A 144,179-nucleotide genomic window follows, 5' to 3' on the forward strand; every position below is an offset into this window, starting at 1 on the left:
AATTTCTATCACTTGCTATTAGTGCTGACAGATTCTGTCTATGGTAAGTATCAGATGAGATCAGCATCTAACTTCTCTGAATTTCTTGTCCTTGTTAATTGCACTTGCAGTTACAGGTGGAGAAGAGATCACACATACCCAAAGGAAATGTCAATCCACATGTTCAAAGAGCAAATAAACTACATGGGCTAGTTTTCTTTTTTGCAACCTGGCAGCCAGGAGATCCTGAAGATCTAACTGAGGTCCCAATCTCAGTTCTACAACTATCTACCTGGGCCACCAGAGAACATGACTTGATGTAATGTCTTCAGATGAGGGTGTTTGATTATTGGATTTTAAATTTCTAAAATGTAGCATTTTATGATTAATCATTTTCATCTATGTGATGTCTAGCTTTGCCATGGTTTCAGATAATTTCTAAAAAAATTTTTAAAGCTAGAACCATTTGCAGGAAGAGATGATAACCAACATGGTAGAGTAGAAAATTCTGATGAATACTGAATCATCAGTCTTTCACAATATTTGAAATTTCAGCCTTACATTTTAAATTTCTGCTGTTTTAAGGACATTGAATTTTGTAGATTTGTTCTTAGACTCTGTAGTTGGGATATGGATTTTGCTATTACCTTATTCTATATTTTCATTAATTAAAAATCAAGACCTTGAGGGAATCAGGAAATTGCTAAGAACATATAAAACCCCACCATAAATAGACTTCCAGTGACCTTAAACCCAAAGCAACCTGGTATGAAGTATGGATATAAAAATAAGTATTAAACATAAGCCAGAACCTGCATTTCATATTGGATACTTTTCATTGGTTTCTAAGTTAACTTCATATTGGGACTTAGAATTTCTGATTTTAGGCAGATATGACTTAACCCTAAGACTAAAATAAGACAACTGATTACTGAAAAAACTAAAGAATCTGTTGCAAGATGTCTAGGACTCCTAAGGGAGAAGACAAACCCAGAAAGTAAAGTCATCCTAAGTTCAGCACTTGGGATAGAAGAAGACATATTGAAACATGTTTGAAGGAATCCTACGAGTCATAGTCTACCAGAGGCTGCCCATACTACACAAGTATGTGCTATCTTGTTAATGGATTACTTTAGAGATGCAGAAGAGTTACATGTAAAATAATGCACACTAAGCAAGATATCATTCAGATTAAAAAATATAAGCTATTTTTTCATAGTCATTTCAGGTATTTTTAAAGAAATAAACATTACAAATAGACATGCTTCTCTGGATTCTTTCTGAATATCCTTTATGTCCAGTGAAGTCATTGCTACCCTAATGATTCAATTTATTTATGATCCCTATACCATCCATAATATCTCTACACTTTAGCAAACATAAGCTAAGATACAAATTAATACTGCTTTATGTGTTATTAAAATTTACATTAAAGACAGCACTTTGTAATTTCTTGCAATCATTTAACATCAAATTTTTGAAAATAATCCGGTTTATACAAATAGATTTAATTCAGTAACTGCATTTCTTTAGAGCATTTCATTGTATAAATATGCTATAATTTATGCATTTAAATATTCATAGGTACTGAGATTATTTCTAATTTATTGGTTTAGCAGAGATTGCCACAACGAGCTTCTTTGTACTTAGCTTTTTATTCAAATGTATAAAGGATTCATATAAGGAACAAATATCAAAGAGCAATAGAGGTTTATAGATCAGCTTTCCAAAGTGATTGCAGTAGTTTGAACTTTCCACAGTAGAGTATTAAAGTTCTCCCTCTGTCTCTCATCCTTGTCAATAATTGAGACTATCAGGGGAAAAAAAAGTAATTTGTGTGATCAGACTTCCAATTTCTCTGAATATGACAGCAGTAAGATCTAATCCTGATATCAATATCTCACTTTGATATTCCACATATTTTGATATTTTACATTCTTATAAAATTTAAATTCTAAATAATCAGTTGTTATAATATTTATTTCTACATTTAGCTAAGAGCTATTTGGGAAACTAAAAAATCAATCTTTTTTGGACTTCTTGCATGAAGTGGGAGGGAAGCAGATTAAAGCCCTCATTCATGGGAACCTCATGGCAAGGGCTGGCTACTGACTCTGGGCTTGCCCAGACCCACCATGCCCCTTCCTGGAGGTGTAGGGGTTTGCAGACTCTGAGGCTATTTTTTCCTCTGTGTGACCGAGAGCAGCAGCCCTGGAGCCTATTCCACTGGACCTTGACTTTGGAATAGAAAATGACCCACCACCTTTGAGAAGATTTACTGGTTATTTACAGAAAATTTCATATATAATACAAAAAAAAAAGAGAATTTTCTCAACTTTCCTCCCAACATCTTAAAAGAAAACTTACTTTGTCACATCTAGACATTCTGTATGTAAAATGATTAGGGACATATAATAAGTAGAATTAGAAAATCACATGTCATCGATACTCTACATAGATAAGCCCCAAATCACTAGAACTGATACAGGAATTCAGCAAAGTTGTAGTATACAAAATCAATGCACAGAAGTCTGTTGAATCTCTATGCACTAACAATGAAACAGGAGAAAGAGAACTCAAGGAATTGATCCCATTTACAATTGTAGCAAAACCCATAAGATACCTAGGAATAAACCTAATCTAATAGGTAAAATATCTGCACTCTGAAAACTATAGAACACTTATGAAAGAAATTGAGGAAGACACAAAGAAATGGAAAAACATTTCATGTTCATGCATTGGAAGAACAAATATTGTTAAAATGTGCATGCTACCTAGAGAAATCTATACCTTCAATGCAATCCTTATCAGAATATCATCAGCATTTTTCATAGAGCTGGAACAAACAATCCTAAAATTTATATGCAATCACAAAAGACCCTGAATAGCCAAACTAATGTTGGAAAAAAAGAACAAAAACAATGGTGGAGGCATTATAATTCCAGACTTCAAGTTGTATTACAAAGCTATAATCATCAAGACAGTATGATACTGGCACAGAAATGGATACATAGGTCAATGGAACAGAATAGAGAACCTAGAAATGGACTCTTAACTCTATGGTCAACTAATCTTTGACAAAGCAGGAAAGAATATCCAATGGAGTAAAGACAGTCTCTTCAGCAAATGGTGTTGGGAAAACAGGAGAGCCACATGCAGAAGAATATAAAGAATGTGAAGAAACTGAACCACTTTCTTACATCACACACAAAAATAAACTCAAAATAGATGAAAGACCTAAATGTGAGAGAGGAATCCATCAAAACCCTGGAGGAGAACACAGGCAGCAACCTCTTCGACCGTGGCTGCAGCAATTTCTTACCTGACATGTCTCCAAAAGCAAGGGAAACAAAAACAAAAATGAACTATTAGGACTTCGTGAGGATAAAAAGCTTTTACACAGCGAAGGAAACAATCAACAAAACTAAAAGGCAACCTATGGAATGGGAGAAGATATTCCCAAAAGACATATTGGATCAAGGGCTAGTATCCTAAATCTATAAAGAATTTATCAAACTCAACACCCAAAAGCCAAAAAATCCAGTCAAGAAATGGGTCAAAGATATGAACAGATATTTTTTCAAAGAGACATACAAATGGCTAACAGACACTAAAAAAATGCTCAACATCACTTGTCATCAGTGAAATACAAATCAAAACCACAATGATATACCACTTCACACCAGAATGGCTACTAACAAGACAGGAAACAACACCTGTTGGCAAGGATGTAGAGAAAGGGGAATGCTCTTCCACTGTTGGTAGGAATGCAAACTGGTGTAGCCAGTCTGGAATGCAGTATGGTGGTTCTTCAAAAAGTTAAAAATAGAGCTACCCTACGACCCAGCAACTGAACTACTAGGTAATTATCCAAAGGATACAAACATAATGATTCAAAGGGACTCATGCACTCCAATATTTATAGCAGCAAGACCACAATAGCCAAAACATAGAAAGAGCTCAGATGTCCATCAAAAGATGAATGGATAAAGAAGACTGTGGTATACAATAGAATATTATTCATCCATCAAAAAGAATGAAATCTTGTCATTTGCAACAACATGTATGGAACTAGAAGGTATTTGCTAAGTTGAATAATCAGTCAGAGAAAGACAAATACCATATGATTTCACTCATATGTAGAATTTATTTTTTTAAGGATTTTATTTATTTGACAGAGATCACAAGCAGGCAGAGAAACAGACAGAGAGAATGGAGGGGAAGCAGGCTCCCTGCTGAGCAGAGAGCCTGATGTGAGGCTTGATCCCAGGACCCTGAGACCATGACCTGGGCCAAAGGCAGAGGCTTTAACCACTGAGCAATCCAGGCACCCCTCATATGTGGAATTTAATAAACAAAACAGATTAACATAGGAGAAGGGAAGGAAAAATAAAATAAGATACAGACAGAGAGGGAGGCAAACCATAAGAGACTAAATATAGGAAACAAACTGAGGTTGCTGGAAGGGAGGTGGGTGGGGGTTGGAGTAACTGGGTGATGAGAATTAAAGAGGACACTTGATATGATGAGCACTTGGTGTTATATGCAACTGTTGAATCACTAAATTCTACCCCTGAAACTAATAAACTAATAATATACTATATGTTGACTAAATTAAATTTAAAGAAAAAAGTAAAAAAAAAAAAAAAGAAAGAAAATCACGTCTTGTAAGTGCCCTTTGTTTAAAAAAAAAAAAAAAAGAAAAGAAAAGCCTCTGGAGAATACTGTTGGAAACAGAATTGTTAGACCACATCTAGAAACAATGATAGGAGATGAAGCAGGAGGTGGTAAAGTGGAAGAGAAAAAAGATTCAATGCTAGACTGCTCATATTTAGAAGAAATTTTCATATTTGTAATTATTGTTTTGTGTGTACGTTTTGTTCCTCACAACTGAATATATAGTTGACAATTTTAAGTATTTAAAAATGTATATTTAGTGGCAGAGGAGTAGCAGACTGAGATGACATCAGGTCGCAGGAGTTCATTTAGATAGTTATCAAACCATTTCGAACACCTACACCCAATAGGAGATCAAAGAGAAGAAGAGCAGCAATTCTAGAAACAGAAAATTGACCACTTTCTGGAAGGTAGGACATACGGAGAAGTGAATCTGAAGTGATGGAAAGACATACCGCAGGGGGAGGGGCCGGCTCCCAGCAAGCAGTGGAGCAATGGAGCACAAAATTCGAACTTTTGGAAGTCTGCTCCACTGAGGGACATCACTCCAGAAGCTAAGCGGGGGTGCAGCCCTCGTGGGGACAGTATGGTCTCAGGTCCTGCTGGGTCACAGAAGGATCAGGGATGTCTGAGTGTCACAGCCCTTTCTGAAGAAATAAAAGAACTAAAATCTAACCAAACTGAAAAAAAAAAAGCTATTAATGAGGTGCAATAAAAATTGGAGGAACTTACTGCTAGGATAAATGAGGCAGAAGAGAGGGACGCCTGGGTGGCTCAGTTGGTTAAGCAGCTGCCTTCGGCTCAGGTCATGATCCCGGCATCCTGGGATCGAGTCCCACATCGGGCTCCTTGCTTGGCAGCGAGCCTGCTTCTCCCTCTGCCTCTGCCTGCCACTCTGTCTGCCTGTGCTCACTCTCGCTTCTCTCTCTATGACAAATAAATAAATAAAATCTTAAAAAAAAAAATGAGGCAGAAGAGAGAATTAGTGATATAGAAGACCAAATGATAGGGAATAAAGAAACTGAGCAAAAGAGAGACAAACAACTACTGAACTATGAGGGGAGAATTCGAGAGATAAGTGATACCATAAGATGAAACAACATTAGAATAACTGGGGTTCCAGAAAAAGAAGAAAGAGAGAGGGGAGCAGAAGGTATATTGGAGCAAAATATTGTAGAGAATTTCCCTAATATGGCAAAGAGAATAAGCATCAAAATCCAGGAGGCACAGAGAACTCCCCCTTAAAATCAATAAAAATAGGTCCACACCCCATCATCTAATAGTATAACTTACAAGTCTTAGTGACAAAGAGAAAATCCTGAAAGCAGCCCAGGACAAGACATTCTGTAACATACAATGGTAAAAATATTAGATTGGCAGCAGACTTATCCACAGAGACCTGGCAGGCCAGAAAGAACTGGCATGATATATTCTGAACACTAAACGAGAAAAACACACAGCTAAGAATACTATATCTAGCTAGGCTATCATTGAAGATAGAAGGAGAGATAAAAAACTTCCAGGACAAACAAAACCTAAAGGAATTTGTAAACACCAAACCAGCCCTTCAGGAATATTAAAAGGGGTCCTCTAAGCAAAGAGAGAACCTAAAAGAAGTAGACCAGAAAGGAACAGAGACAATATACAGTAACAGTCACCTTATCGTCACTACAATGGCACCAAATTCCTATCTCTCAATAGTTACCCTGAATGTAAATGAGCTAAATGCCCCAATCAAAAGACACACAGTATCAGAATGGATTAAAAAAAACAAACCCCATCAATATGCTGTCTACAAGAAACTCATTTTAGATCCAAAGACACCTCCAGATTTAAAGTGAGGGGGTAGAAAACAAATTACCATGCTAATGGACATCAAAAGAAAGCTGGGGTGGCAATCCATATATCAGGTCAATTAGATTTTAAGCCAAAGACTATAATAAGAGATAAGGGAGGACACTATATCATACTCAAAGGGTCTGTCCAACAAGAAGATCTAACAATTTTAAATATCTATGTCCCTAACATGGGAGCAGCCAACTATATAAACTAATTAATAACAAAATCAAAGAAACACATTAATAATAATACAATAATAGTATGGGACTTTAACACCTCCCTCACTGAAATGGACAGATCATCCAAGCAAAATATCAACAAGGAAATAAAAGCCTTAAATGACACACTGGACCAGGTGGACAACACAAATATATCCAGAACATTCCATCCCAAAGCAACAGAATACACATTGTTCTTAGTGAACATGGAACATTCTCCAGAATAGATCACATCCTGGGTCACAAATCAGGTCTCACAGGTATCAAAAGATTGGGATCATTCCCTGCATATTTTCAGACCACAATGCTCTGAAGCTAGAACTCAATCACAAGAGGAAATTTCGAAAGAACCCGAATACATGGAGGCTAAAAAGCATCCTACTAAAGAATGAATAGGTCAACCAGGAAATTAAAGAAGAATTTGAAAAAATCATGAAAACAAATAATAATGAAAACACAACTGTTCAAAATCTGTGGGACACAGCAAAGGCAGTCCTGAGAGGAAAATATATAGTGATACAAGCCTTTCTCAAGAAACAGGAAAGGTCTCAAATACACAACCTAACCCTACACCTAAAGGGGATGGAGAAAGAACATCAAAGAAAGCCTAAACCCAGCAGAAGAAGAGAAATCATAAAGATCAGAGCAGAAATCAATGAAATAGAAACCAAAATAACAGTTGAACAAATCAATGAAACTAGGAGCTGGTTCTTTGAAAGAATTGATAAGATTGATAAAGCCCTGGCCAGACTTATCAAAAGAAAAGAGAAAGGACCCAAATAAATAAAATCATGAATGAAAGAGAAGAGATCACAACCAACACCAAAGAAATACAAATAATTATAAGAACATATTATGAGCAACTATACTCCAGCAAATTCAACAACCTGGGAAGAAATGGATGCATTCCTAGAGACATATAAACTACCAAAACTGAACCAGGAAGAAATGAAAACCTGAACAGACTCATAACCAGTACGGAGATTGAACCAGTCATCAAAAAATTCCCAACAGGGCGCCTGGGTGGCTCAGTGGGTTAAGCCTCTGCCTTCAGCTCAGGTCATGATCTCAGGGTTCTGGGATCGAGTCCCGCATGGGGCTCTCTGCTCAGCAGGGAGCCTGCTTCCCTCTCTCTCTCTCTGCCTGCCTCTCTGCCTACTTGTGATCTCTCTCTGTCAAATAAACAAATAAAATCTTAAAAAAAAAAAAAAAAAAAAAAAAAAAAACTCCCAACAAATATGAGCCCAGGGCCAGACGGCTTCCCAGGGGAATTCTACCAAGCATTAAAAGAAGAATTAATTCCTATTCTCCAGAAACTGTTAAAAAAAAAAAAAAAAAAAAGAAAGAAAGAAAGAAAGAAAGAAAGAAAGAAAGAAAGAAATGGAAGGAAAACTTCCAAACTCATTTTATGAAGCCAGCATTACCTGGACCCAAAACCAGAAAAGACCCCATCGAAAAAGAGAATTACAGAGCAATATCCTTGATAAACACAGAGCGAAAATTCTCACGAAAATACTAGCCAATAGGATCCAACAGTACATTAAAAGGATTATTCACTGAGCAAATTGGATTTATTCCAGGGCTGCAAGGTTGGTTTAACATCCGCAAATCAATCAATGTGTTACAATACATTAATAAAAGAAAGAACAAGAACCATATGATACTCTTAATAGAGGCTGAAAAAGCATTTGACAAAGTACAGTATCCTTTCTAAATCAGAACTCTGCAAAGTGTAGGGATAGAGGGTACATACCTCAATATCATCAAAGCCATCTATGAAATACCTCCTGCAAATATCATTCTCAATGGGGAAAAACTGAGAGCTTTTCCTCTAAGGTCAGGAACACAGCAGGGATGTCCATTATCACCACTGCTATTCAACATAGTGCTAGAAGTCCTAGCCTCAGAAATCAGACAACAAAAAGAAATTAAAGGCATTCAAATTGGCAAAGAAGAAGTCAAACTCTCACTCTTTGCCGATGATTTATGTGGAAAACCCAGAAGACTCCATTCCAAAACTGCTAGAACTTGTACAGGAATTCAGTAAAGTGTCAGGATATAAAATCAATGCACAGAAATCAGTTGCATTTTTCTACACCAACAGCAAGACAGAAGAAAGAGAAATTAAGGAGTCAATCCCATTTACAATTGCACCCAAAACCATAAGATACCTAGGAATAAACCTAACCAAAGAGGTAAAGAATCTGTACTCTGAAAACTATAAAGTACTCATGAAAGAAATTGAGGAAGTCACAAAGAAATGGAAAAACGTCCCATGCTCATGCACTGGAAGGAAAAAATACTTTGAAAATGTCTCTGCAACCTAAAGCAATCCACACATTTAATGCAATCCCTATCAAAATACCATCCATTTTTTTCAAAGAAATGGAGCAAATAATCCTAAAATTTATATGGAACCAGAAAAGGCCCTGAATAGCCAGAGGATTGTTGAAAAAGAAAGCCAAAGTTGGTGGTATCAAAATTCCAGACTTCAAGCTCTATTACAAAGCTGTCATTGTTAAGACAGTATGGTACTGGCACAAAAACAGACAGATAGATTGATGGAACAGAATAGAGAGCCTAGAAATAGACCCTCAACTCTGTGGTCAACTAATCTTTGACAAAGTAGGAAAGAATGTCCGGTGGAAAAAAGACAGTCTGTTCAACAAATGGTGTTGGGAAAACTGGACAGCCACATGCAGAAAAATGAAACTGGACCATTTCCTTAGGCCACGCACAAAAATAGACTCAAAATGGATGAAAGACCTCAATGGGAGACAGGAATCCATCAAAATCCTTGAGGAGAACACAGGCAGTAACCTCTTTGACCGTGGCTGCAGCAACTTCTTCCTAGAAACATCTCCAAAGGCAAGGGAAGCAAGGGCAAATGAACTATTGGGACTTCTCAAGATCAAAAGCTTTTGCACAGCAAGGGAAACAGTCAATAAAACCAAAAGACTACTGACAGAATGGGAGAAGATATATGCAAATGACATATCAGATAAAGGGCTAGTATCCAAAATCTATAAAGAACTTACCAAACTCAACACCCAAAGAACAAATAATCCAATCAAGAAATGGGCAGAGGACATGAACATACATTTCTGCAAAGAAGACATCCAGATGGCCAACAGACACACAAAAAAATGCTCCACATGACTCGCCATCAGGGAAATACAAATCAAAACCACAATAAGATACCACTTCACACCAGTCAGAATGGCTAAAATTAACAACGCAGGAAACGAGGGATGTTGGCGAGGATGCGGAAAAAGGGGAACCCTCCTACACTGTTGGTGGGAATGTAAGCTGGTGCAGCCACTCTGGAAAACAGCATGGAGGTTCCTCAAAACTTTGAAAATAGAGGTACCCTGTGACCCAGCGATCACACTACTGGGTATTTACCCTAAAGATACAAATGTAGTGATCCGAAGGCGCACGTGCACCCGAATGTTTATAGGAGCAATGTCCACAATAGCCAAACTATGGAAAGAACCTAGATGTGTATCAACAGATGAATGGATAAAGAAGAAATGGTGTGTATACACACACACACACACACACACACACACACACACACACACACACTGGAATACTATGCAGCCATCCAAAAGCCTGAAATCTTGCCTAATTGCAATGACGTGGATGAAACTAGAGGGTATTATGCTGAGTGAGATAAGTCAATCAGAGAAAGACAATTATATTATCTTCCTGATGTGAGGAAATTGAGAGGCAGTGTGGGGGGTTTGGGTGGGTAGGGAAGGAAAAAAATGATACAAGATGGGATCGGGATGGGGACAAACCATAAGAGACTCTTAATCTCACGGAACAAACTGAGGGTTGCCGGGGGGAGGGGGTAGGGAGAAGGTGGTTGGATTATGGACATTGGGGAGGGTATGTGACACGGTGAGTGCTGTGAAATCTGTAAGCCTGACAATTCACAGACCTGTACCCCTGGGGCTAATAATACATTATATGTTTAAAAAAAAAAAAGAAAGAAAGAAAGAAAAGAAAGAAAGAAACATAAGGGTGGCCGGTTCTTCCCGAACTACTCAGAAAGCAGATCTAGTTTACAGAGCTTCTGGACTGAGCAAGGAAGAATGCATACTGCTATTTCGTGTTTCATAAAAATTGAAGACAGGAATTCTACTACAACGAGCATATCCGCTAATGTATCAGTAACCTACAGTTCTCATGAGTCACCCTTCTGTTTCCATGTGTATGTCTGACAGAACAGACTTATGAATAAAAAGTGAAGTCCTAATAAAATGTATATTTAATGTTTCTAGATGCTTGAAGTATCTGATGGATGTTAAAAGATGTAGCAAAATACACATTTTGTAAATATCCTTTTTAAAAAATTCAAATGAAATACAATTAACCCATGGGATGCCTGTGTGGCTCAGTCAGTTAAGTGTCTGACTTCAGCTCAGGTCATGATCTCACAATCCTGAGATCAAGCCCTGTGTGGGATTCCAGGTCAGAGGAGAGTCTGCTTGTCCTTTTCCCTCTTCCTTTGCCCCTCCCCCTGCGTGTGCTCTCTCTGTCTGTCTCTCTCTAAAAAAAAAAACAAAAACAAAAACTTAAAAAAAAAGAAATACAGTTTACCTTTGAACAATACCAGTGTTGGGGCACCAACCTCTCGTTCAGTCAGAAATCCACATATAACTTTTGACCCTCCCAAAAAATTAATTATTAATAGCCCATTGTTGATAAGAAGTTTAATGATTAACAGTTAACACATATTTTGTCTTATATGTATTATATACTGTATCCCAATAATAATGTAAGCTTTAAAAGAAATGTTATTACGCAAATCATAAGGAAGAGGAAAAAAATGTACAGTACTGTACTATATTTATTTAAAAAATTGCATGTAAGCAGACCTGTGCAGTGCAAAACCATGTTGTTCAAGGGCCAACTGTATTATCTTTTGGATATGGGTTTACTCCATACAGACATAATGTGATAGATTATTAACCTCAGCTCCTGCATTCTATTGGGCTGGCCAAGCCTCTTGGAATGTTCTCTTTCCAGCTACTCCTGTAGCAGTCAACCTCTGAAGCCTTGCCAGGGGAGGGGAGAGAAGCTGGCATTAACCCGCAAGCTGGTGGCTTATGAATCTTTGCCCTGGCCCTAGTGAGTCCAGGGGTTTAATTTTATTCCTCACTTTTCCTTTTTGTAGAAATTAGTTCCCCCCCTCCATTTGCTGTGTGAATGCTATCGTCATTTCTCCAATTGTCAGAAACAAAATAGAGCCCTGGCTCTCATTAGCCATCCTGGGAAATATAGAATATGTTACCCTTTCAACAGCAGCAACTCTAAAATGTTTAAATAGTAAAGGCTGAGGAACACCAACGAGAATTGATATTGGTGGATAGATAGATAATCTCCTTTGCAGCTGCAATTCTATAGTTAGACAAAACAAAACAAAGAAAAATTTTACATTTTTTTGTGATAGGTTTGGTAGGGTTGAGAAAGTTTAAAGAGGCAAAAGCCATGCCTCAACATTGTAGAGCTTCCCAGACAGCCTTCAAGAAGACCTAGAAAGTAGGAAATTTACATGTATCATCCAAAGAAGAACTTTTCCAGAAATATATTATCTAATAATTTCTAGAATTAGGGAGAGGGCATTTCCTCAGGTTACAGTTCAACTTATTAGGGCAGCACAGGGTAGAGTTGTTATAATGGATACTTCACGGAGAATTTTTATGAGGGTCAGGGATAATGGAGGGAGGGATTCCCACTAGAAACAAAGCTCTTAGATCTCATCAACCAGTTACAGAGTAGAGGTCTGAGAAGTAAGCCTTGAAAAATATCTCTTGAAAATTTGGAGGGGAGGATATAAAAGTAATGTGCTATTTCCTTGTATTCCTTGTACATGTGAATAATAATAACATGGTTGGATGGAGTCTTTTAGTTCACAGTCTTTTTTTCCCCCTCTCTTGGAATCTCAGAGCTGTGCCCCATACTGATGTTTTTGCCTTGCTTTTGCCACTAACCATTTTGCTCAGTTGTTCCATTGTTTTCCTTTTTAAATTTATTCTTGGCGCTTGCATGATTTATTTCCTTAATCTTGAAATTAAAATAATTCAGTAAGAAATGTTTCATAGGAACATCTATTACTAAGTTTGGCTTGTAAAAATGACCTATTTTCTTTAGATAAGGAACTAGTTCCCCAATTATTGCTTTAAATATGATGTCTCCTTATCTGTTTCTGTCTTTGAAATTTGTAATATTCATATATTGAATTTCTTGGCTCTTTCTCTTTCATACTTCAGATTCAACTCTTTACCCCCCGAGTTTAATTTTGTTTTCTGTAGTAAACTATATATCATTCATTATCTCAATTTTATTTTTGAATGTTGTGTTTATGTTTTCACATCAGAGAAACCTCCCTGATTTCTGAGTCATCACACTTCATTGCTATAATGACCTTCAGACCTTGTTGAAAAACATCCTTTAAAATAAACAGATGGTTTCAATGTTCTTGTTCCTTTTTTTAAAGTTTCTTTCATAGCTCTGGTACCTTTTAACCCACTGAGCCACCCAGACGCCCCAACTCTGGTACCTTTTGGAATAAATTTGCTTGTAGACCTAAAAGGACACGGGAGTTCACTGCCTTTTTTTTTTTTTTCCCCATTTTCCTATTTGTTTTAAATTAAGTGCTCATTTTATTGTTTTAATATATACAAGCGGAAATTTGAGACAAGGAGGAATTTGCTGTATATTATTTTACCTACAAGATAGAAGACTCTAAAACAATTAGAATTTAATTTAAAGAAAGTATTCTGGTATTTTATACGTGGTTTTGATAGTTCTTTAGAGAGTATGGTTTATTATGTTTTAAAAAGGGTATGAATTGAGGAGGCTTTAGAATTATGTCCCTATTTTAAGAAGGATATCGGAGGTCCCTATTGACTGGAAGGGAGGGAGCAGCAAAAATGATAAAAGTATACTGAATTATATCTAGGTACCCTACAGAAAGTAAGGCAGGGGAATAATAGAGAAGTTGTCACCAACTATTTGAAAGGGATAATATATTTATTCTACTGTGCTATGAATGGCAGAAAGTACAGTGAGAATATCTTACTTAATAAAAGGAAGACATTTACAATACTTAGAACCCTTTGTTACTGGAGTTGTTAAAGCAAGGGTTGTTTTGAATATGGGAGAGGTTGTTTGGTGCTGAGTGGGAGATTTTTTTTGCAAGATCTCATAACAGTCCCTTTCCTTCCAAGCTCCTGTGGTGATTCCACTAAATATCATGTTTAATTCCACCAGACTTTTAAGGTTAGAGAGCATTTGTTCTATTCCATTCAAGTAAACCTTTATAATTAAAGGAGTGTTTGAATTGTGAAATCTGCAAAGTTAAATTTCATTGCATTTAATTTAATAAAATTAAAATGCCTGGTGACATCCTGGTTAGAACATTAGCCATATTTAGACTGGTAATTAATGTCTAATTGGACACTAGTACTCAATTTAGTAGTAATGAAATAATGGCTAAAAATACCAACTGGTATTTAAAAAGATATGTGATATATATCCTGAAGCAATTTTCTTAAATGCCAATTATAATTTGACATTTAGAGACTGAGCAATGTGATTGCTGATGAAAGTTGTACTGTGATCCTATGGCATATGGCTATGCATTCTTATTTGAGGGATATAAAAATATTTTGCATAATATATAGGTATTCAAAAAACAAATATTTTACTACTGGGTAGAAGGAATTTTTAAACCAAATAAACTGTATAACATAGAGAAATAAATGACTTTTTAAAAATATTGAGGGGCGCCTGGGTGGCTCAGTGGTTAAAGCCTTTGCCTTCGGCTCAGGTCATGGTCCCGGGGTCCTGGGATCAAGCCTCACGTCGGGCTCTCTGCTCAGCAAGGAGCCTGCCTCCTCCTCTCTCTCTCTCTGCCTGCCTCTCTGCCTGCTTGTGATCTGTCTGTCAAATAAATAAAAATCTTTAAAATAAAAATAAAAATATTGATATCATATGAAGAACTTTAAGATAAATTTACCTTTTCTTGAGGTTGAGCATGTTTAGAAGGCTTTTGTCATACAATGAAAGCAACACATCTGTATAATTTTCTATCTTATTTAAACAAAGAATTTGAGTTGTAATTTGATTTCTGGTACTGATTATGAAATAATTATATAATGTCAGTTAAACATACACATATACTTCAATTGACAATTGAGAAAAAAATATTTTTGCATAATATTTGATGAATCTAGTCAGAATGTGTTTTAGAAAGATACTTACCATAATATTTCTCAATGTTGAGCGAAGTCATAATTTATTCATTAGAATTTTCCTGAAAAACAGAACCATTAAAGCATATATATTGTTCAAAAGAAAACCACAGGCCCAAAGGGCATCACTTGGACCAGACCAAGTCATCAAAACTGGATTTAATACCTTAACCTAACACAGTTTCAACATCCCCCAGAAATGTAAATCTTAACCAGTCAGTCAGGAATTTTCCCATCAGGACCAATGAGGTAATATGTGGCACAGGCCTTGTCCATACCTCAAAGGAAGATGAGGTAATTTGCATAATAAGGTCCCCTCTCCTTTCCCCTAAGGAAAGGTGTTCTTGCTTGGAAAAATGCTTTCTTTTCTTTTTCAAAAAAACCTTTTTTTGCCACACCTTCCTTTCTATAAAAACCTTACATTTTGAATAACACCTCAGAATGCCCCTCCATCTGTAAGACGGGAATGCTGCCTGATTCATGAATTGTTTCATAGAGCCATTTAGGTCTTCAAATTCACTTGGTTGAGTTTTGCTTCTTAACTACATATATGTACACATGAACATATACATATATGCAGAGAGAAAGAGATCAATTTGTTTTGAAGAATTGCCTCATATAATTGTGGATGTTGACAAGTCCTGAGATCTGTAGGTAAGTCAGCAAGCTGGCATCTCAGGAAAATGGTGGTATTATTTCAGTCTGAAGGCCATAGTTTCAAGGCCAAAGAAAAGCCAGTGTTTTAGTTTGAGTCAGAGACAGGAAAAACCCCATGTACCAGTTTAAAGGCAGTCTAAGTGGAATTCTTTCCTACCCAGAGGAGGGTCAGTCTTTTGCTCAATTCAAGCCTTCAAATGACTGAATGAGGAGCATATACTTTGGGGAAGGTATCTGTTTTATTCAGTCCACTGATTTAAATTCATCTAAATACACCCTCACAGAAACACCAAGACTAATGTTTGACAAAACATGGCCCAATCAAGTAAACACATGTAACACACTATAACAGGTAGTATTTTCAGTTAAGGCCAGACATATTCTTGGAAAATATTTGAAATAAATTCAATAGGATTCTTTATGTTATTGTTATAAGCACATTGGAAACTTTTGGTAAATTACTACTCTAAGCTATCACAGTCATTTAAAAATCAAAATGAATCAACTAACCAAACAAAAAAACTATAAAGTCCATGAAGGTGAGCTAACTTTAAATAATGCCCTAGGTAATTTTTTTTAAGTACAAAATAAATTTGTTAGCCCCCTGTCATCATCATCATCATTTTGAAACAGTTCATTGTATTTAGAAACAAAGTATGACATTGCTTCTGGGCTAAAAATCTATATTCATATTAAAGCACTTTGGGTCCAGAATATTTCCTGGATTTTAATTAGAATTATGTTATGTGACCTATCAAGAACTGGGGGCATAAGTTTCTAAAGAGTACGGCATTAGGCAAAGATTTTGTGTAACTAGTTCAATAATAATAAATGATTATTCAGCATATACTTTCAAAAATATTAATTTCAGAAGATGAAACCTTGTGTCTCAAAAGGTAAACACTGTGCTTCAAGGTTAACATGACTTTCCTGTTGAATTCATTTCCAGTGGGTGTATCAGGCAATTGCAGAGGGACATGACAGTTGGTATTCAATATAGAGGTAAAAAATAATGCTGTTACCACAACATATAGCGTTTAAACATATGCTATTTATGTTTGCTATTGTTTCACATGTATTATTTTGAAAATTCAGGCTCCAAAGTGTGGCTCATACCAAGTACTATGCTCAACATATAATAGGAAATCAATTAATATTGTCCACTTGATAAGGCTATGGACATGTATCTGTGACATTTCTGTATGCAAGTGAATTTTTTTTTAAAGATTTTATTTATTTATTTGACAGAGAGAGATCACAAGTAGACAGAGAGGCAGGCAGAGAGAGAGAGAGAGAAAGGGAAGCAGGCTCCCTGCTGAGCAGAGAGCCCGATGCGGGACTCGATCCCAGGACCCCGAGATCATGACCTGAGCCGAAGGCAGCGGCTTAACCCACTGAGCCACCCAGGCGCCCCGCAAGTGAATTTTTTTAATTCCAAAACAGTTATCACAGCAATAAATCACTAGACCAACAGATAGTAACATAAAGTGTTGTGATTTAACCCAAGAGGAAGTAAACTTTGAAGATATTTCTTGTTCCCTAAAGCTGGATCTATGTAAAATAAAATCATGGATTTTCTACCAGAGGAATACTCTTCAAACATTGGATGCTAGAACAGACAACACATTTGAATCAGAACTGAGCACAAGGAATATAAGCAGATGACATTCAACAATAAATATTAGAGTGGATTTAGAGTAATTATTAATCAGATTATTAGTGAAAATCAAAGTTAGGGCTAGAAAAATGTGAATTGGATTATAGGATGTTCTGTCCAGAAAAGTGTATTATCTAATTCAGTTAATTAATTCTGGAATCCTGGTGATATGAGACTCCTTTTAAAAGCTGCATTGCAGGGTGCATTTCTACCCATCCTGAGGAAGCTATCTGATCTTGTCAGAAATTATCATTGGGTGGGGTGTGGGAGAAGCAGGAGTCTTGCTTCTCTTCTGGAGTTACTGTCTCCCTCTGATTTCAATCTTCCTTTTCATTATGTCAGGAAAGAACACTGCATTACACCATCAAGAAGAGAGGAGGATGTGCATGGACATTTTATTCCCCTCTCAGCTGACAGAATGGGAAAAAGTGGTGCCTACATGCGAAGTAAAATGGAGTTTGGATAGCTCCAGTAAATTTGATTAAGGTTACATGATAAATTGGACTATTAAGGCTCACAAGTTGATTTGGGTTTTTGCTTAAAGTGTATTTTTCTCATTTATATTTAAAGGTTGTATAATGTAAAGGAAAGTGCCTCAAAGTAGAAATTCAGGGACTTAAGCTCTACAACTTGATCTTCTACTACTTGCAATTTAAACTCATTCTACATACAATTTCTGCCATAGACTGAATGTTTGAGTCCCCTTCTCTCCCCAAATTCATATGTTGAAATAATTATTCCCAATATTAGGGTATTAGGAGGTGGGGCATTTGAAAAATGATTAGGTCATAGGGAACCTTCATGAATGGGATTAGCAGGTTTTTTTAAACATATTTTTTTAAAGATTTTATTTATTTATTTGACAGAGATCGTAAGTAGGCAGAGAAGCAGGCTCCCTGCTGAGCAGAGAGCCCAATGCAGGGCTGAATCCCAGGACCCTGGGATCATGACCCGAGCCGAAGGCAGAGGCTTTAACCCACCGAGCCACCCTGGTGCCCCAGGGATTAGCAGTTTTATAAGAGACACCAGAAAGGTCCCTAACCTCTTGTACCACATAAAGATTCAGTAAGAAGATACTGCCATCTATGAACCAGGAAGTGGGGTATCATTAGCTACTGACTCTGCCAGTGTCTTGATCCTGGACTTCCCAGCCTCCATAACTGTGAGAAATGAATGTTTGCTATTTAAGCTACCTAGTCTATGGTATTTTTTATTACAGCAGTCTAAACAGATACTCAGTTTCCTTATTTATAAACTAAAGACAATAACATCTCTAGAAGCTATGTTCCAAAACTTAAACACGATAATAATTTCTTAGGAGTTACAATCCCAGGAGTAAAACCGATGGGGAAAGGGAAGTGAGGCAGGTTAGCAGGGAAAGTAAATGCGATGTGATGCAGTACTGAGCTAGCCACAACTTCATGAGAAGACATGGGCATTTGTGAGATCAAGTGGGTCATCTTCAAACATGTCTTGTATTACCTGGATCACTGTGGAGAAAGAAGGGAAATACATTTATCTGGTAGGCCTCCTTACGTCTTGTCTCTCGTTGGTCAAAATTTGCCTTAAAGCACATTGATTCCACTATGCACTCAAGTTGAGTTACTGACTTTCCTCATGTACCTGCTTGAGAAACTAGATCGTATGAGTCACAGTGCAATCTTTTTTTTTTTTTTAAAGATTTTATTTATTTATTTGACAGACACAGAGAGAGAGATCACAAGTAGGTAGAGAGGCAGGCAGAGAGAGGGGGAAGAAGGCTCACCGCTGAGCAGAGAGCCCGATGTCGGGCTCGATCCCAGGACCCTGAGATCATGACCTGAGCCGAAGGCAGAGGTTTAACCCACAGTGCAATCTTTTATATGAGACTTTCAGTGAAGGGAGAAGCTACATCCACCATTCCAGATGGCCAGCACCTGCATTCTTGTACAAATGTGTCTCTTGTAGCAGTGGGCACTATGAATACTGTCAGAGCCCAGCCCTCTGGTGAAGAAAGCTACAAGAGCAGGGGATATTAAGCAAAAGTGCTTGTCATAGTGGCAGCCAGCACTCTCTGTTGAGCAAGAGGCCAAGGTCCCAAGAGATAAGTTAAGTCCAAGTAAATTGGGCTTGTATCTAGAACTGTAACATATACTTTAAGAAAAAAATGGCCTAAACTCTCTAAAAATTGTCAATATTTATTCTTTTGAGCAATGTCTAGGAGATTACACTGTTTCTATGGTACCAGCTGGCATTATGAAATCTGCAGTTTTGGAGGAACAAAGTGTTCCTTACCTCTTTTATATTACTCTGGAAGTTTAAGAAGTCTACATGGTTCTGGTAGAACTTATACATTAGCAAATCTGTTAAAAATTGTCCTAATTTTGTCAGTCATGAAAAAGAAAGTAATGAGGATTCTGGCAGCATCATGTGACATCCATTGACAATGCCTCAAACCATTTAATTTGCCATTTGTGAACTGCACAGGATGCATTTGCTTCATTTATTAAAGATCAGGTCTTGTCCTGAATTGAAGTCCTTTAACATTTCCAAGATAGGCTGGAAAAAATTGTTCAGAATACATATAGGGCATTAAGTAGGATAGACTCTCATGATACATACTACCTTTTCATCTGGGTTAGATAATTGAATTTCCCAAAACTGACCTGAGACTTATCAATTATCTAAATGATTTACTCACCTGATAAAAATACACATATCTGCAACTTTTGGGGTAATAGAAAAAGTGGATTTTTCTTGAAATAATTTTTAACTGATAATAGGGATGCTACTGAGAAAATAGGACTAAGGAGGCATTCTCAGGGAAGAAGGGGTGGAGAAAAGAGTATCACACCCTGATCATATTTGTAAAGCTGGAATTCATATTTCCCTCCCTCTCTCCTTCCCCTTGCTTCCTTCTCTTTATCAACTATAGTTCATATCCTGTGAATGCAGAACATCTACATTGAAGGATAAGGGACTGTGGAAATCAGGGAGGCTAGAAAACTCAGCTTCAAATCAAAGATATCTCTGAGTGATGCCATCTAGTCAGAATGGAATGAGACTAATATATATTATGTTTCTGGGGGTAAAATGATAGAAAGTAAATTGTACATTTTTCTTTGAATAATTTTTCATTTCCTTTTTATTCCATTAGTTAAGAATGCTAGTTAAAAATCCTTTGAAAAGAGCATCTTCCCCAGGGTAAAAGTAACAAAAGGATGTTTGTAATATTATGAGCCTAGGAGCCTCCAAGAATAGGACTCAAAGCTGGAAATAAATTAGAGTGAACTCCTCAAAATTTTTCAACTGCAATCAAATGACTGAGACATTTTCCCTTTGTAAGTAGAGGTCAAAGCTTATCAGATAAAGAGTATACTTCCTGAGAACCAGGAATGCTGCTGTGCTTACCCTAATATTTGTGAATCAATACTTACACAGTTTATTTGTTTGAGAAACTAGTGTCTTTCTTTTATAAGTAAACTGTTTACTTGGGACAATACCTTAAATTTTTTTAAATAGTTATTTGTGAGTCAAATATGTTTGAATATATGTGTATTGTTAAAACTGATCTTACAGTAGGTAGTATAATGGAGACATTTAACATGCTAATGATAATTTTCCTTAGTATACTGTAATTATTTAAAGCTAATTTGAAATTGTTAAACAATTTGAGACATTTTTTGTTTGTTTTCTCTTGGTTTATTTATTTGTTTAAATAGTAGAGGATGATGATTTTGTACATTACAGCACCAAAGAAAAGAACTATGGGCATTATATTAACACCAGTTTTATAAATCGAGTTTTATGTTATAGTACCAGTTTTGCACTTTACGCATTTCCTCATTTTATTTCCTTTCATATAAGTAGGAAATTCTCTCACAATACCAGCAAGAGGTATGTTATGGACTTAGTGTGTCTCCTCAAAAGAGGTATGTTGGAATCTTAACTCCCCATATCTCAGTGTGACCTTACTTAAAGATAGACTCTGCACAGAATTAATTAAGTTAAAATGAGGCCATTAGACTGGGCCCTAATCCATTATGACTTGTTTCCTTATAAAAAGGGCAATTTTGGATACAGATGCACATAGAGGGAAAATGATGTCAGTACACAGGGAGGATACCATCTACAAGTCAGAAATTGCCTGAGGCTTCCAGAAAGTAAATGAGAGGCATGGAACAGTTTCACTCTCACAGTCCTCAGAAGGAACCAGCCCTGCTGACATTTTGATTCTGAACTCAGCCTTTAGAACTGTGTGGTAATAAATTTCTATTATTTAGGCCATCTAGTTTGTGGTGTTTCTAGTAGCTCCAGGAAACTAATACAAGATATTTGTCCAAAGTCATTCTCAAGATGATATATTCATGGTTCTGGGTACTTCATAGTTCATCCTGTGAAATATCCTACCCAATGTCATTGTTACTGAGCTTAGGGAAATATGATTACTTTGAGAGTTTATTATCACATATGAATGCTCTGCCTTGGGGTAAATATAAACAAAAATATTTACTAACTCTGTGTACAGTTTTCTCAGTTGAAAAAGAAGTGCAACATATAAGAAATTAGCAAAAGTGATGGGAAGAGAGAAAGGGGAGTACATAACTGTAAAATTTTCTACAGAAGAATTCTAAGATGACCCATGGTTTTCTGTTCCCTGGTGTACAAATCCTATGTAATCCTCACACCTTGAATATGAAGAAGATTTGTTAATAAAATGTAGTTTACTCCCATGATTACATTGTATTATATAGCAAAAGGAATTTTGCAAATATAATTGTTTCTTAATCATTTGAGTGAAAATGCTTAAGGCCAACACCACTTGTAGGTAAGTACCTTTGATCTGGAATTCATAGCAATACAAGCTCTTTCTTACACTCTCCTAAAAGTATGCTCTTTAATTTTATATATATATAATTATATATTTATATATATATGTATATATAAATTATATATTTATATTCAATGATGATGAGTGATACCTGAAACAGGTCTAGAAAATGATATGTTGTGAACAAGTAGATGCTGTATATGTGTATTGTTTTCAAATTTTACATACTTATTGGAGCTTGAGTCATTATTTTACATGCTCTTTTACTGCTGGCAGGCATCACAAGCTCAAGAAGGTTTCTAAGATTTTGTAAGCAAATTATTTTTCATCTTCCTTGGCCTAATCGAGCATTACTATGAAGACATGGCTAGTAAAGAGTCAGTGGTAGTGGTTACAGTCTGTATTAGATTTTCAGATAATCCTTGACTCTTCTGAATAATAACTGATGCCTGTCTAGTTTCCTAAAATTAGCTTCCACAGAAATGCCCTTCTTCCCATTTCTTATTCATAATGTCAGCTACTTTTATAACAGCTGCATTTGGAATATGTTCATCTTGTCATAAAAAGCAAATCTACCATCCATTGCTGAATGTAAGACAGCAAGGAGGTTTGATGGTATTCATAGACCATATCATGCTTCTTTTGAGATGTCTTTGCCATCAGAAAATAATGTGAATAGTTTGAAAAGGTTCACTGGCAAACCTCTAGCCTGTTACTGAAATGTAGTTTATCTCTGCATTCATACTGATTTTCATAAAGAGAGCTGAAGTTTGAAATTTACTTAATACTTAGATTTTGTACTTCCTTAAGAATTATAAATATGTTATTCTTAGAAACACTTCAAATATTAAATGACACATTTTGAAAATGTAAAACTATTATGAATTTCAAGTATGGTTTTGAAGATAATTCAGAAGAATTATATCTTAAATTTGATTTTTCAGTGTATTGCATTTTTACAGTGAGAAGAATGGCTACAAAATGATATGAAATAAAATTTCAGTCTTTAACTTACCTAAAAGGCAGTTTTCAGTCCATCAAAATAACAGATGGGGAAAAAAGATCTAGAGATGATGTTTTAAATGTACTTTCAGAAGTACTATAATTATATTAAATGTAATATTTTCTTTATCTTGCTTCTTTTATTTAGCAGATCAATGAATGAAAGAAGCTAATATATAAAGCTTTTAAGTGAAAATAAGATACTGGCCAACTATAGGGTATGAATATAAAACTTTTTCAGAAAAACATGTAGCTTTTGTGCCCAGTGGGTTATCTTTCCCCAATGAGCACTCTAAGGAATACAAAATTTGTATATTATAGAATTGTTTTTGCCCATGATACAGGACTGTGTTACAAAAAACTAAGGTTATTATAACAATTTGGTTTTATAATAAAGCTCTAACCTCTCCCATTCTGGGTTTTAATAGCCTACTTTGCAACAATGTGGATACTAGAGAGTACTGTGCTGAGGGAAATAAGTCAGTCAGAGAAAGACGAATACCATATGATTTCATTCATGTGTGGAATTTAGGAAAACACAGATGAACATAGGGAAAGAGAAGGAAAAAGAAAAGAAGATTAAAAAAAAGAAAGGGAGGCATATCATAAGAGACTCTTAACTCCAGTAAACAAACCGAGGGTTGCTGGAGGGGAAGTGGAGGTGGGGGGATGTGGTAATTGGGTGATGGGCATTAAGGAGTGCACTTGATGTATTGAGCACTGGGTGTTATATGCGACTGATGATTCACTAAATTATACCCCTGAAACTAATAATACACTATACGTTAATTAAATTAAAAAACACAATATGTCATAAATCAACATGATGTTTTAAAGGAGATTGGGAAGAATTAAAAATTCTTATTATAAATCAAAATAAATCTCTTTACCTTTTGGAATTTTTAGAAACGTAACTTTGTTATATCAAACGAAAGACAATTTTATAGGAATTCTGAAGAAAGGGGTAATATTATAAATATTTTGAAGTTCCTAAACAATTTGATGTATTAAAACATTGGTAAACGGCTGGTAGATGTTCATGGTCATCATCAAGAAAAACAAATTCGAAATTGGACTGTGGGGGGAATAAAGAAGGCTGTTTACTATGGGCAAACTCTAAATTATTATTTAGAGCTTAGCCAGACTGGCACTTTCTCATATTTGTTCTTTGTTGCCATGAGCTTCAGAAATCAGGTGACTTAACATATTTTTTTAAGAGGTTACTACTAACATTATAAGCTTTTCAGGTTTTAGTTTTTTTTCTTCTGTCTTTTCTGACTCCTAAAGCAAGTTAATAAGGATGATCTAAAATGAATGAAAACATTAAAGCTTAACCCTTCTAAACTTTGGTTGTCAAGGTGATGTTTATTATTACTAGAAAATGTTGTGGTGTTATTACAGTCCATTTTAATTTAGACCATAATTATAAAGGAGGGGACTTTTCTTTTAAATATCTCTTTCATTAATCCATTCGACTCTATCTTAGCCATTACCAATATAATATGAGATACTCTCCATTTATCTCATGAAATAGCTGCCTAAATGGTTTCCTTCCATCTATACAAATTATCTACACATTCTATGGACCATTAATCCTTACAGAAAATTATTTCTGAGCAGCGCCCCAATATATGCCTTTTGGTTATTTAAAAAGTACAAAAAACAGATATTTAAAAGAATGAGACTACCTAAATAGTAGCTCTATTTTCTTTTCTTTTTTTTTTTTCTTTCCTTCTAATATATCAGCTTGCATACCTTACTTGGTAGACCACTGCTACAGACTGGATTCTGCTGTTAGCACAGTACTTTATTTTAAAAGTAATCTTGCTGTTTTCTTCACTAAAATCTTTCTGTACAATCCTACTTCTCTTAGAATAAAAGGCTTATGTGCTTACTCTGGCTAAATAAGCCCTGAATTTTTTGATTGGGTTCAAACTCCTCAGCATTGTCTTCTATCACGCTACATCTCTCAGTGGATTCTACCAGGGGCTTCTGTCCATTTCTTGGCCTTTCATGTTCCCATCTACCACGAGGTCCTCATTCAGGCTGCACAGGGAATCACATCCATTTGCAGACTGAAGAACGGATTGAGAAGAGGCGTCAGCGAAGACCAGGAGACTATTTAGGGGATGTTATCATAACGCCAGAGAGAGATGGCATTGGTCTGACCTGCAGCAGTTGCGGGGAATAAAGAGAAGGTAAATTTGGGAAATATTTGTATCTGGAGGTGTCCGAATCTGGTAGTTGACTGAATATGGCTCATATAGCGAGTGCTGATTTAAAAGTGATTTCTAGTTCTAGGCTAGAAAATTGATAGAGGGAAGTTGGGAGGGAAAACAGATTGCAGAGGGAAGATCATAGTTAATTTTGGACATGCTGATTTTAAGATTTTTATGGCAACAATCAACTGTGTGTGAAATACAGAGGAGATGCTAGCTTAGATATTTGGAATTTTTAAATAATCAGCAAGTGAAAATTGGAACTATACAAACAGATGTGATCGTTTCATTTGAATATTTCAAATGGCAAAGGAAGAAAGGGACATCAACACTTGACAGATGAGAAAATGAAGAGCTCACAAATGAAGTTATGGGAAGGTCCAAGAGACGAGAAAAAAGAGGGAAAATCGTGAAAATCCTGAAAAGCACTGTGCATGAAAGCCAAAGGAAGTGCCTTTTATAAAAAAAGTCTGGGTGGTAAGGTGAGAACTAAATGTTACTATGAGGTCAGATGACTTTAAAATTGAGAACATATGTATTAGATAATCTAAAAGAACTTTGTTGTGACCAGGGCAAGAGCATGGGCAACAGAATTACAGCAAAGCCTCTTGTACCCTGGGTATGTGCTTATGTATGTATTTTGTATATGTAATTTTTATAAAAATATAATTAAATATATATATATATATAAAATTAGGTGAAAATTTATTTCTTTAAATCAATGAAAAATTAAGGAAAATAGTAATAGATGTAGAAAAATAAAATAAAAGTGGGGTAAACTTGTGAATAAAAATTTGCAAAATGTTTTTTTTTTTTAATGACATGGGCTAAAAATTTCGTTCTGAGCTCCCAGAAGACAAAAATAAACAGACAAAAGAATATATACATCATAAGGTATAAGATACAATGAATTCATTAGTTAAAAACATAAAAGTGGCTCAGAGGAAATATATATAAATAAACAGCATATACATAAACAATTAATATTTATTATTTTAAATATTGAAATACTTATACTTTACATATATATATAATATAATAAAACTGATTATTTATTTTAATTAACTTATTTATTTTTAGTCCAGAGACTTGTGTTATAGCATAATGAACCATGAAAAAAATGTCCCTTTTCCTAACAACGTCCCTCACTCTTAAACATAAGCTGAAAAAGCAATTTTATAACAACAGGTCAAATATTTCAGTACAGGTTTGCACCATTTTTACCCTGACTTTCCCTGAAGGTAAAATTTGAAATATATAGATAAATGAATGCACCTCCTACATTTGAAACAATTGTTCTTGACACTTTCTGTCTCTCCTGAGATTTTCACAAAAGGTGGGTAGCTGAGATTTCAGATTATGTGCTTTGGCAAGAATCTGGAGTACAAATTGCAAGTTTTCTGATTGGGAGTAGATTTATACAAATTATTGGCAAATAGAGAGGAGACGCCAGCATATTCCTATACAAATTCAGGAGCCTAATCAGTTGTAAATAACTGACTAGTCTGATTCATTATAGAATTGGATGCAAAGAACATCTGTAGACAAAGTAATCTTCAGAAATAATTATGGATCACTGACATCCCCAATGTCTACGTCATAGAATTCACCCATACTATTTACTATCTAGAATTTTTCATAGCAGATATTTTCTACTGCTTACCCAAGCATTCCCAAGTCATGCAATTTCCTGCTAAAGGTGAGCAGACAAACTTCCTAGAAAGTGTTCATCTAATTAAGTCTATGATTTGCACTGATTTACAGAATTGCAGTAACATATTTAAGTCTGTAACTTTTAAGGTAATGTTTGTCAAAAATGTTGATATTATTATTGAGGCACTACTTGGGAATCCTTGGTTAGACAATTGCCCAATTATGTCATTTTTCTATGTAACAAAATAAAATTATATTGTAAGTTTGGCGAAAATGTGTTTATTCATAGTGACAGGCTGGTATGCATCCAGTTTATCCAAAATAAATTTTGAGTAATTAAGGTAAAAATTAAACACAGGTGGGTTTCCAAAACACCTACCATTTCACACCACTTAACATTATTATTTAATTTGTCAGGACTATACCTGTAGACATTGACACTCAAGAGATGTTAAAGCACAGGTCTTATAAAAGCCCCATTAACCAGCATCGTAAAAATGGTTCATAGACTATAGACATAACCAGTTCTATTGCATGAAGTTGTAAAGAGTAAAATTCAATGAAATTTTCAAAATCTTATATTTTCCCTGACATATGTCTTTAACAGGTGAAAGAGAAAGTAACAGGGCTTAATAATGAAATACCCCTACTGAAAACCTGCTGGCTCTCCATGAAAAACATAGGCTTCAGCATTTTAACTTATATTTATTGAACATCCATATGTTTCAAGCATCTGGAACAGATTCATGACAATGAATCAATCAAAATTTCATATAATTTTATTACTATATTCAACAAGCAAGTCATTTGGACAAGACACTGCACTCATTGATTCATTGATTCATTAATTCATTAATTTATTTATTCCATAAGTAGCTGAGTTTCTTACTTTGTGCCAGTGACTGGGCTCAGTGAAGTTATAGTATATCTTTATGTACTTTTATAGTATATTCTATATACTTTTAACTGCTATATCTGCAGTTTAAAAAAAAAAACCCTTCTTTAGCTCTACTGGAGTTGACAGTCTAATAAATTATTTAACTCAAGGATTTTTAGGTAATTTTTTGGTTACAGGTATTGTGCTTAATGTTTTACATAAATTACTTTGTAATTCTCCTAGTAAGTTCTTGAATGGATTTTATTTTTTGTGCATATTTTCTTGTTCAACATATTGAGATGAAGAGAGTCTGAGTACAGTTCACCCAAATTCACATAGCAAATGTCAGCACTGGGGTTTAAACTCGAGTAGTAAGACTCTAGAGTGTTCATGTTTTGTCAATGCTGTGTACATGATTTGAGGGCAAACTAAATGGAGGCTGCAAACTCTGAAATATACTCCTGAGACATTTTTGAGGAAAAATGATGTAAAAATATATATCTAGAATTTGAGAGAGATAATTTAAGTTTGTACCTCAGGATCTGAGAATTTTTTGCACTGCAACTTTAAGGAAGTTGTTTAATCTTTTTGAGTTCTAACCCCATCTCCTATTAAAATTTGATAGTAAAATGTCCAAAGCTGAGCTTTTGTAGCTGTGCAGAGAAATAATATATGTGACACTGGGTTTCGAATAAATGCTAATTCAATTCTAATTCAATATCTTTAGATGAACTGGTTCTAATTATTTTAAATTATTTATTCTAATTCTAATTATTATTCTTATTATTTTCTCCTTGTGAAAAATCTATACTGGAATGGGGTCTGCAGAAGATTGGACATCTAAATTAAAGCAAACCAATGAAAAAACAAACAAAAACACTAAAGGAGGAAACTGAAAGCTATTTAAGACAAACTCCTAACTTCTTATTTTGCTTAAGGATGGACCTGTAAATGATGACTAAATAATCCAGGCTGTTCTCTTAACAGAGGTCTACAAAAATTTTAATTGAATTACTCTCCAGTCCAACTTGAAGTAATTTCAATACCTGGAGTTTTCTCCTGGGATATATTTCTATGCTTTTTTGATATTTGGAGTGGATTTCTCATTAGGATGATGTAATACCAGTCTTCTATGAAGTTCAGAGATCTGTAACATAGCTCAAAGCATTTTTCACCCTGCAGGACCAAATTAAAGATGAAAGGGGTTGAAGGGAGAAATGCTCATTGAAATATAAATATTTCATTTTTATTAATTCTTAAAGCAGGTAAGATGAATTTTAAAAAAGGTGAATTATATTATATAAATTCTTGGTATTTCCGCTGTGAATATTTTCCTACATCTGGTGATTTCTAATGTTAAGAAAAAAAAAAAAGACTATGCCAAAAAATGTGTTATTTATGTTCTGACTCCTAACTGAGATAAATCAGTTTGGCATATCTTTTCAATTAGTTTAATGCAGTTAGGATAATCTCAGATTGGAGTTTTTGTAAGGAAGTAGCTTTGAACAATTATATTTGCAGAAACATACTGAAAATGTTTACAGAAAACAATAAAACACCAATATACATTCCCAGTGTTATATTCCCTTATCTTCCTACAATTGCTCACTCTCTCATTTTATTATTAAAATTCTATCAAAGACATAAAAATAACCACAACAAAAATGCAAAAGCTCATAACACTAAGCTATAAAACTGATAATCAACATAATTTGAGAAGTTGGAATGATGCTCTAATGAACATACCTGGTTTAAAAAGAGAGGGAAAAAAAAACTAATTTATGTTTTCTATCAGAAGATGCCCAGAAATCTCCTGAAAACTCTCACCATCCTCAAATAATACCATAAATTCCATTTTTCATTTGCAGACTCAGAAACCTGTGTTCTACACCTCTAGAAAATGGACTAGCTATTCATTTATGAGTCAGGTGGAGGACTGGTACCCCTTCTTCCTCCTGCTGCCATCTGTTCATAGATACTCAATTCTCAGAAAACAAGTTGGCAGGGCACAGGGATCAAGTAAAGGCTGAATTTAAAGTTTTCCTTTTGGGTTGTGGCTTCTACAATAATAGCCTTTGTTACAAGATAGAGGAAAAGTCTATAACTTTTATGTGTAGAATTATAGCTTTCCAGGTAGTGTAAATAAGTTTGGAGCACTCTTCAAATTTTTGATGATTCCGTTATTAAAAAGTGACTACATTTTGACATATGCATATTTATTTATGAATTTTATAGGTATTATTTTATTGTAATATATTATTTACATTATGAAATGTGAAAACTGAGTTCAAGATATAAATAAAATTTTTAAAATCTGTTATATTTTCTAATGGTATATAACACGTCAATAATGTTAGTGAGAGAAATTTGATTAAATTTATTTTGAAATTTAAAAATACTGATTAGATGTTTTGTGATCCATTGGCCCCAATATCTGGTTCTGAGTTAAGTTAATTTCTCTATTTGGTTTACTATCTGTCAACTGAAAATGATTGTCCATAAAGGACATAGATCAAAATGAAAATAATATTTCAGCCATGCTACATGATAATCTAGGTTACTTATTTTTCTCTCTTTTTAACTATTGTGCAAAGCTTTATGTAAAAATCTGTTTGGAAAATTTCTGTTATAATGTCAAGAAATTTTTCTTACAAAGCAAATGAAACATATTGCATTCTAATTTTTTTAAGAGGCTTAAAAACCAGGGTAAAACTTCACTAGAAGGACCTTCACTGGATAACTGTGAATAGATGACAATCTTTTATTTCTTAAATGTCTCTACATAACTTTTTGTAGATGATACAGTTGCTTAGTTTTTGATAATGCAATCATTTAAAATGGAAAGATTGTCAAGCATTTGCAAACTCTGCATGGAATGGGTTTCCTTTTAAAAAGTGACTTTCTTATTTCTGATAAAAATGTCACTAAAAAGTAGATTAGGTGAGTGTTTTTATTTGCAAATATATCTTCTAGGAATTAAAGGAACATAGGAGGGAAAAAAAAATGAGAGCATGTCAAAAGGACACAGAAGCCAACCTGAAGGATGTGAACGAGCTGAATGGTTCAAAGCTGGAACAATTTGAGTGACAGAATAAATAATGATAGCATTGGGTTATAACTCACAGAATAAATAAATATCAATGAGTTCATATGGATATAAATATATAGTTGAAAAAAATAAATAAATGGGAGAGAAGAAACAGACGGCAGCTCCTCATCTTACATAAGAATTCCAAGTAATAATAAAAGAGGAATGTGTAAAATCCAAAATTATCATTATAGGTATGACAAAGTGATAATTGTTGCATGCAAGAAAGACCCACTGATGGATGCCAAAATCAGGAGGCTCAAATGGAAGGAGAAAAAGGATATCTGCAGTTTCAAGGTAAATAAATTAATATTTTCAAAGGGAATTAAAATTAATTCAAATTCAAAGTAATATTTTTCAAAGGGAAAATTGTTAACAATATAAGCAGAACAACTTGGTAGATACCACCTTAGCTAGTTGGTCAAAGTAAACAACACGGTAATAAGACACACTGACATTGTACCCCTGATATGCTATACTAAAAAAGACATAACATCACTTGTCTCATATTCTTGACAAAAGTTCATAATATCATTCCAATCACAAGGAAACATCAGGCTAATCCAAACTAATATTCATCAAAAGTGCCAAAGTCAAGAAAAGCAAGGAAAGACTGAAAAACTGTCACAAACTGGAGGAAACTAAAGAAACATGGAAATTAAATACAATATGAGATACTGGATTGGATGCTGGAACAGAAAAAGTATTTTAGGGGAAAAATGGTAAAATTCAAATACAGTTTGTAGTTTAGTTCAGACTATTGTTCTAACGTTTAATTCATTGTTTTGACCATTTTGCTATGGTTATATATCCTAAATGTATACACAAATATGGCTAAAAGGAATAAGAATATCAGGTAACTAGTAACTATATAAAGGTAACTAAATACAAACCATGTGTAGATGTCTATCAAAAGTGACCATGAGGGACGCCTGGGTGGCTCAGTGGGTTAAAGCCTCTGTCTTCAGTTCAGGTCATGATCCCAGGGTCCTGGGATCGAGTCCCGCATCAGGCTCTCTGCTCAGTGAGGAGCCTGCTTCCCTCTCTCTCTCTTTCTGCCTCTCTGCTTACTTGTGATCTCTGTCAAATAAATAAATAAAATCTTAAAAAAAAAAAGTGACCATGATCAAAGAGCCCTCAAATTATACCAAGGTTGATCCCAGTCTCCATTACCCTATTTTACTTGTCAGTGAATTCTCTGCCATGTGAACAACTTTTCTGGTTAAAAGGCTTAAAAACCACTCCTAGTTGTTAAAAGATTTAAATGCATCTATTCTGGGACCCAATAGCTAATCCCAAATTTCTTTATCCATCTTTTCTTATCTTAAAGAGTTCTGGTCCTCAAGGAGCAATAACCATCTTAGAGACCTCAGATAAGACCAATTACACTCCCAAACATTCTTATTCTTTTTTTTTCTTTTAAAGATTTTATTTATTTGTCAGAGAGAGAGAGAGAGAGCGAGCACAGGCAGACAGAGTGGCAGGCAGAGGCAGAGGGAGAAGCAGGCTCCCCACAGAACAAGGAGCCCGATGTGGGACTCGATCCCAGGACGCTGGGATCATGACCTGAGCCGAAGGCAGCTGCTTAACCAACTGAGCCACCCAGGCGTCCCCATTCTTATTCTTATATATATGCTTCGACTGCTATGCAAAACCTTTCAGTTAGCAGTGGGAAGAAGCCCCAAGAATATCTTGATTTTGCAAAATGATAGAATCTTCACATCACAGAAGCTTGAGACTCTAGTTTAAATCTCTTATTTGAAACTGCAAGTCCCTGGAATAGTTATGTGATGCACCTGAGACGATATAGGTGATCAACAGCAGATTTCCTCTAATGACTGAGTCACTGGATTTTCTTGGCACCACTAATACTTCAGCTCTAAACAGCAAATAAATTCCCCTTTGATTCCACTGTTATATTTACTATTCTCTTCCTTCTTTATTTCTCCTCAGTATCTCACATGGTTTTCCTCAGGACAGCAATTCTTACAGTGTGGTACTCACTTCAGGGGGCCTGCAAGGCCAAAACTACTTTCCTAATAGTACTAAGATGCCTTTTTCATTCATTCTTTTATGAGCATCCAGGGAGATATCCAGAGGTTGCACGGTGTAAGATACTGAAACACAGAGAATGCAGAAGCAGATATGAAAATTGAGAGAATCCAGAAACCTGACAATAAAGATTTCCAAAAAATGTAAAAAAAAAAAAAAAAAAAGTCACCATTTTCATGGTTATTGTTTATGTGCAGATATTTCCCACTAAAATAGTTTGGTTTTGTTAGAATATGATGATTTATAGTGCTATTTTAGAATTAATTTTTATGTAAATATTTTTAAAGTGCCTCAGTTTCAATTTCTACTGTGGTAAATATTGATACATATAACTGATATAAACAAAAGTTCCTTGGAGTCATCAATAAATTTAAGAGTAAGTGCCAGATAAAAAGCTTCAGAATCACTTCTCTTATGTAGTTATTTCCCATCACCCCAGAAAACAAAACAAAAAAAAACCCAAAAAACAAAAAAACAAAAACACATGGAAATATGTCCTAATATAGAAGAAACACAGCGACTAATTTAAAAGCATTTATTAATATGAATTTTAATATTGTCTTACCCACTACATTAAGGTGTGTGAATTTTGTATTATATCTTATACTCTATCCTTGGCAGTAGTCTCTATCTTGTTACTTTGGGCAAGTGGCTTAACATCTAGATCTTAAACATCCTATTCTGTAAACTAGGGAAAACCCTGTCAATTATAAAGAGTTTTAATAAATATTAAATACAATAATGAATGCAAAGTCTTATACATGCCTGAGATTTAATAAATGCTCAAACTGAAAATTTGGATGACTATGGTGGTCAGAGAAGATATGGTAGTAGTAGGGCTTTTAATGGAGATGTAGTAGTTGTAGTGCCAGTTCCTGTGTTGATGTAACATACATAAAGTGCAGAGATCTGAAATGTTCAGCTCAAAAACTTGTTACTATGTATTTAACCTCCTTATCATCACCCAGTTAAGGTACATTTTTGTTGGGGCACCTGGGTGGCTCAGTCGGTTGAACATTTTACTCTCCGTTTCCTCTCAGGTCATGATCTCATTCATGGGATTGAGCCCTGCTAGTGCTCTGTGCTCAGTGCTTGAAGACCCTCTCCCTCTGTCCCTCACCCCACATGCATGCTTTTTCTCTCTCTCTCAAATGGGTAAACAAATCTTTAAAAAAATCTTTAAAAAAATCTTTAAAGAATTCTTTTTTATATTGTTGTGTTGGCTTTGTATATGTTTTAAAAATTGCAACATTTTGCAATAGTATCAGAGTCCAGAAATATTGGTGTTGTAAAATGAATTATAGTGCTCAGTTTGGTAAATTAATGCAAACAAAATGATAAAAATACATAACGTGGCAATATTAAACAAGTACTTAATTAGTTATTATTTGTACAACTAAGCGCCCTTCAGCTCCATTGGATTTTGATTTAAAAATTAGCTTCATATTAAAAGTTAGCTTCTGATCAACCTTGGAAAAATTTTAATTCTTACTCTAATATTTTATATACCCTTCCCTTAATGTTTTTCTGTTCTGCACTTAAAACTAATCTAATGCGTTATGTAATTGGCTTATCTGTCTTGCTCATTGTATGTCTTCCCCACTAGTCCTAGCTGCAGCAATCAGACCAGAAAAAGATAAAAATGGCATCCAAGTTAGTAAGGAAGAAGTAAAACTGTCACTATTTGCAGACAATATGATTCTATATATAGAAAACCCTAAAGACTCTAGCAAAGATACTATTAGAACTAATAAATGAATTCAGTAAAGGGGCTCCTGGGTGGCTCAGTCAGTTGAGCATCTGCCTTCGGCTCAGGTCATGATCCCAGCATCCTGTAATCACCCCTTGCTCAGCAGGGAGTCTGTTTCTTCCTCTCCCTCTGCCCCTCCCCATCACTCCTGCTTGCTCTCTCTCTCTTAAATAAATAAAATATGTCAAAAATTAATGATGTATTGTATGGTGACTAACATAACGCAATAAAAAAGTGAATTCAGTAAATTTGTAGGATACAAAATTAGCATAGAGAACAAAATGCCTAGGAATAAATTTAACCAAGGAGATGAAAGACTTGTACTCTGAAAACTATGAGACCTGATGAAAGAAATTGAAGATGACACAAGCAAATGGAAAGATAAACCATGCTAATGGATTGCAGCAATTAATATTGTTAAAATGTCCATATTACCCAAAGCAATCTACAGATTCAATGCAATAACAATAGCATTTGTCACAGAAATAGAATAAATAATCCTAAAATTTTTATGGAACCACAAAAGGCCCCAATAGACAAAGCAATCTTGAGAAAGAAGAACAAAGCTGTAAGTATCACAATTCCAGATTTCAATATATACTACATACCTATAGTAATCAAAACAGTATGATACTGACACAAAAATATATACATAGGCTAATGGAGCAAAATGAGAACCTAGGAATAAACTCACAATTATAAGGTCAATTAATCTACAACAGAGAAGGCAAGAATATACAATAGGGAAAGACTATCTCTTCAACAAATAATGCTGGGAAAACTGGAAAGTTACATGCCAAAGAATGAAACTGGACCACTTCCTTACCCCATACACAGAAATAAACTCACAATGAATTAAGGACCTAAATATGAGACCTGAAGCTACAAAACTCCTAAAAGAAAACATAAGCAGTAGTCTCTAGGATACTGACCTTAGCAGTGTATTTATAGATATGTCTCTCCAGGCAGGAGAAACACAAGCAAAAAGAAACTATTGGGACTACACCAAAATAAAAAGCTTTTGCACGTGAAGGAAACCATCAACACAATGAAAAGGCAACCTACTGAATGAGAGAAGATAGTTGCAAATGATATATCCAATAAGGGGTTAATATCCAGAATATATAAGGATTTTATAAACTAAACACCAAAAACTCCCAAATAATCCAATTAAAAAATGAGCAGAGGACCTGAATAGAAATTTTTTAAGACATTTTTTTTAAAAAGAATACCTATGGATGGCCAACAGTGATTCTGAGGAGCATCACAAATTATCAAGGAAATACAAATCAAAACCACAATGAGATATCACCTCACACCAGGCAAATGGCTAGTATCAAAAAGATAAGAAATCACATGTTGGTGAGGATATGGAGAAAAGGGATCTTGTGCATTGGTGGTCATAATGTACATTGGTGCAATCACTGTGGAAACAGTTTGGAGGTTCCTTAAAAAAATTAAAATAGAAATACTATCTGATCAGTAATTCCTTTACTAGGTATTTACCCCCCAAATAGGAAAACACTAATTTGAAAAGTTATATGCACCTTAGCCTATGTTTATTGTAGCATTATTTATAATAGTCAAGACATGGAAGTAATCTAACCTTTCATCAATAGATTAATGGATACAGAAGATGTGATATATATATATATATATATATATATATATATATATATATATATATAATTCAACCATAACAAAGAATGAGAACTTGCCAATTACAACAACATGGATAGACCTAGAGAGTATTACACTAAGTGAAATAAGTCAGAGAAAGACAAATACCATATGATTTCACTCATATGTGGAATCTAACAAACAAAACAAATGAACAAATAGAACACTGGAAATGGATTCAAAATATAGAGAGCGAACTGGTGGTTGTTGAGTGGGGAAGGGCAGGAGGGATGGGCAAAATAGATGAAAGGGATTAGGAGGTACAAACTTCCAGTTATAAAGTAAATAAGTCATAGAGATGAAAAGTAAAATATAGGGAATATAGTCAACAACAATAAAAAAATAACGTATTATGTAATTGACTTATCTGTCTTGCTTATTGTGTATCTTCCCCATTAGAATGCCAGTTAAGTGAAGAGAGTGGTTTATTAATGCTTTTATGCTTAGTTCTTAGAAGATATTATGACATAGTAATTGCCTATTTGAAATTTGTTAATTAAGTGTTGAAAGCATGGTAGGTTTTAAAAATATGGATAATTTAAATGGAAAATTGTGACCACATTATAATTATCAGTATTAAAATATGAATGCTGATGAAAATAAAGGTAATAAAAGAAGAGTTGTTTGCCAGTTTTCTTTCTTGTTTTATTTTTGTTTGTTCTGGCTTTTCTAATGTTATTTATTCAGTAAATTAAAATCAGAGGAAAGCAGTAAAGAATATATGAGAGTGAAGGAACACAATATTATTTATCCTAGTTGCTGTATGACCTTAGAATGACCGGTGACAAAAAGCCAATTTGATAATAATCCATAATGATTTGTCAGAGTCCAACAATATGGTAATATCTTAATCTCTCCTTGCTTCAAATGTCAATATTTCACTGACCTTTAGGAAATATATATTTTTCATCTGTAAGTAAATACTAATAACAAGAACTTCTCAATTATGCCCAGTAAAATGGAATTGTTGAATTCTCTTATAGGCTATGTGAAAGCACAAAATGTGCTAAGTCAAGAATTTCCATAAATGAATACAGATGACAAATAAATTAGTAAAATAGAACTGCTCTAAGATGATGAGTGATGACTCAGATGAGGCTTTGATATACAACAGGAATCTATTCAACAGTAGGGAATAGAGAAAATCATGGTGAGCAAAAATGCATGAGATTTATCTCAAGGAATAGATCCTATTGTACAACTCTACCCACTCATTTTCAGGTAAGAATGCAGACCATAGTCATGTTATCCTACAGTCTCCTCCCCCACCCCCAGGAGCCAGAAACCTATATTTTAATGTAAAATCTTTTAAATTTCTAAATTTTAACCTTGAACATTTAATTCAAATGTAAAGTCATGTGCAGTTAACTGTTTGTGGAAGGCAGAAAACATCCTAAGGCTGAAATGTGGTCACAGCCACAAGTTTCAACTTCTGCTTCCATTCATCAGTCTTGACTCACAAACCCATGTATATACTAAATGTCCATTCTGGCGTCCTCAAAACACAGACCACACCATTCTCTACAGCTGTATTAAGTTACTGTATAATATATTCACAGACTTAAATTACTTCAAAAGAGATTTTTAATTTTTTGCTTTTAATTGTTCTTCATTTAGAAAGAGGTCCTAAAATGTTAATATTCACTGCCTCCATCGTCTCTGTCAAACAGTGAGTGATATATTTGCTTTTGAAAGAAATCCTTTTTTTTTAATAAAACTACTATCCTAATTTGTTTTTTCTGATGTCCAAGTTTTGTCACATCTTTAAAATCAGTGTACATTTAGAACTTTTTATCAATTTAATCAAATGTTCTTTGTGTCTGTATGGAGTATCAAGAAAAAATGAATTACAAATCTTATGCATACACTTAATTTTACTTGAAAACACCCATTGCCATCAGTCAGTCTATCTGATTCTTTCTCTTTTAATAACAGAGCCAATTTCCCAGCATCTTAATCATTTTCACTGCTTCTTCCTGGATAGTCTCCAAATTATCTGCATCCTTGAATTTGTAGAGCTTATGAAAAAGCATAATCTATAGAGATAATTAAGGCAGGAATTAAGTACGGCTAAATTCTCTTTTGACAGTGATTGTGAAAGTCTGTATTTCATAAAATTGATGTAAAATGCAGTAATTTTTCACTACCCCACAGTTGCCCTCTACCTTTAGAGTTACTATCTATCTAAAATAATTGGATAATTTAGAACAGCGGGAGGTCAGGATGCAGTAGTGTTCATGAGATGAACATAGGAAAGAATGGAGGTGTGAGTGGGGCAAACTCTATTTCTAGCAATAAGCGAACTTTCATGAGATAGAGGGAATCGACTCCAGTCACATGCTGATGCTTTTTATTCTCGCTTCAACATCTTTTAGGTGTGATTACTCAAACATTTATTAGGCACCCTCAATGATGAAAACTTTTTGCCTTTCAAAGAGCTCCACCTGGTTTTAGTTAATTGGAAGTATCAGAAAACTGTTCCTTAATTTGTGCTCTAATCTTTCTTCTTACCAGTAGCACCCTGTGAGCAAGGAGTCCAGGGCTTAACTCTAGCACCCAACGTTCTTTACCAACAAGTATGGTTCCACTGTATGAAAATACCACACTTTCTTAGACATCTTTCCTATCCCATGATAAACATGCCCAAAATTAAATAGTTCACATAATCTCAGGTAGACTTCTTACATGCTTTGAGTTCATGTAATTATTATGAAATCCCAGGATTTCTGGCTTAATCTCACAACAATGTAGTGTCAGCGTGCCCACAAGAAATCAGAAAACTTCTTGGGAAGTCACAGGATAGCATCTGAAGACAATTCACTGACATACTGAATGCATTTATTAAAAAGAGTATTTTTCACCTATCATCCTTATTATAATCAATTGGATGGTTAATGAAAACAAAATTAATAAAAATGGTGTTTATTTTTTAGGGTATGAATTGTTTATAATGTTGTGACTTCCTGTCAAAATCATTTGATAAATCAGGAGGAATTAAAAAAGCATATAGTTCAAAGCATGATATTTAATGCTTAAATTTGTTTCTACATTATATGCTATAGGAACAAAGGCATAGGAATCAAAGTGTTTTATTGTTGTAGATGTTTTTCAGACTACCAATGTTTTTCTTCACAAGTGAAAACACATCTTAAATATGTATAAATTGAAGTCTTCCTAATTTACAATATAATTGTTTTATTAAACTGCAGTTTAATATTGGCAATAATTAATAAAATGAGTTAATTACACTGTATATAACATTTTATATAAAACATGAAGTACATGATTTTATAAAATATGTTAACTTTTATATTTACATTATTGATTACAATTTTAATTTCAGATACTACTCAAATGAATGTGTTTGATTAGCTTTTCTTTTCAAGTTTTTATTTATTTATTTGACAGACAGAGATCACAAGTAGGTAGAGAGGCAGGCAGAGAGAGAGGGGGAAGCAGACTCCCTGCCGAGCAGAGAGCCCGACGTGGGACTCCATTCCAGGACCCTGAGATCATGACCTGAGCCGAAAGCAGAGGGTTAACCCACTGAGCCACCCAGGTGCCCCTGATTAGCTTTTCAAAAAATGTGTTTATCAATTAACTTATTTCTGAATGAATCAATAGAAATAATCCAGCCCAAATGTAACTCACTTTTCTACTTTATACATATTCGAACTGGGTTTGTGGTATGGAATTTCAGAAGAAGAGAAGGAAATTTCTATTATTTCTAGGATAGAGAAAAAATACATTAAAAAAAAAAAAAAAACAACTCAAGGGACGCCTGGGTGGCTCAGTGGGTTAAAGCCTCTGCCTTCAGCTCGGGTCATGATCCCAGGGTGCTGGGATAGAGCCCCACATTGTGCTCTCTGCTCAGCAGGGAGCCTGCTTCCTCCTCTCTCTCTCTCTCTCTGCCTGCCTCTCTGCTTGTGATCTCTATTTGTCAAATAAATAAATAAAATCTTAAAAAAAACACAAACAACTCAAATAGCATAAAAAGTGGTATTTGGTCTCTGGAGCTAATATTGTGTCGTGCTTGGGGACTAGGTTTCAGGGCATTGTAGAAATATGGTAGGGATATTTCCACTTTACCATATGTAACACTTTAGCTATCATGAAAATTATTTATTTATTTATCAAAAAAAATTGGACTACATTTCCCTGTGACTGTTGTAGAGCAGTATCTTTTCTTAGAGATATCTTTTTTGATGACTTTATCATTTTGTCAATATGTATTTTTCTATTTAAGTAAATGGACATTTTTCCTATGTTATTTGTATAATGAAAATCAAACAAAAACTTTAATTCAATCACTAAAATAACAAAATATGTTTTAACATATTTTAACATATAATAAGACATAATTTAACATATAATAAAATAACAAAATATGTCCCTAATATTGGGGGAAAAAAAGAAAAATGAACTTACTTAGAGTGTAGACTTGCCTCTCCTAGTTTATGTAGGACACAAAAGTTATCCCTGTATTGCTTCAACTTGATAGGTTTACAGTTACATGAAGAAACTACTGGGAAGTACCTGGAAGCCAGGGAACAAGTCTAGAAGCTAATCTGGTTGTTCCTTTCATAGCCCAGAGCTCTATGGCAGTCAGTGATACAATCACAGACATTAGACCAACAAGCAAGAAGGCAGAGAAAAATAAGGTGCCACAAATGCCTCACAACTTTATTATTGCAATTGATCACATTTATGAAGACCTTATAAAGTTTCAAACAGTTATAATACAAAAAAGCGGTTATAACAATGCAAAGTGGTCTATCATCACCTCTTGATGACAACTTTATTACTGCTGGGGACCAATACTATACAGGGGAATCTAGTAGCCATAAGTTATTTTGAAGTGAAGCAGCACAGCAGGCTAGAGTATTACTGTGTAAAATTTATTTTTTATGAGACACAATAATTATATCAAACAGTTACCAAACTGTCTGGGAACTACAGGATCTATTTAGATACCACAACAGAGACATCTCCTTTATGTTCATTGGGAATGGCAATAAGCATTACTACCTGGATAGAGGACAGGCTCTTGCAACTCATCCTTGGATTGCCTGTAAGTTATTGTCTCAGGGGACTGGCAAAGATGAAATTTAATAACACATTGTCTCATGGAGCTCAACAGAGCATGAAACTTAGGGCCCCTAGGCACGGAAGGGATTTGGGGGCATTCACTATTATCTAATGATGAGTCAGGAAGAAAAGAATTTACTATGACCTGTGGACTATTACCTCTTTATTCTTGATCACTTATAGTTTTTTTTTTATTAAAGAGGATAATAAGCAAAAGAAATAACAATGCAATTAATTTTCTGAGGAATTTTCTTACAAATAAATCTGATATATTAGTCTTCAGATTAATGGGATGACTGAAATGCCAAGTTGTGTTTCAAATATGTTATCTCCCCTTCAGATCTATTTCCAGGACACATTTTAGGAATTACTAAATTTCTGAAATTGTATTAAATTTAATTTGAATCATTTTAGTATTCTACAGTCTTCTCTTAACCTTGGAGCCATTTGTATTTCTTATTATTCATTCAAAAATATTTATTAAATGTTTACTATGTGTCAAACATTGCTCTGGACAAAATGAGAACCAAATTAGTATTCCAGGAAAATGTGGCCAGAGGTTGATTTCATTTATACATTTATAAAATATTTTGTTAGAATTACACACTTGAATCTTCTGAATAGAGATAGCCAAGACTTAAAGAAAGCAAGGTAGAGGACTATGCATATCTGTCATGGAAGCTGTTCATGTAACCCTGAGCATGTTAATAATAGAACTGCTTGCCAAAGGTAAATAGCCTACCATCAGTGGCCTCTGAGGCTATTTCTGAGGGACCTCTTTCCTCCATTTTATTGGGAATCTGTCTCATTCTTTATTGTTATCCCACAAACAACTTGCCATGTCTGTAACTTGACTGATAGCCCCACATATTCGGTTCCTACTACATTTGGTTCCTACCACGTTTTATTCCTACTACGTTTGGTAGTCTGTCGTTTTGATTCTTACTCTGGCTTGACTCTAGCTTTCTGCAGTGTATCTGGTATGATCATCTTGCTGCCTGGGGCTTTTATAGTGTTGTGAGTGAAGGCTCAGGTGTGAGGACCTGAAATCTCCCCTATAACTGAGGTAGTATCATGTATTAAAAAGTTAGTGGTTGTTAACTTCAGTTGTAAATTGAAAAGTAAAATATAAATATACTCTGAAGTTATGGTGTTCAAACAAAAGAGAAATGCATAGATTAATAAGTCAAAGTCCCTGTTCACACTGATTCAAAGTCCACATACTTTCCCATTGTTTTCTCATATAGTTTTTGTTCCTTATACTATAAGGGCATTTGCTCTTAATCTTTATTTTTATTTACTGAATCTTCTCATCTATCTGGAGATTTTTATTTGCTTGTAAGTTATACAAAACGTTGTGATGGATAGCTTCCATTTTTTTCTCCTTGTTCACTTTATAAACCCTTTCCACTCATTCTTATGCTTCAAGAAGTTGATCTTTATGGTCCAATCAAAATGTTCATTTACTCTCTGTTTTCTGTGTGAATTAGGACAAAGGAAGCCATTACCAAGGGTTCAGAGGTTGGGAGGAGAGGAAGGATGGAAGAGTTACTTCTTTGACTCCCTCCCTTCCAGGTGTCCAGGAGGTGACTGCGTACCTTACCAATGACCTCCACCCCTGTAGGGCACCCTCCCCTATGGCTACTTCCTCAAGAGTTCTGATAAAATGCTTCCTCCTCTTACCCTGTAAGGCCAATAATTAGTAAAGTTTTTAATGGTGCTAGCCTCCAAGGCACTTTATATCCTGGGTTGCTTGCCTTTTATCTGCTCACATTTTTGTAATTTTTTTTTTTTTTAACCAATCTGTCCTCCATTATCTCATAGCTGGAACCCTAACTGATGATTTGTTTATATTTTCTCTGTAGGACCTGATATTGATTGATTGGATCTTTGTTCACATATTTCTTATCCACAGATTCTTAACCTGTAAATCAAAGAAAATAAAAGTACTAAGCTGGGGTTCGAAGTTAAATGTAAAGTACTTATCATACTGCCTGGAGCATGGTAAAGTATCAATAATGTAACTATTTTTAGATGGCAGTTTCCTCTTGCTGCCTACTTCTTCTTCTTCTTTTAAGATTTCATTTACTTACTTGTCAGAGAGAGAACACAAGCAGGGGGAGCAGCAGGCAGAACAGTCAGAGGGAGAAGCAGGCACCCTACAGAGAAGGGAGCCTGATGTGGGACTTGATCCCAGGACTCTGGGATCATGACCTGAGCTGAAGGCAGATGCTTAATGGACTAAGGCGCCCAGGCATCCCATTGCTGTCTACTTCTTGACATGGTCCTCAACATCAGGAATTTTGTTGTTGTTTTGTTTTTATTAAGCCTTTGGTGATCTATTCCCCTTAAACTCTAAATGTAAAGCTAACCTGCCATTTCACAGTACGGTATCCATCTCTCAATATCTAATTAAAATTCTGAATGTTATTGGCATAAGAATTGCATCTTACCTGGAATTCTAGTGTTTGTGTGTGTATACACTCCATTATTTTAGGGTCTTTTATTATCAAAAATAAAAGGAGTGCATTGCAACATTAATTTTTACATTTTACGTTTTTTTAATACTGTAGCTAAGATACTTTTTTCCTTGCTTTTAAACATTTCTCATTAAGGAAGCTATTGAATTTGCATATATATTTTGCAATTTTCCACCTTATCACAATTATTTAACATTACATATAATTTTTAGTGACTCCCTTAGTGTTTCTGTTTCTCTTTCATAGAAACCAAATATTTTTTTTCATTCTTTATAGTACAACAGACTCTTTCCTAACATTTTCTTCTATATTCTGCAGTATATTGTTTTTGTGATAAATACACTAGGAACCCAAAATAATAAATTCAGTTTTTAGTATTTATTTTTCTGTAAGCATAACTCTAGCCATAAAGCAGAGATGGACAATTTCTATGGTCCAGTTTCTGATCAGATTAATGACTTGAGGTTAAAATGATGTGCTCTGTCTCTACATCTAGTCAAGTCCTGGTTGACCTTAGCAAACATTCATCTGGTACATCTTTGCTGAGTGCTATCTTGTTTGCCTTTCTCTACCTGACTTTCCTAGAGTCTAAACAAATAAGGCACATTGAGATAGATGTTTCTTAGGCTGTATTATGAACAAGGATATTTTCCTGCTTTTCCAATTCTATTTGTAAACCCAAATCATAAAGACATACAAATTTCTTTTCTCATGGAGTTTAACCACGAATCTTATGAATGGAGTCCCTCAGTTGCAGAGAATTTAAGCACTGTGTCCAAACTTACACATCTAGGTAGTGATAAAGCTGGGAATAAAATCCAGTATAATGCACAGGAAAAAATATTGGCTTTGGAAATATGAAACTTATGTTTACATTCTTGCTCTACCACTTTTTGATCCATAGCTCAAATGATCTAGTAGTCTTCTTTGTAGCTCAGCTTTTGGAATTGAAAATTTAAAAAAAAAAAACGCAAAATATGCTTACCATAAAAGATTTTGGTGTGAATCAACTGAAACAACATAAGCAGGCACCTGCAAAAATGTCAATCTACTGATCCCCAGAACATGCTTCTCTGCCTCTTCATACTGTTTTTTCCTTTTCTGTATATATAAACTTTAAGTACGACCAGTCATAAGAGAATAATAGCTTAATATTAATGCTAATTCAATCATTATTATTTGATATGTCACCTATTTTAATATCTATCTTACGGAGGAATCAATCAGACAAACTGATTGTTTGACACTTTTATACATTTTTATTTTGAAAAAAAGTTTTCAGTAAAACAATTCTCAGATTATTAGAAACATCTCACTTCCTTCACTTTCTCATTGAATAAAGCTTTTTATTACATTTTATTTGAATTACTTAATCTTATTGTAGTCTGAAATATATAATCTCAAAAACCATATCTGAAAGAATATACATATTCATTATTGATTTTACCAAACTAGAAGTGATTATTTATTAAAAGATATAAATGGCTTATAGTTGGAAAGAATATAGCATAGGTATATAAATTTTGTTCAACTTTCATTTGAATTTGACAATATAAAATTAAATGAGCATTTTCAACTGCACCTTTCTTTAAACTGCCTCAGGGAAATGTGTTGATAAATATTAATTAAAATGTAAGATAAAAGTTACTAGGCATAATTATATTCTTTAGAGTATCCCGAGTCTTATTATGGGCAAAAATTAGAAGGAAGTTTAACTTTGCAATGTTTTTTGAGGGACTGCCATTTTTAATCAATGTGACATATCTGGGAGTGACACCCTGGAGTGACACCCTGAAGCCTACAGTTCTTTATTTACATTTATTCACTCAATACACTGATTGCCTCAGAAAAACAGGCACACAAATGGGCTCTTCTTTTCATTCGTCATCTTTTTTATAGAGATGAAAGTGACAACTTATTAGGTAAAAATAAGGTCTGAATAATAAAGCAAATTTATAGCTCTATTCAAGGTGAGAAGCAGGAATATAAAGTGGGGTCTCTTGTTCAAATAATTCCCTTCTTTTGCCCACTTTTAGCACTGTGGGAGGACATTTTTATTTTATTTATTTAGTTTCTGAGGTCAGAAATCGTTCTCAGATTTTGAGTAAACAATATATTATTTAAATTTGCAAGCATTTTCCCTGACACAAAAGCCTGGGGTATGTACAGTCAGGATGTAAGATATTGGTTAATTCCATTATTTCAGAGTCCGTTCCACTGAATCTCTGGAAACCAGCCATCAGTTCAAGGCCTGCTTGTTCAAGATAGAGGAAAACATATGATCCCCAAATTTTCCAAAAACTTATATCACTCAGGCTTCTTGATACTTTAAAATAGAAGTGATTTACATGAAAATAAATATTTACAAAACCCTGCTCATGAGGATCTAGACTGGGGCAATTAACAAACAACTGGCTTATTAAAGGATCTACATCAGAGAAAGAGGGCTAAGAACTTTAGGAACACACTGTTACAGTCATTGATACTTTTCTCACCACCAAAGTGGCTAAAAATTGTTCTTCTACTCCCACAAAGTCGGTGACTGGAATGTGGCTGCAGAAACACCTAGTGCCTCTACAGCTTTGCTTTTCAACAATGGTAGCCAGAGCAACCACAAGATGGCCTCTCTTGCACTTCAGACTTCATGTGGAGTGCCTCTATTGTGTAGAAACAACCTCCCATTCAGGGCTGTAGCTCTGAGTCTGGGAAACATTTTGGCTTTTAAGACTCTGAAATACAGGGCAGTACTGTGAAAAGAGATAGTACTAATTCTTCTTATTCAGCATGTCTTTATGTTCAACATCATGTCTTAGTTTCAGAGGTTCCTCAAGAGCTTCAAAGTACACCAGTGAATTCAAGTACGACATCAACATCACTGCCCAAAAGTCAACATTATTTATAAATTGTCTATTCACAATTTTGTTGTGACTGCCACCTTATGGTTTCCTGTGGCAGAGCTTTCTGGTCTAGACACTGGATATTTATGGTTTTCCCATCCAGAGAAGTTAATCTTTGTATCACTTCCTTAAAATGATTCCCAATCATCTTCTGTTTCACAAATAGTCTTCTATTTTTCCAGGTAAACTTGCCCTCCTAGAGATCTTTTAATAGACCTAATTCAAGCTTTTATTTTATTTTCAAGTATCTATCGCATAAAGAATGCACAACTACCATGGAAGGTACAGCTACACCTTGTAAACTCATAGATTCTGGTCTTAAGAAAAATTAATGCAAATTTCATCTGTAGATTCTTTTATTTTTCCCCTTATTTTATAGGCTGTGATCAGATCTGTGGGTGTAGGATAATTCCAGAAACCACATATTTTTGAGGATTTAATTTTTTCTGAACAAAATGGGGGCAATTATGCTGAATTCCTCCAGGATATTGAGGTAAAAGGTTCCTCTGTTTAGTATTGATACTTGCAATAACAAGTGGTAAATCTACCACAACATGCCCTGGAAAATATAAGCTCTTCTCTGGGCTCCTTTTCACACAAGTCATGGACTTTCAGCTATTTCACAAAATTATCTGCTATTGTTTTGTTGATTGCGTTCCTCATCATTTTTCAGGATAGAGAACTACCAAGAAAAATTATCCAGCACAGAATAATTATAATTAAGAAAATGTGAAGAACACTCAGGAGTGTGGATTTTCCCAAGAACACTGACAAATGGAAGACAACAGCAAAAGCATTGATATTATAATATATATAAGTGATTAAATGCTATGATAATGAATATTGGCACATCTTCCCACTATTAGTTGTCCCCCCACATCCCCACTATTAGTTTTAAAGGCAAGGATATTATTTTGGGAGTCAGGAGAAACTGAGAAGTTGATTTCAGTCCTAGCCCTGTCACCACATCTCAATTCATGGCGCCTCCCTTTTTCCAGTCGTGCACACCAGAAAAAAGTTATTCTCAGGTTCTTTATTTCTTTACAACTCACACTGAATCCACTGAGAAACCCTTCCAACTGTACCTTCAAAACAGATCTAGAATTTGATCACTTTTGAACATTTTAATCATGGTCTGAGTCACTAAGATTTCTTGCTGGTAGTAATGCAAGAGCTTGCTAATTGGTCATCCAGCTTCCATCTTCCCCTTTCGCATCTAGAACAGCAGTCAGAGTGATCATTTTAAAACTTAAGTCAGGTAAATTTCACTCCTTTGTTCAATGTTTACTATATTAGTTTGCTGGGCTGCTGTAACAAAGTACCACAAACCAGGTAGCTTAAACAACATATATTATGTTCTCACAGTTCTGGCTGGAAGTCCAAAATTAAAGTGTTAGCAGGGTTGGTTACTTTTACAAGAGAAAAACAGTTCCATGCATCTCTCCTAGTTTCTGATAATTTGTTGGCAATACTTGACGTCGTTTGCTTGAGAAGCACCATCCCAATCTCTGCCTTCATCTTCACCTGGTGTTCTCCTTGTGTGTGTTTCTGGCTCCAAATGTAGCTTTTTATAAATAAGAACAGCAGACACATTGGATTAGTGCCCACCCTAATGATCTCATCTTCATCAATCACACTTGTAATGATCTTATTTCCAGATAAGGAGGTCACATTCTTCAGGTCTGGGGGTTAGGACTTCCAACAGATGACCTTTGAGGGGACACAATTCAAATCATAACACCTACCAACTCTTCTCACACAGTAAGAGCCTACAGGCTTACAGTGGCTTTAGTGTGATCTATTATGACTAGAATCCCCACTGTCCCTCTAAACTTACTTTCCAACTTCATCATTTTTCTCTAGCCACCATCTCGCCTAAGGATTGGCTATTACCTGTACTTTAGTTTTCACTCGGATGACATATGTTGAATGTCCTGGCTTCCTTTGTATTTTTGCTTAACTGTCACTCTGGCAATGAACCTACCCTGACCACCTAAACTAAAGATGAAACTTCCCCTCCCTTTCCATAATTTTCTAATACCTTTTACCCTATTTATCCAAGTATTACAAAATTTTAACTTACTCTATTTATTATAATTTACTTTTAAAAAGTTTATTGCTTTTCCTTCCCACAAAAATGTAAAATTTTTATCATTAATCCACTTTAAATATTGATTGTAATGCCTGGCATAAAAAATGGCTCCAAGGGGCACCTGGGTGGCTCAGTGGTTAAGCCTCTGCCTTCAGCTCAGGTCATGATCTCAGGGTCCTGGGATCGAGTCCCACATCGGGCTCTCTGCTCTGCAGGGAGCCTGCTTCCTCCTCTCTCTCTCTCTGCTTGCCTGTCTGCCCACTTGTGATCTCTCTCTGTCAGATAAATAAAATCTTTAAAAAAAATGGCTCCAAATAAATGAATTTAATGTTGTATCAATGGTCCTTTCTAAAGTTAACATTAAGTATCACATGAGAACCTGATATAGATTGACATACTATAGGACTACTCATTGTTTCAGAGACTGTATGTGGACAGAGAGGTCCCCTGGTATTAAATCTGGGTTTGGCATACAGATATCATTTGGGATTTTTTCCCATTTATATGGGTAGAAAGAATTTTAATAGCAGTATATGGGAATGCATCTTATTAACTGAGGGCATCTTTAAATGTAGAAAAAGAAATGTACATGTTAAGCAATAAAAGGTAGAATTTCATAGGAAATTCATACAAAGAAGATTGGATCACTCTTTTATGGAAATGGGACTCAATTCACATGAGCTCCCAATCATTAACAATTGATATGGAGTCACCTGATAAATCTGAACAGATGGAAAAAGTGAACAAGAATTGTGGAATGAGTAACATGGGTGGTAAAGTTATGCACAGAAAAATCATAACTCCTGTTGATGCAGTATCTGGAAAGGTCCTGTTTCTTTTCCTTCCCATGTTCTGTTTCACTGAACTGTTTCATGAGATATTCAAGTATTTTTAGTAAACTGGCCTCTCCTTTCTTTTTTTATTTAAGTTAATGAAAGGAATTTTAAGTTAAAATTTAATTTTATATTAAAGATTTCAAAGAAACAGAAAATAATATAACAAAAGCCCATGTTGCTCCTTACACTCCACTATTCCATCTTGGATTCCCCTTTATTCTTATAGGCATACATATGTATATATAAAATCTATAACTATAACTTACATATATAGTCTAGAATTTAAAGTTGATTATTTTTCCAAAGTATTTTCATGATTTGTTTTACTATATTCTGGTCTCTATTTTTTGGAAGTGTGTGATCAGTCTAATACTTGTTTTTAGATAAAATTTCTTAACTTTCTTATCATTGCTGAGATTTTTCAATCTCATTAGGATTCTAGATATTCATTATATAATATCTCAGAATAGATATTAGAATTTGAGAGTTTGTTTGTAATCAGTTCTACTGATAAGAACAGATACTACACTTGATCTTAGCCAAAAGGCCAAGAAGTCATTCTAGAAAATTCCCAGCAATTACATCTTTCATAAGTTTGCCTATGTCATTTTTTTCACATTTTCTCATTTTCTGTATTACCTTTCCACTTCTTTTTCTTTTTCGGTGCATACATTTTTGTTTTCCAAAAGCATTATCTGTTTATTTTTCAAAATTTCCCATTGTTTCTTCCTCAGCATATAGTTTTTTTTTTTTTTTCCAAAGGGTATCAGTTACCTTTGGAAGTTCTTTAATAGGTTTTCACATTTATATCTATGCTCTTTAAAATGACTGCTGCTTTATCATTTGAGGCTCTTAGAACTTTGATCCTGCAGTCTTTTGTGCATGACTCTTAATCATAGCAGATTATTTCCCTATATCTTTCATGATTTTGTGTTGTGAGCACATGTTTTGGGGGGTGGTTAGGAGACAAGCACCTGCTCAGAACTGAGTTCCTGAAATGGATCTCCTAAGGGATTAGTGGTTGCTTCCTAAAAAGCAGTCTGGTAATATTACCTACTTTTAACTAATCATTGTGTTAATTTACCATGTTTAGGATTCTAGATCTCCATGGGTATCATGAAATCATTCCTAAAACTGATGGTTGCACAAGCTGTGGGATTATATATTTTAGGAGAGATTTTATTTTCCAATGAGACCACACGAAGACAGACAAGCTTCTTTATCTTCACCCTGTGATGGAGGATGAATTTTTTTCTATTTCTCCATTTCTCTCTGGGAACAATCAACTTTGTTCAGGCATCATAATTCCTCATGCTTGTCTGCCTACCCCATACTTGTCACTGTCTACCCCTTCTTATCACTAAGACAAAGCCCTCAAGTTACTAAGACATATACTTCCCTTCACACCAATTTGCAAGGCAGCAACAGAATAAGTTTTTATACTTATACATGTGACGTTCAGTCATTTCTTTAAGTATTGTTACTATTTTTTTCATTTTCTTATTAACATATAATGTATTATTTGCCCCAGGGGTATAGGTCTGTGAATCATCAGGCTTACACAATTCACAGCACTCACCATAGCACATACCCTCCCCTCCATACATTATTTTCATTCTGCTTATATTTTCTCTTTCATTCTTAAGATCTTAGCTATGCTTTCAACATTTGTATTATGTATTTATCCAGCATTGTTTCATATGGCCTTCATTCCCCATCATGCTAGTTTTCATCTTGAGAGTATATAGGAAATAACATCAATGTCTGGATCTAGCATGGAGTATCTTTAAATTTGCCTCTTCAAATTTTACCTAAGTAAATATTTTAGAAAGATAAAACTGTGTAATGAGTGCACTATTCTTTCAATACAGGAAAATAAATTAATTGAATGCCTTTATTTATTTATTTATTCTCACAGACCTCAGTTCAGCGTTACCAACATCTGAAACTGCCTCTTCTCCTTTGGAAAGCTGAAACTACAAGCTGGAGTGGGCATAATTTATGGCAAAACCAACAAACATCCTTCTGTGCAGGTGAGACTCTAGTTACAGCTTGGCTAACAACAGATGGCATTATTTTAACACAGAGAAATGCTGAGTGAGACACTGATTCTCTCTCAAGAGTAGTGACAGCCTGAGATTCTTGGCTTAAATGAGACCCTGATGATTGGAATTCATAAACCTGGACAGGAGAGAGACTCATCTACTGCCAAGTGCATAAAACACCTTTAATTACAGTCACATTGCTAAAGGTTAAATAAGCCCCATGTAACTAAAAATAAAAAGAAAAATAAATATTTTATTTCTAAAAATCTATTTGATTTTCACCATCTTTTGTCTCAATAGTATGAAAATCCTGGGGTAAAAAAATACAGAAATGAATAATAAAGAACTCATTGAAGTTGGAAAAAAAATGAAAGCAGATTTTAAGCACATTTACTTCTTTCGGTCAGTGTTATTGGCTCTACCTCTAAAATGTGCCCCAAATCTGGCTCTGTCTTAATTCTCATTTCCTCTACTGATTTGATCCAAGACATGGCCATTTCTTACCAGTACCATTGCAATAACCTCCCACTGGTCTCCTGGCAAGCCCCATTATATTCTCAACATATAATCTTTTTTCATTTTAATTTTCAAACATACACAAAATAGAAGAATATTAAAAAATCACCATGTATCCATCACCAGCCCTCAACAATAATCAATGTTTTGACAATCTTTTTTCATCTACCCCATCTTTCCTTCCTCATTTCCCAGTCCTCCAGCAATTCTTTGAAACTTGAAGTCAGATCAAAGTACTTGTTTTCTAACAACTTTCCAAAGGCTTCCAAACTCAGAGAAAGGGGGAGAAGCCCTGGCCTTTTCAGCAGCTCACATTCCTTCCATAACCTTCTATTACCATCACCATTTCACAACTTTCTTCCTCCCTCAGCTCTGGCCAGGGTGCCCCCTTGCTGTGGCTGGAAAACTGCAGCCTGCTCACACCTTAGAGATCTGCATATGTTGTTCACTCTGCTTAAAACTCTTTCTCTTCTCCCACTTCCCTCCCCCTATACAAAGTTTTTGCAAAAGTGTAACTTTAGGTGAGAAATTTTCTACGCATTCCATTTAAAATTTTAATCTACCCTAAACCACCCACCAGCATACCTTATCATCTTATTCCCCTCCCCCCCGCCACTGTTGCCTGCTTTATTTTTCATCACATCACTATTTTGTTTACTAATGCAGCTTTTATGTAGATACATATCTAGCTTGGTATATAAGTGGAACTTCATATATATTTTCTGAATATTAACATTGACTATCTATTGCAAAGTCTTGAGTGAAGCTAAAATGCTAAGCATGTTTTAATCACTGGCATAACCTGCTATTTTTATATATTTTTAAAAACTGTTTAAACATGCAGCTGTGTTTTAGCCTAGGAGGTAAGTCAAGCCTTCCCTGTGCCTGTCAGCCATGCGATTGACAGCACTAGAAGCCTTGAGAGAAACCAACTTCTTGGGAGTATGGTATTTTGTTCCAATTAATATTGCCAAAATCTATGATGGGAGGAAAGTCTGATATAATGGTAAATATTTAAGAATTAGCTCTCTGAAGGAGAATAAAAGATAAGATCAAAACAAGTTAATTACATAATTTTTGTGTTTTGTTTTTAAAGATTATTTATTTATTTATTTATTTGAGAGAGAGGGAGAGAGAAAGAGAACACATAAGCAGGGGCAGGGGAAGAAAGAGAGGGAGAGAATCCTCAATCAATCTCAATTTTGAGAGAATCCTCGAAACTCCCTCTGAGCATGGAGCCTGACACTGGCTTGATCCCAGGACCTTGAGATTATGACCTGAGTCTAAATCAAGAATCAGATACTTAGCTAACTGAGCCATCCAGGTGCCTGAAAACAAGTTAATTTCAAAAGCATATATATATGCTACCACCATAGCCAGTTTAAGCCACCAATGTGAAGTCCCAGAATGTGGATTTGGGAAAAGATGTAGAGCAGTATACCATTTTTGAATGTTTCTATCTTAATGTATATGACAGATTCAAGAAACCTCAAAAATCTAGAAGAGGTATCAGTAAGACATGGGCTGTAGGCCAAATTTGGCTTGTCATTTATTTTTGTAAAGAAAGCTTTATTGGACACTGCCACATCCATTCAGTCATGTATTGCCTATGTGAAAACTTTCATGCTACAAAGATAGAATTGAACAGTTGTGATAGAGACTATATAACCCACAAAACCCAAAATATTTGCTATCTGGCCCTTTACTGAAAACATTTGCTCCCACTGGCCTAGACTAAATGTTAAATGTGTTCAAATGACAAAAAGAAAGCCATAATGACTCAAGAATGGTAGATGATAATTAGATGAGAAAAGAGATGAATTCTGAAGGGTAAATGGGAAGGGTAAATGGACACCTTGTAGACAATGAGTTTCAGTTTCTCTTAGTATAATCAACAGTAACTGAAAGGTTTTTAGCTTGACTATCACCTAATCTGATTTGCATTTTCCTGGCTGTATGGGAAGGGTACAGTGCAGGGCAAGAGTGACGTTAAGGAGACTCCTTAAGAAGGCTGTTGACCACAACAACAAGAGTGACTTGGAGTAAAGCTGTTTAAGTAGAATAGGCAAGAAATGATCAGATTCAAGATACATTTGTGTATATTACAAAAGTTAATTAAAAAGCTTTTTTTTTTTTTTTCAGCTTTTGCCCTATATTAACCTACATAGTTATCAGGTCTTGCCATTGTTTTCCATTCATATAACCCAAACCTCATCTGGCCCTGCTTAAGTACTTGGCAAATTCTTCCCCACAATACCCCTTCTCAGGCTTATTACTGGCAAAACCCAACAATATGAATTATTTCTGTGGAATACAAATGTGTAACTGAGGTTACATTTCAGAGGAAAATCCCCAGCTGGCCTTTTGGGCTACTGGATAACAGAGAAGAAAATGCTCTCTTTAGTTTTCATATTGCTGTAATTGTAATGCTAATTTTTTGCAGACAAATCTAATTCCTTGAAGGAAAAATCAGAGGGAGAATATATAACATACATATTTTTCTCTTTCCCCTATAAAGAGGTCAGCTTGTTATGATTCTGGTTTTGGGGCCCATTTCTTAACCCTAACTCCCACTGTTCAACCACAACAACCAAATTCCTTTATATGGACAGTGAACACTTTTTATTCAGAGAGTTACAAGTGGAGTGAATTTTAGTGGTCCAGGAGGCTCCAGGGCCTCCTCTCCTCTGTATCTTCTCTTGTGGGCTATTGCTGATCAATAATCTACACCATCCACTATGACACAGTATTGATCAAGATCCTAGGTAAGCATGGTTAATTAAGTTTTGGAGAGACCTAGGTTTGATTTCTAGATCTGGTGCTTTCTAGTTGCATAATCTTGTTGCATTGCCATTTCCTTACATCCCACTTCATGGGTTTGTCATATACATTAAATGAAATATATGTGTCATAGTACAAGATAAATAATAGATGTTTTCATATTTGTTTTTTAAGTAAAAGATATGGCAGAATCAGAGATTTCATAAATGCTATATAGAAAGTACAGTCAGGCTAACTATCTTCATAAAAATAAGGAATATAAATTATTTTGAGATAAAAGGGGAAAAGCTAAAATGATATATTTGGGGAGTGGGAAGAAGTTCAGTTTTCCCTTCAATAATGTCTCCTAGCTATCATTCTTATTGCAGCTCTACTCTACAATTTTCCATTCCATCTGTTTTCAACAAAATCCCACCAAGGGAAATTGCCCATAGCTTTACTCAGTAGTGAAGATTCTGGGTTCTTCTAGACCTGCCCGATCTAAGAAGATAACTACTAAGCCACATGTGGCAACTGAGCACTTGAAATATGGCTACAGCAACTGAAAGTCTTAATAATTTTTAAACAGTTTTATTCAAGTTTGATTGGTATACAAAGAATTACATAAACATATTTATTGTGTACAATAACTGATGAGTTTGGACATATGCGAGTGGAAAGTTTGTTTTAATTTTATTTAGTTTTAATTATTTTAAAAATAACTTTAAAAACTGATACTCAGTTCAGTAATTGGAAAACTTTAAGCAGAGAATGACTTGAGTATGTCAATCTACTCCAACAGTAAATTTACGAAATCTAAATGAAGGTCCTTTTTAGAAAGCAATCTTCACTCTTTTTAATTCTTTTTCTTTTTGCTCCACCAAGTAGATAATGTCAAATGATCTGTCTTCAAGGTCACTAATTTTTTCTTCTGATCTAAAATAGTCAAACTCATGGAAAAGGAGAGTGGAATGGTGATTACCAGGGGCTAGGAAGAAATGGGAAGTTGCTGTTCAATGGGTGGAAAGTTTCAGTTATGCCAGATGAACAAGTTCAGAGAACTATACAACATTGCATAAGTAACAACAACACTATTTTTAAAACTTTATAAAGATGGTAGATATTATGCTAAGTGCTCTTAATTAAAAAATGAAAAACTGGATATAGATCAAGTATTTCAGTAAAAATGTAGTGTTTAAATTGAGTAGTCTCTAAATGTAAAACACACACCAGATTTGGAAGACTCAGTACAACAATTAATGTAGCAGAGCTTGATGGTAGTTTTTTTTTTTTTTTTGAAGATTTTATTTATTTATTTGAGAGAGAATGAGTGAGAGAGAGCATGAGAGAGGAGAAGGTCAGAGGGAGAAGCAGACTCCCCAAGGAGCTGGGAGCCCGATGTGGGACTCGATCCTGGAAGTCCAGGATCATGACCTGAACCGAAGGCAGTCGCTCAACTAACTGAGCCACCCTGGTGCCCCTTGATGGTAGTTTTTATGTGTTGATTGTTTATGGAAATAATCACAGTTTGAATACTTTAATATAAACCAAATATATTAGTAAAAGTAATTGCAACTGTTATTTTTACTTTTTTCCAATGTAGCTCTTAGAAAATTTAACATTACATTATGGCTTACATTATATTGCTCTCTCTCTATATATATATTTTCTCCATTTTCCATTTGACAACACTGCTCAACTCTTCCTAAGAGGATAAACAAGGGATTTTATCATCCATGTGCTTTAATGGGATGGATTTTTATGCCTTTTGGAATTGAAATAAGAAAGCTAATCTAGTTCAAGCGGGGATTTGAATATTGTCTACATATGTTTTGTCAAATCAAACAATCTTCAAATCTGAGGAAAAGTAGAAATTTTTCCATTAATCCTTTAATTTAATAAGGAAATCTAGAGCAACACCAAATATTCACTTTATCTTCGTTGTAACAACTTCACCAAGAGGAAAATGACAATCTGTAAAGGCAGCTCATTCCATTTTATATCAATGCTACTTTTTGGAAATGTCTTATTTATAATAAAATATTAAATTTTTAGTTATTTTTCCTTCAACCTGGACAAAATTAAGAATTGACTTAATTCATTTCTCATGAAACACACTTTAATATAGCTATCATTCTTCCCTTCTCTAAGTCCTGTAATGATATTACAATATTCATTACAAGGAGCAGCCCATTCCATCCTCAAGCATTGTGCCTTCTCCTCAGACAAAGTTGTGCAGGCATTCTGATCCTTTTCCCTTCTAAACCTCATTTTGCAAAGGTCTCATTATCTGGAAAATCTCATATCTGGGATTTCTATATCATCCCCCCCATTAGTAAATAAGAACCTTCCTAACCATAAACTATGGCTCTTTTCCAAAATGGTTCATTTTTTAAAACATTGCCATATTTGCCTCTTAGCTGTATTGGTGATTTTTTTTTCTGTCTAGTCTTATGGTCTTTAGCATGATCCCTATGATCTTTTTTCTCTATTTTCCATTGATATTCCTCAAAGTGTTTTTGACCATGTTTCCATTAGTTTGGTATAACATTTTTCTTATCTTTTTCCTCCTTAATATATGTTCCCTTTCTTTTTTCTTCTTTCTTTCTGACTTTCTTAATATTAATTTTTGGTGTTCTTTAAAATCTGTCAATATTCCATAATCATTATGGAAAACATTAAAATATAACCAAAAAAAGAAAATAAAGAAAAAGTATCAATAAATTCATAATATAGATACAATCATTTCTTTTTAAGATTTTATTTATTTATTTGACAGATGGAGATCAGAAGTAGACAGAGAAGCAGGCAGAGAGAGAAGAGGAAGCAGGCTCCCTGCTGGGCAGAGAGCCCCATGCGATGCAGGGCTGGATCCCAGGACTCTGGGATCATGACCTGAGCCAAAGGCAGAGGCTTTAACCCACTGAGCCACCCAGGTGCCCCGATACAATCATTTGAATAACTTAGATTAAATTTAGTAAATTTTTTCTCTGTAGATACACTTTCATGTATATTTTAATAAATTTAAATGAGACTTTGTTATCCCTATAACTTGGTAACGAGTTTTATTTACTAATCAGACAAAACAAATGACTGTAAAAACTGATAAATGTACACCTACAGTATTAGTTACTGATTGTGGAACACAATTATTTAATCTATTATTCAAAACTTAGATGGTATTTTTTCTTGTTTATATGTAAGGTTGTGAGAAACATTAATTTTAACATATTTTGTGCACTTTAAAACACCTGACTTTAGGATGACTTCTCAAACATAAAATTGATGAGAGATTTGGGAATTCTTCAGCCTTTTAATATTTAATGTCAAAATGACCTCCAGGGAGCTTATACCAATTTCTAATCTAACCTGTTAGGTGTTGAGGCATGAAGAGAACGTCATATCATTCTTGGGGTATCTGGGTGGCTCAATTGGTTAAACGTCCTACCTCTTGGTTTTGGCCAAGTGTAGGACATGGTCATGATCTTGTCATGATCTCAGGGTTGTGACCTCAAGTCCCACATTAGGTCCATGATGGAGTCTGCTTGAGATTCTCTCCCTCTCCCTCTTCCTTCACCTCTGCCCCTCCCCTGCTTGCATGCATGTTCTCTCTCAAATAAACAAACACAATCTTGAAAAAAAGAACGTCATATCATTCTTTTACAGCTTTACAAATCTGATAGACAAATAATAATGCTAGTTTGATATTGTTGGTTATTAATACCATCAAACATTTTTGTTCAAATCTTTTTTGGCCACATAAAAGTCTGTTTTGGAATTGTTTTATGACTGCACATTTTTATTATGTTGTTTTCTAGATAGATTTTATTTATTAAATATTTTATTGTAAATATTTTTATCAGTGGTAATTTGAATCCATATGCCATTTGTTATTTTAACATTTTGTTATTGTTAGATTTTTCACAATTTTACTTGGTCAACTCTTTCTTCCCTCCTTTTGATAAGTTCAAATGTTTATAAAACTTTAATGAGATAATTGGTAAACAATCAGGATAGAGAATGAAATTTAATATCTCAGGTAAGAAAAAAATATGGTGTGAAGATCTATACAATGGCCATATTTTATTTATACAATGGCCAAGTAATCAGCCTTTTCTTGATACCTACACTTTAAACTAGGATATGGAAGGATGTTAAATGAACATTATAGAAATCTTTTAAAAATATTGTTATCTTCTTGCATGCATTTATTAAAATCAGAGCTGTAGCCTAAATTAATGTTTAACTATTTTAAAAATATTTTTGTTTATTTCTGTTCCTATCAAATTCATAATAAACTTTTGGGTAAATTATTATATAATGCTAAGCACTTGTTATTCAGATGAAATCTGCATTAGCCAGGCATGATCATCTATAGGCATTAATGCTTAGAGATTGTTTGAGGTAATCAATATATTTTGCTATAATTACAGAAGCCAAAAATCTTTAGTTATCCATAAATTGTGCTCTTGAAGGACACATACAATTGATAAAATATCAATGAAATATAGAACTTTTAATATTTTCTGTGGATCATAACCTATGTTTCCAATGTAAAAGAAATGACTGTCACTGTAAAAACTTAAGCTTGACCACCTACAACTAAATGGCTCCTGTTTAATGTTTTATAATCTAAAATCCAATTGTAAAAGTTGAAATACATAAAAAAGACAAAGGTCAATATTCTTGCAAATTGTATCTTAAAACTTGCAGTTAGTCTTGTACATAAGGCAATTATCTTTTACCATTTATTAGATTCTCATAAACATAACCAATAACCTCTTGTTACTTATCCTTTCTGTTATTTAATACTCCTATTTTTATTATTTCATTAAGGTCTTATTTCTTGTCTTTATCATTGGAAAAACCATTGAATGGAAGTGAGAAATAGTGAAATGCTCAGATGTAGTGTGAGAACTAAAAGAGTGATTTACAGAATCTACAGTAGAAGAGTTATATTAATAATATTGAATGTCATAGAAACATAATAAAAAGTAAGCACTAGAAAGGCCCCCACTGGATCTAAGACTTTGGTTCTTGTCTGAATCCAGAATTGGTCATAACTTTCACAATGCCATTAGAATAATCTTTTAAACATACAAATTAGATTACATTACACTTCCTTCCTCCAATTGTCTTTCATCTCCTCTAGGACAGTATCCAAACTCCTAAGCTTTACACATAAGGGCATCCCTTAATGGTTCATCTCTTCAATCTTATTCATCAGCACTTCCAAGTTATATATTTTTTTCCCTTTCTAGTACCAACAGAACTATATACAACTCTCTAACTATAATATGCATCAATTAATCTCAATATTTTCCCCCACTTTTTTTCTGTAGAAAGCATCTTTATTTTTTTAATTTAAATTCAATTAGCTCACATATAGTACATTATTAGTTTTAAATGTAGTGTTCAGTGATTCATCAGTTGCATATAACACCTGTTGCTCATCATATCACGTGTCCTCCTTAAGGCCTATCACCCACTTACCCAAACCTCTCAACCACTTTCCCTTCCACAACCCTCTGTTTCTCAGAGTCCAGAGTCTCTCATGGTTTGTCTCCCTCTCTGATTTCTTCCCATGCAGTTTCCCTCTATTCCCCTACGGTCCTCTATGTTATTCCTTATATTCCACATATGAGTGAAGCCATATGATAATTGTCTTTCTCTGATTGACTTATTTCACTTAGCATAATACCCTCCAGTTCAAGCCACATCGATGTAAATGGTAGGTGTTCATCTTTTCTGATGGCTTAGTAACGTTCCGTTGATAAATGAACCACATCTTCTTTATCTATTCATCTATTGAGGGACATCTCAGCTCCTTCCACATTAGGCTATTGTAAACATTGCTATGAACACTGGGGTGCATGTACCCTTTCTTTTCATTACATCTGTATCTTTGGGGTAAATACCCAGTAGTGTAATTGCTGGGTCATAAGGTAGCTCTATTTATAACTTCTTGAGGAACCTCCATACTGTTTTACAGAGTGGCTGTACCAGCTTGCATTTCCACCAACAGTGTAAGAAGGTTCCCCTTTCTCCACATCCTCGCCAACATTTGTTGTTCCATGTCTTGTTAATTTTAGCGATTCTAACTGGTGTAAGGTGATATCTCATTGTGGTTTTGTTTTGTATTTCACTGATGACAAGTAATGTGGAGCATTTTTTTCCATGTGTCTGTTGGCCATTTTTATATCTTCTTTGGAGAAATGTCTGTTCATGTCTTCTGCTCATTTCCTGACTGGATTCTTTGTTTTTTGGGTGTTGAGTTTGATAAGACCTTTATAGATCTTGGACACCAGCCCTGTTATGTCATTTGCAAATATCTCCTCCAATTCCATAGGTTGCCTTTTAATTTTGTTCACTGTTTCCTTTGCTGTTCCGAGCTTTTTTATTTGAAGAAGCCCCAACAGTTCATTTTTGCTTTCGTTTCCCTTGTCTTTAGAAGTGTCTTGCAAGAAGTTGCTGTGGCCGAGGTTGAAGAAGTTATTGCCTGTGTTCTCCTTTAGGTTTCTGATGGATTCTTTTCTCACATTTAGGTCTTTCATACATTTTGAGTTTATCTTTGTGTATGGTGTAAGAGAATGGTCCAGTTTCATTCTTCTGCACGTGTCTGTCCAATTTTCCAGCACTATTTATTGAAGAAACTCTATTTTTTCCAAAGGAAAGCTTCCAGACTCATTCTATGAGACCAACATTACCTTGATCCCCAAACCAGACAAAGACTCCCACTTCTAATCTGCCCTAAAAATTCATCTGTGCATCCATGCTTTAGAGGGTTTTTATCTGTGAAACATTTCCTGATATCCTTGGACCCTAGGAAAGTTAATCACAGTTTTCTCTCCCTTCCTGCTATCACTTTTACCTTCACCCCTCTAATCCCACTGTACTTATCATTCTTTGGTTATATTTGTCTCTCATAATAGACTGCAAACTGTTTGAGAGCAGGAACCGTGACATATTAATCTTTGTATCTACAACACTTAACATAGTGCTTGGCATATAGGAAGCATCTAATAAATATTTGTTGATAAATAAGAAATAAATGAATGAATAAATAAATGAGAAAGTAACTGCTCTTAAAGACCTTGGGAAAATAAAATGACTTTTGAAGTAATCCAAGCTATATGAATAGCACACACAATTTGGTCTTCAATGTTCCTTTGCCACAAAATTTGATTTAATGTCAAGTGAGGAAAGTAGCTATGGTGGCTTATTTCATTGACTAAGCATTTTTGGGGCCAAAAGAAAGCAGATGTGACCATTTAGGAGGGTATTTATCTTACAAAGGGCATTAGGACTGTAGAGAAAAGGCTATGAAATCACTCTTTTCAAAGAACTCAGAAGTGAATTGACAAGGGGTTTAGTAAGTGGCAATTTCGTAGCTGGCTGTGTTCCTCCAGTTTGTCATTGTCACTGGAGAAGTTGCCAAACCACAGCTCTATCCCAGGATGAAATTAAATAAAATTTAGTTAACTGAAAATATTCAATATTTGCAAATTTGTAGAGACACTTATAGCTATACCCAAAGTTAAAATGCCAGGTTGATTGCATTCCAATCATAAATTAACAAGTGTTATTATTAGTTGTTCCAGTAAGATAGAATTTACATTACCATAGATGTTAGACACTCTCTAAGGATAAGAAAATACTCCTTTCCTTTCTTTTTACTCAAACATGATCATCAACAAAAAATTTAGAGGAGAGTAGTACATGTAAAATTTGAAAATAATATTGCTATTATTAAAACAAACAAATTAATTGAGTGAAGAATTACTATTAATATAGACATAAAGGGACATGGATTAAGAGTAAAGGGCTTTTGTATATGTTCTCTCTCCTATCATTTCAAACTGGTATCCTAAATAGTATTCTTAACTAGATTCAATGTAGAACTAAATTGTACTAAATGACAAATCCTTGGTTTTTTAATTATCCTCTTTTTCTCTTGGCTAAAAGCTTCTGTGGTAGAGATAAAACCCCAGCAAACTGCATCTTTTTCCTTCTCATCAGAAAGTTCAGGTAAAAGGATGTTGCATTTTCTTGGGACTCCTTTTTGCTTCTTTGCCAGGAAAGGTAAGGAATAACAATTCTGCCTATCTACATGAAAAATTGCAATGTGGGAAGATAATTAACTGAAATATTAATGTGTTATGTATTTTTTCTTACAGGTCTCTTCCTTTCCTATCAAGAAGATAGATGGACCCTTTTGGAATCCTTGCCTGTAGGACTGGGTGGGTCTGACAAGGTTCAGGCATCATGCTTACGGAGGGAAGGAAATAGACAGAAATAGAAATTTAATAGTTGGGTATTTCAGAGACCAGGTGGGAATTAAGGTGTTCAAATTCTGTGAGCAAAGAGGCCTATATGCCAGGCCCAGGATGCTGGTGAGGAGGCACAACCTTGAAAATTCAAGGAAATCCCTCCAAGGTAGGATAATAATTTTGTCCTCAAGCTTATCATGAAAGTGACACAACTCTTTAAGCAAGGAAGATCTCTTTGATGATGCCATCTTAGAAAAGGAAGATATTAGTAGCTATTGTGGTGATAGGGACATATATGTAACTTCAGGAAGGATGAAGTAACTCCTTAAAAGTTACTGAGTGTAGACAACCTACCATTCTAATAGGATGAAGTGTTAGTGTCTGATTTATTTGATTTGAGTAAAATAATGAGACATTTGTTCGTCACCACAAAGTCTGTGGAAATGAGACTCACCCCTTCAAAATGAATTAAATAAGATGATTCATGTATTAGATGAATGCAGTACTGTATATTAGGAGGACGTATGCTTCATATAGGGAGTACCGGGAAGTTTGGAATTTGTGGTGGGAGTAAGAGAAAATTAAATTCTCACATCAGTGCTGATGAAGATGGAAAGGTGCCAAGGAAATTTTAGTTCAGGGCATTCTCCTTCTCCTATACTACACTTTTTTTTTTTTTTCTTTCCAAAACTTTGTATCTATTCTGTGATTTTATTCTCTCCTGGATTCCTGGATACAAAGCATTTCCTTCCAACCTAGTACCCTGTGTCAGATGATATGGCTTTGTAAATAATATAGAAATATGTCAGGATGATGCCTGAGGAATGGCTCCCAGGCATCCTGTAGCAGAACTGTTCTTAGGAGGCATATTGACTTCTCACCTAACCCAGGATTTTGGAATATCACTGGGCAGAATTTCCATGCTCTCCAAGGACTAATATATATCTATATCTACGTCTATGTCTATGTCTATATCTATATCTATCTGTGTATAAATGCACTTAGTAGATTAAAAAACACAAATATGCTCATATAATTGTGCCTGTGCATTGCCATACATACATTGAGAAACCATAATACATGTAAATTAATAAATGGCAATCATGCTGATATTTATATTATTAGTGTTATGATTTGTTCATTTAAACTATTTTTAGCAATTCCTGACATAATGGAGTGGCATAAGAAAAGATTTCAGGGCAGAATTTTAGGGCAAAAGTGTAGCATCTCAAGAACTATATAGATTTTGATAAGACCAAATTATTTATCTAGGTCATTTTTATATGGCTGTGTCCATTTGGATGACCAAAACCTCAGAATGAAAGCAGTCAGACAGGAATTTTTTTGTTTGTATATTAATATTCTAAATGTCTTGAGCAGCTTTCTATTTTATAGAGTGACAAAATTATATACTGAGCATAATAAGGTTTCTATTTGGTAAACTTAATTTTATTCAACATGTATTTGTACATAACTTACTATGTTCTAGGTGATAAACTCAGTGCTGGGGTTTCAGTGGTTAAAGTCACAGATCTTTCTGACATGAAGTTGCAAGTTTAACAAGAACTATAAATGTAACTATCATCATAAATTTAATCATAATTACAAATATATGGCAATTATAACTGTGACTGTAATTATGACTATAAATATGCCTATAATTATAGCATTTACTATTTAAAATTATTTATAACCACTAATAAAGGATCTGCAGAAAATTTGGTGTCTGTTATCACTCACCAGGAATTAGAGATAACCCTTAATAATTGGATAAGGGGACATTCTAGTTAGGGAGCATTCTGTTTGGAAAAGGTATATTTGTCTTACATATCCTTCCTCACCTTGTCCCATGTGTCTGTACTGGGACATTGGCCTCTTGCTTTGGAGCACTCATTGCTAAACACTGGTGACTTTTAAACTCTACTTGTTTAACTCTACTAACAATTCCAGGAGCTACTGTGTGATGATCTCAGATAAGAATATTTTATTTTTAGGGTCTCTGTGGTAAAAGCAATGTTTTTTCATTGGAATCCATGTTAACTACTTCCTGTGTCATGAGAAGGATATGATGAACCCCTTTGCATGAGAACTACCTCTTGTTTAAAGTCAGGACTGAAAACTAGTTGTTTCCTTTAGTAACAGTAAAATCTCTCCCACGTGGCACTGATAGTATCAACTTGGATGGTAGTTTTAATAATGTCTCTATTCTAAATATTACTGAAGGTCACACATATGACTTGCCTTTGTTTTAGGCCTCATAAACACAATTTGATGTGCTCATGACCTCTGATAAAGATAGCAGACTTCAGGAAAATTGAAACATTAGTTCATATGGGTTGAAAGTCAAAGCTTGATTATCACAGTCTGCATTTTAAAAGATTGATTTTCTTCCAAGATAAAAACATCAAACAAAAGGAGAGACAGTTATATGTGACAACTGAAAGTCCAGTCTTGAGTAATTGAAGTTCGAATTAGAGAAAAAAACATAATTGTAATAATGACTTACAGTTTACAAGATGCTTTTACGTAACACCCTCTTTAATGCAAAGAGCAAGAGAGTATACAAAAAGTGGCAAGAGAAAGCATATATAATTGGAAGGGAGAGACTGCATTGGATAGAGGTGGTCAAGGAAGGACAAACAATGTCCAAGTAAATTTAAGGGGAAGAACATATCAAGTAAAAAAGGACTGTGAACAAACCTAAGGCAGGAAATCCAAACTCTTATAGCAGAATGCATAATACAGTTTACATAGGGTTTTATAGAGTGTATAAATAATCAAATTCTGCTGTTAAAAGAGATAACCAGTAAAAAATAAGCCAGAAATATTTACTTCATATTATTTATAACCCATGAATGCCTGAATAAAGAATTTGGTTGTTACTCTCTTGGTTAACGGTTTTTAAACTTTTATTTTGTTATTCTTGCACCTTTTTTTTTTTTGTAGTTTTAAAGCTTCTTTTTAAAAGAAAGTTTATGTAGAACTGCAAACCATGAGAGAAGAAGAGAGGCAGGAAGAACTTGGGGGAGAGAGAAAGAGAGAGAGGCTGGTTAAAGCAGCATTAGAGGATAGAGTCCTGCCTTCTTAGCCACTACTGAAATGGCCCTAAGTCACACTATGTAACTTTAAGACTCCACAGAACATAGTTTGAAAATCACTACTCTAGGTAATTAAAAGTTATTGATAATTTTTGTGTGGGTGTGAAAAAAAATTACTGTAATTAATGAAATGAAAACGGATTTTTCTAATACTAGTAAAGAAAGGAGAAATTCCCATAGACTTCGAAGCTTCCTTTCCCACAGGCTAATTGCACCTACTGTGGGCCAACCACCAGGGAGCACAACTTACTCAACAACTGCTCTTTACAGCCATAGAAATGGCACACACTAACTCTCTGCCAACTTGACAGCTACTTTTACTGAGGATGAGAGTACAATGCAAGAGAAATAAATACAAAGAATATTTTTAAATCTACATGCTTTGTCTTACTTCAGGTTGTGACTTATTACAAGGACCTCTTCCTTCCTGGCTCCCAATCTTCCTTCATACAATGGATTCAATTTTACCACCCCCACAAAATGGTGCCCATCTGGACATCTGTCTCCCTCAAAGCACCAAGAATTCCAAGAGACAGTGATAGTTCCAGAGAATCAGGAAGTATCCTGCCCTACTGTGTGCTGTTTACCTTCTCAGTTTCCATTTCCTTCTCTGATAACTGAGTATTAAGAATTAATTTCACAAATGCAGGAAGCTTCATCATTTAATATCAGCTGTTAATAGCTTCAACTTACAGGTCCTCTCAGACTAAGCATCATCTCAGTATGATTCATTTCCAAAATTCATTCACCACACAAAATACACATAAAATATAAAACATGGGGTTTTAAGGGTGTCTGGATGCTTTGATCAGTTGAATGGCCAGCTCTTGGTTTTGGCTCAGATCATGATTTGGATTGTGGGACTGAACCTCACATCAGGCTCTGTGCTCATCAGGGAGTCCGCTTGAGGACTGTCTCTCTTCCTTCTTCTCCGCCCCTCCGCCTCTCTCTCCCAAATAAATAAATCTTTTTAAAAAGTACCTTTTTATTATGTAGAGATAGCCAAGGACAAGGAAATATTACTCCAGGAAAGAGTCAAGAGTCCAGAGAAATAAGAGCATTAACTAATGTTTTTGTAGCAGAAGTGGGAAGAAAAGTATGGACAAAGTTCTATATCCAAGGAAGAATGGGCAGATTTAGTGGCTGAGGAGACATGGGTTAGTGAAGGTGATAAAAGCAAACAAATGCTCAGAGACTGTCAACCCTGAAGGCTAGAAGAAAGGGATGTCAACTCTACAGTAAATGAGAAATTCCGGACAGTGAAAAAGTTTAGGTGAAAGTGATTTTAGGTTTAAATATGTTGATGACTTTGAGGCGTTGGTGAGAAGTCCAGACAGAAATGTCTTTCAAAAATGAAAAAAATGGGATTAGATTTCTTAAAATAAAGCTGAGCTGAAGATTAGTTCCCTGAGGACTTCATTTCAGAAAAGGCATTGAATGACCTCTATCTGGATCCTCTAAAAAGACCTCCATGACTCAGTTTCAATCCATTTATATTGTCTAATACATAATTTTTCATACCTACTTTCCTTACTAAAACATTCAAATCATAGCTCTGAACATAGAAAGAATGAGTTTTAATTTAGTGCTTGGAGAGAACAAGGTGCATTGACCATTGAAGTCTATCTAAAAGGAGCTATAAGAACTGAGCAATTGCATGCTTTGGAGATACTAGAGAAAATTGATTTTTTACTTGCTAACATGAAGTTCGCATTTTTGCTGAAAACACCCAGAGCCTTAAGTAGCAGAATGGTAGCAAATGCTTTATTCAGATTCCTAGCACTTTAATATCTATCAAACATAGACAGCAAATTTTCAGGACATTCCCAGGTCCTTGGCAATTCACTTCCCCATTTTAACCAAGTGTTTCTACTTCTCTCGTTTGTGGGTTCAGGACCCTTGACTCTTTAATAATAGATCTTGGAAATGGTAGGGATCTCTGACCTAGAAGGCTTTTATATTGACATCCAGCTCCATTCATAACCTGATACTTGTGATTTTTTAAATTTTTATAAAAGATTTTATTTATTTATTTGACAGACAGAGATCACAAGTAGGCAGAGAGGCAGGCAGAGAGAGAGGGGGGAGCAGGCTCCCTGCTGAGCAGAGAGCCCGATGCGGGCTCCATCCCAGTACCCTGGGATCATGACCTGAGCTGAAGGCAGAGGCTTTAACCCCCTGAGCCACCCAGGCACCCCGATACTTGTGATTTTTAGGCGGATTCTGACCTGTACTTTCATGAAAATCTGAACGCAGTAACCAGTCATTTATCTCTTGCTTCCTTAATGAATTACTGATTTCTGTAATAGACTTTGAGATATTAGATTTTTATAATAGGAGCACCTTGTGTTACATTTTTCACAATTTTGAAAAAATGAAATTAAATTAGAGGGTTTTCTGTTTGTTTTTGTTTTGGGTTTTTTGTTTTGTTTTGTTTTTGTTTTTGGCACCCATATGTACATTCTAAACTCTTTATAGATCCTGGATAGGTTTTAGGTTCACTCTGAGAAAGGCCTTGGAAATACCTTGGGTCTACTCTGGAGAAGTACTTCTTACATTTCTGTGGTGAGGTATCAGTTTTTACTTACTTTCCAATATATCACAGATGGATACTTTTATAAAATACCCTGTACAACAAGACAAGACTACTAATCACATATTTGAATGACATGACAAGGTCAGGTTGCTATATACATGTTTAAAAATTGTTCTCAATTTCTAATTCTTCATTGTAACCAGTAACAAACTTTAAATTTAGGAAAAAAAAATTATTTAATTATGTGTTTGTTTTTATGGACTATACCAGTCTGTGGGCCAACATTTGAGTCACACTGCATTTAGAATATATACAAATATATTAAAGTTCTATGAATCTTAGGAATGACTTAAAGGGTAAAAATAACAAATTATATCCAAGACTCCTCAAATCTATAAAGATTAACCATATTATTAAATGTCATTGTTTAGCTATTCTTCTCTGCAATCTTAATCCCTACTATCTTTGAAAAAAAAATTTAAAAAGTAACAATACTATTTGCTGAATGCTTACTATACATCAGGGACCAAGTTAAGCATTTAGAGATATTATTGCATTTAATTTTCACATCAAAATTATGAGGTAAGTAATTTATAGATGAAAACTTGAGATATAGTGAGGTTAATTATCTTTTCAAAGTCACACAACTTTACCACTACAGGGTAAAACCAGCCAAAGTATTTGCATCCCCCAGAATAAAAATTAATTAGATTACAACCTTGTCTATTCTCCTCATTATACCATGGCTTTCTACATACTGATTATGGGCAATAAGATATAATTGACTCTACAACCCAACCAGATGCACAGAACTGCTGAAGATGCAAGGGTCACTTGTGCACATATTAGTCGTGAACAATCATGGAGCAAGGAAAAAACCAAAATAAGATCAATCTCACTTAGATTTATATAATTTCCTTTAGGTCAACAGAAGCAGATTATGAAATATTTTATAGTAGTCCTGAATTTTGACCATGTATCCTTATCTGCCCAAAATGTGTTAAATATGATTTATCCTTTATTTTTATTTTTTTTAAAGATTTTATTTATTTATTTGACAGAGAGATCACAAGTAGGCAGAGAGGCATGCAGAGAGAGAGGAGGAAGCAGGGTCCCTGCTGAGCAAAGAGCCCGATGTGGGGTTCGATCCCAGAACCCTGAGATCATGACCTGAGATGAAGGCAGAGGCTGATTTATCCTTTAAAAGTTGATAAAAAGTGATACTCTTAATTTTGTGTACTTCCCCTTACAGGAAATATTCAATATAGTGTGAGTGAGACTCTATTTTTTTGTCCTGCTTCACACATCCCTAATTATAAGATAAAACTCAGCAGTAGTTTGGACCCCTATACCAAATAACAAAGTTTTGTAGAGAAGCTGAATCACTATGTTATACACTTGAAACTAATGTAATATTGTGTGTCACCTATACTTAAATAAAAACAATAATAATAAAAAAGAAATAAAGTTTTAGCAGTATAATGGAAATGATGTTAAATTCTGTCAGGGAACACTGGGGAGATATTCACAACTAAATAAAAAATGTGCATATTTGCTAAGGTCAGTATTATTCTGTCCGTATTCTCATAGACTCACAAAATCCCATTTTAAACTTGGTGACACTAGTTGCCTAGTCTTCCTGAAGACACTTCACAAAAATAAAGCATTTAAAAGTAGGTAGTATATTCAGGTAACTCTACAAATTACTTTGGTACTTGTTTAGGGTTTCACCGGGCAATTTTAAACAAGATTCATCCAGCCAACTACGTGTATTTTGAATATTTTACAGGTAGACAGCCTCCTGTGTTTATAATCGTTGCTGGCAGAATTGCAGCTCACAATGGTAGGTGGTAGGTGCTGGGCTGACACATGCAATCAATCTGTGAGGCTGGTTCAAGGATAAAGCATATGATGAGGACGTGCAGTCAGCTGTTAGCAGTCATGGAAAAAAGATTTTGTCTTTTGTATTTTATCACTTCCTTTTGGTGTATGGGTGAACTGGAAGGTGATGATGAATATGCAGTGGCCACTAACCGTCATCTAAATCCAGCTGCCAGGACATGGCGTAAGAATGGAGGCAGATGTGTTAACGTGTGCAGCTGCATGTGCACTTATTATTATGCTCATTAATGGGGACTCCTCCCTTTCCTCTGTCTTGGTGCCAAATTTCTCCTCATTCTTCACCTCTGTGCCAAGTTCAATATATTTGGCATCCTTTCTGGTGTGGGGCATCATTACATTTAGATTTCCAACTACCTCTCACAAAAATGTAAATGATCTTCTTTTAAAAGTCTTCAAAATAATATGTGTACATACACACATGCACATGTAATACAATCTGATACACAACTTGGAAACTCATATAACACAATCTGATACACAACTTGTGATCCTATTGTGATCATTTAAAAACACCTCCATAGGTGATCATTTAAAAATACCTCCTCTCTTCAAAAAGTGAAGCATAATTCCCCTCCCCCTAAATACAGGTCATATTTAGTGACTCACTGTTAACAAATAGAATGTAGCAGAAAAGAGAATGTGTGATGTCCAAGACCAAGACAAAAAAAAAAAAATCATGTTTTTCTCTTGAGTCTCATTTTTGGATTACCTGCGAGCTGCCATATCAGACGGACACTCAAGCAACTCTACTGAGAGACACTTAAGCAATAGTCCTATGGTAAGATACTGAGCAAGGAACCGAGGCCTCGAGCTAACAGCCCTGTGAGTTATCCTCTTGGAAGCAAATTCTCTAGCACTTGTCCACCCTTCCGATGCTAACAGCCATGCCAACTCTGAGTTTGAATTATCTAGTTAGGCTCCTCTTATATATATTTTTTTAAAATTATTGATGGATATTGACACACAACATTACATTAGTTTCAGGTGTACTATGCAGTGATTTAATAACTCTATACTTTATAAAGCTCACCAGAGTGCAGCTACCATCTTCACCATACAACGCTGTTACAATACCATTGGCCATATTCCCTATACTGTGCCTTTCATCCCTTCGACTTGTTCATTCCTTAACCAGAAGCTTGAAATTCTCACTTCCTTTGACCCATCCCTCTTGGATTTTTGACCCTCAGGAAATGTTTGAGAAAATAAACATTTGTTTTAAGCTGAGGTCATGAATTCTGAGGTAATTTGTCTTACAACAATAGGTAATAGGTATACCCATGCTTCCTCATGTAATTTGGTTGTCAATCTATGTCTATGTTATCCAGGGGGAGCTATGCCTTTACAATGCTTTTGACAAAACACAAGGAGGGATGCAGAGTAATGGCAAGTGCCTCCTGACAGTAAAACTTGTCCAGGCACATGTCATAGGTTCTGCCTACAGTGGCAATTTATCTTTGCAAATAATTCTACATTTTGTGAAATTCAATGCGTAAGTGTAAATACTATGTGTCATTTGTTAGTTTAGCCACTGTGTCTTGAACACCTACTATATGCCAGTATATACCCTAGATACAGTTAATCTAAAGATACAACTACAAATATAACTGAATCCCTTGTCAAGCAAAATTATTTAGTTAAGAGATATGTAAATCTAGCCACAATATTTCTATTTGGAAATGCAAAATACACTTACTATAAAATATACAGTAGCTCCTTAAACAGAAATCAAAAACTGAATCTCTCTTTCTGTTTGCCTGATTCTGTCTCTTTCTCTCTGTGTGCCTGTGCATGTGTACAGAATCATTTATGTTCAGGAATCATTTACTCAATTTGTCATTTCCTGTTTCCTGTGTATAAAATACTGGAATGGCTTCTACACTGAAGATAGATAAAGATATCTTCAAGATATCAAGATATTCAAGATATTCAAGAATGACAAAGCAAAATGAGCAAGACACTAGAGGTCATATACCTCAGCTATTCACTAATTTTGCCCTTGAAGAGTTGTATGTCTTTGGGAGAGTCACAGTATTTTGGAAAACCTTTACACACTTATGCTGTGGTGTCCCTCTCTCTCATTCCCTCAAATTGTTCTTGCTGAGTAGGGGAGGACACCATTACTCATAATTCCCACTAGTGTTCTGATTCAAGGGCTTTTTGTTTGTTTAACAATAAGATGCAGTTTTTCATAAATCTATGTTTTAAAGTACTTTTCTTACTTGTATCTTATGCCATACTGTCTCCATCTTTTCTATTTTTATTGACCTGTGCAGTTACTTGCACTTCCTTCTCCACTAGTAGTTAAGAGTCACATAGGGTGGAAAAGTTAACTGATATGTCTGTGTTCTATGCACATATGTAGAAGATATATACCATCTTCTATGACCTCACAAATACTATAGGAAAAATATCAATGTTAGTCATAAATTGGATTTCTGATTTTTAGTTTTCCATCTTTAGAATGGGTCATGTCCCCAGGAGTCAATCAACCACTACAAAATTAAATATTCATTGTAAATTGTCCTTATTCCTAATAATTGTGCTGTGATATTATGGTATGATCTATCTATGGATCTGTGAAATTATGTCCTTATCTATGAAATGTGAGTAGTGCTACTAGAGTCCATCATTTTAATAAATGTGTTCCTAAAAATTTCTTTTGAATTTGCATATCATGTTTACTACTTACCCACATTTATACATATTTTTGTATAACTGCCATAACACTATGCATTATGTTCTCACATGATTTTACACCATATTTCTTCAAAGTCCATGTAGTTTTAACTATACTTTTATTAGGTAAGTAACATTTCTGTGCCTCCCATGAAGTAAATGACACCTCTCAATCTAGCAATGCATTCTCAAGAATAAAAAATCAAGGGTTAAAATGAAGTGAGGCATAACAGGTTGCAAAAAAGGAAATATAAAGTTTATAAGCATAAAAACAAAAAATGACTGTCATATGCTTTCTCTATAAGAAAAAATAAGAGTCTCAAAAGAAAACTCCAATGCAGATAATTATATGCATGGTAGTTAAGAGAAGAAATAACAGAGGCCAGGTTAAAGTTATTGTTCTATTCTATTGGGCAAGAAAGAAGAGACTGAAGGAGTAGTTAGTGTACAATGGGTAGGAATGAACAAGTTTGTAAATTACTCCAGAATGCCTCACATGCTTGCCTCTGACAAGAAATGACAAATACTCATTACTGAGTTACTTTTTAACTGTGGAGAAATCATTCATTTGTTTGACATTGCTCTCCCACAAAGGGGGTCTTCTGTTGTTTCACCTTTGCAATTTAAAAATTTATAGTGAGATTAAATTCTATTACTTATTGTGGCTGTGTGCCAACTTAAACTGCCATTAATCACAAAGGCAGAGAATACAAAGGAGTGATTTCAATGCTGCATCTTTTAGGGACTGAAAAGAAATAGGAAATCAAATGCACAACTGGAAAGAATAGAACTAGACAATGGCAGGAACAGAAGAACAACGTATTTTGAGACCTTTTATGTTAAAACTTTTAATAAATTACCCTGTAATTCAGAACATACGTATTGAATTCCTAATATGTTATTTTGGATAACAAAGACAAAACTTGGTTATGTAATGTTGTGTTAATTCTACAACTTGCACTATTTTGCCAACAAAATTTTGGCAAATTTTTTTTTAAAACTTAATAAGGAAAATGTTCCAATTGTACCTATTACCAAGAAGTTACGTTTTTATCTAGAGTTTTTATTTTATGTTGTATCTGAGTTGGTCACACTAAAGAGAAATGCTTGGCTTAGAAGAGCCCTGGATTCTTAAAGACCTGGGGTCTCCAACTTGCTTTCTATGTGTTATATGTACTCCCTGTGGCACTTTAAAAATATATCCACAGATTCTTTTGTACTTCTTCTATCAAGAAGGATTTATATCCCCTCCCTTGAAAATAAGCAAGGCTTTGTGATGGTTTTGAGCAACAGAGAAAGGCAAAGCAGTTTCTTTGTTGTTTTGCTTGCATACTCACTCTTGAAAGGTTTAGCTGCCTTGTATGCAATTTGACTGCACTGTCATGCTGACACATTGTAGAGAAGCTGAAATCTTTGCCATAAGAGACAACACTGAAGAATCACAGGTAGAGAGACTCTAAGACTTCATGAGGAGAAAGAGGCACCTGGACAGCCCTGCTAGAATGGTATACTATAGTTCTAGATCTAGCCATGCTTTAGCTATAATTGGATGAGAGATCCAAGTTGTAAATTGTTCAGCTGAGCTCGCTGAATTTCTGAATCACAGAATTCAACAGAGAGAATAAAGTGTCTATTGTTCTCTTAAGCCACTAAGTTTTGGGGTGACTTGTTATGTAGCACTCTTTGGACCTCAGTAAAACAAAGATGCTTCCTATACCACAGGGAGGATGAGATATATATGTATATATGTATATATGCACAGATATATGTGTATCATCAGACAGGGGGAGGCACTCAGTAAATCAGAGCAATTATACTACCAAAATTTTATACTATATAAGAGCTTGATAAGTAGAGGAACACTTTCTGTCAAAATTCCATCTTCCTAGAGTAACAGGCATAAAATTCTCTGTAATTGAGTTGTTCAAATTGAATTTGATTTGCTTTAATCATATTCAGTCTGTCTCAACCATATATAAATGCCTGGATTGGGAAAGAAGTCCATTGTCAGTCATTCTGGGCTTTCTTCCCATCTTGAATATTCCCAGAATCATAAAGAGAGCACCTGTTCTAGAAGGAGTTCCATTCTTGATCAGGAAAGGCCCTGGATATCATTGCCTTCCTTCTAGATACTGTCCCTCTTCCTGTGCCGCCCGACCTCTAACAGAGCTACCCAAGACAGAATTTTGCAAGGTCCAATTAAGTGGTCCTTCCCATCTTCTAAGGGTCCTCCTTCCCCAGTGATTGCACTTAAGTAGGAATCTTTGTGGAAACTCCAATTTTGGTTCCGTCCTCCACAGTGTCAGCTAATTTACTTTTCATACTCGAAGCACCTAATATTCACACTATATTTTGCTCCCACAATATCCTCTGAGGAGGATCAAATGGGAGGACTATGGCTAACTATGGTTAGGCCTTGGAATACAGAACAATGAAAGAGCCCTCCTTCCCCTTTTTAGTCTTTTTTGTTTATTTACTTTTTAAATTTAACTTTATTTTTCAGTGTTCCAAAATTCATTGTTTATGCACCACACCCAGTGCTCCATGTAATACATGCCCTCCATAATATCCGCCACCAGGCTCACTCCCCTACCCCCTCGAAACCCATAGTTTGTTTTTCAGAGTCCACAGTCTCTCATGGTTTTTCTCCCTTTCCGATTTCCCCCAAAGCACTTCTTCTCTCCATCTCCCAATGTCTTCCGTGTTACTCCTTATGCTCCACAAGGAAGTGAAACCATATGATAACTGACTCACTCTGCTTGACTTATTTTACTCAGCATAATCTCTTCCAGTCCCATCCACGTTGATACAAAGGTTGGGTATTCATCCCTTCTTTTTTTTTTTTTTTTTTAAGATTTTATTTATTTATTTGACTGACAGAGATCACAAGTAGGCAGAGAGGCAGGCAGAGAGAGGGGGGGAAGCAGGCACCCCGCTGAGTAGAGAGCCCGACACGGGGCCTGATCCCAGGACCCCGAGATCATGACCTGAGCTAAAGGCAGAGGCTTAACCCACTGAGCCACCCAGGTGACCCAGTATTCATCCCTTCTGATGGAGGCATAATAATCCATTGTACATATGTACGGTATCTTCATTATCCATTCATCCATTGAAGGGCATCTTGGTTCTTTCCACAGTTTGGCAACTGTGGCCATTGCTGCTATGCATTTATTTATTTATTTTTGAGAGAGAGAGAGGCATAGGGAGAGGGAGAGAGAGAATCTTAAGCATGCTACTGAAGTGGAGCAGGGAGCCTGAAGCAGGATTCAATCTCAGGGGCTCCTGACCCCGAGAACATAACCTGAGTTGCAACCAAAGTTAGATGCTTAAATGACTGAGCCACCCAGGTGCCCATACTAGTTTTTATATCTTAAAACATAATTATAAAGCCTGGACAATTCTACAGAATTTTTTTTTGTATATTTTGTTGAAAAAGGCAAACATAAAATGATTGGAATTCTTTGATTTTGATCAAATTACCTAACATTTAATAATAGCTACTATTCTTTACTCAATATACAAAGATGTGTGCTTATATGCCTAAGTATACTTTATGTATATATGTATGTATATAAGATGTATAGATATGTATGGATACAAATTTAGTATGCTGTATATTACGGACACTACTAATTACAATGAATGACCTCAAAAAATTGTAACTTTTCCAGTGGATTTAGGACCATAGGAAATACTGTCATGTTTTATTAATTGGTTGTTAAGTTCCTGGGTCATATTAATTTGGATTTCAACCTTGTGTCATTACAACAATTTTACTACTAAACAGTTATTAACAATGGCTTAAAAAATCTTCCAAAGATTTGATTTATGAATTCATCATTAAGGAATAATTCTATGTCATTAACAGCACAAGGCAAAGTTTATCATTTCCCAAAAACAGTATAAAAATGTAAGATCTAGTTATGATTTGTTGATTGCTAGACAATTTATTCTATTTTCTTTGTTAGCCTCAAGGGAAAGATATGGAAACAATTGCTATTTACTGTTCTTATTCAGATTGATATATGTTTACTTAGTGTGGTTCCATGAAAAAAGAAGAGATCATAAAATGAACTATTCTGTTCTCAGAGTCCCTTTGGAAATCAAGCATTCACAGAAAATATCATTCCTATACTAAAGAAAAGATGTCTTTCTTATTTTCCTAAAGTTCCACATTACGCACAAAACACTTGCTTAGAGTTATAGAATTTATGGGAATCTTCGTTAAAATTCTGCCCTGACAATAACTGCTTGGAATAACTTTGTCTGCTGTTCCCCTCAATGCTACACATAGCCATTCTCAGTTATATGCACTTCTTTGTATTTACCATGACTGTGAAGCATTGGTTTCTAGTTAGGATAAAAGAAGAAAAGGGTAATGAGATGTGGTCACCCAAACTTATTTTGCTAACACATTATGTTTGAGCATAATATCGGGTTGAGCCTTTCTTCTCACACTGATAAGTTCTTTAGTCCCATAGAATCCTATGAGTTCTTGCATCCTTTGATTTTCTGATTTTTAAAATAATGTCTGTGATTTCTTTTTGTTTGTTCCCCTGGAAAATACCCATATTTTTCACTCATATAAATAAAAACCTAGGAGTAACGGCAGCTCTTCTGTGGAATCATGAAATCATGGAGATGGTGTAGTATAGGTGTTAGCATAAATCCATATAATTTATCTGGTTTATTCATAATTTTTCCCTGATTCTCATGATCAGCTACAGTAGGTTATATTTTTAAAAATTCTACTTGATTAGCATTGTGTTATGATACCAGGTCCTTGTTTTCTTTATTTCTTTCACTTTTTTCTTTTAAAAATAATTTCTGCTTTTACCTATTAATTTTTTCTTCCTTATCTTAACCCAGTTTGTTTGTAATTTTCTAGCCTTTTTAAAAATATTTATTGAGTATTCATTGAGTAACAATGGAAACATTTAAAACTATGAATTCCATTTTGTATAAACTTTTAAAATTGTCTATAAACCAGATAAACACACTCTCACAGGCTGTATCACAGATGAATACATATTGATGCAGATACATTTTCTCAATATATGTTCAATAATAAGTAGCTTAAAGAATTAAATTTCAGTTGTACAATTTGTATAGCTGGGTCATATTTGCATGCTTTTTAAACTTTTAATTTTTAATTTTCTATATCTAGTCTAAATTATTCTTGTACTAAGAAATATAATGGCATTCCCTATGGGATTTTAGTTCTAGGAGGAAATAAGCTACATTTCTTTTTCAACATCATGTCCTCTATGGCTAACTCCGTGCCACCCACACAACTGTTCCTCAGATATGTGAAGCATCAAATCGAATTCACATACTTTTAAATACCCAGTACCTAAGGCTATTGATGTTACTGAGAGATATGACTCTGTCAAGATCTCTGGATGTTATTGATAATGCAAATTTGACAAATTCTTACTCATTTTTCTTACAGACTCATTATTACTTCCTACATTGGAGTCGAGAAATCCTGGCCATGTGACCAAAGAGGACTCCACACTATAAGTCCAGGAATACTCTGACTATATTTCCTAACACATCTCTAAAATCCTCTGGCAACCAAACTCCCCTTGATTGGTCAATTGTGAGAAAATTACTCTGAGATAACATGGGAGTTGAGACTGTTACAGGGGTTGACAGAAATTTTGAAAATTCTGAAAGTCTCTGAGAACTGTGAACAAACATGGAGCCAAGGAGATGCTGCCATTTCAGACAGGGAAATTGCCACTATTTTGATATATATAAAATGGGGCTAATATCTTTACCCTCTGTCATTATTGGAACCTGCTGCTTCTGAAGTTACTATATTGGATTTTCAACCACAGTTTTATTGCCCTACCTCACACTTGCCAGAACTGCCAGAACTTTCAAAAGCTGAGCTACCACTGATTTCTCAATACATTGGCTCGGCTTTCCAAAGCGTAATTTTGTAGTATGTCTGCAGCCCCTACCTCTCAACTATTGGTGTTTAATATAAATCCCCATCTCTGTCATTGATCAAGTCACTTTCTGTCATTCATTTCATGGACTTCCTAAATTGCTGTTCTTCATCTCTAACCACTGATCCCCTTTTTTGCCCCTAATTGTCTCACCTCAGTTTCACATATCATCATAATACAATAGCCACTTTTTAGTCCGTCTGTACCTACTTGTTAGAATAATAGATTCTTCATACCTTATTATCCCAAACTCCAATATGTGGGCATCAATCCTTCAAGGCCATGATTTTGTTCTTGTTCCTGCTTAATGGTGTAATTGGATTTGCTTTCCTCATGGTAGTCTACTGTTCTAAGTTTTGTAATTTTCATGACTATAAGCCACTTTTTTTTAACCTCTTGGGATATTAACTGATTTATTTTATAATACAGAGCCAAACCCTTTTTGATATCATATTAATACGTCATTTTAGATCATCCCTATGGATGATTAGTATCTTCTACTCCATTTTTCACATTACTTGAAAATTCCAGTGCCATGTTCTTATCACTCTTATTTATCTTTTGCTTTTTCCTGATAAGCATAACAAGAGACTGGATATACAAATGAACAATAACCAGACAATACATGAAAATAGAAGTCTGCATTACAACTTAACAGCAATTAGCAATCAGGAAGCCAACCTATTATCTGTTTTAGCCCAGTTCAGAAAGCCAAATAGACTTTGTAGAAATTAGTCCCAAGAGACTAGGACTTAATTAATAACTGATAATATGTGTAATTTTTTCACCATTTTATAGGACCAATTGGAGAAAGGCAAACAATGCACTTGTAACCTACTGCATAAGACACCCCACCTCTATTTAGTCCACTACAGCATTCCCATGCCAAGAGCCTCCAATCAGGGAATACCTAAAGACTTTCTTTTTCAACTACAAAGCTGTCCCACTCTTTTGACTGCCTTTCAGTCTCTGCCAAATACAAGTGTGGTGGAGCCTGTTTTTGTGGTATTGCAAGCTTTGAATAATCTGCCTTTGATTGTCCTTATTTGGGTGGTTTTCATTTATTTCCAAAGTTAAAACTATATTGAAACATATTCTGATATAAGAAACAAAGCTTGAAGGCAGTCCTTTTCTGTTAGGGCAGGGATGACGCTGTTTGGAGATGCTTTGAAAACCCAGAAAGATCCCTTTGACTGTGATTTTCACTGTGGGTTGTAGACATGAGTGAGTTATATGAGGACTGACTGGCATATAGGCTTCATCACCCACCACCTTCCAATGCACCACAATGTAGCATAATTATGTAGCACAATTTCTTTGAGCCATAAATGCCTCATCTGAAGAAAGGAAGATAAAGAAAACTATCTTATAGGTCAGTTGAGTAAAATAAGTGAAGAGATAAATATAAGTTCCTTAATGTTTATTTCATTCTTATTTCCACTAAAAGGTGTCTAACATCCACCAACACAGAAAGATTGTGGTGGACTGCCATTCCCTCAGGCTGTTTTTCTGATTGAGGATGAGGTATATATGTTTATCTTTATACACATTTATTCTTCAGTATATTAATTAATTTATTCATTTAACTCATTTTCTAAGTTGAATGTCTATTATATTCCAGATTCATCCTTAGACACTGGGGCTGGAGAAGAGGACAAGCATGGTTCCTGCCATGTGATAATGGCAAATTTAGGGAGAAAAGTAATACACAAAGTGATATGAACATAAAAAGGAAATTCAAAAAACTGTAAGGCTTTCCAGAACAGACATCTAGTTCAAAATGGCATACTGAGAACATATGCCCAAGTATGATGAAAGAAACTATATTATTCCTGGAAAGTAAGAAAGCATACTATCTTACAAAGAAGGTTAAAAATTGAATAGTTACTGAACAATAAAAAATAGGATAAAATTAGCAGAAGTATCAAAGCAAAGAAAACAGAAGCCCAAGAGAGCAGATAGTAGTAGCTACTGGGTACCAAGTACAAGGACATTTATATGTATTAGGCCACTAAATCCAAAAGAAGATAGATAAAATTTTTTTCATTCCAGTCTTACAGATGATGAAACTGAATTCCAGAGAGATGATATAACTTGCCTAAAGTCAGACAGCTAAAAGTGGAGGAGATGGGCTATGACTCTGGGGCATTTGGCTCACAGCCTGTGCCCCCAATCATTGCATTTTACTGGCTCCCAAGGTAAAATTAAAGCAGATGGCATAAAGAGCAGGCATATTTCTCCAGCTTCTGTTTTGCCAATTGTGTAGGTGCTCATGCTAGTCAGTAAGTTAAAATTCTGGAAGAGATGGATGACTTTTCTTTTCTTTTCTTTTTTTCAGATTAAGAAGAGGCTCAACTGTTCTAGCCCATATCCTTTAGTTTTAAGTCCACAACATTGAAATAATAATAATAATGTTTGTAAACATTTTAGTAGTATAAATTTATAGTTTTTTTTTAAAGATTTTTTATTATTTATTTTATTTGACAGATAGAGACCACAAGTAGTCAGAGAGGCAGACAGAGAGAGAGAGAGAGAGAGAGAGGAGGAAGCAGGCTCCCCGCTGAGCAGAGAGCCCGATGCGGGGCTCGATCCCAGGACCCTGGGATCATGACCTGAGCCGAAGGCAGAGGCTTTAACCCACTGAGCCACCCAGGCGCCCCAATATAAATTTATAGTTTTTATTATAATAAATGTCAGTATCATCCAGAAATTAACAATAACAATTACTATTACAGTGTTACTTATAATGTTATAGGTATGCAAAAACTTAGAGGAGGCCATTTAAGGATGGGGCAATAATCACTGCATCCACAGTAGCTGATGAGAAGAGGAGATGCTGCTCTTAAAGGATTAATCATTCTATGAGACTTTTAGTGAATAGTCACAATGTTTCTATTAACTAGGTAAATTACATTCTACTCCATTGTACCACCTTTGTGTCCTACACAGTGCCGGGAATACCATAACTGTTTTAAAAATGTGAAATGAATAAATGAATTATAATGTATATTTACTTAAACTAAAAATAAGTAGAGACTAGAAACCAGTCTGGTTTCTATTTTGATCTCTCTCTTTTTAGTTTCTTGAAATAAAAGATGAAATAAAGTACTGTTTTGTTTTTTTTTGTTTGTTTTTTTTTAAGTCACCTTTACCATCACTAAATGAGCCAGGCTTTTAAATTATTAGTGAATCTTTTGTGCTACTTATTTAAGCTTCTTTCAAGTTATTGAAACTTACTAGTAATAACTTTTGAAGCTATTGAGTCTTTTGAGGAGTTCAAAGATTCAAGGCTTTGATATCTATGTATATGTATCAGGTACACATGCACATAACACAGATACAGTCAAATTTGCTTTGTGACATTTTCAAGTGTCATTTTCATATATTAAATATTGTTATGCAAGAAATATGTGTTTTTCTATAAATACACTTTAGAGAGTCTGAATTTTTTTAACAAATATTTCATTTATTTGAGAGAGAGAGTGTGTAAGCATGGGGAATGGGAGAGGGAGAGGGAGAAGCAGCCTAGGCCTGGGATCATGGGGCTAAACCTGGGACCATGACCTGAGCTGGAGGCAGTCACTTAACTGAGTGAACCACTCAGGCATCTTCTGAATGAATCTGTAGTTGAAAAAGCTTAAAATGAGACAAATATAATAAAAATAGCTTGATATCAGCAGAAAATATAATAGACATTTCTTTTCTATGATTCTAAGACTCGATTTTTTTTAAGATGTTTATTTATTTATTTGACAGAGAGAAAATCACAAGCAGGCAGAGAGGCAGGCAGAGAGAGAGAGGGGGAAGCAGGCTCCCTGCTGAGCAGAGAGCCTGATGTGGGGCTCAATCCCAGGATCCTGGGACCATGTCCCAAGCTGAAGGCAGAGGCCTAACCCACAGAGCCACCCAGGTGACCCAAGACTCCATTTTTTAATCAAAAAATTTTTTTCTTTGCAAAAAGTTTGGGAAATATAGCTTTTAAAAAGAAAACATGCAGACTATTAGAAGAGCATTAATTTTGTTTCCTTAAACATTGTGAAGACCGTGTCATCCAATCTAAACTGAAGGAAAAATGGGTGATATTCAGATTTTCAAATCCTTGAGCATTGCATATGTGGTTTGAAATTTTTGAAATATTATCTGAGTAGTGATTAAATCATTGCTCTCTCTTTCTTCCTGGGGTTTTTTTTTTTTTTTAAATTTTATTTATTTATTTGACAGAGATCACAAGTAGGCATAGAGGCAGGCAGAGAGAGAGGGGAAGCAGGCTCCCTGCTGAGCAGAAAACCCAATGCGGGGCTCGATCCCAGGACCCTGAGATCATGACCTGAGCCGAAGACAGAGGCCTTAACCCACTGAGCCACCCAGGTGCCCCACTGGGGTTTTTATCTTAAATAGATATTTTAACATATTAAGATATTACAGAAATCCTTTTTCTTTCCACGGCTTCCATAGGGATTATCACTTTTCTGTGACTCATATAAAAAGCAAATCAAAGACACGTTACTTTAATATCATTTATTTTTGATTTAGGGAGTAATTCAAAATATTAAACTCACTATTTTATGAGCATAAACTAAAGTATTTATGCAAGAAACTAACAAATAGGATTCTTCAACATAGGATTTATCACAAAGACTGTCAGTCCAAAGTCTCCTTCCCTCACTTAGTGATGGCCTATTTCCTACTGAGTGGCCCATAAAATGGAGAGTGATATTGGTTAGGGGTCTATATTTTTTAAAATAGTCCATACACAACAAATAAATGTGCTTCTACTAGGATAGATACCCATACAGGTATCTGGAGTAAGAAGGAAACAAGATTAATAGTGGAAAAACTGATCACTTACCACTTTTTGGGAAATAAAATATATCAAAAAAACAAAAAGCTGTGCACCTCACTGCTGAGTGCCAGTTTTTTTTAAAAGAAAATATATTTTATTTTATTTTTTTTAAAGATTTATTTATTTATTTGACAGACAGAGAGAGACCAGAAGTAGACAGAGAGGCAGGCAGAGAGAGGGGGAAGCAGGCTCCCTGCTCAGCAGAGAGCCAGATGTGGGGCTCGATCCCAGGACCCTGAGATCATGACCTGAGCTGAAGGCAGAGACTTAACCCACTGAGCCACCCAGGCGCCCCAAGAAAATATATTTTAGACTTGGTTCTCCTTGTGATCTTAGCTCATAAAGCTCTCACTATCATGACATGTGTCTTGAGTGGTGTTCTGGTTTACTCAAATTTGGTGCACGTTGAATTCTTCCCCACTCACTACCTAGCTCTCAAACATACACAGCGGATAAAGGACTCTTTCTACTTATTCCTCAATGCACCAGTTGATTTGGTCATAATGACCACTGTTAATAATTTAAAGATGATGACCTCGTTCCTCCTCTTTTCCATCAAACACTTTGGTACAAAGTCTGTGAACAGAATCCTGTCTTTCAACTTTTCCCTGCAATAAGTAGGTGGCATCTCTCCTTGGCAGAGTCTGTGCATGGAGCCTTCTCTTTTAACTCTGCCATGTAATAATGAGGTGGTGTCCCTCTCACCCCTCATCTCACAGAGGCCATGGAGACTGCATGGTGAATCCCCAAAAACCATCTCTACCCTGCACAAACAAAAGCAGAGATCCCTTCCCTGCCGCCTCCTCACTATTTCAGAGACTGTGTGGGTGAAGTGTTGTTCTCGGAGTAGCACACAAATAGGGTGGACTAGATTAGCACTACAAAAGTTTTGTGTAACTAGAGTGACAACTGAACCCTCTCCTACAAAAAGTGGCTAGAAAATGCAGTTTTATCCTAAATAGGTTGATGACCTTCTAAAGTAGAGTATTTAAACAGAAACAAAATTTCAAAATATAATTGTCAAAGCATCTAAGATAAAATTACTTGTCAAACCCCAAACCAGGAAAATCTCAAGTTGAATGAGAAAAGATAACAGACACCACTAACTATCAAGATAGCACATGCTGAAATTTGGAACATGAAGAGGGAGGAGGAGCAACAAAATGGGTAAATATATAGGTAAATACAAGACTTGTCTTCTCCTCTTGAATTTTAAAAATTATGCTTGAAAAATTAAGATCAATAACCATAGAGGTACCTGGATGGCTGAGGTGGTTAAGCATTGACTCTTGATTTTGGCTCAGGTCATGATCTCAGGGTTCTGAGATTGAGCCCTCCTCTGCACTGTTTGGGCTCTGCGCTGAGTGGGGAGTCTGCTTGGGATTCTCTTTCTCCCTCTCCCTCTGCCCCTCCCCCCAGTCTCTCTCTAAAAAACAAAACAAAACAAAACAAAATAAAACAAAAAGAACAATAAAGTTGTCTCAGGTGGTTCTCAATGTAGGTAGACAAGTATATTTTAAAACAATATAGTAAAGGGAGGTAGTTAAGTGACCTAAATTCTAAGATCATTATATCATACTTAAAGTGCAAAATATTCAAACTTCTAGGTTCTTTCCATTAGTTGTCTTCAGTCATCATGTTTGTTTCCTATAGATTTTTTTTTTAAGATTTTATTTATTTGAGAAACAGTGTGTGAGAGACAGCCCAGGGTGGGGGGGCAGTTAGGGTGGTAGGGGGAGAGAGAAGCAGGCTACCTGATGAGTAGGGAGCCCGACTGGGGGCTCAATACTGGGACCCTGGGATCATAACCTGCATTGAACAAAGGTGGGCACTTAACTAACTGATCCACCCAGGTGCCCTATAGCTTTTTTTTTCTTTTGAAATACAGTTTCTTTACTGGTTGGCCAATATCTCTTGTCTTTAATTATAAAGTTTATTTTTGTGGGAGGATTTCTTAACCCACTGAGCCACCCAGGCGCCCCCTTTTTTTTTTTTTTTAAAGATTTTATTTATTTATTTGACAGAGAGAAATCACAAGTAAGCAGAGAGGCAGGTAGAGAGAGAGGAGGAAGCAGGCTCCCTGCTGAGCAGAAAGCCCGATGCGGGGCTCGAACCCAGGACCTGGGATCATGACCTGAGCCGAAGGCAGTGGCTTAAGGAGGATTTCTTATATAGTCACCATTAACCTCAATATTGCTTCTCTTTTCTTTATATGTATACTATTTCTATAGAAAAGCAAACAGACATATTATTTTGGAGATTCAGAAATCTGAATTACTTTGATAAGATTTAAGTGTAAATCCATTCCTTAAATTTCAGAGTTTTTCTAATACTCTTCATTTATTTCCTTTTAAAGACTTTATTTAGGTATTTATTTGACAGGGAGAGAAAGAGAGAGCATACAAGCAGTGGGAGTGGAAGAGGGAGAGGGAGAAGCAGGTTTCCCGCTGAGCAGGGAGCCTGAGGTGGGGCCTTGATACAAGAGCTCTGGGATCATGACCTGAGCTGAAGGCAGAGACTTAATCAACTGAGCCACCCAGGATCCCCTCTAATACTCTTTAAACTAGAAGTCATCTTTCTTCTATAGTAATTGTATAATGGGTTAAACCCAATCCTTCTAAAATTAATTGAGAATCACTGCATTAGAGATTTAAATAAAAAAAATGTTCTCTTTCAAGAAAATTAAGTGTTGCCAACTAATGTCTATGTGCATCTTTCTTTAAAACTGTTTTCTTGATATTTGCATGTTTTTCTTAGACAGGAGGTATCAGTGAAGAAATAGCAAACTTTCTATGTGAGCTAAGGAAGGTTCTGGTTTGGAAAAAATCAGGATTGTTCTATTAGGAGAACCATTTCATAGTACACGTCAGCAAATTATAGAATTCAATAACAACTTGATAGCCATAATACTGGGAAAAGATACCCAAAGACTTGGGGCAGAATTAGAATGTCTGGATGAACATAAAAACCACCTGTAAATTAGAGATATTACTGTGGGCAAATGAATCAAATATGTTACTGCTAAAGATAAAATAACTAAGTTCCTATCCTACAGAAACAAAATTGATTTTATTTGAAATTAGAAAAAAAATAGTAGATTTGAGCAAACAAACCATTAATACATAATAATAGAAGTGTGCAACTGTTTTAAGACTTTGGTAGCCATGACCAAAGAACTCCTGAATTTCATTTAAGTTGGTAAGTATGAGGTAAAGCAATTGTCAATTACCAACTGTCTGATTCACTTTCTGGAAAGTAGAAACCTTTGTATATTATATAAGCGCAATCATTGAGCAGTATCCTAATAAATCCACAGTGGACAAACAAAAACAGGAAAACATGACCGAATCAATAAATACGTGAATAAAAGTCCTAAAGCCTTCAATTCAATGAAGCAGAGCACTGAACCCCTTACAAAACAGAGCCTTACACTTGGTCTTTTACTATTTTCTGTAGGAAAACAGGCTAATAATAATAATAATGATAATAATGGGATATATTTAATTTTTACTAACATAAACCAAAAAAACAAACCCAAACAAAACAAAAGGAACAAAACCAACATCAGAAAGCCACCCAATGATATGAAGCAGTTTAGAAATACACAGTTAATAATAACCTTTAGTTATTTTTTTACTTCCACAACATACTGGGTTTAGATGATCAAATAAGTTATTAATTAAACTCAATTGGTTTATACTCCATTATTAAGATATCCCACTAATTTAAAAGTAATACATAGGGGCGCCTGGGTGGCTCAGCAGGTTAAAGTGTCTGCCTTCGGCTCAGGTCATGGTCCCAGGGTCCGGGATCAAGCCCCGAATCGGGCTCTCTGCTCAGCAGGGAGCCTGCTTCCTCCTCTCTCTCTGCCTGCCTCTCTGCCTACTTGTGATCTCTCTCTGTCAAATAAATAAATAAAATCTTAAAAAAAAAAAAGTAACACAAGAAAGTTGTAGATAATACATTTAAATTAGATGTATGTCTTTTTAGTCATTTTTCCCCACATGGTGTATATAATTGGATTATATATGTTAATCATTTCCTTAATATTTAAATGTTTGCATTTAATGTATATGTATTTTTTGCAAATACGATTTTTAGTGATAGCAGAATAAAGGTTTGCATAAAAAATGAAAATATTTTGTGGTCATCATGATATTTAAAACTGACGCTTGAAAAAAATTTCTGTGAATATCCTTTATGTAAGTGTTTTAGAATTTTCATGAAATATACACACACCCAGGTCACCACTATCCAAATGAGGAAGCAGAATGCTCCCAGTATCACAAGTAATCACTGTGCTCCCTTTCTTGTTACTACATCTTTCTCTGCCAACAGTAAGCACTATTCATATTTCTGCCACCACAAAATAACTTCGCTATTTCTATATTTATTTAATGGAATTACTTTGTGTCTAGATCCTTTGTTCCATATGTGGTTTGAGATTCGTCATACTGTTGTTGCCTAGAGCAATAATTTTGTTTCTGCTGCTTGTGAAGTGTTCCACATACATATAGCCACAAACTCACCATCTGGGTAGGTCTCGAGAGGACGTGGACCGCCGGGTGACCCTGTGAACCGGACTCATGATGGGAGGGGTCCTCACCTCCTGTCCTGTCCTTGGAAAGCATCTTCAGGGTACCGTTCCCACACTGGGGCTGCCTCAAGGACATCGCCTCCAGAGAGTGACGTGTTGTTCAGATTGACCACCTCGACCACCCGTTGACCGAAAGCCGGACCCTGGCTATTGGAGGTTCCTCATTTCCGGCCCTGTGCATGGAATGTTGGTTCCACCCACCATTCCCACGCCGGCGGGAGCCGCTTTTTAACGGAAACAACCTTACTGGCCAGAGCAATGCGCTGTTGAGACTCCCTGGGCTGTGTGGCTGGACTGCATCCTTAAACCCTCTATGTAAACTTTTACGAATCTGGCAGATGAGTGCAGAACCCCCTCTACCTGCAGCCACTCAAGACGAGCCTCACTGGTGAGTTCCCTTGCTTATGGAGCCCGCCATCTCCCAATCTGGAGTGGTCTGTTTCTTTCTACAGCCTCTCCTTGCCCGCTGGGTAGTCAGCCAGTTTGGAGTTTCACCCGGGAAGCTCCTATGAATGGATGTGAGACATCACATCCATTCATAATGCAGTTTTTCATTTTCCTAATGCATATTTTGGTTGTTTAGAAATAGAATGCTTGACCAGAAGGCACGAAACATACTAGGCTTTAACAGAAATCGGCAGAGGATTTTTGCAAAGTCGTTAAATCATCTTATTGCCACCAACAGTGAATATTTCATTTAGGTCATTTCCTTACCAGTACTTTATGTTATCTGTTTCTTTCTTTGTTTTTATTTAAGTCATAGCTATTATATTGCATGTAGTGCTATATCATTTTAATTTAAATTTCCTGTGATTTGATGCTGCTGAGCAATTTTTAATATATGTATAGGTGATTTGAATATGTGATTTTGTGAAATGATCTGTTTCAGTCTTTTTGCATATTTTCTACTGGATTGCCTTTTATTTTTATTAATTTATTGGACTTTTAAATATAACATGCTTATGAACCCTTGTCAGATATATATACATATATATATACACACACATATTATAGTACGTATCTTCTTTCGACGTCTCACCCTTTCCTTCATTCAATGTTATCATTTAATGATCCAAATCACCACTTTTTTGAAACATTTTATTCTGAAGAACTTTAGAGCGAAGAGAGCTAGAAGAAATGACCTAAACCAAATGATACAGATTAACATCAAAAATAAGATATATTGGAGGGTCAAGATGGCAGAGAAGTAGCAGGCTGAGACTACTTCAGGTAGCGGGAGATCAACTAGATAGCTTATCTAAAGATTGCAAACACCTACAAATCCAATGGGAGATCAAAGAGAAGAAGAACAGTAATTCTAGAAACAGAAAATCAGCCACTTTCTGCAAGGTAGGACTGGCGGAGAAGTGAATCCAAAGCCACGGGAAGATAGACCGCGGCGGGAGGGGCCGGCTCCCGGCAAGCGGCGGAGCAACGGAAGCACAAAAATCAGGGACTTTTAAAAGTCTGTTCCACTGAGGGACATCGCTCCAAGGCTTAACTGGGGTGAAGCCTGCGCGGGGTCAGCGTGGCCTCAGGTCCCGCAGGGTCACAGAAGGATTGGGGGTGTCTGAGTGTCGCAGAGCTTACAGGTATTAGAACGGGGAAGCCGACTACAGAGACAGAGCTGAGGAGTGAGCTCTAAGCTCGGGGTTACCTTGAACCGGTCGCAGGCTCGGTCCAGCTCAGAGCGTGGCCGGAGGCCAGGGGTGACGGGAGTAATTGGGTGCTGTTCTCTGAGGGCGCATGAGGAGAGGGGCCCTGGGCTCTCGGCTCCTCGGGCCGGAGACTGGGAGGCCACCATCTTCATTCCCGTCTTCCAGAACTCTACGAAAGCACTCAGGGAACAAAAGCTCCCAAAAGCAAACCAGAGTGGAGTACTCAGCCCAGCCCCTGGTAAGGGCGGTTCAACTCCGCCTGGGGGCAAAGAGCTTGAGAATCATTACAACAGGCCCCTCCCCCAGAAGAGCAACAAGAAATCCAGCCAGGACCAAGTTCACCTACGAAGGAGTGGCAGTTTCAATACCAAGGAGAGCAGCGGAATTCCAGAGGAGGAGAAAGCAAAGCCGGAGCTCATGGCTTTCTCCCATGATTCTTGAGACTTGCAGTTAATTTTTTTTCCTTTTTCACATTTTTTTCCTCTTCTTCTGCTAAATTTTTTAAACGTTTACCCTTTTCTTTTTACGTTTTTTAACTAGTTTAACTAATATATTTTTTCTTTTATATTTTTTCTTTATCATTTTCTTCTTTTAATTGTTTCTTTTTTTTTTTTCTTTCTGAACCTCGTTTTATCCCCTTTCTGCCCCCCTCATGATTTGGGATCTCTTCTGATTTGGTTAAAGCATATTTTCCTGGGGTTGTTGCCACCCTTTTAGTATTTTACTTGCTCCTTCATATACTCTTATCTGGACAAAATGACAAGGCAGAAAAATTCACCACACAAAAAAAAAAAAGAACAAGAGGCAGTACCAAAGGCTAGGGACCTAATCAATACAGACATTGGTAATATGTCAGATCTAGAGTTCAGAATGACGATTCTCAAGGTCTAAGTGGGCTCGAAAAAGGCATGGAAGATATTAGAGAAACCCTCTTGGGAGATAAAAAAGCCCTTTCTGGAGAAATAAAAGAACTAAAATCTAACCAAGTGGAAATAAAAAAAGCTATTAATGAGGTGCAATCAGAAATGGAGGCTCTGACTGCTAGGATAAATGAGGCAGAAGAAAGATTAGCGATATAGAAGACCAAATAACAAAGAATAAAGAAGCTGAGCAAAAGAGGGACAAACAGCTACTGGACCACAAGGGGAGAATTCGAGAGATAAGTGACACCATAAGATAAAACAACATTAGAATAATTGGGATTCCAGAAGAAGAGGAAACAGAGAGGGGAGCAGAAGGTATATTGGAGAAAATTATTGGAGGGAATTTCCCCAATATGGCAAAGGGAACAAGCATCAAAATCCAGGAGGTTCAGAGAACCCCCCTCAAAATCAATAAGAATAGGTCTACACCCCGTCACCTAATAGTAAAATTTACAAGTCTTAGTGACAAAGAGAAAATCCTGAAAGCAGCCCGGGAAAAGAAGTCTGTAACATACAATGGTAAAAATACTAGATTGGCAGCAGACTTATCCACAGAGACCTGGCAGGCCAGAAAGAGCTGGCATGATATATTCAGAGCACTAAACGAGAAAAACATGCAGCCAAGAATACTATATCCAGCTAGGCTATCATTGAAAATAGAAGGAGAGATTAAAAGCTTCCAGGACAAACAAAAACGGAAAGAATTTGCAAATACCAAACCAGCTCTACAGGAAATATTGAAAGGGGTCCTCTAAGCAAAGAGAGACCCTCAAAGTAGTAGATCAGAAAGAAACAGAGACAATATACAATAACAGTCACCTTACAGGCAATACAATGGCACTAAGTTCATATCTCTCAATAGTTACCCTGAATGTTAATGGGCTAAATGCCCCAATCAAAAGACACAGGGTATCAGAATGGATAAAAAAACAAAACCCATCTATATGTTGCCTACAAGAAACTCATCTTAAACCCGAGGACACCTCCAGATTTAAAGTGAGGGGGTGGAAAAGAATTTACCATGCTAATGGACATCAGAAGAAAGCAGGAGTGGCAATCCTTATATCAGATCAATTAGATTTTAAGCCAAAGACTATAATAAGAGATGAGGAAGGACATTATATCATACTCAAAGGATCTGTCCAACAAGAAGATCTAACAATTTTAAATATCTATGCCGCTAACGTGGGAGCAGCCAACTATATAAACCAATTAATAACAAAATCAAAGAAACACATCCACAATAATACAATAATAGTAGGGGACTTTAACACTCGCTCACTGAAATGGACAGATCATCCAAGCAAAAGATCAACAGGGAGATAAAGGCCTCAAATGACACCCTGGACCAGATGGACATCACAGATATATTCAAAACATTTCATCCCAAAGCAAAAGAATACACATTCTTCTCTAGTGCACATGGAACATTCTCCAGAATAGATCACATCCTAGGTCCTAAATCAGATCTCAACCGGTATCAAAAGATTCCCTGCATATTTTCAGACCACAATGCTCTGAAGCTAGAACTCAATCACAAGAGGAAATTTGGAAAGAACCCAAATACATGGAGACTAAACAGCATCCTTCTAAAGAATGAATGGGTCAACCAGGAAAATAAAGAAGAATTGAAAAAATTCATGGAAACAAATGATAATGAAAACACAACGGTTCAAAATCTGTGGGACACAACAAAGGCAGTCCTGAGAGGAAAATATATAGCGGTACAAGCCTTTCTCAAGAAACAAGAAAGGTCTCAGGTACACAACCTAACCCTACACCTAAAGGAGCTGGAGAAAGAACAAGAAAGAAAACCTAAACCCAGCAGGAGAAGAGAAATCATAAAGATCAGAGCAGAAATCAATGAAATAGAAACCAAAAAAACAATAGAACAAATCAATGAAACTAGGAGCTGGTTCTTTGAAAGAATTAATAAGATTGATAAACCCCTGGCCAGACTTCTCAAAAAGAAAAGAGAAAGGACCCAAATAAATAAAATCATGAATGAAAGAGGAGAGATCACAACGAACACCAAAGAAATACAGACAATTATAAGAACATACTATGAGCAACTCTACACCAACAAATTTGACAATCTGGAAGAAATGGATGCATTCCTAGAGACATATAAACTACCACAACTGAACCAGCAAGAAATAGAGAGCCTCAACAGACCCATAACCAGTAAGGAGATTGAAACAGTCATCAAAAATCTCCAAACAAACAAAAGCCCGGGGCCAGACGGCTTCCCAGGGGAATTCTGCCAAACATTTAAAGAAGAACTAATTCCTATTCTCCTGAAAGTGTTTCAAAAAATAGAAATGGAAGGAAGACTTCCAAACTCATTTTATGAGGCCAGCATCACCTTGATCCCAAAACCAGACAAGGATCCCATCAAAAAAGAGAACTACAGACCAATATCCTTGATGAACACAGATGCAAAAATTCTCGCCAAAATACTAGCCAATAGGATTCAACAGTACATTAAAAGGATTATTCACCACGACCAAGTGGGATTTATTCCAGGGCTACAAGTTTGGTTCAACATCCGCAAATCAATCAATGTGATACAACACATTAATAAAAGAAAGAACAAGAACCATAGGATACTCTCCATAGATGCTGAAAAAGTATTTGACAAAGTACAGCATCCCTTCCTGATTAAAACTCTTCAAAGTGTAGGGATAGAGGGCACATACCTCAATATTATCAAAGCCATCTATGAAAAACCCACCGCAAATATCATTCTCAATGGAGAAAAACTGAAAGCTTTTCCGCTAAGGTCAGGAACACGTCAGGGATGTCCGTTAGCACCACTGCTATTCAACGTAGTACTAGAAGTCCTAGCCTCAGCAATCAGACATCAAAAGAAAATTAAAGGCATCCATATCGGCAAAGAAGAAGTCAAACTATCACTGTTCGCAGATGATATGATACTATATGTGGAAAACCCAAAAGACTCCACTCCAAAACTGCTAGAACTTGTACAGGAATTCAGTAAAGTGTCAGGATATAAAATCAATGCACAGAAATCAGTTGCATTTCTCTACACCAACAACAAGACAGAAGAAAGAGAAATTAAGGAGTCCATCCCATTTACAATTGCACCCAAAACTATAAGATACCTAGGAATAAACCTAACCAAAGAGACTAAGAATCTATACTCAGAAAACTATAAAGTACTCATGAAAGAAATTGAGGAAGACACAAAGAAATGGAAAAATGTTCCATGCTCCTGGATTGGAAGAATAAATATTGTGAAAATGTCTATGCTACCTAAAGCAATCTACATATTTAATGCAATTCCTATCAATGTACCATCCATTTTTTTCAAAGAAACGGAACAAATAATCCTAAAATTTATATGGAACCAGAAAAGACCTCGAATAGCCAAAGGAATATTGAAAAAGAAAGCCAAAGTTGGTGGCATCACAATTCCAGACTTCAAGCTCTACTACAAAGCTGTCATCATCAAGACAGCATGGTACTGGCACAAAAACAGACACATCGATCAATGGAACAGAATAGAGAGCCCAGAAATAGACCCTCAACTCTATGGTCAACTCACCTTCGACAAAGCAGGAAAGAATGTCCAATGGAACAAAGACAGCCTCTTCAATAAATGGTGTTGGGAAAATTGGACAGCCACATGCAGAAAAATGAAATTGGATCATTTCCTTACACCACACACGAAAATAGACTCAAAATGGATGAAGGACCTCAATGTGAGAAAGGAATCCATCAAAATCCTTGAGGAGAACACAGGCAGCAACCTCTTCGACCTCAGCCGCAGCAATATCTTCCTAGGAACATCACCAAAGGCAAGGGAAACAAGGGCAAAAATGAAATATTGGGATTTCATCAAGATCAAAAGCTTTTGCACAGCAAAGGAAACTGTGAACAAAACCAAAAGACAACTGACAGAATGGGAGAAGATATTTGCAAATGACATATCAGATAAAGGGCTAGTGTCCAAAATCTATAAAGAACTTAGCAAACTCAACACCCAAAGAACAAATAATCCAATCAAGAAATGGGCAGAGGACATGAACAGACATTTCTGCAATGAAGACATCCAGATGGCCAACAGACACATGAAAAAGTGCTCCATATCACTCGGCATCAGGGAAATACAAATCAAAACCACAATGAGATATCACCTCACACCAGTCTGAATGGCTAAAATTAACAAGTCAGGAAATGACAGATGCTGGCGAGGATGCGGAGAAATGGGAACCCTCCTACACTGTTGGTGGGAATGCAAGCTGGTGCAACCACTCTGGAAAACAGCATGGAGATTCCTCAAAGTGTTGAAAATAGAACTACCCTATGACCCAGCAATTGCACTACTGGGTATTTACCCTAAAGATACAAACGTAGTGATCCGAAGGGGCACGTGCACCTGAATGTTTATAGCACCAATGTCTACAATAGCCAAACTATGGAAAGAACCAAATGTCCATCAACAGACGAATGGATAAAGAAGAAGTGGTATATATACACAATGGAATACTATGCAGCCATCAAAAGAAATGAAATCTTTCCATTTGCGACGACGTGGATGGAACTAGAGGGTATCATGCTTAGCGAAATAAGTCAATCGGAGAAAGACAACTATCATATGATCTCCCTGATATGAGGGAGAGAGGATGCAACATGGGGGTTAAGGGGTAGGAGAAGAGTAAATGAAACAAGATGGGATTGGGAGGGGGACAAACCATAAGTGACTCTTAATCTCACAAAACAAACTGAGGGTTGATGGGGGGAGGGGGTTTGGGAGGGGGGGTGGGGTTATGGATATTGGGGAGGGTATGTGCTATGGTGAGTGCTGTGAATTGTGTAAACTTGGCGATTCACAGACCTGTACCCCTGGGGATAAAAATATATTATATATTTAAAAAATAATAAAATTTAATTTAAAAAAAATATATATATTAACAAAAGGTACCCCCTAGTAAAACTCACTGAATCATAAACACCCTTCTTTGGTATTCTGAAGAAATATGTATAATACAAGTTTATTAGGAGAAGATATCAAGTGAGCACAAATTGAGGGGCATTAATGTAAAGTAATTTATCAGTAGTCTTCAAAAGAGTCAAAATCATGAAAGAAAAAGAAAAAGTGAAAAACTCTTTAGGCTCTCTGCATGATATAGTTAGTATTTTTCCATTTGTATTTAATTACTGTTTCGGAAGAGATACTTTAAGATGATACAAATGTGCTGGGCTTTCACACCTCATTTTAGCATTTGTTACTAGACCTTGCCTGAAAAAATTGTATTGTGGTCTTCTAAGGGGATTTTCTATCTCCCTAATTTCTTCTACAATTATCATTTATTTGTGATTAGTTCTTTCTGAGACCCAGTTAAAAAAAAATTATATGCCTTTCTTAAGTTCATGAATATGTTATTCTTTTTATCTTCAATAAGCCTGATTGATCTTTCATATTTAGACCTATCATTCAAATATTAAACTTCTGTGTATGGTGTGTGGTATGAGTCAGAATCGTGTTTTTCCCATATGGAAATCCAGTGACCCAAAACTATTTTTTAGGAAGCCCATCATTTCCCCTGTGCATGGCAGTGACAAGTTTGTCATAAATTCAGTGTGAATGTATGTGCAGGTTTATTTCTTGTCTCTGTTCTTTTCCTTGTCCTTCTTTTCTTTCTGTTCTTTTCTTTACTTGTCTTTTCTTTTCTTTTCTTTCTTTCTTTCTTTCTCTCTCTCTTTCTTTCTTTCTTTCTAAGATTTCTATTTATTTGAGAGAGAGTACACAAGCAGGGGGAGGGGCAGAGAGAGAAGTAGATTCCCTGCTGAGCAGGGAGCCAGATACTGGGTTCCATCTCAGGACACTGAGATCTTGACTTGAGCCAAAGGCATATGTTTAACTGACTGAGACCCCAGAGTACACCCCTCTGTTCTTTTCCATTTTATTAGTGAGATTTTTCACATCTTTCATTATATTTATTATTTACTATGTAATGATTTTTTATGCTATTGAAAATGGTATCACTTTTATGATTTCATATTCTAATTATTTGTTGCTGGGATACAGCAACAGATTCTTTTTTTAGCTATACTGACCTTAAGTCCAACAATCTTCGTAATTCAATATTAATAGATTTCCTGTATTATTCTTCTACATTTTCTTCAGTTTTATTTCCTCTATATGATAATTGTGCATTTCACTTTTTCTTTCAGTATTGTTTTGTTAGAAATTCCCATAGTATAAAACTAGAACTAGTGATATGAAATTTTCTCATTCCAATTTTGAGAGGAAAGCTGTTATTCTTTCAGTAGTAAATATGTTGTTTACTGCTAGAAAGATTCAGTTTAAATAATGTTTATTTCTTTGTTTGCTGAGTTTTTTTTCCCATAAATGAGTATTAAATTATATAAACTCCACTTAGTCTTCATCCATCAAAATATATTATTTTTTTCCTTTGTTAAGAACTTGGAAAATTACATTGGTAAACTTTTTTTTTTTTTACCATGCCTATTTTTATGATATTTAAACTGCAGAAAACCAAAGGCAAAGAAAATTTTGAAAGAAACCAGAGGGCAAAAGCATCTTATCTATAAAGGAAAAAGGATAAGAATTATAATATACATCTTGTCAGAAATCATGTAAATGATAAAAGTGTTGAAAGAAAAAAAAACAACCCTAGAATTCTACATCCAGCAAATTATCCTTCAAAAGTGATAGAGATCCGTGCCCTCGCCAATACCCACCACCTGGATCCCCCAACCTCCCACCCTCCGCCCCTTCAAAACCCTCAGATTGTTTTTCAGAGTCCATAGTCTCTCATGGTTCACCTCCCCTTCCAATTTCCCTCAACTCCCTTCTTCTCTCCATCTCCCCTTGTCCTCCATGCTATTTGTTATGCTCCACAAATAAGTGAAACCATATGATAATTGACTCTCTCTGCTTGACTTATTTCACTCAGCATAATCTCTTCCAGTCCCGTCCATGTTGCTACAAAACTTGGGTATTCATCCTTTCTGATGGAGGCATAATGCTCCATAGTGTATATGGACCACATCTTCCTTATCCATTCGTCCGTTGAAGGGCATCTTGGTTCTTTCCACAGTTTGGCGACCGTGGCCATTGCTGCTATAAACATTGGGGCACAGATGGCCCTTCTTTTCACTACATCTGTATCTTTGGGGTAAATACCCAGCAGTGCAATTGCAGGGTCATAGGAAAGCTCTATTTTTAATTTCTTGAGGAATCTCCACACTGTTCTCCAAAGTGGCTGCACCAACTTGCATTCCCACCAACAGGGTAAGAGGGTTCCCCTTTCTCCACATCCTCTCCAACACACGTTGTTTCCTGTCTTGCTAATTTTGGCCATTCTAACTGGTGTAAGGTGGTATCTCAAGGTGGTTTTAATTTGAATCTCCCTGATGGCTAGTGATGATGAACATTTTTTCATGTGTCTGATAGCCATTTGTATGTCTTCATTGGAGAAGTGTCTGTTCACATCTTCTGCCCATTTTTTGATATGATTGTCTGTTTTGTGTGTGTTGAGTTTCAGGAGTTCTTTATAGATCCTGGATATCAACCTTTTGTCTGTACTGTCATTTGCAAATATCTTCTCCCATTCCGTGGGTTGCCTCTTTGTTTTTTTTTATGAATACTGTTATGCTCTTCTATTTACATCATACTGGTTGTGCTTGAACCGGTCGCAGGCTCGGTCAGCTCGGAGCGTGGCCGGAGGCCAGGGTGACGGGAGTAACTGGGCGCTGTTCTCTGAGGGCGCACTGAGGAGTGGGGCCCTGGGCTCTCGGCTCCTCCGGGCAGGACATCGGGAGGCTGCCATCTTCATTCCCGCCCTCCAGAACTCTACGGAAAGCGCTCAGGGAACCACATTGGTAAGCTTTTAATTTAAATTATTTATATATGGGAAGCCTGGTTGGCTCAATCAGTTAAACGTCTGCCTTCAGCTCAGGTCATGATCCCAGGGTCTGGGATTGAGTTCCGCTTTGGGCTACCTGCTCAGCCAGGAGTCTGCTTCTCCCTCTGACTGCTGCTCTCCCTGCTTGTGCACTTTCTCTCTCTGACAAATAAGTAAATAGAATCTTTTTTTAAAAATAAATAAATAAATACATTACTTATATATTCTTGGATTTAATCTAATTTTGTTTTCATGTATGTAATGCTTTATTTTTTTATTTGCTGACTTTTATTTCGTATTTTGTATCTATGTTGATGAGTGAGATTGCCTATATATATATTTTTTTCTTTTAGTGTTCTTTCAAGCTTTTAATAGCATAGTTTTACTTATAGAGTGAGTTGGGAAATATTTCCTCTTTTTTTCCATTCTCTAGAAAATATGTGTAATATTGGTATTTCTTCTTTAATGTTCCAGAAGATCTACCAGTTAAAGATTTTTGAGTTAAAGGGTTTTTTTTGTTGTTGTTTGTTTGTTTGTTTTTTTAAGATTTTATTCACTTATTTGACAGGGGGTAGGGGAGAGAGTACAAACAGGGGAAGTAAGCCGACGGGGAGGGAGAAGCAGACTCTCCACTGAATGGGGAGCCAATCCCAGATCTCTGGGTTCATGACCTGAGATGAAGGCAGACGCTTAACTGACTGAGCCACCTGGGTGTGCCTCTATCATTCTTAATATCAATAAGTTATACATTCTTTGTTTTTAATTAGATTTTACAGGGGCCACATATTAGTGTTTTCTTTAAACACATTCAGTTATTATATATTTGATTTCTATTGCAGTGTTTCATTGATTTTTGTTCTTTTGAAAAGACAGGTAACATCCTTATTGTTTCACAATTAAAGATAGTGTTTTTCCTTTCCTGTAGCTTCATTAAGATTTTCTTTGTCTTTGTCTTATGATTTTAAGTAGTTTTTCTATGATGTGCTTTGTGATTTTTAAACTTATTTATACTACTTGGGGCTTATACTTGATGACTTTCATCAACTTCAAGAAAATCTTAGCCTTTTTCTTTTCAAATATGGCTCTGTCCAGTTCTCTTTCCTTTCTCCTTCTGAGTCTCCAATTTTATATACATACCTATATAATGATATATATAAGGGACATGTATATAATTTTATATGTAGAAGTGACATATATACAATGTTATATGTAAAACTGCTTTGTATGACATATATATTACATATATATGTATATACACACCCACACATACAGCTTGTACTCTTTTGTTTTACTTCACTTTCATATATTTTTTCCTCGTGTTTCAGTTTGAATATATCCTATAGCATTATTTTTCAGTTCACCAGTACTTTTCTCAGCAATGTCCAGTTGGCTGATGAATGAACACACATGTTGAGTTCTTAAATTTAGTATTTTTTCTTTCTAGACTTTCAATTAGCTTATCTTCCTCAAATTTAGTTCTAGTTCTTCAGTGAAATGTTCAGTCTCATCATGTATTTTCTTGAATTTATTAACCATTTCATTCTGAAGCAATCTAGTGTATTATATTTACAACTGACCAGTATTAGTCTAGTTGTCCATTGACACACCAATAAGTCATGCATAGCCATCACTCTGATTATGTGATTAAGTAATTAATGCATTATTGTAGGTCATTTCCTAAGGGTAGATATACTTCATACTTGGTATTTTGAACAATTATGTATAGAGTTTGAAAGAGAGGTGACATGTAAAATATAAAAATAATTTAATGGATTACTAGGTACATGAAAGTTGGGGTTTTCCTACCCATTTTCTAATTTATGAAATCATGATTTGTTGAAATGGAGATAGAAGTAGTGAAAAAATATTATAGTAGTAATAGCTATAAATTGCTTTTATGGGTTTTATATCTTACTCAAATGATTAAAGCATGTTAATTTCAGATTTTGTAGTTCTCCAAGTCATTTGGAACTGAATGTATTATTGAGTGGAAATAAATATGATTTAGTCATTAAAATTAGATAAGCAGCATTGACCTCAAACCCAGACAGAGAAATAGTTATGTGTGGTTTTTTTTTTTTTTTTAGATTTTATTTATTTATTTGTCAGAGAGAGAGAGATCACAAGTAGGCAGAGAGGCAGGCAGAGACAGAGGGAGAAGCAGGTTCCCTGCCGAGCAAGGAACCCGATATGGGACTCGATCCCAGGACGCTGGGACCATGACCCGAGCCGAAGGCAGCCGCTTAACCAACTGAGACACCCAGGCGTCCCAGTTATGTGTGGTTTTAATGGAACCGGTCACAGACCTATTGTCCCTTTAAAAAAAAAAAAAATCAGCTTCTTTTCCCTACTGCTACAAATGGTGGTATTAAACAACTTGACTATACTTCATGTAAAAGAAGACAACATTTTTTTATTTCATGATTAGAAACAAGGGGAACAGTCAAAAGAGATATGAAAGTGACCTTAAATTTATGCTAAAATAACTGATGTAAGACCCATCATTACACTGCGGAGTACTAATCACTACAGGATCATCACACAACCCATCTTCAAAAGCAGGTTTGAATTTAAGTTGTGTTATTGAGGAGAGTTTCATAGATGTCTCTTCATAACTTTTCCCTGCTATTCTTTCTACTTAAATCTTAAATTCAGCTTATTTTTTATTTTTATTTTTTTTTTAAGATTTATTTATTTATTTATTTGACATACAGAGATCACAAGTAGGCAGAGAGGCAGGCAGAGAGAGAGAGGGGGCAGCAGGCTCCCTGCTGAGCAGAGAGCCAGATATGGGGCTCGATCCCAGGACACTGGGATCATGACCTGAGCTGAAGGCAGAGGCCTCAACCCACTGAGCCACCCAGGCGCCCCATTATTTTGTTTTTTTTTTTTTTTTAAGAATTTTAAAATTTAAATTCAATTAATTAACATAGAGTGTATTATTAGTTTCAGTAGTAGAGTTCAGTGATTTATCAGTCTTTTTTTTTTTTAAAAGATTTTATTTATTTATTTGAGACAGAGATCACAAGTAGGCAGGGAGGCAGGCAGAGAGAGAGGGGAAGCAGGCTCCCTGCTGAGCAGAAAGCCAGATGCGGGGCTACCTGCCGGGCTGGATCCCAGGACCCTGGGACCTTGACCTGAACCGAAGGCAGAGGCTTTAACCCACTGAACTACCCAGGCGCCCCAGTGATTTATCAGTCTTATATAACACCCAGTGCTCATTGCGTCACCTCACGTGCCCTCCTTAATGTCCATCACCTGGTTACCCCATCCCCTCAACTCCCTCCCCTCTAACAACCCTCAGTTGTTGGGTTTTTTTTTTTTCCCCTATGATTAAGATTCTCTGTGGTTTGTCTCCCTCTCTGATTTCATCTTGTTTTATTTTCCCCTCCCTTCCCCTATGCTCCTCTGTTTTGTTTCTTAAATTCCATTAATGAGTGAAAAAGAATAACTCTGATTGGCTTATTTTGCTTAGCATTGTACCCTGTAGTTCTATCCACATTGTTGCAAATGACAGAATTTCATTTTTTGATGTCTTAGTAATATCCATACACACTCACCACATTTTCTTTATCCATTCATCTGTTGATGGACATCTGGGCTCTTTCCATAGTTTGGCTATTGTGGACATCACTGCTATAAACATTGGGGTGCAGGTGCCCTTTCAAATCACTACATTTGTATCTTTGGTGTAAATACCTAGTAATGCAATTGCTGGGTCATATGGTGGCTCTATTTTCTACTTTTTGAGGAACCTCCATACTATTAAATTCAGTTTAGATGTGTGTGATCTATTACTGTGAAACAATATAAAGAAAACAAAAATTGCTGTCTGCCTATTAGCTAAACACACAGGCAGTTTGAAATGAGGAACAAGATCTTAGTCTTGACCTGGCTCTTTTATTTTATTTATTTATTTTTTTAATATTTTATTTATTTATTTGACAGAGAGAGAGAGACAGAGAGGCCGGTGCAGGAATGGATCCCCCAGGACCCTGAGATCTTGACCTGAGCCTAAGGCAGAGGCTTAACCCACTGAGTCACTCTGTCGCCTTGAACTGGCTCTTTTAATTGTGTGTATATATGTATACACACACACACACACACACACACACACACACACACACACTAGAGCATGGTTTAACTAAGTAACAGTTACATATCTCTCTCCCTGTTGTTTGTATATATCTGTCTTAATGTTCAGGCAGCTATCATCACCTTCTTTCCAGTATGTTCTGTTTCCCTGTGCTATGCTTGCTATTTATCTACATGATTCCTCTGCATTTCCAGTTTGTCAATTAGGATTATTTAGCTTGGAGTGACATATTCCAGCATCTTGGACTCTTTTAGTCATCATTATGGAAACTGGTTGATTTTCAGGAATCCATTTGATGATCCTTGTTAGTGATAAAATGCAGGTATGATGAATAGTGTTTATTATATCATTTCATAAAAAAAATGAGTATATTAAGTCGATGTAATTCAAATCTCATTTATTTGGTGCTTCCTAAATACTTTTACACATTCTGACATTTATTTGACTTTTTCCTTATGTTATTTTATAGGGAAAAAATGAAGAAAAAATATAATTTGAAAGCATTTTCTGATCTCTTTGAAGGATAACTTTAGTACATTATCAGAGAACTTTAAGGTTTTTGTTTTTGTTTTTTTTCTGAAAGGAATAAAAGAAAGACATGGGCTGGACATGGGCTTGTCTTTTTTAAAAATTCTATTATTAAAAAATATAAATCTTTCTCATTACTGTATACTCCAAAATACCAATTATAAGTATCAAGTCTCTACTTGGACACACACATTTTCATGTAGTTTTCAAGATATTTGCTCTGTTTGGGCTGCATAATTATTCCTTTACACCAGAAATAAATATTTAACTTTTCTCAGTCACCCTTTTTTCCATGTAGTGCTTTCAAAAATACGCTTTAGAGGCCATCGGTTTTCCTAGTGGGTAAATCTTGTAAGCATTATGTACGACTAAAACCTACCCGTAAATATTTCTAGTTACTAAAATTGGGAAGGAAAATATTAAGGCATTTAATATTTTTTAAAAACTTACCTTTTCCACCATTATCTATTTCTAAAAGGAGTTATAGTACATAATTTTAAGAAGATATGCATTAGTTAATTCTGAAAAGGAGTTATAGAATGTGGAGTGTCATTTGATGGTAGAGATCATCTAGCTCAGGGGTGGGTAAACTCTAGCCTGTGGATGTCAGCTTCTTTTGCAAATAAAGTTTTATTGGAACACAGATACACATAATCGTTTATGTATTGCCTATGGCTGCTTTCACATTAAGGCAGCAGAGTTAAGTAGTTGAAACAAGACCATCTGGCTCACAAAAACGAACAAAAAATTACTATTTGTTATTTTATATAACAGTGTTTGCCAGCCTCTGATCTAGTTGAAACTTTTATTTTTGTAGATGATGATTAATCCTAAAAGACTGATTAGCACTTTAACACACACAACTAGTGAATTGCTGACTTTGAAATATAGTGCAAGAAAATCATATTTGTATTTCTGTATATAGTGCAATAGTGTAGCCTCTTCTACAGTAACTGGTTTTTGTGTGTTGAATAGGTATAGGTATTAATATATAACTTGAAATTTGGTCATGTGGTGGATGCTGTGATGGTCCACCCAGACTACCCTTCAGAAATAAAAGACTGCATTTTTCCAGCTTCTGGAAACTTTACCAACAGAAAACCCTCATCTATCAGATACCTACAAAATTGTGTTGAAGAGACTTGTCATACCCAAGGTCAAGCCTGCTTTCTGGGTGGCCAGCTTGCAGAGAGGAGGAAGTATAAAGACCTGGCTCCATTTATCTAACTCAGGAAAATGTGGAAGGGATTTTCCTTTTTTGCAGCTCCTCATTGGGCAGGATTGGCTAAGGAGGGTTTCAGTGAGGTAGCATTGCAGCTAAATTTCTCCTATGGCCTAATTTTCCTTCCTTCCTTCCCTACTCTCTCCTCCCACAGGTGTTGATCCCAAGAACATTCTCTAATAAGCCTCCTGCTGGCTAATTCCTCTCTTAGAGTCTGTTTCCTGGGGAGCCTATCATGGTAAGTTGCCATTAACAGAATAAATTCTAAGAACATTTCCAAATCAGTGTCTGAGATTCAACTCAGACCATTAATTCAACAACACCTATTTAGTAAGAATACACTGTCTTTCATAAGTGTAAGCTTTTCCTGTTTCTTTGTAGAATGGTTTCATTAGTTGATTTGGTGGAGCTTGTTGTCTGATGTAAGTTAATGATGCAATTATTGGAGTTCGTTCCTTCAGAATTTGAATTCTAGGATGTTGCAAATTGTTGAACATGTCTCTCTGCCCCTTATACTGACAAACAAGGAAGTTGTCCTGGCCCCTTTTAACTACCGTGTTGCTAACAACACAGTGATTAATGAAAACTGAGAGTAGATAATGGTAATGATGGGAGAAAGTTCAGTGACATCCCACTAACCATCAGCATGAGATTTCTCCTTTGTATCTTCTCTGTCTTTTCTATTTTAAGTCTTAACCATGCAGTGAGAAAAAAATATAGATGATTAGCTTAAATTCTATTTAGATTATGGTTTTACTTAGATATTAATGATTATTGCATTCAATTTAACTGAGAAATGCAGGGTTTGAACTACTGAAATGTGCAATAGAAGTGGAAAAGCTGTGTAGGAGAAAAAAACAGATTATAATTTTTATTTCTGCTATCTTCTGGCATTTTTAGTGGTTTATATCCACTGAATGGTTTTACAAAGTAAAACTAAACAAATAAAAGTGAATGAGGATATATATAAAGAGGTACTTAAGTAGCCCTGTCAAAGAAAGAGTGACAAAGTAATATAAACATTGGGCATGTTCTGTAAATATGTGGCATTCAATCCAAAGCCATTTAAAACCTTGAAAGGACTAAAAACATAATATAACATAATATAATTAATGGGACTATATCAGTTTGTTTTCCTAGAATTTTTTGTGTTGTATTTTTTATTGTATTTTTTTCAGATATGGATTTTTAACTTCTAAATTCACACTTAAGCTTTAGCTTTTAAATGTGTCATCAAAATTTGTGCCACTGGCATACATACAAAAAGGTTTAATAGTGTTTAGATTTCTGTCCTGGCTCATACAATTTATACTGAAAGCTTCTTGGTAAATCACGGCCCTCTCATACCATCATAAACAAATGGAAATTCTCTACAATTTACTGGCTAGGGTTAAATTATGTCACTTAAATATATAAACAACAATCTTAGAAAATGAACACTGTTATGAAATGCACAGGGAGACTAGTGTCATCAAATGTCCAGGTTTGTGGTACCATTTGTTAATCTTTTTTTTTTTTTTTAGATTTTATTTATTTATTTGACAGACAGAGATCACAAGTAGGCAGAGAGGCAGGCAGAGAGAGAGAGAGAGAGAGAGGAGGAAGCAGGCTTCCTGCTAAGCAGAGAGGCTGATGTGAGGCTCGATCCCAGGAATCTGGGATCGAGCGATCATGACCTGAGCAGAAGGCAGAAGCTTTAACCCATTTAGCCACCCAGGCACCCCCCATTTGTTAATCTTTTAAAAAGTTTTAATGAAATGTGTCACTCAGAATCAGAAAGATAAACTCACAGAGAAAATGCTGAGATTTTGTTGAGACAAAAGTAGTCTTGTTCGAAGATAGCTATTTTAGCTGGCCAGGTTGTGATATTTCTACTTAAGTCTATTTTTTTAATGGATAAATCTTCAGGGTATATCTTAGAGTTGTCTGGATAACTGTTACCAGATGTGTAGAATAACATTATTAGATTGTCAATGCAGAAATAACAGGTCAAATGATTTCAGGCATCAACAACTGAGAAAATGCACAGTATCCCATTTAATATGCTTGCACATTTTATTTTAAAACAAAATCTATTAGGGGAACCTGGGTGGCTCATTTGGTTGGGCAGCTGACTCTTGATTTTGGCTCAGGTCGTGATCTCAGGGTCTTGGAATCAAGCATCTCTCAGGCTCTGCCCTCAGCATGAAGTCTTCTTGAGATTCTCTCTCTCCCTCCCCCTCCCGTCACTCATGCACTCACTCTCACTCTCTCTCTCTAAAACAAATAAATAAAATCTGTTTTAAAATATATTTATTAGGCCAATGACAAGTCGCCATAAGACCCTAGCCCTGTTTTCTATTCTAGCAGGGAGTTTATATTCAAATGCAGGTGTTTAGCATCCCTACAGCAAATGAGTAAGTGAAAGAAAAAGGCTTCCAGGACAGTATTTCTCAAAGCATGGTTTCTGTGGGACACCTGTATCAATGCTTTTGTGTGGCTCCTTAAAATGTTGGCTCAGTTGTAGACTATGGTTTCTAAATACCAACATGTAGCCTCCAAATGTACTAGGAACTGGAAATGGACAGGGGGTGCTGGGCATGTTGCCAGAGTGCCTGAATGCTCATCACTGATCCCACTGTAGGGTGCAGGTGATTGTGCCTTTCCCCATCCTGACATATAGGAAGCTACAACACCTGGAGTAGGATAATTGGATGTTTTAAAATCCTGCTTGTAACCATCAGAAATTTCTGGTTTATCTGGCTTATGTAGATGCTCAACATGTTTTACATTTGAATGAATGGAATTCATTCTGGTCTCTGCTGGCCACTGACACAATTAACAGAATACTTCTTCATTTCTCTGAACTTCATTTTCCTCATCCCTAGAACAAGGTTGTTAACAATACTCTTCCTTGGAGGTTTTTCTAAAGTAAAATAAGATAATATATGAACTCCCTCTGGAAATGAACAACCTCCAAACTGTTATAAGACTGAAGGATTAGAAATGTGTGTGTATAAGGCTTCTTTTCTCATAGGTTCAGATATTAATATTTTAGAAATAAAAAGCAGTGCCAGCTTTTTCATTGACATAGTGTTAATCAAAATAAAGTAGATAACCCTGATTGGAGAAATATTTTTATGGGACTCAATCTCCTTTTTTTAGTGTAGCTTATAAATACTAAATATTTTACATCTTTTTCTTATAAAATAAGATACAGGAGCTGTGAAGTGGTCAGATGTCCTTTTTGGATCTTGCTTACCCATCCAGGTTCAACAGCATTTATTATGTGGTATTTTCTCAGAGACTGTCAAACTCTAACCTCTTCATTGAGTGCAAAACTTCTAAATAAACACAATTCCCTCCCTAAATTCTCACTAGGGCATCTTATATGAATCTCAAACTTATGATGACAATAAATGCATAACTATTTGTATTAGTATAAGTAAATAATAAATACTTTTTTTTTAGTGTTCCTCCCTCATGTACTAATGCCTTTTCCTCCCCTATTCCTTGTATTTATCAATTAGTATTCTACTAGTATTCTACTCTATGGAGGTACCAGAGTTTGTTTTCCCATTTACCAGATGAGGGACATTTGAATTGCTTCTAGTTTTTAGTATTTGTTGAGAAAATACTGTAAGTACTTGAATAAGCATTTTTGGGTGAACACTAGCCATCCTTTCTCAAAGAAAAGAAACAAAGGTGTTGAAAGTCTCTTTCCATGAGAGATTTGGAAGATGTCATCAGTACCTTCTACTGTGCTGTCTGAGTTCTGGCAATGAAGTAACTTTTTAATTAAAAAACAAACAAACAAAAAAAAAACAAAACAAAAAAACTATTCAAAGACCAATAACATAGGTCAATACATACCCTTTGAAGTCTTTGTCTTTCTCTCCAATCAGATCAAATTTCTCCTCTCCTTCTCTAGTCTCATCCCTCTATCAGTTCTCTAAATGTTAAAAAGACCCTTCAGATGAGGTTTTCATTCTTTGGAAATATATTCCCCACCCCTTCTCCTTCCCTTTGATATGGATCATTCTTAGACACCTTTCACATTTTGAGTTAGCTGTTACTACTCAGAGTTAACTTTCCTTCCTTGACTCTTCAGGCCATGTTAAGGCCCTTATTCATATTTTATCTTGGCAGCTACTGCCTTTCTGTTGCAAAAGTGATGTGTTATTTAGGATATTTCCTCTTATAAGTGGGGAAACCATCTCAATAAGAAAAAAAGACAATTTAGTGTCCCCTATAATAGAAAACTCCAAATTTAGGGCCTGATAAGGGTATGGCTACATTCAGAAACAAGCTTCCAGTATGACTCTGCCTTTAGGTTGTTGTCTTCTTTCCTGGATTTCACATGGAAATTTCCAGCAGTCCTAGATTCCCATTCTCCCAACTTCAAATCTAGGGGTAATGGCAATAGAAAATACTTCTCTTCACATGCACTGAAGTCTCCTTATGACTCATTCAGCCTAATTATGCCATATGTTCACGTCAGAAGTAATCAGTAGATTTGGGGGAGCACAGTGCTGTGGGAAGGCCCGTCTAAAGGCACTGTTTAAGACAGTTCCAATAAGAGCTGGGGAACTTTCATGCAAAGTGTGACATTGGACAGAAATTCCATCATTTGAGTTTGGCACATTGGTGCTTCCATAGCTGTTCCAGGGAAAGTAAGAGTAGGCTTAGAACCCAAATATTGTTTAGAAAATTCCTTCACTAAAGTTTTCAGTAATTGTGGTAGGAAAATAGAAAAAGAGAAGAAATATAAAAATGTGAAGGCTTTACATCTTGGCAAGTATTTTTGAAGAATGAATCAGCAGTGGTCAAGTGAAAGAGGCATGTTGATCCTAGACCAGGGCGCCAATATACCCATAAAGTCTGGAACACTAAAAGAAAACTTTTATTAAAAATAAAAACAAAATTTACATAACATATTCATTCCAGTGTAACTGAATGCATTCTTAATGCAGTTCAGTTATTTATTCCATTGTAAACAGCAAGTAGCAAACTCAATATTCCCAGAAAAAAAATGATGAGGTCCAATAATTGGATTCTTGAGAAAGTAATTTATAGATGTCTACCACTAAATGCAGGTTTAAGAAGTAAGCTTTTCTTAGAAAAGCTTTCCTTGTCAGACCTTTATACACCTTATTAAATTCAAAATTGGTGACTGAAATTTAAGTTGTGCAGAAATTCTGTGATGACTTTAAAAGGCAAAATTAAGCAAAAACTCAAAATACATACAATTCTTACAAGCCTTAAGTGTTTGTCACCTATCAATATCGCAATTATAGATTAATAAAAGATAGTTTTCTTATGGCCGTTAATGATTTACACATCATTGTCTGAGTAGCTACATGAAAACAACTGGCCTTAAGGAAGCATATTGAAGTGTTTCACATATTTCACAAATATATAAAGTTTTATAAATTAGTCTGATATTGTCTCAAAGAAATTTCAGTTTGGTTCCCTTATCCTATTTAAGTTGAAGTGGGTATGTGATTCCTACTGTATGCTTGGGTGATTTTGATGAGAAAATCAAGATGCCCAAAATTTTGGTATGTCTAAAGCCACCACTGTACATCAAATTGTCAATATGTTGAGTTTGCTGTTATGTAAGAAGTGAACATGTATATGAAGGAGACTGGGTCTATAATAATTTGGGTCCAGAGTTTTCTGTGGGTTTAGAATGGTCCATTTGTCTGGAGTCTCCCTTTTCCCAAAATGTTGTTTGTCTGACATAACTACGTGTTTGGAGGGGTAAATCTATCTTGGTTATTTATATGTATAGAGTGATACATTTGTTTGGACTCATTTTGGTGTTGGGCATACTATTGAAGTTACCAATACTTCCTGAATCCTCAAAAGTTTTAAGCAAGGCTTGCTCTTCTAGCTGGTATTGAGACTCAAGGGAAATATGGTGATAGGTCTTGCTGGAACTCAGGTTCTCAATGCTCCAGCATGATCCTTGGTGTATATGTTCAGCCCTTCAGAAATATCCCAACCCCTTGAGATAGCAAGTCCATTGTCACCTGTCATAACTATACCTTCCCTGCCACAATTCTGATATACACGTTCAGTATTCCCTAAAAGAACACTGAAACAGCTCTTAATTCTGCCCTAAACTCATCTTCTCATAGTACCTCTATCCATGGCTGAGGACTTCTAAACCAGTATGATTCTAATAGCTACCCTCCTATCTTTGCATCTTCAGAATGAGGGCTTGTAGGAGGTTGAAAAACTGGCTTATCCAATAGGAGCCAGGCACCAGCATTAAGAGAGTTTGGGCTTCACTCCAGGCGTTAGCATTCAAAGGCTGTCTCACCTCAAAACAGCCAGTTAACAACCTCTCTAGATTTTAAGGATGAATAATAATAATAATAATAATACCTAAACAATAAGGTTATTGTGAAAATTCAATTAGATCCAGATTCAGTTAGTTACAAGGCAGTTTCCGGTATACAGTAAGAATAATAATAAAAAAAAAATGGGGCGCCTGGGTGGCTCAGTGGGTTAAGCCGCTGCCTTCGGCTCAGGTCATGATCTCAGGGTCCTGGGATCGAGTCCTGCATCGGGCTCTCTGCTCAGCGGGGAGCCTGCTTCCCTCTCTCTCTCTCCCTCTCTGCCTGCCTCTCTGTCTACTTGTGATCTCTCTCTGTCAAATAAATAAATAAAATCTTTAAAAAAAAATGGTAGCTATTTCCTTAGTCCTATTTCTCTAAGTTTTAGTTGTGTGTGATTTTCATGTACTCAGTGGAAGCTTGTTGTCATAGATTAGCTAGATGGTTATGAGAGATGTAATTCTAAGATGAGCCCAAGATTCCTGCTTCTGGAATGAACGTTACTTGAATATTATAAAAATATTCAATATTATATATAAAAACAATAATGAATTATTATAGAAGAATATATAGTTATTCAAGGTTGGTGAACATGACTTGAAAATCCTCTTTCCTTGTGTGTAAGTGGAATTTGTGAATATGACAGAATCTTGCTTCTGATGATGTTACCTTATATGTCAAAAGAGATTCTGTAGATGTTAATTAAGCTCTCTAATCAGTTGACTTTGATTTAAACAAAAAAGGAGAATATCCTGGATGGACATGATAAACAATTAACCAGATAAATTCTTTAAAATGACTTCATAGAAGTCAAAGAGATTAGAGACCTTCTACTGATGTCTTAAAAGGAAGCAAATTACCACCATGCTTTGGAAGGGGAGACATGGAAGGCAATGGTAGACAGCCTGTAGGTGCTGAATGCCTCAGTCCTATAGACATAAGGAATTAAATTCTGCCTAAAACTAGTGAGCTTAAAATAAACTCTGAGCATTAGATGAGACACCTTAATTTCAGCCTGGTTAGACCCAGAGCAGAGGATCCAGCTAATCTGTACCCAGATACTTGACTTGTAGAAACTGCAAGCTGATGGCAAACACAGTTTTAAGCCAGTAAGTTTGTGGTACTTCATTATCCAGCAATAGAAAACTAATACAAGGGATTATATGAAAACAATCCTGAGCCGAATTTTATCTATATGTCCATATAAAATTATTTTAATACAAGTAATACCCAAACCTATTGATTTTAATTGGAGAAGGAAGTAAAAAGAGAGAAATTGTCCTATATATAATAGGAAAGTCCCAATATTGACTCTATTTCCTGAAATTATTAGTATTCAGTTAGCCACTGCAGTATTTGTAAGTTGCTATTTCAAAAAGAGAAATTGTTTTGTTATGCAATGCCAACATCGTAAGATAGTTCCTACTGCTTTTCCAGAGTCAAATAGATGTTAAAAACTGATTTGCAGCTGTTATAAAGAAGGGAATTTACAAGCTTTTAGCTATTTTGCTATTACTTTATTGTTTAGGATATCATGGAGAAAAGGATATAAAATGGGAGTATTTTCATTCTGTTTATGATCCTCTTCTTATATGGAGAGAGAAGTCATCAGTGTGTCTGTTCTTATAGTTAAGTCTTACAGGCTTTACTGAAAATCGAAGAGCAATAAAAGCAGATGGTAGTTTTACTTGAGAAATGTTTATCTTAGCTCCACTTCTCAGGTTGTGTAGACATATATGGACATAAAATAACCTAGGGCAGTATGGACTTGTCTCACTTCATTTAAATGGTAGCACTCCTGGGAAAAAAGATGGTTGTGTGTACTATCAACATCATGATTTGCACCTATTTATTTAATTTTCATTCTGGTCAAATTTTTATTTAAATATCAAAGAAATGTAAATCTTTAGGAAACATTTGTATCATCACTAGAGGACAGTAAAACTCAGCATCCACAGGAGAAGAAGAAAAAAATTCTTCATGGTATGATAGCACAGAAAAAATTGAGGGTTAGAGAAAGATGTTGAATTGATTCTTAACTTGTAAAAAAAAATATACATTACAAGGTGTATGAAGATAAGATTTCCAAAATTTTATTTTTAGTATAATCTTATTTTTTTTCCAAATTTTTATTATCAGTGGCTCTAAGACTGCAGAGATGATATTGCATGGGCTAGTCAGGCTGGTGAAAATCTCAACGCTGACAATACTTATAAGAAATAAAATGAAAACCTGTTTATGGAAATACAATTGCCCTTGATTGAGGTAGATTTCAAAATAAAGTGGCCGGGACGCCTGGGTGGCTCAGTTGGTTAAGCAGCTGCCTTCGGCTCAGGTCATGATTCCAGCGTCCTGGGATCGAGTCCCGCATCGGGCTCCTTGCTCAGCAGGAGCCTGCTTCTCCCTCTGCCTCTGCCTGCCATTCTGTCTGCCTGTGCTTGCTCTCTCTCCCTCTCTCTCTGACAAATAAATAAAATCTTTTATAAAAAAAAAAAAAAATAAAAAAAAAAAAATAAAGTGGCCACACCATAACATGGTTACAGTTAGGACAATGGTGCCTCTTACAGAAAAGAGTCAAGTCCCAGATAAATTCAGGTTATCTCAATTTACAAACACAGAAAAGTGATTAAAGCAAGCAAATAAGAAGTAAATAAAATATTAACAAATATATTCCAACAGCCTAGTAAAAGAATTATTTGAAAATGACTGGTTAAGATATGTTCTCAGAATGCATAAATATTTATTTCCAAATTATAAGTTTTCAACACAATATATTTCAACAGTGGCAAAATCATAGCTAGTAAAACTGAGATACCCACAGTTTTTACACCTGGTTTAAATTCTTCACCTCTAAAATAAAATAGATAGTGAGGAGAATCTAACTGGACACATTGCCAAAGTTCTGAATTCTTGCTTCAGCTCTAGTATGGCAACCAAGTGGATAATGAAAATATACATAAAAAATTCATCTTGGATGTTTATGTGAGAAATGTTAATTGTTTCAATTCCCTTAGCAAGATAAACACATAGCATCTAAGTACGAGTCTATTTTTTTTTTTTTAAAGACTTTGTTTTATGGAAAATCTTGGTCTGTACCATCCTGGTCTTTCTGACAAATATCATAACATGGACTCCTAGGGAGGAATTGGCATTTCCCAGAAGGCCCCTAGGTCCTTGGGCAGCATGGCCTGTATTATTTCCAAATTGGAACAATATGGTTGCAAAATTATGGACATTGTCATGAAAAGAAGGGAACAGGGACATGATTAATGCTAGAGGCAATCAACAAATGCCCACTAAAAAATTATACTTGAGTTCTTATTTAATTTGATTTGCTGCAAATCTAGAGTATACTTTCTTTACCCTGATAATATTGATAAAAATTAATATTTTATAAGAAATTGTATTTTAATAACAAAATTTTATTGAAAAAAAGTGAGGAAAATAAATTAACTAACTATTCAACTCAAGAGTTTAAAGTTAAAAAAACATTCTAAGCCAGCGAAAGAAAACTAATGGGAAGGAAAAAGTTATAGTTGAGACCAAACTTAGGTAATAGCTTTAATAAAAACAGGATAATCGCAAACTGACTCAATTACCAAAATTGAATAAAAGTTGTGAAAATAACTGGAGATTTTTAAATTATCAAGCAGTTTTATTATTTTTTTAATTTTTTTTATAATTTTTTTTTTTAAAGATTTTATTTATATGACAGAGAGAGATCGATCACAAGTAGGCAGAGAGGCAGGCAGAGAGAGGAAGAAGCAGGCTCAGTGCTGAGCAGAGAGCCCGATGCGGGGCTCGATCCCAGGACCCTGAGATCATGACCTGAGCCGAAGGCAGAGGCTTAACCCACTGAGCCACCCAGGCGCCCCTCAAGCAGTTTTAAATAAAAAGAAATAGCCAACTCAGTTCTATAGGTATGATCATTCAAACCTTTAAGTAATAGATAATTTCAAAATTACATTGCCATTTGAAAGAGAAAACATGATTCTAAAGTCCTACAATCAAGCAACACTCTGAAATCTAGTATCACAGAAATCAAAATTTATTCACGCTTGGTGTATAAGCACTCCTACCCACAGGTTTGTTTTTTTTTTTTTTAAGATTTTATTTGTTTATTTGACAGAGATCACAAGTAGGCAGAGAGGCAGGCAAAGAGAGAGGAAGGGAAGCAGGCTCCCTGCTGAGCAGAGAGCCTGATGTGGGGCTCCATCCCAGGACTCTGGGATCATGACCTGAGCTGAAGGCAGAGGCTTTAACCCACTGAGCCACCCAGGCGCCCCTCAGGTGATGGTTTTGAGTGGTGGTAGCTGGGAGATCTACATTTTATTTCCATTGTGATAGGCCTTCTTCAGTCAGGGAATGTAATCAGGGTCTTCCTATTAAAGACAGAGTCACTTTTGGATAAAATGCTGTGTTCAGTTTCTGCTCTCTTCCTCTTCTTCTCCAAGGTTTTGACAAAGGTTTTAGAGAGGGCTTGTGACCTTGAATCAACAAAGGAAGACTGGAGGTATTTGGATTAACAAAGTGTCCTCTGCAGACTTGCTGGACTCTGCTCTGAAATATCTGGTCTAGGCTCCTTGGGACTGGTATCTTCTGGAGGAAGATGTAATAATTTCTGGCTTCGGGAGGGCATGATGTGCTCTGGCAGCCCCTTGCTGAGGTCCTTAATCCTGGCCATTTACCAGTGCACTCACAATCTTCACACCTCACACATTCTTTTTCAGTTCATGCCTCTCTGGTCCCTGGGCTTTCTCAACACTTCTCTGCCAAATTTCTGGTCACCTGGATAGTTCTGGATTCTTTTCTCATGATTCCCAGCACAGAGGAATCCAGACTGGCTTCTGGTTTACCCATCTAGCTGCTTTTTGCTGCTGCTGCACTGTTACCCTGGATCTTTCTGGAAAGTAACAGTCTGTGACACCTCCACTAGAGGACTGAAAGTGTGCCAGTAGCTCTCAATGGTCTCAGGTTCCCCCAAATAGCTAATTATTGCTATCTCTGCCCCTATGTTCATCCTTCTGGGCAAGCTTGGAGCACAAATCATGTGGATCTGACCCCCTATATACCTAAATCTCCCTTCTTGAACTGTCTAGTGGAACCAAAATTCTTAGTCTTTCTTCAAATCCTTTCAGTCTATGGAGGACCCACTTCCCCACTTATGTAATATTCTAAGCTCATGTAATCCAGAGCTATCACTTTTGATGCTTAAAGATAAAATAATGGAGTTCAGAAAATCCTTTTTCTCTGGACTGTTCTCTGCTTCCACAAATACAGTTTTGCTAAAGAGGTCATGCAAGTCAGCTTTATGACCCAAAGCTGATCAATGGCCTCTTTCTTCTAGGAAATAAGTAAAGATTTCAGAACATATAGATTTTCCATGAAGATTAAGTGATAAAAAACAGGCCAAGTCCTCAGCACAGTGCTCACCATACAGTGATCATTCAGCACATGTTGGCTGCTATGATTATTGTGGTAATTCCCCTGTCATCAACGGGAAATTCCCAATCGTTTCTTAAAAATCAATTTATCTTTTCAGAGAATGCCTTTGAATATTGTTTTGGATGTGGGCTTCCTCAACAAGGCTTTGCACAAACTTTTTTCTCAGACCTTCCCTTTTTTCTTCTCTATAAAATCTCTCTGGATTCTAGTGAATTTCTGTGCATGTATCCTCTGCATATTCCCCTTGGGGACTCTCCTTTTATACCCTCCCTGCATTTCCTCCCTGCATTTGCTTATTTTTCCTGTATATTGTCTGTATAGACTCACCGCATACTCCTCCCTGTGTCCTTTCCCTCCTGCCAGCACTCTCCTAACCTGAGCCATCGGGCACAGTTTAGTCCGTCTGTATGCTTTGGGATGATTATTTTTTTCCTCCTCCACTCAGTTTCAACTTCACCTGTTAAGAGCTAAATGCTTCTCCTAATACATGCTTCTAATTCTTTACCTCCTTTTGTATTCCTAGTATGCCATCACCTTTAAAACTAACATATATATATATATATATATATATATATATATATATATATATATAATTTTTTTTTTGGCTTAAATTATCTCATGGTCACTCCATCTGCTTTTTCCATGTTTTCCATTAGCAATGTGAGTCCTTCACACACACAAAATTCTGGGTAACAGATTTCTTCTAATTTTTTTTTTTTTGCTTTTGTATTTGAAATTATTCTTTTTAGAGATGACAAGAACTGGTAAGCATGTGAGCATCCTGAAGTCAAACTCCACAAGTTTACCACGGAGTCTTTTCTTTTGCATTTTAGATAATCCCAGTTTGCTTACTTTCAGAAGTCATTGTTTACTGAAGTCACAACTATGAGAAATGAGAATAAGGTTTTCCTCACAAAGGCTCAAGTAATTCAAAGGAATTATTTATGTGGAATTAACCTACTCTATGGTTAAAGGTACACTGAAGGTACCTTTTTAACACAAAACTGAATTATCATCAGTAGAGAGTTGCGTGTTGTGAGATGAGATTTTCCTCATTCAGGATATAAGCATTCATCATGATAAATGGTTTTACTATAGGACATGAGCCTTTACTTTGTTTCTAATATGGAAGTAGCAATATTTCTTAGGTGTATGTGGCAGTGTGTATGTGAGATGTGTGAAAGCAGAGGAAAAACAAGGCATACTGGCCCAGAGCGTCAGTTTGTTCTATGGTAACTCATTTAAAATATCTTTTTAAAAATGATAAAACAAACTACATTGTCAATTCAATCAAAAATAGACCAGAGAATAAGGTAAAATATGAAAAATTAAAGGGATCTTTCTATTTCTTTTGGGAGACAGTGGACTCTGCTCTCACATCATTCAGAAGCTTGTGTTCTCTTTCCCATCCTGCTAATTAGAGTAAGTTTACATAGCTGAGAATTTTTAGGAGTCAACGGATGTAACCATATTCATAAGCCAAGAATTCAGAGACCTGATACTAGATTTACCTCCCATTAATTAAAAGAGGTCATGATATTTGTAGATTTAGAATAAACTTTATAAGCCAGAGAAAATTTAAATTTTCTCTACCAGTTATTTGACATTATTTTTTAAGTAGAATATTTCTTCAAAGGCCAAAAATTTGTAAAATGGATTTTAAATCATTTTGTTCAATACTAAACTAAAAACTTGAAGATATTGCCATTCAGTTCTGGGAGAATATTTGTTTTTGGCCAGCAATAGCCATCAGATGCACCAGGTTAATGATTACCACACCAAAATAATGCTGTTTTTTTTTTCTATTTATTATGTACAATATAGTTATTTTAAGATATTTGAAATTATACGTGGCCTATTTGGAATTTCAACAGATGAGAAAAGGTTCCTAGGTGATAACATCAAAGACCTTCCCTATGCCCTTTTATAAGTTGCCATGGTGATTTTGTGGCAGGGCACTAAACATAGAGGAATGGACCATACTTCCCATCTATCTCCTCAAAGAGAAATAAGTCAGACAATGCCTGGCTTCTGAGTCATAGTTACTATGTGATCAATAGAATCCTTCTAAATTCTGATGCTCAGTTATAATGTATTCTTTTATCATATTCAAGAGCCTAAGGCTCATAAGTAACATGGCCAGGAGAAGGAAATGAATTAAGTTGCTGTTTTTAATTTGTTGTAATGTGGCAGGATTGCACAAGAAAATAATTGGAATTAAATTTCATACAAAATACGTCTGTGGGTATTAGTAACCTTAGAGGTAGCTGTGCTGTGGCTTAAAAATGTGTATGTAGTGTCTGGTCCCAGTGAGTTTGAGAGTTATTTTATTGGAAAACAAAGGGCTTCAACTAATGAAGTTGTTGGTGGTAGATAGGATTTAAGAAATTCAGATTAGATTTATAAGATTTCAACAAACCTCTAATTTTATATTCTCTGACACTGTCAAGTATGCTTTTGATGCAAATATCTAGGCCTTGGTGAGGTAGGGAAACAGAACATGAATGTTGGGAAGGTATAGTATGATAAAGAATATACTTGGGTTTTGTCCCTGGTTCCTGGTACAGAGCTTTAAAAACTCCAGGAATTCCCTGAGTGAAAGAATTTCTTCTACCATGCCAGCATGGTGACTCATGCTGGGTTCCTGAATAGTTCCTGAATGGGAGCTGTCCCCCAGAAAGACCAAGCATGTGATTAGGAGGGTTCAGAATTCAAATGCCAGGACCTCTGGGAGATGGTCAGGGGAATAGAGACAGTTATTCGTGTGGTTGATGATTTAATCAACCTTATCTACATAATAAACGCACTAAGACTCTGGACATTGAAGTAAGGAGTTTCTTTGTGGGTGAACATATTCACCTGGTTGGTATATCCTGATGAACCGAAGATCGTGTTTGGAATGCTCCCAGACCTCGCCCTATGTATATTTTTATGATAGAACTATAATCTTAAGTATAGCACTTTCAGTGAGTTCTGTGAGTTGTTCTAGTGATTTATTAAAACTGTGGGGGATAATAAGAACATTGAAATTTGTAGCTAGCTGGCCAGACACTAATTCTGGGTGAATGGTTAGCATTGGAATTGTATTTTAGCATCCCCACTTGATGTTTTATCAGTTGAGGATAGAAGTAGAATAGAAAAGAAGAGGCCCTGGTACTCCAATAAATGTCTTTTAAGTGAGGATACATAGAGTTAATGTCTTTGAATATAAATAAATATTTTCCACTTTTATTCTCTGGCTAAGCCACTTCCCAGTAGAGTTAAGAAGGATGTTTTAAAAGTTTTTGCTCCATGCGAGGTGAGGGACACCTGGTAACTGATGTTTCCTTTAAGCTGACAAATAAAGTCTGCAGTGAAATAAGGCCATATTGTTGGGATGTAATTTGAAAGGGATTTCTTGTAAATAGAAATAAAGCCTGAAAGATTAAACAAGACTTTCACTCTGAGATCAGTCGGACACCACCGTGTGATTTGAACAGGGAAGCAAGATTTTTTAAGGATCCCTTCAAGTGCTGAATTGAGGCTTAGGAAACAAAAGAGGGACTGACAGGAGTGAGTAGCGTGACCAGTGAAGAAGCTGTTGCAGTAATCTGGGTGGTCGATGACTGGATCAGAGTGGTGGCAGTTGCTAAAGTTGTTAAAGGAAAAGGATTTATAAGAATTCAAGAAACCTCTAATTTTTTTTTTTTTAATTTGTTTGACAGATCACAAGTAGCAGAGAGAGAAGGAAGCAGGCTCCCTGCTGAGCAGAGAGCCTGATTGTGGGGCTCGATCCCAGGACCCTGGGATCATGACCTGAGCTGAAGGCAGAGGCTTTAACCCACCTGAGCCACCCGGGCACCCCTAATTTTATATTCTCTGACACTGTCATGTATGCTCTTGATGCAAATATCTAGGCCTTGGTGAGGTAGGGAAACGAGCGTAGTATGCAAAACTTATTTAAGTGAAATTGTTCATGTAACTGAAACCAACCATACACTGTGCCTATTCTATAGTAAAATATAGAGGCCACATGCCAATCCCATGTGTTGTAAGAAACGCAGTCTCATATTTAAAACACAAAGAACAGAGACAGTATTTGGAAGAAAATGTTTTGCTGAAAGAATTAGACCAAGCCTATTTCTCATCAATTGATGTCAACAGAACAAATTTAATTATTACAGGAAATATATTGCAAGTTCTAACAAAGAATCCTACACTGAGCTTACTAGAAAAGATATATCTGAAATGAAAATGACACACAGAAATGTCACGCAGATTCTTAAGTATGCAAAAATGTAAATCAGATAGCTGCTAACAAAAATAAAGAAATCTGTATTATTAATATCAAGTATTTTGAATCAAATTAAGAAGATCCAATAGGAAAAAGATGAACTTTAAAATCATAGAGGACAACTTATAGTGAGGTTATAGCCATTATATACATTTATAACACACAGAAGGAAGAAAGCAAGAAAGTGAGGGAAGAAGAGAAGGAGGAAGGAATGAGGGAAGAAAGAAAAGGAAAGACAGGAGGAAGATTAGAAATATAAAAATATACAAATACCAATACAGACTGAGGAAAGAGAATTGTCATAAGACACAACAAACATAGAGAAATTAATCTCATGTCTGTCAGCTCTTCCTAATCAAATATCCCCCGTAATGATGAAATAGGTTTTTGTGATCATTAATTTATATATTTGAACTATGGACACACATGAAAGTCTTTGCTTTCTTTTCGGGAAATAACATGCACCTATACTCTACAGTCCTTCTGTCTCCATAAATAGTTAATCAATATTGCTCAGTGACTCAAATAAACATAGACCACTTTCTTTGAATAATATTAATATTAATATCAACATAGAAAGAGAGAAAGAAGAAAACTAAAAATTAGATATCTCTCATAAATAACTCTTGAATAAAAGGAAAAATTAAAAAAGGAGATTGTAAATTATCTAGGCAATAATGGTAAGGAAAACACAACATAACATAATTAATCTATGACTCAAATGATCCTGAGAAAAATTAGCAGACTTAAATACTCACACAAATAAATGCAGCATAATCAGTCTCAAAATGGTCATAAGTCTCACCCTTTATAGTCAACTCTAGTGAAAAAAAATGGGGACAGAATTTTTGACATTTCCAAAGTTGGAATCTGCCTTTATTTACTTTAATTATTATTCTGTTTTAAGTATTCTATTTTAAGTAGGGCCTTGGTAAGATGCTCCAGGTTTTACACTTTCTATTTTTCTATTCTGCCCTAGGGATATTGTCCCATCTTTTCCCCCCCCCCCTCTTTTTCTTTTTTTTTTACAGATGTTAGAGGGTGGGCTGTGTGTAGCTTCCTGGGACATTAATGTTATGAACCATGAACCACAGTATTCTCAAGCACAGCATAGGCCAGTGGGACTACTAGAAGTGACTAAAAGACTGGATTTCTTATGAATTTCACACTCTAATACAGGAAGAAAATGAGTGATTTTATGAAAAAAAATTAGAGCTAATTTGGGGAATCATTAACTAGTTAGGATATAGAAATTTAAAGTTACAGGGTCCTCTTATAAGTCATAAGGAGACCTAATCTGTAAAAGTATTTAGTAAGCTCATCTAGGAAAGAAATTTTGCATCTCCTCTCCTCTGATCCAGCTAGTTATAATAGCTACATTGATGAATAATGAACATTCTGCCTCTTTTCTTCCCAGAATTTTAGGATATCTCTTTGCAAATCTTGAAATATGTTTGTATGGGGTAAACTAAAAGCCCGTCTGTGTGTGGTTATGGATTGTGGATGGTGAAGAATAAATATTTTTTTTCCTGTCTAGCATGTAAAATTTAGATAGTTAAGGATTTTTGATACATGCTGGTGAGCATTAACACATATGTGCATGGTCTATTGGGGCTATAGAGGAATAAGACAAGGTCATGGAAGAGAGAGAATCATAAGCCTCTCACTTTGTTCCATTTCTTATGAGGATGCCTTGAAACATGTTTTTAATATAGAAGCCATAGCATCTTTGAGCAAATGACTCTCTCGGTATCGAGCATTAACTGGGTCATTGACTGACTCAGAGTGTATGACAATGCCATGCAATTAATATAATCTCCCACATATCTGTACCTAATTGAGGATGCTGTGTATTTCATGATATCTGACTCTTCCACTGCAGCAAGACTAAAATTGGATAAACTGAATTCTCAGTCCCATTCTCAAAGGGTTCTTTGATGAATTTTTTTTTTTTAAGAGATTGTGGGCACGTGAGTGGGGGGAGGAGCATGGGAAGAGGGAGAGAGAAAATCCCAAGCAGACTCCATGCTCAGTGTGGAGCCCAATGTGGGGCTTGATCTCACCACCCCGACATTATGACCTGAGTTAAAATCAGGAGTCAAACACTTAACTGACTAAGCCACTGAGGCATCTCTTCTTGATGAGTATTTATTTCCAATTATATTATATGTGATTTTGTAAATAGAAATGCATACATGGAAATGATATCTTGAAATAATTCTGACTGTGTTTTGGTGCCATTAACAAAAAAAAAGGTCAATGAGAGCTAAGCACACAACTGAGGTCTTGTTTCCAAACAGGTCAATGCACACTCTTTCCAAGCAATGCTCTGTCAGATAATGTGATACATCTTTGCTTCTGAGCATTCTTTAGTAATAGATGCTATTAGGGACCATAAAGAATAAGGACACATGTTTAATATAATATTTTGGGTAACTAGATATTTTACATTTTGCTGGAGAATTTTTTGTTTGTTTGTTTTAGGGAGAGTGAGAGCGAGAGAGGTGGGGAGAGGGCAGAGGGAATGAGAATCCTGAGCAGGCTTCACACCCAGAGTGGAGCCAGACAAGGGGCTTGATCCCACAACCCTGAGATCATGATGTGAGGCAAAATCAAGAGTTGGATGCTTAACTAACTGAGCTACCCAGGCACCCCAGAGCTATTTTCCCCCTTATAAATTAATACATGAATTTTGCCTATATATGTCTATCTGGATTTTTTTGCTGAGATTAGAAAGGTCTCATTGCCCATATATTATACAGATGTTCTAAGTATTTAAACAAGGAGGAACAGTTTTATTTGAGAGGAAAATAAATACTAGCTGATTTCCAATTCAAAATTTCCCTAAGGCGAATAAGAGAAAGACTAGCATTTAAATAGTAAGCTAGTCAAAGTATATTCAAAAATATTTTCTCCAAATATAATCTCAATGTATGTATCTCAGTTTTTAATACACTACTGAATAATCATAAAATTATCTGTCAACAGAGCATGGCTTAATAAGTGTGGAGCATGACAAATTAGTATCTAAAAATGTAATGTTATGGAGTTCCATAGTGCAGGATGTGATCTCTTGCTCTTTCACTTTCTTACTCTTCAATGCTCATCAAAATGATGATCAAGTTCTAGTGGTTGGATTTAGAAGTATTCATTTTGCACATTTTTTTTTTGGCTTACTGACATCTGTTATGAAGTTATTTTAATTTGTTAAAAAAACAGTCTATGAAATTAACTATATTAATCTCATTGCAAAATTTTCTAATTTCTACATTTATGCTTTTTCATACCTTATCTGAGTTAAATAAAAAATATTATAACATTTATAATCAGTGTATTGTTTTGTGTTTGTAAAAATTTGATGTTCCCACTTACTTTACTCTTATTTAGGTAGCTTAAGGTTATAAATGAAGGTTACCTTAGTCTGGACTATAGAATACTAAAAACTTTCGTAAATTGATTTGTTAAAATTAGTAAAGACTCTTTTAAGTAGAATATAAAAATGTTTTCAATGTGGTCTGCATATTAAGACAAATACTGTTCTTAAACCTAAAATGTTAAGCTGTTGTTGAAAAATAGCACTTTGCCTCTCACAAAACGTTGCTTTTCTTTGCAACACAAAATTAACCAGAATCCAATGACAGTGTTTAAAAGTTATTTTTTTGTTGCAGTTAACAGAAAAGATACATTTTATATATGAATTCAGATGTTGATTTTTATAATCGTACCAGAAATGGAAGTTCCTATTTTATATCTTTCTCTGTAGGTCAGGAGTTTTCAATTTATTCATATTTCCAGTCAATGTTTATGACTTTCTGCATATGAGTAGAAATTAATTTTTTCCAGAGGCTAGACATATTTACCATGATGACTTTCTGGGGATAAGAATCTTGAACCTCATTTTCTGCTGGGGATCGTTTCAACTACACAGAGACCACCACAAGCCAAATTATAGCATGTATATTATGAAAGCACAGTCATTTTTGAATGTTTGCAGCTGTTTGGAAGATTTCATTTTCCAACAGCATGTACTTTTTATAGTTTCATTTTAGCTATTAATTTTCTATACCTCTGCTTTTCCAATCTCTTTATTGTATTATTAGGAATACTTAAATTCTTTGTTGGGTAGAAATTCAATTTTTGTGAATTTGTTTTGTATATTCTTTGAAGATTCACATCTTTAGGTTTAAAGCCTATAATTTGTCTATTAAGAGACAATGGACACATGCATAGAGTTATGATCAATTGCCATGGAGATGAGCATATCACCATAGCAACTTGCATCTTGTATATGTGTGTGAAAAATGCTAAGGGGTGAGGAAGGAAGATATTATGTTCATGTGAGTATGTATTTTGAATTTTTAAAGGCTGAAAAAGAGTAATTTATATTATCCTAATTAGTATCTTACCAATTCATTGAAGAAATAGATTTACAGTCACCCTGCCAATTCTTGTGTTTTGCTCTGTGTCTAACACACACTCATTCTGTGTATATGGTAAATTAGTTCTTCTCTTGCTGATCCACTTATATTTCTGAGTTCATAGATAGCATTTCAACTATTTGAACAATAGGTCAACTTAATTAATAATAAAAATTACTGCAGGGCATTGGGAACACCATAAGGCAAGAGAAGATGGTAGAGATTAGGTGATTAAGTTATTTAGATAAAACAGAGACAGTGATATAAGCAGATATAGGCCAAAAACTCAAACTTTTCATTATATTTAATTTTTATATTTTATTGGTCAAAAAATTAGATATATATCTAATAAATAAATATATATATGTATACATACATATATATATAGATTGATATTTTGTTTGGCTTTCTTATTTTCTTTTTTTTTAATTTTATTATTTTTAAGATTTTATTTATTTATTTGACAGAGAGATCACAAGTAGGCAGGCAGGCAGGCGGGGTGCGGGGGGGGAAGCAGGCTCCCCGCTGAGCAGAGAGCCCAGTATGGGGCTTGATCCCAGGATCCTGAGATCATGACCTGAGCCGAAGGCAGAAGCTTAACCCACTGAGCCATCCAGGCTTTGTTTTTTTCTTTTTTTTTTTCTTTTTTTTTAAAGATTTTATTTATTTATTTGTCATAGAGAGAGAAGCGAGAGTGAGCACAGGCAGACAGAGTGGCAGGCAGAGGCAGAGGGAGAAGCAGGCTCGCTGCCAAGCAAGGAGCCCGATGTGGGACTCGATCCCAGGACGCTGGGATCATGACCTGAGCCGAAGGCAGCTGCTTAACCAACTGAGCCACCCAGGCGTCCCAGGCTTTGTTATTTTCTAAGTAGGCTCCATGATTACTGTGGAGCACAAACCCGATCTTGAACTCATGACGTGAGATGGAGACCTGAGCTAAGATCAAGAGTCAGACGCTTAACCGACTGAGCCACCCAGGTACCCTAACAATTATTGTTATATTAAGATATATGAAAGGGGTAGACTTTCTTACTGTTTACAATTACTAAGTGCCGCCCTTCCCTGTCAGAGGATTGATTAGACATCCTACCCACTGCCATGTGACTTCATTGCTGACACATATACATTCCATCACTTTGACCGTGGGTTAGATTTTTTTAGCCTGCTCCGACCAATGAAATGTGAGGAGTTCGTCCACACTATGTGTGAGCAGGAACTTTAAGAAACATTGTAAATATCTATGAGTTCTTTTATTCTTTTCTCTTTTACACAAAAATGACATGTCTCAAGTAGTGGCTCTTCCTCAGCCTCAATTTTGGAAAAAGAAGATATATGGATCAGAGTAGCTGCAACTGATGCTTAGTTACCATTATGTATTGTTGTCGTAAGCTACAGACTTCTTTCTAACTTTTGCAAACCTGACAAATATATCAATTAAAATGCACCTTTACTTTTGTTTTTAGTGATTTATCCATCTTTCATTCTTCCCCTATTCTTTTTATTAGTATTATTTTTATTATTGTAGTAAGAATACAACATGAGATCTGTTGTCTTAATTTTTAAGTGCACACAGCAGTATTGTTAACCATAGGCACAGTTCTGTACAGATCTCTAGAATGTATTCATCTTGCATAACTGAAACTTTATATATCCACTGAACAACTCCCTATTTTCCCCTTCCCCAGCCATTGGCAGCCACCATTTTACTTGTTTCAATTAGTTTGTTTTTTTCAGGTTCCACATAACAGTGGAACCATGCAGCATTTTTTCTATGACTGGCTAATTTTACTTAGCAAAATATTTTCAAGATTCATCCACACTCTTGCTTATGGCAGGATTTCCTTCTTTATTTTTTTTTTTTAAAGCTGAATAATATTCCATTGCATGGGTATATAGCCACATTTTCTTTATTCATTTATCTTTCAATGGAAACTTAAATGATTTCCATATCTTGGCTGTTGGGAATAATACTGCTATGAACATGGCATTGAATATATCTCTTTGAGTTGCTGCTTTAAATTCTTTTGAATATCTACTGAAAGTGGGATTGTTTGGATCATTTGGTAATTCTATTGTTATTTTTACTTTATTTTATTTTTGAGGGGATCTCCTTATTCTTACCATGCTTCCAGTAGAGCCGACTCTACTCCAGCTCTTTGGCTTATGCTGGACAAACAGAATATGGCTTTTTTCATGGGGTTCACTGAGACTAAGGGTCCCATCCAGAATTGTTGAAAGAGAGGCATTACATCCCCCTACTGCCTCCTGGGGACCTAAACTTGGCAGAATACAGGCTGCTTCTGATATGGCAACATGCATTAGAAAGGAGAGATTCAACCTGATGAAGGTTCTTGGATCAAGCAGCATTTGGTCATTAACCTTCAGTTAGGTAAAATAAATATTTCCTATTTTTCAATCCTGTTTGTTGGGTGTTTTGGTCATTTTGCTATAGAAAATCAGTAATGATTATATTTTCTCCAATTTTTTGTTCTGTAAGAGTTTGAGTAATTATATATACTAATGCTATACTTGGCACACGATAATGACTCATTCTATCTGGATTTTGATTTATCAAATGAAAAATTCCTATTGTTGCTATTTTTTTTTTTAAGATTTTATTTATTTATTTGACAGAGATCACAAGTAGGCAGAGAGGCAGGCAGAGAGAGAGGAAGGGAAGCAGGCTCTCCGCTGAACAGAGAGCCCGATGCGGGGCTCGATCCCAGGGTCCTGTGATCATGACCTGAGCTGAAGGCAGAGGCTTTAACCCACTGAGCCACCCAGGCGCCCCCTATTGTTGCTATTTATTTTCTTTTTACTTAGGGTTATTATTTTGAGTTCTATTTTGTTTGACGTAGGCAGTGCTACACATATTGTCTCTATTATATTATGTTTTGTCTCATCCCTATGTCTTTTTTTTCCTTTCATTTAATTTTATATGTTTCAAAAAAAAAAGTAAAGATTTGAGTTTTGTTTTTGAGTCAAAATGCAATATTTATCATGTCTTATCTTTACTAAGAACTTTTATTTAATTATCCATATATTTATGAAAATATAGCATTCTTTTGTTTCAAATTTTTACTTAAATTCCAGTTAGTTGACATATAGTGTAATATTAGTTGCAGGAGTAGAATTTAGTGATTCATTGCTTGCATATAATACCCAGTGCTCATCACAACTTATGAGAACTTTTATTTTTTTATTTTATTTTAAAAAATATTTTACTTATTTGAGAGAGAGAGAGAGAGCACACGTAAGGGGGAGAGAGAGCTCAAGCCCAGAGGTGGGGGAGGCAGAGAGAGGAAGAAGCAGACTCCTCTCTGAGCAAGGAGTCTGATGTGGAACTCTTTCCCAGGACTCTGGGATCATGATCTGAGCCGAAAACAGATGCTTAACCAACTAAGCCACCCAGGCACCCCTACTAAGGCCTTTTTAAAAGTGATCATGTGTTGTGAGGTTTTATCTTTTTCCTTCTGTTTTCATTTTTATGTTTCTTAAATTATACTATGTTCATGATTCTTTGCAATATTTTTTACCCTTTGAATAAATTATCTAGTTTTATTTTTTTTAGTTAATTTTCTTGTCATTCTTTTTTTTTTTTCCTTCTTCTTCTTCTTCTTTTTTTTTTTTTTTTTTTTTTTTCCTTTACAGAATTGCTTAAGCATTTATTTGGGATATATTAACAGGTGGAATTTCTGGGTTAAACAATGTTTGTTTACTTAATTTTTAAAAATTTTTTATTTTTTAAATTTCTTTTCAGTGTACCAGAATTCATTGTTTATGCACCACACCCAGTGCTCCATGCAATACATGACCTCCATAAAACCCACCGCCAAGCTCACCCAACTTCCCACGCCCTGCCCCTTCAGAACCCTCAGATTGATTTTCAGAGTCCATAGTCTCTCATGGTGCATCTCCCCCTCCAATTTCCCTCAACTCCCTTCTCCTCTCCATCTCCCCATGTCCTCCATGTTATTTCTTATGCTCCACAAATAAGTGAAACCATATGATAATTGACTCTCTCTGCTTGACTTAATTCACTCAGCATAATCTCTGCCAGTCCCGTCCATGTTGCTACAAAAGTTGGGTATTCATCCTTTCTGATGGAGGCATAATACTCCATAGTGTATATGGACCACATCTTCCTTATCCATTCGTCCGTTGAAGGGCATCTTGGTTCTTTCTACAGTTTGGCGACCATGGCCATTGCTGCTATGAACATTGGGGTACAGATGGCCCTTCTTTTCACCACCTCTGTATCTTTGGGATAAATATCCAATAGTGCAATTGCAGGGCCATAGGGAAGCTCTATTTTTCATTTCTTAAGGAATCTCCACATTGTTTTCCAAAGTGGCTGCACCAACTTACATTCCCACCAACAGTGTAATAGGGTTCCACTTTCTCCACATCCTCTCCAACACATGTTGTTTACTGTCTTGTTAATTTTGGCCATTCTAACTGGTGTAAGGTGGTAAGTATGTGGTTTTGATTTGTATCTTCTTGATGGCTAGTGATGATGAACCTTTTTTCATGTGTCTGATAGCCATATGTATGTCTTCATTGGAGAAGTGTCTGTTCATGTCTTCTGCCCATTTTTGGACATGATTATCTGTTTTGTGTGTGTTGAGTTTGAGAAGTTCTTTATAGATCCTGGATATCAGCCTTTTGTCTCTGCTGTCATTTGCAGATATCTTCTCCCATTCCGTGGGTTGCTTCTTTGATTTGTTGACTGTTTCCTTTGCTGTACGGAAGCTTTTGATCTTAATGAAGTCCCAAAAATTCATTTTCGCTTTTGTTTCCTTTGCCTTTGGAGATGTATCTTGAAAAAAGTTGCTGTGGCTGATATCGAAGAGGTTACTCTCTATGTTCTCCTCTATGATTCTGATGGATTCCTGCCTCACATTGAGGTCTTTTATCCATTTTGAGTTTATCTTTGTGTATGGTGTAAGAGAATGGTCAAGTTTCGTTGTTCTACAATAGCTGTCCAATTTTCCCAGCACCATTTATTGACATTCTATTTTTAAATTATATTAGTTAACACTATGAAAAGTGTTCTCCATGAGAGTTTTTAGCTTTAGAAAATAACAGAGCTGTTCTTTTATATGAAAACTTAGGAGAAATATCTACATAATCATTTTTATAATTTCCTAGTAAGCTAATCATTCTCTCTTTTTTGGACATATGTCCTTTTTCCATTAATTTATTTTTAAAAGCAATGCTCCAATGAATATTTTTGTGAACTAATCTAATATTACCTTAATGAAACTCCCTAAGAGTTTATTTTATGGGTTAAACAGAATCTTGGATACAAGGGTGCCTGGCTGCTTCAGTCAGTAGAACATGCTGCTTTTGATCTCAGGGTTGTGAGTTTGAGCCCCACATTGGGTTTAGAGATTACTTAAAATAAAATCTTAAAAAAAAATAAAATATTTTGTACATATTGATAGCTCACCCTCTAGAATGATTGTACCAACATATATTGCCACTATTAATGCACGTGAAAACCTTTCTTCTCACACATACCATTGCCCATCTGATGGGTGTAAATTATCTTAATGCTTAAATAATGTTTCCATTGATAGTTCTTTTATCTAAGTTATTGATGAGTTTCCACTAAAACTTCATTTGAATAAAGGACTGTACCTAGAAAAAAGGTATAAATCTTGTGATCTAGTCTGATCATTGTATGTTAGAGATGAGGAAATAGGACCCTTTGAAGTTAAAAGTCATATATTAGGTCACAATGCACAATAAGACAATCAGAATCAGAGCACTGATGCCTTGATGTCTGAGATCAATTTCTAGTTGTTCCATTTGTCAGCATGTGTCTGGGAATACACGCTTGCTAGTTTCTAATGGGAAGGAGTTTAAAGTGTCGTCAGTGTGGGAATAAGTATAACATGTGTTTAATTTTGGCCTGCCTCTTTTGTTCTACAGAGTATAAAATATAGCCACTAAACAAATGGTAAGAAGGCAAGAAATTGGTGATTTCTCTATCATTCTTGAGACTATGTGCCCAGGGACTCAGTGTTTAGGGAAACCATCTGCTTTGTATCTTTATTATTGACTAGTTATGTTGTCTGGGTCTATTACTATCTATTATGTACTGGACTTTGTTTTTTTTTTTTTTAAGATTTTATTTATTTGACAGAGAGAAATCACAAGTAAGCAGAGAGGCAGGCAGAGAGAGAGGAGGAAGCAGGCTCCCCGCTGAGCAGTAAGCCCGATGTGGGGCTCGAACCCAGGACCTGGGATCATGACCTGAGCCGAAGGCAGCGGCTTAACCCACTGAGCCACCCAGGAGCCCCTGTACTGGACTTTGTAAAGCAGTCATATTTAACATATTTTTTAAATATCAAAGTTTTTTTTCTGTTGCCTTTTACTCACATTATTATCTATAAGATGGTTTAACTGATTGTATCATGTTTGTCTTTTACTTCTTTTATTCAGACTCTTCAAATGTACCTCTGTCTCATCTGTTTTAATGTTATTTTACCTATGTTATATCTCATCTAGGTGATATTCTTAGTTATGTCTATTTTATCCTGGTTTCTTATAATTTTTACAATTTCACCTTAATTCATATTATTATTTTAGTTTTACTCTGTCTTTTTATGCCTTAATGATTTTATTTTAGTTTTATTCAGTTTTTGTTATTCAAAATATTTTTAGCTTCCATCCATTTTGATTACTTGGCTTTATCATGCACAAGAGGAGGCAAAGCCCTAGAAAGACTTATATGAGAATAAGTTGGTTTCCATTGATCCTCTTCCGGCTTTGATTAAGTGACTCCACATTGTCTCTAATGTTGAATCCCTCATCATAACAAATTTAAGTGAATAAATCTGGATTCACTCTCTCTTTTTAAAGTTTGTTAACAGCTTTATTGATAGTAACTCATATGCCATGCAATTCACACATTTCAGCTTACACGTCAGTGGCTTTTTGCAAAGTTGTACATCCTGAACCATAATAAATTTTAAAACATTTTCATTATGGCAAAAAGAAACCTCACATCCCATAGCTGTCACCCCTCAGATCCTCCTCCCTCTAAACCATAGGCAGCCACTATTCAATTTTGTTGTTTCTATAGATTGCCTATTCTGGATATTTCACATAAATGAAACCATGCAATATAGGTCCTTTGCAACCAACTTCTTTTACTTAGTATTGTGAACTGTTTGCAAAGTGAATCTGTGACATATTTCATTTTCTTTATTGTCAAATAATATTCAATTGCATGAATATATTACATTTTACTTATCCATTTAGTAGTTGGTGGACATTTGGATTGTTTACACTTTTTAAATAATGCTGCTGTGAACATTCATGTACAAGTTTTTGTATGGATATGTTTTCATTTCTCTTGGGCATGTACCTGCAGATGAAATTGCTGGGTTTTATGGTAACTCTATGCTTAACTGTTTATTTTTTTATTATTTTTTAAAGATTTTATTTATCTATTTGATGGAGAGAGAGATCACAAGTAGGCAGAGAGGCAGGCATAGAGAGAGGGGGAAGCAGAGAGCTCCCTGCTGAGCAGAGAGCGGGGCTCGATCCCGGGACCCTGAGATCATGATCTGAGCCAAAGGCAGAGGTTTAACCCACTGAGCCACCCAGGCACCCCTATGTTTAAATATTTAAAGAACTCCCAGAAAATTTTCCAAGTGAGTACATCATTTTACATTTCCACCAGCAGTGTATGGGGATTCTGATTTCTTTATATCTCTGATAATAGTTATTATTATTTTCTATTTCTATTTTAGTCATCCTAGTGGGTGTAGAGTAGTATCTCATTACTATATGTTCTGATATATGTACTCTTGATGGCTAGTGATATTGAGCATCTTTTCAAGTTCTTATTAGCCATCTGCACATCTTCTTTGGTGAACTGTGTGTTGAGATAATTTTCCCATTATTTAATTGGGTTATACTTTTATTATTGAGCTTTAATACTTCTTTATGTATTCTAGATTCTTGAGATTGCACAATATAGTCCCTTATCAGATATATAGCTTGTGAATTTTTTCTGGTATGTATGGTTTACTGGTGCTCTTTGTGTTTTCATGTAGGTTTACTTGCTTTCAACCTCAAGAATATCCTTTAATATTTCTTATAAGGTGACTCTGCTAACATCATGTTCTCTCAGTTTTTCTTTATCTGGAAAAAATTTTTCTTGTCTTTATATTTGAAAGATCATTTAATCTGTGGCCTCCCATTGTTTCTGATGAGAAGTCAACTATTGATCTGTTTTGGTTTCTTTGTATGTAAAGGTTATTATCACTGTTTATTTTAAGATATTCTCTTTTCCTTTAAAACTTTCTATGTGATGTGTCTGGATGTGGACACTTTTCCCTCTGCCTTAGCTGAAGTTCATTGAGCTTGGATTTCTAGATTAACATTTGGGTTTTTTCATCAAATTAGGGAAGTTTTTAGCCATTAATTCTTTAAAATTTTTTCTGTTCCTTTCTTTCCTTTTTTTCTTTGATACTTTCATATGCTCATGTTGGTATGCCCCTCATGGTGACATAAAGTGGCCCTTGGCTGGAAGCTGAAGGAAGCTATATTTCTCATCACACCCAATGAGATTTGAACTTCTATCAACCTGAGCTGTGGGGATGGGAGAGAGTAGGTGGGTTGTAACTCAAATATTACAGATGCTAGCTATTGCTACTGAGTTTTGGTAGACTTTCTTGAATGCATATTTATTTGCTATATGATCTCATAGTGATTTCTAGAAACTCTGAATGATGTTTTTATAGCTTGTAACAGTTTCACTTGTGTTGCTGACAGTGAGTCCATGGAGCTCTTCATGGTACACCCCAGAAGTCTGTTTCACATTTCAACACTTAGCTCAATAATGAGTTCACATTTAGTGATGAATTATTTGCATTGCTGGATCAGGACTGTTGAATCACATGCCCATTAACAAAAACCCTATTCATCTTCTCAAAGAGTTTATAAGCAACTACTGTACTATATCCCAGGTACTCTTTAAGGGATGTAATAGATTAAGAGACCAAAACATTTGCTTCCATGTAGTTTATATTCTAGATAATTTTTGTGAGATATATCTATATCTATCTATATCTATATCTATATCTATATCTATATCTATATCTATATCTATATCTATATCTATCTATCTATCTCTACCTATATAGAGAGATAGATAGATACATAGATATAGATATATAGATATCTCCTGTTTTTCATGCTGTCATAAAAATACCTTCATCCCGTCAGTGAGCTCCATAATGATTGCCATTGTTTCTTCATTACTCATATGATGGTATCCAAAATTACCTTCCATCTCAAGGATCTCTAATCTCAGGTCCTAAGCTGCCTTCCCAGGTAAACTTCCCACTTCTTCCTGTTATGAAGCCTTCATGATAATCTCTTTTTTAAAAAAATTGAAATTACTTTTTCTTAATCATAGCAAGATAATCTTATTTGGCCATGTTCATATATGTAAACACTTTGAAGGAACAGTCATCTGTATCAATCTTTTTTTTTTTTATCATCTCTGTTTTTATTTTTTTTTATTTATTTTTTTTAATTTTTATTTTTTCAGCATAACAATATTCATTATTTTTGCACCACACCCAGTGCTCTATGCAATCCGTGCCTTCTACAATACCCACCACCTGGTGCCCCCAACCTCCCACCCCCCACCCCTTCAGAATTCTCAGATCGTTTTTCAGAGTCCATAGTCTCTCATGGTTCACCTCCCCTTCCAAATTCCCTCAACTCCCTTCTCCTCTCCATCTCCCCTTGTCCTCCATGCTATTTGTTATGCTCCACAAATAAGTGAAACCATATGATAATTGACTCTCTCTGCTTGACTTATTTCACTCAGCATAATCTCTTCCAGTCCCGTCCATGTTGCTACAAAACTTGGGTATTCATCCTTTCTTTTTTCTTTTCTTTTTTTTTTTTTTTTTACAGCTTTATAAACATATATTTTTATCCCCAGGGGTACAGGTCTGCGAATCGCCAGGTTTACACACTTCACAACACTCACCATAGCACATATCCTCCCCAATATCCATAACCCCACCCCCTCTCCCAACCCCCTCCCCCCATCAACCCTCAGTTTGTTTTGTGAGATTAAGAGTCACTTATGGTTTGTCTCGCTCCCAATCCCATCTTGTTTCATTTACTCTTCTCCTACCCCCTCAACCCCCCATGTTGCATCTCCTCTCCCTCATATCAGGGAGATCATATGATAGTTGTCTTTCTCCGATTGACTTATTTCGCTAAGCATGATACCCTCTAGTTCCATCCACGTCGTCGCAAATGGCAAGATTTCATTTCTTTTGATGGCTGCATAGTATTCCATTGTGTATATATACCACTTCTTCTTTATCCATTCGTCTGTTGATGGACATCTAGGTTCTTTCCATAGTTTGGCTATTGTAGACACTGCTGCTATAAACATTCGGGTGCACGTGCCCCTTCGGATCACTACGTTTGTATCTTTAGGGTAAATACCCAGCAGTGCAATTGCAGGGTCATAGGGTAGTTCTATTTTCAACATTTTGAGGAACCTCCATGCTGTTTTCCAGAGTGGTTGCACCAGCTTGCATTCCCACCAACAGTGTAGGAGGGTTCCCCTTTCTCCGCATCCTCGCCAGCATCTGTCATTTCCTGACTTGTTAATTTTAGCCATTCTGACTGGTGTGAGATGATATCTCATGGTGGTTTTGATTTGTATTTCCCTGATGCCGAGTGATATGGAGCACTTTTTCATGTGTCTGTTGGCCATCTGGATGTCTTCTTTGCAGAAATGTCTGTTCATGTCCTCTGCCCATTTCTTGATTGGATTATTTGTTCTTTGGGTGTTGAGTTTGCTAAGTTCTTTATAGATTTTGGACACTAGCCCTTTATCTGATATGTCATTTGCAAATATCTTCTCCCATTCTGTCAGTTGTCTTTTGGTTTTGTTCACTGTTTCCTTTGCTGTGCAAAAGCTTTTGATCTTGATGAAATCCCAAAAGTTCATTTTTGCCCTTGTTTCCCTTGCCTTTGGTGATGTTCCTAGGAAGATGTTGCTGCGGCTGACGTCGAAGAGGTTGCTGCCTGTGTTCTCCTCAAGGATTTTGATGGATTCCTTTCTCACATTGAGATCCTTCATCCATTTTGAGTCTATTTTCGTGTGTGGTGTAAGGAAATGATCCAATTTCATTTTTCTGCATGTGGCTGTCCGATTTTCCCAACACCATTTATTGAAGAGGCTGTCTTTTTTCCATTGGACATTCTTTCCTGCTTTGTCGAAGATGAGTTGACCATAGAGTTGAGGGTCCATTTCTGGGCTCTCTATTCTGTTCCATTGATCTATGTGTCTGTTTTTGTGCCAGTACCATGCTGTCTTGATGATGACAGCTTTGTAATAGAGCTTGAAGTCCGGAATTGTGATGCCACCAACTTTGGCTTTCTTTTTCAATATTCCTTTGGCTATTCGAGGTCTTTTCTGGTTCCATATGAATTTTAGGATTATTTGTTCCATTTCTTTGAAAAAAATGGATGGTACTTTGATAGGAATTGCATTAAATGTGTAGATTGCTTTAGGTAGCATAGACATTTTCACAATATTTATTCTTCCAATCCAGGAGCATGGAACATTTTTCCATTTCTTTGTGTCTTCCTCAATTTCTTTCATGAGTACTTTATAGTTTTCTGAGTATAGATTCTTATTCTCTTTCGTTAGGTTTATTCCTAGGTATCTTATAGTTTTGGGTGCAATTGTAAATGGAATGGACTCTTTAATTTCTCTTTCTTCTGTCTTGTTGTTGGTGTAGAGAAATGCAACTGATTTCTGTGCATTGATTTTATATCCTGACACTTTACTGAATTCCTGTACAAGTTCTAGCAGTTTTGGAGTGGAGTCTTTTGGGTTTTCCACATATAGTATCATATCATCTGCAAAGAGTGATAGTTTGACTTCTTCTTTGCCGATTTGGATGCCTTTAATTTCCTTTTGTTGTCTGATTGCTGAGGCTAGGACTTCTAGTACTATGTTGAATAGCAGTGGTGATAACGGACATCCCTGCCGTGTTCCTGACCTTAGCGGAAAAGCTTTCAGTTTTTCTCCATTGAGAATGATATTTGCAGTGGGTTTTTCATAGATGGCTTTGATAATATTGAGGTATGTGCTGTCTATCCCTATACTTTGAAGAGTTTTGATCAGGAAGGGATGCTGTACTTTGTCAAATGCTTTTTCAGCATCTATGGAGAGTATCATATGGTTCTTGTTCTTTCTTTATTAATGTGTTGTATCACATTGATTGATTTGCGGACGTTGAACCAACCTTGCAGCCCTGGAATAAATCCCACTTGGTCGTGGTGAATAATCCTTTTAATGTACTGTTGAATCCTATTGGCTAGTATTTTGGCGAGAATTTTTGCATCTGTGTTCATCAAGGATATTGGTCTGTAGTTCTCTTTTTTGATGGGATCCTTGTCTGGTTTTGGGATCAAGGTGATGCTGGCCTCATAAAATGAGTTTGGAAGTTTTCCTTCTATTTCTATTTTTTGGAACAGTTTCAGGAGAATAGGAATTAGTTCTTCTTTAAATGTTTGTTAGAATTCCCCCAGGAAGCCGTCTGGCCCTGGGCTTTTGTTTGTTTGGAGATTTTTGATGACTGTTTCAATCTCCTTACTGGTTATGGGTCTGTTCAGGCTTTCTATTTCTTCCTGGTTCAGTTGTGGTAGTTTATATGTCTCTAGGAATGCATCCATTTCTTCCAGATTGTCAAATTTGTTGGTGTAGAGTTGCTCATAGTATGTTCTTATAATTGTCTGTATTTCTTTGGTGTCACTTGTGATCTCTCCTCTTTCATTCATGATTTTATTTATTTGGGTCCTTTCTCTTTTCTTTTTGATAAGTCTGGCCAGGGGTTTATCAATCTTATTAATTCTTTCAAAGAACCAGCTCCTAGTTTCATTGATTTGTTCTATTGTTTTTTTGGTTTCTATTTCATTGATTTCTGCTCTGATCTTTATGATTTCTCTTCTCCTGCTGGGTTTAGGGTTTCTTTCTTGTTCTTTCTCCAGCTCCTTTAGGTGTAGGGTTAGGTTGTGTACCTGAGACCTTTCTTGTTTCTTGAGAAAGGCTTGTACCGCTATATATTTTCCTCTCAGGACTGCCTTTGTTGTGTCCCACAGATTCTGAACCGTTGTGTTTTCATTATCATTTGTTTCCATAAATTTTTTCAATTCTTCTTTAATTTCCTGGTTGACCCATTCATTCTTTAGAAGGATGCTGTTTTGTCTCCATGTATTTGGGTTCTTTCCAAATTTCCTCTTGTGATTGAGTTCTAGCTTTAGAGCATTGTGGTCTGAAAATATGCAGGGAATGATCCCAATCTTTTGATACCGGTTGAGACTTGATTTAGGACCAAGAATGTGATCTATTCTGGAGAATGTTCATGTGCACTAGAGAAGAATGTGTATTCTGTTGCTTTGGGATGAAATGTTCTGAATATATCTGTGATGTCCATCTGGTCCAGTGTGTCATTTAAGGCCTTGATTTCCTTGTTGATCTTTTGCTTGGATGATCTGTCCATTTCAGTGAGTGGAGTGTTAAAATCCCCTACTATTATTGTATTCTTGTCGATGTGTTTCTTTGATTTTGTTATTAATTGGTTTATATAGTTGGCTGCTCCCACGTTAGGGGCATAGATATTTAAAATTGTTAGATCTTCTTGTTGGACAGTTCCTTTGAATATGATATAGTGTCCTTCCTCATCTCTTATTATAGTCTTTGGCTTAAAATCTAATTGATCTGATATAAGGATTGCCACTCCTGCTTTCTTCTGATGTCCATTAGCATGGTAAATTCTTTTCCACCCCCTCACTTTAAACCTGGAGGTGTCTTCGGGTTTAAGATGAGTTTCTTGTAGGCAACATATAGATGGGTTTTGTTTTCTTATCCATTCTGATACCCTGTGTCTTTTGATTGGGGCATTTAGCCCATTCACATTCAGGGTAAGTATTGAGAGATATGAATTTAGTGCCATCGTATTGCCTGTAAGGTGACTGTTATTGTATATTGTCTCTGTTTCTTTCTGATCTACTACTTTGAGGGTCTCTCTTTGCTTAGAGGACCCCTTTCAATATTTCCTGTAGAGCTGGTTTGGTATTTGCAAATTCTTTCAGTTTTTGTTTGTCCTGGAAGCTTTTAATCTCTCCTTCTATTTTCAATGATAGCCTAGCTGGATATAGTATTCTTGGCTGCATGTTTTTCTCATTTAGTACTCTGAATATATCATGCCAGCTCTTTCTGGCCTGCCAGGTCTCTGTGGATAAGTCTGCTGCCAATCTAATATTTTTACCATTGTATGTTACAGACTTCTTTTCCCGGGCTGCCTTCAGGATCTTTTCTTTGTCACTAAGACTTGTAAATTTTACTATTAAGTGACGGGGTGTGGACCTATTCTTATTGATTTTGAGGGGGGTTCTCTGAACCTCCTGAATTTTGATGCTTGTTCCCTTTGCCATATTGGGGAAATTCTCTCCAATAATTCTCTCCAATATACCTTCTGCTCCCCTCGCTGTTTCCTCTTCTTCTGGAATCCCAATTATTCTAATGTTGTTTCGTCTTATGGTGTCACTTATCTCTCAAATTCTCCCCTCGTGGTCCAGTAGCTGTTTGTCCCTCTTTTGCTCAGCTTCTTTATTCTCTGTCATTTGGTCTTCTATATCGCTAATTCTTTCTTCTGCCTCATTTATCCTAGCAGTCAGAGCCTCCATTTTTGATTGCACCTCATTAATAGCTTTTTTGATTTCAACTTGGTTAGATTTTAGTTCTTTTATTTTTCCAGAAAGGGTTTTTATATCTCCCGAGAGGGTTGCTTTAATATCTTCCATGCCTTTTTCAAGCCCGGCTAGAACCTTGAGAATCGTCATTCTGAACTCTAGATCTGACATATTACCAATGTCTGTATTGATTAGGTCCCTAGCCTTTGGTACTGCCTCTTGTTCTATTTTTTGTTGTGAATTTTTCCGCCTTGTCATTTTGTCCAGATAAGAGTATATGAAGGAGCAAGTAAAATACTAAAAGGGTGGCAACAACCCCAGGAAAATATGCTTTAGCAAAATCAGAAGAGATCCCGAATTGTGAGGGGGGAGAAAGGGGATAAAAAGGGATTCAGAAAGAAAGAAAAAAAAAAACAGAAAAAAAAGAAACTATTAAAAAAAAGAAAGCCAATAAAGAAAAAATATAAAAAGAGGAAAATATATATGTATATTAGATAAACTATTTAAAAAACGTTAAAAAAAGAAAACGGTAAAAGTTAAAAAAAATTTAGCAGAAGAAGAGAAAAAGAAAAAAAATTGAAAAAGAGAAAAAAATTAAATTAACTGCAAGGCTAAAAAATCATGGGGAGAAAGCCATGAGTTCCGTGCTTTGCTTTCTTCTCCTCTGGAATTCCGCCGCTCTCCTTGGTAGGTGAACTTGGTCCTGGCTGGGTTTCCCGTTGATCTTCTGGGGGAGGGGCCTGTTGTAGTGATTCTCAAGCGTCTTTGCCCCAGGCGGAGTTGCACCGCCCTTACCCGGGGCCGCGCTGAGTAATCCGCTCGGGTTTGCTGGGTTTGCTTTCGGGAGCTTTTGTTCCCTGAGCGCTTTCCGTAGAGTCCGGAGGACGGGAATGAAGATGGCGGCCTCCCGGTCTCCGGCCCGGAGGAGCCAAGAGCCCGGGGCCCCACTCCTCAGTGCGCCCTCAGAGAACACACCCAATGACTCCCGCCACCCTGGCCTCCGGCCGCGCTCCGAGCTGACTGAGCCTGCGACCGGTTCAAGGCGACCCCGAGCTGAGAGTCACTCCTCGGCTCTGTCTCTGTAGCCGGCTTCCCCGTTCTAATACCGGTAAGCTCTGCGACACTCAGACACCCCCGATCCTTCTGCGACCCTGCGGGAGCTGAGGCCGCGCTGACCCCGCCTGGGCTTCACCCCAGTTAAGCCTCTGGAGCGATGTCCCTCAGCGGAACAGACTTTTAAAAGTCCTGATTTTGCTCCGTTGCTCCGCCGCTCGCCGGGAGCCGGCCCCTACCCCCGCGGTCTATCTTCCCGTCGCTTTGGATTCACTTTTCCGGCAGTCCTACCTTGCAGAAAGTGGTTGATTTTCTGTTTCTGTAATTGCTGTTCTTCTTCTCTTCAATCTCCCGTTGGATTTGTAGGTGTTTGCAATCTTTAGATAAGCTATTTAGCTGACCTCCCGCTACCCGAAGTAGTCTCAGCCTGCTACTTCTCCGCCATCTTGACTCCTCCCCCATCTGTATCAATCTTAATTCTTGATTCTTTTCATCTTGCAAAAAGTAGCTTACCAATAACTTAACTGTAGTCCTCAGGAACTAACTATAGTCTCTTCTAGAGAGATTTTCACTCTCATGTTTTTTCCAAGAAGTCTTCACAGAATCACTCCTTTGATACTTCTCTGGAGCTTTCTCATATTGTTAGTCATTCCATTTTCATTGCCATGTGTCATCAACTAAAGTTAAGCCTCTCGAAGATAGGATTAGTTCTTACTTATTTTTTATTCTCTAATACAAAACGATTCATGTTCTTAAGATGAAACAATGTACATAATAATGAAAAGTGGTGATACAAATGCATAAAGAGTAAATTATTTTAAAAAATTTAAGTTTTGTATATTTTGATATTTTCACTTGCTACTTTATCAGTAGGTGACTCAGTTTTTTATTGTTTAATATTTAAGAGAAGAAATTAAATTCATAGATTACTTAAAATCAATTTTTGTGATATTAATTTGTGTTTTTATTTTTAAGTTTTATTGACTAATTCCCAAGATATCATTGGTATCTGAAGTCGTCCAACCTTGATATTCACCCAAATATTTACATATTTTCTCTTACCTTATACTCAGGAAAAGAGAGGAAAAATGCATTGCCAAAACCAAACCTACATGGTTTATAGTCTTTCATAAGTTCTAAACAAAGCAACAGTATTGTCTGATTCTGAAATTAAGATGTAAAACATTAGATACAATTTTGATTTGAACCAGAAGACCATAAATCATTTTGGAGATATATTTTTGGGAAAGAATTATGTTGGAATTTCAGTAACTCAGACATTTATGGGGACAATGTGGTAAAAATACAGACTTTCTAAGAAAACTCAGGATAGATGTTCAAAATATTTATTGATCCTCTCCACTTTCCCTCTTCCCCCCCAATAATCTGATATTAATATTTGTGTTGATGTTTAGAAAGTCAGTTTTATTCAAAGTAACTTTTTTGCTGAAAGAAATCTTTGTTACTTTCTACCAATATTAAATGACATTTTGAAATATCAATAAGATGCAGGCTTCTGGCAAATTTAATTTCAATCTGTACTTTAATTCAGAAAAACATATTTAACACACTAAGTCATGATTGTCTTTATTTTTATTTTCTTAAATCATTAATAAAAAGATATAGGTATATACAGATAGAGGTATACAGGTACAGATATATTTTTGGAAGTCACAGGGTCCTTTGGAAAACACTTTATGCTTCTTGATCTTGAAGAGACATTTCCTGAAGCTCGACTATGTCAGAACATTGAACTATTGACAGACTATTTCAGGACAAGAGGCTACAATGCACAGTCCATGTTCCAACAGGCTAAGGTCAGTAGTATAGGAAAGAAGAGACATTAACATCATCAGTTCTAAAAAGGAGGTCATTTAAATACGAGAAGAGCAACCTAGTTAACCTGTAGATGTCACAGTTCCTTACAGAGAAATAGACCTCTAGGATAACACTAATATTCTCAAAATCATTAGTGCATGGAATGGGGGTGAGAACCAGGTGTGCTGTACTCAATGCTGGTGGAGGTGAGGATCAAACTGAAAATCCATAGGTGAATTTGCATTGTCAACCAATGAAAAGACAAACTTTGACACTCACTCTAGGCATATCCTATAGCATGTACAGCAGGCTAGCTAAAGCAGGTTATATCCAAATTCATTCTAGATGTTTGACATTTCCTCAGCGTAACTCTGGGCTTAAACAATCAAGATAAAAGGAAAACCTTGCATCTGTTGTAGATTCCTTTTTCCCTTCAAATTTAATAAAATACATAATTTAATTATAAATAAAAATAAGGGGGCGCCTGGGTGGCTCAGTGGGTTAAGCCGCTGCCTTCGGCTCAGGTCATGATCTCGGAGTCCTGGGATCGAGCCCCGCATCGGGCTCTCTGCTCAGCAGGGAGCCTGCTTCCTCCTCTCTCTCTGCCTGCCTCTCTGCCTGCTTGTGATCTCTCTGTCAAATAAATAAATAAAATCTTAAAAAAAAAATAAATAAATAAAAATAAGATACATGGAGGCATATATGTATTTCTGGCTAAAAGTTTATTTTTTTTTATTTTTAAA

At 35.8% G+C, this 144,179-nt stretch overlaps 1 long non-coding RNA gene and 1 pseudogene across 1 annotated transcript; both read right to left on the reverse strand.

The window, feature by feature from the left end:
• Nucleotides 1-14,990: 14,990 nt before the first annotated feature.
• On the reverse strand, nt 14,991-89,097 carry LOC125109952 (uncharacterized). The gene is made up of 3 exons (XR_007130393.1): nt 89,031-89,097; nt 71,485-71,489; nt 14,991-15,042 (listed from the first exon to the last, which is right to left on the reverse strand). It is a non-coding gene; the product is annotated as an uncharacterized LOC125109952 (long non-coding RNA).
• LOC125110212 (uncharacterized) lies at nt 50,270-50,377 on the reverse strand (annotated as a pseudogene).
• Nucleotides 89,098-144,179: the final 55,082 nt, after the last annotated feature.

The sequence above is a fragment of the Lutra lutra genome, chromosome 9, assembly GCF_902655055.1.
Source record: "Lutra lutra chromosome 9, mLutLut1.2, whole genome shotgun sequence".
Classification (NCBI taxonomy): domain Eukaryota; kingdom Metazoa; phylum Chordata; class Mammalia; order Carnivora; family Mustelidae; genus Lutra; species Lutra lutra.